This window comes from Callospermophilus lateralis, unplaced genomic scaffold, assembly GCF_048772815.1.
Source record: "Callospermophilus lateralis isolate mCalLat2 unplaced genomic scaffold, mCalLat2.hap1 Scaffold_148, whole genome shotgun sequence".
Classification (NCBI taxonomy): Eukaryota; Metazoa; Chordata; class Mammalia; order Rodentia; family Sciuridae; genus Callospermophilus; species Callospermophilus lateralis.
In genome coordinates this window covers 2,705,577-2,827,472 of record NW_027512614.1, presented here as the reverse complement: position 1 = coordinate 2,827,472, position 121,896 = coordinate 2,705,577, and the positions used below count along the sequence as shown (strand labels likewise).

The 121,896-nt window shown below is 38.2% G+C and overlaps 1 protein-coding gene across 1 annotated transcript; it reads left to right on the top strand.

Annotated features, from left to right (window-relative positions):
• The first annotated feature begins 17,104 nt into the window (after window positions 1-17,104).
• Window positions 17,105-96,601, top strand: LOC143387863 (contactin-3-like). Its single transcript, XM_077108127.1, has 11 exons — window positions 17,105-17,110; window positions 19,777-19,969; window positions 23,292-23,428; window positions 24,335-24,464; window positions 25,990-26,140; window positions 47,589-47,716; window positions 50,342-50,517; window positions 84,060-84,246; window positions 93,295-93,407; window positions 93,882-94,050; window positions 96,501-96,601. Exons 1-11 carry the CDS (start codon window positions 17,105-17,107, stop codon window positions 96,599-96,601), a joined length of 1,491 nt encoding a protein of 496 aa, XP_076964242.1.
• The last annotated feature ends 25,295 nt before the right edge of the window (window positions 96,602-121,896 follow it).

The window sequence follows — 121,896 nt, the reverse complement described above, 5'->3', positions numbered from 1 at the left end:
ATAAATTGATAGCATAGTATTTGTATAAGGGTGACAAATACTAATAAGAGAAAAAGACTTCAGAAAGAGACCCACAGATATATAGAGAATTAATGACACTGGCTCTGTAGATGAACACAAAAAGTGTTGTTTTTCCAATGCACACTGGTAATATAGGTATAAATATGTGAAACTGAAATTGGAATTTTACTTCACACTATACACTAAATCAACTCCAGATCAATTATGAATCTAAAAATATCAAAAAAGTTTTCAGAAGAGAGTATTGGAGAATATCTTTTATATTATAAAAAATGACTAAAGGAAAATATTAATAAACTCACATATATTAAAATGATGAACTTGGGCTGAGGGTATAGCTCAGTGGTAGAGCACTTCCCTAGCAATGGGTGAGGTCCTGAGTTTATTCCCCAGCCCACAAAAAATAAAAATTAATTATTAAAAATTACAATGAGGGGCTGGGATTGTGGCTCAGTGGTGGAGCGCTCGCCTAGCACGGGCGGGACCTGGGTTTGATCCTCAGCACCACATAAAAATAAATGCATTCTGTTGTGTCCATCTAAACCAAAAAATAAATATTAAAAAAAATTACAATGAATAAAATGAAGAACTTCTGTATTTTTAAGCAAAGAACCTCAAAAAATAGCTCTTAATAGTCTAATAGTCTACTTTTACTTAAATATATGTGGTCAAATCATGCTTAACAATTCAAGAAGAAAACATTTTTTAAAAAATTAAAAGCAAATATTAAATTTCTCATCCTATTAAGTAAAATATATTGCAAACAAAATACAACCATACTTTTCACTTATGGTTGTTAATTTAAAATTACTTTAAGATCAAAGCTAAGGCAAACTACTCTAGGGATAGTAGAAGGAATTCCAGCCTGGCCAAGATATTTGGGCTATAGTACTACTTGCTCAAGAAAAGCTTTTTAGGAACTCAGGTTGCTCATCTGAATAGAAAAGGGGTTACAATGGGTATCTTCAAACTGTACCCCATCACAAATTTCCTCAATTTCAACCCAAGGAGATTCAACCATAGGGAACTAGTTCCCTTTGTTGTAAAAAATATAGTTGTTGTAAAAATTAAAATGAGCCTATGAAATGAGTGTACCACAATGACTAGAATACAGCAGATACTAAATAAATATTATTTCATTCAAATAAAAATACTATGACCATTGCCTTATTTATTACTGTTGAATTAATAATTTAAAAAACCTTACAAACAATAATTGTGAAGTCACTTAAAAAACCCTAATTTAGAAAAAAGAAAAAAAAATTAATTCTGGGTATAGCTCCATGGAAAAGCATGTGCCTAGCATGTAAGAAAACCTGGGTTCAATTCACAGCATGGGGTTGGGAGAAATTCAGGCACAGTGGTACATGTCTGTCTATAATCCCAGCAACCTGGAAGGATGAAGCAGGAGGATCACAAATTCAAGGCCAGGGTTGGCAACATAGTGAGACCTGTCTCAAAATAAAAAGTAAAAAGGACTAAAGGATATAGCTTAGAGGTCTCTTCTATCATCCAGTTCCTAGCACCCCCCATCTCCCCAAAATTCTTAATTTTAAAATTCTATAAACCTATAAAAACAGAATTCAAATATGTCCTTTAGGTGGCTGGGGTATGGCTCAGTGGTAAAGTGCTTGCCTCTCACGTGTGAGGCACTGGGTTCCATCCTCAGCACCACATAAAAGTAAATAAACAAAATAAAGACACTGCGTCCATGTACAACTTAAAAATATTTTTTAAAAAATGTCCTTTAGAAATTAAGCATATATGTGCTAGAGATTCAACATTAAAATTAGGCAAAAGAAGCCAGGTGCAGTGGCATCACATCTGTAATTCCAGCAACTTGGGAGGCTGAGGTAGGAGGATCACAAGTTCAAGATCAGCCTTAGCAATTTGGTAAGACCCTGTTGAAAGAAAGAAAGAAAGAAAGAAAGAAAGAAAGAAAGAAAGAAAGAAAGAAAGAAAGAAAGAAAGAAAGAAAGAAAGAAAGAAAAAAATTCAAAGGAATAGGTTGTAGCTCAGTGGTATAGCACCTGCCTAACATGCACAAGGTCCTGGGTTCAATTCTCCATACCACCAAAAAAAAAAAAAGAATAAGAAGAAGAAGAAGAAGAAGAAAGAAAGGACAAGGTGGGGAGGAAGACAAGATGCAGAATAATGAGAATGTAATTTAATTCTAACCCCCTCTTGAGATACTAGGCATCCAACCCAGGGCTTTCTTGTGCTGGGCAAGCATTCTACCACTGAGCTATATCCTCCATCTTAATCTTGCTTTTTAAAAAAAGAAAATTGGCAATATGCTGAGGATTGTATCACTGAGCTACATTCCCAGACCTTTTGGTTTTGAGATATGGTCTCACTGAGTTTCCCAGGATGGACTTGAACTTGTGATCCTCCTGCCTCAACCTCCTGAGTAGCTGAGAATACAGATGTGCACCATGAACTTTTCAGCCATTTGACATTGGTTATTTTGTCAATTAAATGCAAATATAAAAGAATTGGAGAAAACATAAGCATTTATTTTCATAATTTTTCACTTTCTAATCATTTAAGTGTTAATCAAGCCTATAACTTAAAATTTAATGTTTTGAGTTAAATTAAGTAAGTAATTAGATATTTTTATCTCTATTTTACAGACAGCAAATTGCCTACTGGTTACTCTGGTGAGAAAAGACACACCTCTGAATGACATACCAATAATGAACCAAACAATAACAGTGGAAGTGATTTCAAAGAAATGAAGATATGAAGAAGTAGGTGTTTGGTAAGTATTATAGTTTAGACATGAAGTGTCCCCAGAAGCTCATGTGTAAGACAATGCAAGGGAGTTCAGAGGTGAAATTATTGGGTTATGAGAGCCTTTACCTAATAAGATCATTAATTCACTGATATGAATTAATTGGGTGGTGACCATAGGCAGGTGGGGTGTGGCTGGATGAGGCAGGTCACTAAGGGTGTGCCTTTGAAGTATGTATTTTGTCCATGGTGAATGGAGTTCACTCCACTTCCTAATTGCCATGTCCTGAGCCTGAGTAGCTTTCCTCCACCTGGCCCTTCAGCCATGATGTTGTACCTTACCTTGGACCCAGAACTATGGAGTTGGCTGATCATCAACAGAAACCATGAACCAGTTGTCCTGTTCTAATTGTTCTTCTCAGGTCTTTTGGTCACAGCTGCAAAAACTAAAACTGTAGGTTATGGAAGAATTAGCATCTATATCTCAAGGCATTGTTTCTATTACATTGCTTCTAACTAGGAGAACTAGAGAATCCATCTATAGACTGAATAAACAATATATCACAATTGCAAAACTGTATTTTGAATATATGTCAATGCTTATGTAACTGCTAACGTTTTTTAGAGTCTAAAATATTAGTGGATTAATAGTGCATTGAGACACATATGTTCTGAATCAATTGTGCATAAACCTCAGGCACTATTGTATAGATGTCCAGGATATATTTAGATCTCTGAAAGAAATGGCCATTGTAATGGATAATCCTAATGGATGCTCAGCTACTTCATAGTGGAGAATGAAGATGAATAATCCTGAGTTTCTCAAATTGCTGGAATGTGGAAACTGTGAATTAAAAATACTCATCTTGCCTGTCTCCCTGCCTGCCTTCTCTCCATCTGTCTATTCATCCATCACTCTGTCCTTCCATCTATCCATTCATTTTATTCATGCATTAATTTGTTCATGCAGCCAAACCCCTGATATGTAGAAGATGTTGTACGTCTTACCATCATAAATATGACCCTTCACTTGGATAAGCTTGATGTTAAATAGAAAACCTGAGAGCATTGCTGTGATAAACTTTATAGGAATATTTTCAAATCAGTGTTTGTTGAGTTTCATCAAAAACCACTCCCCAGGTGAAAAACTGAGCTGACTTTGCTGTAAATTGAAAGGTAATTAGGAGATTCCCTGTTTGTAGGGACTTCTGCCTCTCTAGGGAGCAGGACAGGTGTTTGCTGGTAACTAAGCTAGTAGCTCTAAAATGATAATAATAGGTGCAATTATTTAGTGGTACTGGGTTTATTCAAGGAGAGAAAAAGCACTCTCATTCTGTGTTGACCAGCTGAGGTTCAGGGCAGTGCTGTGATTCCTGCAAACTCACAAAGCACCAGATGTGGTCTTCAGGTCTAGGTCCATTGCTTTGTGATGAAAAATATGATCAGTTTTCTTATGCTCACAGTCTTAAGTTTTGCAATTTTTTTTAAAGTCACACATTTTTCACCCTCTAGAACTGGGCTCTTCAAATCTTCCTGATGGTATAACTAAATCATTTTTAAGCATCATTCACCACACACACACACACACACACACACACACACACACACACACACACACCATAGATGTTATCATCAGAGCTATTACACTTGAATTCCAATCTTGAACCTAGCATTATTACCTGTGGAATTTGAGGTAGGTAGCCTAAACTCTGTATCTGTTTCTTTCTGTAATGGGGGAAGGCCATAGCACCTAGCCTTCTGCTATCTTTGAGAGAATTTAAGAAGATAATTTATGTGAATTGTTTGAAATACCTGGTTTATCTACATAGATAGAAATATACTGCAAGTTTAGAAATATTTACCCTTTGGAAGGGCACAAATTAAAATTATATAGAAGTAAATCTATAAAGATTCTCCTCCGGCCTACACCTCAGGGGACTGTCTTGCCTGGAAATGTTTTACCCTTTGGAAAACATGATTCTAGAAAATGGCTGGGTTTCTCTGCTTCTTGGATTATCTGTGGTTGAGGGTGAAGACTTGATTGCTTTGTAACAGGACAGTTATGTTCAGAGATGGAGGAAAGGGCTGCCTTTGAGGTGTCCAAACTGTGGGAGCATCAGTGATGGACCCTCCCTGGGGCTCCCTTGTCACAGGCACAGGTAGAGCCTGCAGGTACTCTGTTTCATCTGACTTCCACTGATTGGCCCAAGGGATATACCTGCCACAAGCTGGGCCAATCAGATGTTTTCTCCAGGGGACTTGGTACTTGACCTGAGAGTCTGTAATCTTGAATTGGGGAACTCTAAGCTGTTCCTTCTTATCATGTGCAGTAGGCAGCTGGGAAAGCTGTTATTCAGGGAGCAGAGATGGAGCCCTGCCTGCCTGCAACCAGATATTGCAATCCTGCCTTTACTTAAGCTTCTATTTCTTGCAAGCAAAGGTTTATGTCTTCTGCAATGGGCATTATGATTACAGCTACACCACTCTGTGTGTGTGTGTGTGTGTGTGTGTGTGTGTGTGTGTGTGTATTTATGTGTACATGTAGTGTGTGTTTAGTAATGAAACCAAGCTATGGAGAATAGGAAGGAAAAAAAAGTCACAAAAGCTACACATTTGACAGCTGCCCCATGGGCTATCCCAGCATCCTTTTTTTGATTAAAGTCGGCATTGAACACATCACACATAGCCCTGGAGAGAGTCGGGACATGGAAGACAATTTGAAGAAACTATAGATTTATTCACTACTGCTTACACTTTAAGTCCATGGATGAACTTGTCCTGAAGATCAGAGATGCCACCAGCCATTCCTTATATATTTTTATCCCAGTAGCCATGCTTCAGGCCTTTTCTTCCCAATCCACTCTCAGATGCCCTAAATGGTCTGCCATGGTATGATGAGAAAATCATTTTCTCCCACTCGAAAGACAGCAGAGTACTCCTTCCTCTCATTCCATCCACCCCCAGACAAAAGTCAGACAGAGCCTTAAGCCCATCAAGAAAATTACATGTGGAAGCTTGGGAGTTTAAATTCATGTAACCGAGATAGAGCTTCAGCAAGCATTTACTTTAAAATGGCAGAGCTTAACGGATGTTTTCTCCTCTAGGTAAAAATTAGGTTGTGAATTTAGTGCAAATCAGATCTGGTAAAGGCTTTGTTTTCTGACACTGTCCAGGAAAAAAAAAAAAAGAATGAAAAAAAAAAGCGAGGATGATTATTCATTGTTATCATCAGGCAGAAAAACATGGTAGTATCACCACTAATTGGAGACTAAAAATTAATCTGTGCACTAACAAAGAGAAGAGTAAAAGTGTTGGTTGCTTTGTTCTCAAACTATGTGCATGTGCACTTTGTGTTTTAAGTAAGATAACACCAGCGGCTGCAACCAAGAAACCTGAAAATGTGTGTAGCTCACTCACACCAAGTGCTGTTTCTCGCTCAGGTCAGTTCAAGTTGAGTGTTTCTGACCATAAGACTATAGCTCCTTTCACTTTGCTTTTCTACTGGGACACATAACTTCCAAGATTGATCTTTCTGACTCTATCAAGCTGGCAGAGGGAAAGGGGTGAGCTGTGGTCTTTATGGAGTAAGCCTGGTGGCCACATATCACCCAAGTACCCTCAAATGTCCTTGTTGTGGACACAGGACCGGACACCTCTCTTGGATAGATTTGCAAAGCTTCTGAGCACCTCAGGCTCTGCTTGCATCTCTCCCAAGGATGGTGTGAATTTGTTGATTGTGGTTGTCACTGTTATTGGGTGTTGCATCCCAAGGGGGTGTGGCTATGTAGAGTTAAATCCAATTTAATCTAGTAGGACTGGAGTTTCAAAATTGATCCCCTTCCTTGTTGGACCCAGATGGACTTGAAATGATACCAGGATTTAAACATTCTCAACTTAAAGGGGGTTGTGTGCATGGTGTGTTTTTCAGTGAGATTCCAAGAATCTGTTTCTAAACCTACTGTGGCCTTGTCCCTGGTCACAAGTTCCCATCTGAGAGCCAAAGATGTGAGGAAATGGAATCCACCCTGTGCCAAGGGGGCAGTGGAAACTTATTGGCAGAATACATCTCTGCCACAGTGACGTAGATCTGTGCTTTTATAAATAAGCCCTTTGGGAACCAAACAAACACATGACATTGTCCTGTGCCTTAAGGCCAGTGCTTTGCAATCTCTGTCAGCCATTTTACCAAGTGGAGTTGGAGCACTTTTGTAAAATTTAGATTGCACTGTCCTGTTCCCAGAGATTCCAACTCCACAGAGTGGCAGCTTTCCTGGTAATCTACTTCTCTATTCCTGATCCAGGGGATTTTTGATTCCGGTGCTCTTTGAGTCTCACTTTATCTTTAAGTCATACACATTTGAATATTTGAAAGGATAGAGATATATGCTGGAGCATGTGTAAGATTCCAAATATTTTAGTGGGTGAATTTTATTAAATGGGACATTTTAAACTCAAAAAGGGGAATAGATTCTTGGTTTATACAGAACAGTGATGCTCACTGATCGACAAGCTGGTTGGTCCCTATCTCAGCAGCACTTTTTCTTCATGAACCCTACTGCCTTGCAGAGCAGAGGAGCAGCGTAGCTGGTGTGTCTAGCTGCACATCACAGGGCACCCTGACTCTCTTCCCCCTTCCCAAGTGTGGAGTAGGGGTGGGCACCCTGCATTTGCTGTGTTTGTGGATGCTCACAGTTACCCCTCTTGGCACCTAGCTAAGTTTGCCTAGATTTTGATCCTCACAGGTCCTGCTTGGCACCTTGTACAGGAGTACTTGAATTTGTTTATTGTGGTTGTTGTGGTCATTGTGTGTCTGTGTCTGAGTGTTGAATTCTAGGGGGGTACAGGAGGAGTCTCTTTCTAGAGTAAACCCCAGATTAATCTTATAGAAATGAGTTTCAAAATTGGTAATAACCTTTCTGGTTAGACTCATCTTTTATTTGCAGTGTGTTTTTCTGCATTAAAATTAGTAAGTTGGACATTGAAATAAATAGCAGGATTTAAAGGTAAGAAACTATAAAGGGGGTCATGTTTGCAGCTTTCAGGGAGACTTCCAGACTGTCTCTGAACTGGTTCACAGAGCTTGTGTGGTAGTCAGCTCTCTAGTTTCAGAGTCTGCAAGGCCAGCCGAGTGATTCAAATGAAGGGGGAAGGCGGTTTGAGGCTTGGGCAATTATTTTTTCTGGCAACATAGCTGACTCTCTTGAACAGCATCATTTACTTTACTTGCATTAAAAAAAAAAATAGAAAATGCAGTTCTTATTTGAATTCATTAAGTTTTTTGTCACACATATTTCCCATTTCCAGGCCACAATTCTTACCATGGCTTTATTCCTAATATCCCTTTAAGTTAAGTTCATTAGACACAGACACACTTTGCCCATTAACCACAGAGACACATTTTCCACCATTTATATGAAATTTGCTCTGTATCTGTCAACATTTACTAGGTTATGTTGCAGTAACAAATGACTCTAAAGCTTCAGTGTTTCATGATAATGAAGGTTATTTCATGTTCTTGTAGCCTTGAGGAACTGTTTTCCATGTGACATCTTTGTTTTGGAAACAAGTTGTTTCTAATGAAGACATACTATTTAAATGACACAGAGAAAATTCAATGTTTTATTCTATTTGCAAATATATAATTTACCCATATCAAATATAAGATATATAATTTATGTATGACACATAATACATATTTTATATATATTATATAATTCACATGTAATCTATATATATATATATTATATATATATATATATATTAGATGTGTGTACATATATATGTGAGCATATACATGTATATATGTGTATAATTATATGACTTAATTCTCTACCTCATTCCATTTATAGAACAAATATCATGGCCAGTGCTAACCAAATGAGCCAAAACCCATCCTGTCATACATAGAGAAGAACAAAAAATAAATCTTAATAGTACCATGATTTATCATGTTCTCTCATTTTTTTCTGCTCTGAACTTTGTACTCATCTGTGAGTTCTTCCCCATTTGATAGAGATCTAGAAACAATAGCTAGTTTATCATATTGTACCTTTACCAAGAAGAAAACATTGAAATAATTTCAATATGTTATAATGATAAATGGCACCCTCCCCCAGCCTGGGAAAGACAATGGTCCCCTGCATGCCACACCCAAGGAGTGCAGGTGATGCTCGGCCCCCACTGATGATTGCCACAGAGAAAGTACCTTGTACAGTTTCAAAAGAAAAGCATGAAAATCTGTCAGAAAAATTTTCAAAGTTCTTTTCAAGGACATTAAAGTAATGCAAATTTTAAAAAAAATTGAATAAACCCCACTCCTACCATAATCCAAGGGAACACAAATCTGAGAGACAGGGTATGATCTGTAGTCTTTAAAAATTCACCTTTATTAGGTTCAGCAGTACATAAAATGATTCCAAACAAGGCTAATTAAAGCATCTCCTCATGGGCTCTTGGAGGCCTGCAGCATTTCAAAGTAGCATCTCCATTCTGGAGTTTTCCATATTTGCTTTACATACTTTTCTGAGGTAATTAAGCATCTCCCTTCTTATCTAGTTTGCATTATTGCCTTTCTTTAGCAAATGTTTTATGTCCCTAGTGTGAGGCAAACCAGTCAGCTAAACACAGCAGAGTTGTAGGTGTATAATGAGTGAGTCCATTAAATATACACCCCAACTCAGGAATGCTGGGGATTGATATTATCTGGAAAGAGGTAAACCTCAAAAATGAATGACAGGTGTCAGCTAAAGCCCATTCTAATGAAGATGCCCCCACAAAAAGCACAATAAGTAGGATAGTACTGAATCCTTCTGCTGCAGCTACAAGTAAACTACTGGTTTTCCCAAATGCCCATTTTTATGTAAATATGGAAAGTTTGAGGGTCTCTTACCCCTTTTTGTTACAAACTGTGTTTTTAGTGACATTGTCATACTAGGAAATATTACACTTTTGCAGCACACTCCTCTTACTGCTTTTAAATTTCCTTTTGAAATTTTTCGCAGCATGTGGCAGGCCTTCTGTACAATCACTCATTTACTGATTGCATTGCATAAACCACTAAGCTTACTGCCTCCCTGACAGGACTCTCAGATGGGAGGATTGATACATTAGATACAATTAGTAAACATTAAGACTCCGCTGCCAGAGCAAGCTTCGCATTTTCTCTTGTAGGTTTGTGGTTGTATCGAAGTGTTATTTTCAGAGTTCACTCTCACACTAAGTGGCATTTTCAGTGTGTTCCTGTGCAGTTGTTTTAAGCATAATAGAAAATATGAGTGTGATTTTTAAAAAATGTTTTCATAAATGTGGAGGAAAGCAAATGAAAGAAACATTTGCTACCAGAGTCCTTTAATCCTAACTTCACATGCGCAAGAGGAGGAATTAGCACACAGCATTTCCCAAACTTACTTGAGAAGAGAGCCCTGTGTTCAGCGATCATCCCACAGGACCAAATATCCTGAAATGCTCCCTTTAGGAAATGTTGACCTTGCTTGAAGTTGCATATACTCCCTACTGAGTGCTCTGTTAAAGAATGTTGTTTAGGATTGGCTTTGTATACAGCCTTCTAATAGCTACAACTTCCTCTTCAAATATGTGAATCAACTTCCATATGAATATTCATTAAAGATGAAATCCTGTACTGACACATTGCAAAGAGAAAGAAAAGATGGATGGAAAGAAGGAAGGAAGGGAGGCCAAGAAAGAAGGGAGATCAGAGACCAGGAGGGAGAAAAGGAGGGGTCTCTCTTCTTACTTTTTCTTTGAGCAAATGAGGTATTGGCCTGAATTGTTCAGAGTCAGCCTGGCTGTAGACTTCTTGATATTTAGTGGGTAGTTTCTTCATTATATCAGTATGAAATCTGGGGGAGAAAATTAAAGGTTTGCTTTGACTAGTTAGTATACTTCTGGCATTTTGTAAATTCAATTAATTATGTGTGGATGACATGACATCTGTTCTATTCATAACAACAGGCTGGTGTTTTCTGGTAGGGGAACCAGTCCATCCATCATTTATAATCACTGATCTTCAGATGAAGGGGGATCCATTCTGGCTGGTGCCAGTAGCCATGCTTGTTCTTAACTCTATTGCCAAAATATATAGTCTTCCACAAACCTCTGAAGAAGGTCTATTCTGTTTCCACTTGAGATAGGAAATGACACCTGAAGTGGTGATAGATGTAGACCTTAAGCAGTGTTTTCAATCATTATAACCTTTAAGCACTGCTAACCTCCCCCAGGAATCTTTGCCCTTTTCTCTCTGTGTTATGTTTTTTGACAGCTCTGTGAGAGAACAACTCTACCTGACATCTGATGTAAATATGAAATGTTAATTCTTGGCACACACTTAATATTACCAACCACTTAAGATACTCATGTGATATATTTTATTTTTCCCAAGGCAGCAACACAGATTTTGTATGAGTTTTCTTAATCCAGTACTAGAAATCTATGAAAGTTATTTTTGGGTCTGTAGCTGGAGTTTTGAGTCTCAGATTTATTGTCTTAAGTTAGAAGTAGGCAGATGATGAAGCATCCTGAGCCGCACACGAATGGATTTTTTTCTCAGCAATAGATAATCAGTCAAATTGTGGACTATTAGAAAAAGGTAGAGATGCCTAAGGAGGGGCATAACACCCAGAGGGGACAGCTGAGATACTCTGGATCTTTCTAGGCGTTTAGGAGGAGCAACATTCCCTCTGTAAAGGCAGTGTTCATCCTGCATTCCACAGAAGGTGTTAAAGAATTCACCACTTCTTTTGATTCCTGGTGAGGTATATTGAAAATACATACTCCAAGATAGGAAGCATCAACAAGAACCTGGAGCTAAACTGAAAGAAATGAGGGTTTGCCAAAGGCAAGTCATCATGATTGGACCATCATAATCCCATCATGGAATTTTACAGGAAGTTGAAAGTGTTGAGGAACTTAGAGATGAGTGGATAACTGAATGGCTCCATATTGGCAGAACTTAAAACAAGCAAAGAATGGACTTTTTTTATTTTTTATTTTTTGCAAAAGGAAGTAAGCATTAAATATATAACCTGTAATTCTCAAAAATGGTATATAGAAGATTTGATACCAAAGAATGCGTTGCTCAAGGAATAGTATCTCAGTATGTTGTTTTGAACTTTCAGTTTTTTGTTGGTTTGTTTTGGTTGGTACTAGAGATTGAAACTCAGGGCCACTCTACCACTGAGCCACAACCCCAGGCCTATTTATTCATTTATTTATTTATTTTAATTTTGAGTCAGGGTCTACCTAATTTGCTTAGGGCCTTGCTAAATTATAGAGGCTGACCTTGAACTTGCAATTCTTATGCCTCAGCCTCCTGAGCCACTGGGAATACAAAAGTGTGCCACCTCACCCAGTGAACATTTTTATACACATAATCAAGGACAGATTATAGAGCAAATTTGAGTAGGAATTAGGTTATCAGACTTGTTAAAATTAAAACTTTAGACAAAATGAATTTAACAGACTTTATTTGAACCAGGAATGATTCATGAATACAATAGCCCTCAAAACCCAAAGAGGTTCGGAGACTTGTACTCTAGTGGCTTTTAAGTAGAAATGTCATTGAGTTGGCTAAGCTAGGTGTTTGCCTAAATTGGGTATGATGTGATGAAGCATTTGATCTATTTGGATGTGGTCTAGTCAGAGGTGTCTAACTGTGTAATCAATAAGCTGGTTGGCTATTTGTGATTGGCTGGGACTTTTGTTTGTTGCACTTTTAGTTGGTTACAACAAATATTTCCAAGTTCAGTTTGATTGGAACTCAAGCTATAGAGACAGCCCCAGGCTAATGACCTCCTCATTTGCTTTACTAGGACTATGATAAGATCTCCTGATAAGGACCATAACAAGGAGTACATGCAAATGTGTGTGTGTAAGCAGGGTCCTTGAATAATTTCTATCCTGGAAAACTACTTCTTCTGAGCTGAATGTAGATCATTAGCAAAAGGAATAGAGAACATTTGCCCTTGAAATTGAACAAATTTACCAGGGCTGAGAACTGCATGGACAGTTGTTATGGGTTAGATGTGAGGTGTCTCCAAAAGCTCATATGGGAGTTAATGGAGGAAGGTTTAGAGGTGAAATGATTGGGTTATGAGAGCTTTAGCCCAATCAGTGCATTAATCCCCTGACAGGGACTACCTTGGTGGTAACTGGAGGCAGGTGGGATGTGTCTAGAGGAGGTGGGTCCTTGGGGGCATATCTTTGGGATTTATATTTTGTCTTTATTGAAATGGGGCACTCTCTCTGGATTTTGGTGGCCATGTCCTGACCTGCTTCCCTCTGCCCCTCTCTTCCTCCATGATATCCTGCCTTACCTCAATCTTCAAGGAATGGAGCCAGCTATCTATGGACTGAGACCTCTGAAAACTGTAGGCCCTAAAACAAACTTTTCCTCCTAAAATTGTTTTTGTCAGGTTTTTTGATTATAGCAGCAAAAAGTTGGCTAAAACAACAATGACACTCATCTTAGTCCCAGAAAAAGTCTATGATGACAAGGAGGAAATAGTCTCCAAGTGTTCTCAATGAAATCCTCAGTGCAAGATGAAAGGAGAGATGGACTATGGAAGTTATTTTGGAAGGGAAGAGTGCAAGAGCACCCACTGTAGGGAGCCTTGGAGAAGGAAGAGGTGCCTTAGAGAAAGAAGAGGTGTCCCTCACAAAGCTGCATGCAAGGTTCCACATGGAAAGCCTGAGATGTTTTCTGGAGAACACCACTTCTGAGTATAAAGGCTCAACACAATCGCTGCCATATCTTGGGGGCTGGGATCTAGATAGGTTGTAGTTGAGAATGGCCCTCACAGCCTGGCCTGGTTTGGAAATGCATGTAAAGTAGAGTTACACAAAAAGCCCTTCAGGCTCAGGCGTGTGCCCTCTAAGACAAAGACTCTTCCAGATCTAAAAGCAGTTAAGTGAAAGAAAATATAAACCAACTGCTGAGAATTTCTTGTTTTCCTATTTCTGTGGTTCCTTTTAAAAACCAACCACTGTTGCTTTATCATGGAGGCAATCCAGGGATAAGATTAATTCAACGCAAACCTTTTATGAAAGGTTCACAACTCCATGTTCTAACGATTTTTATTCCTTTTCTTAAACACTAGTTTAAGACATTTCCAAAAGCACCTCAGCCCTATTCCTAGTCTTAAATCCGGGGATTTATATAACACAAAGTTGTAAGACCAGTGGGAAATTAATTTCCTTTGAAGCACATTAGCTTGAAGTTGACTTCTTCCTGGAGCGGAGCACAATTTATTGAAGCATTGTTGATGACCTCTCAAGGTCCAACCTATCCTGAGTTGTAAGCTTACTGTGGGATGCCAACAGTTACCTGGACCATTATGGCTAAGCAGGGAAAATAACGGATCAAAGGTTATTTGGAGACCCACCACGTTGCCCACAGCCACCAGTGGTCATGAGAGCCTGTTGTGTGTGGCTTCTGCAAATGAGCTGCTTGTTCACAGAGGAGGGACAGTATGGTTCCCTTAAATGTGGACACATTATTATCCTGCTTCAAAATGAGATGCCTTTGAGTCCACGCAATGAGGGGTCCTGCTTTGTCACAAACATTTATTTATTGGTATTTTCTCAACATTGTTTGAAGACGCTTTGGAGGGATCCAGGAGTTCTGGATCTTCTGCTAGACACTGGGCATGTCTCTGTTCTACCAGTACCTTTATATTTTCTAGTGGTGATTCTTGTAGTGCTCAGAGATAATGTAAAGCCTTCATTTCATTGCTTTACCAGGGTCCCACATTGCTTTATCTTAAGCATGACATTAAACAAAAGAGTTGACAAAGTCTAGTTTTAGTACTGAAACTGAAATTAGAACTAAACTGAGAATTCAGGGTGCCTTCCATCGTGTGACTTCCTTCCATAAATCCTGTGTTTTGAGAATAAGGTGCTGAGCAGGAGAATTTTTATTTTTCCTTTAGTCCTTTGTATAATTTTCAAGGTCTGCTATAATAAACAAAGTGGAGTTGACATTTTAGTTCTTAAAAGAATTAATAAGTATATGTTTCTGCTGAAATCCTTCTATTTATCTTTTCATTATTGCTTTCTTCCTCTGGCAGAAACAAAATAATTACAAGCAATAAAAGATAATGTAGCTGTTATTTATGTTTCACTGTGTCCGTTGGGTAAATGTGCACAGGCACAAACATATGTAGTTTCTTTTCTTTTTTGGTGGAATTATAGATTTGCTAAGACAGTAAACTGCCTGGATGAAGGGAAATTGCACATGGGTGGAGGAAGTGTTTACCCACCTCTACCCCCACTGCTTGCAGGTAGCCTGAGAAGACAGAGAAGGCAGGATTCACAGCAAGCCCCAGCCTTCCCCTCAGAGACAGTTAAAAAGGAGAAGTCCCTGGTGGTTTCTTCAGATGATAATAGCACTGATGCTTACTCTAGAAGATTGGGAAAATTAAGCAAGTTTAAATAACAAAGATAAAATCATCCATATTTTCCCAGTGCCAAAACAACCATCATTTTGCTCTATTTATTCTCTCTCTTCTCTTGTGTACATTTTCCCCATAATCAAGGATCCCTGTGCAAATAAATTTGCACTTTATCATTATAACTAAAGCACTTGCCAATGTTAGTGAAAACACCTTGTAAACAATCTTTTTTTGTAAAAATAAATAACTAAACTATGAAAATAATACCCTTCAATCATTCCTTATCTTTTAAGACACTATTTTGATTACCCTGTACAGTTCATTTTTTTCTTATTTTTATACCTTTTGACATTATATTTAGTGGGTTTTATTTTTATTTTCTGGTTTTGCCTTTGATGTATGAAAATTCTACATAGTCATATCTCTTAGATATGTGGTTTCTGTCATGGTTGATAAAGCCAACCATGTATCCCTACATTGAAAACATTCATCTGTGTGCTTATTTTAGCACTTATATTTAAAATAAAAAAAGTATTTTATTTATTTAAAAACTTTTGTATTTGTATTTATCTGTCAAAAAGAAAAAGGAAAAAAGAAAAAAACCTAGATAGATCCCAGGATTCCACAGATCTGAGTCCCAATCCTGGATCTGTCCACACTAGCTGTCCTGCTCTGGGAATATACACATTCTTCATGTGTATAAAATAGATGTGTCACCTTCCAACAGGGTTGCTATACAGATGGTGTATAATCATGCATGTGTTCACAAGAGCTTATTAACAGAGCACTTGTCCCCTAGTAGTGGCTTAACAAATATTAACTATTGTTAAAATTTTCAAATTAAAATTTTAAATTTAAGTGGAGGAACTTGTCATATTTGCCAAACGGATGACTAGTTACCCCAACATTCTTCAATCAACTGTTTCTCTTATTTCTCTTAAATGCCACTTCATGCCAGGTGCAGTTGTGCACACCTGTAATCCTAGCAACTCTGAAGGCTGAGAAAGGAGGATCACAAGTTCCAGACCAGCCTTAGCAATGGCAAGGTGCTAAGCAACTCAGTGAGACACTGTCTCTAAATAAAGTACAAAATAGGGCTGGGGATGTGGCTCAGTGGTTGAGTGCCCCTGAGTTCAATCCCTAGTACCCCCCCAAAAAGCTACTTCATTCAGATAATATTTGTTAGATTAACAAATACTTAAATACATACAAGAATCAGTTTTGTATTGCTTTATTCTGTCTTATTATTCTTTTCTGACAGCCTCACTATATTTACATGCTCTGCCTGTTTTAATTTTATTTTGTTTTAGCAGTTTTATGGAAAGTTATATTATTATACAGCTTGTTTTGCAAATAGACACATGTCTACATATACTCATGTATATGTATGTTATATATCAAATACATTCACTTTCTAAATGCAAATCAAAATCATTTTTAAAATTTCAAGATTTTTAATTTCTATTATTTGTATGTTATTTGAATATTGATGTCTTTATAATATTGAAATTTCACATTCATGAATGTGATTTATATCTTTACATGAAGTCTTAACATTTCCCAGCCAATTACAGTTTCTTTATGCATTAAACTACAGATTTCTTTTGTGAAAGATATCCATTTACATATTGCTTTTAAATGATTGTGACTATTATAAAAAATACTATTTTTCCATATTCATTTACTAAGTCTATGGGACATTTAGTTTTTAGAGAATTGTTGCATGCCTTCCATCAATTCTCAGAAAATGCAATTGTAAGAGTCATTTTTGAATGATCTCTGAAGATAATTCCATTGCTTTTATCACCAAGGATACTACCTTCCATAGTCCTGACAGATGCTCTTCATGTTTACAGGAGTGGCCTCTCATTCTTCCTTTGTCTATTGTTGGTCAATCCAGTTGTAATCCTGCTATTCTAGGGCTGTGATGAGAATCTTTGATCATGAAGGTTAGTCTGTAGTTTGGACTATTTTGAAACATTGTGTGTGTGTGATTTTACTTCAAGAGCACAATTAGCCAAGACTGGTAGTGATCTTTCTACAATTGGCATATGAACCATTTTTGTCTAATCCATCTGTTCTTTTACTTCTTTTTCTTCATTCCAAAATGTTTCTATAGCCACCCCCAACTCCTGCCCCCCCCAAAAAAATATGTATCAGTGACCATGGAGTAAGCTACATACTTTATTTTATAATCTTCTTAGTAGGGTGCTGAGAATGAAACACCCAATAGAAAAATCTAGTCTTATTTCTTTACTTGAGGACAATGAGACCACCACAGGTCAATTGATTTGGATCCAATCTTACTACATATGGTAGGGTCATACTTAAAATCAGATGTCTTGATGTCTCTAACCTTTCTACCTATATATATTGTTGTCTCTTGGGTGATACTAAGGACATGTTGAATTTTGCATGGAAAAATATTTTTATTTGAAGATTTTTCTGAAATGGAGACAAACATTTTGTTGGGAACTAAAGGTAGCTTCATACTGGAAGGGAGACTGGAATGTAAATAGTTCATCCCAGGGTCAAGGACCCAGAGAGGACTTGGCAGCCATCCTCCTTTCCTCTGCTACTCCAGTGTGATGAAACGCCCAGCACATTGCTAAGCCTAAGAAAGTATTTGCTTAGCTAGTGAATGTTTGCAAATTTACTTTCAACCAGATTGGTGAAGAAAGAGCAGCCCTGATCTCCTGGCACTTGCTGAACAGGACGGTGAACTCCTTAAGGAGATCAGTTTAGCCTAGCAATTCATGTCATTGCTTATTTTGTACATATGTTTTGTGTGTTTCCAGTATTCAAAGTTCTGTTCTGGGAGTGGGATTTCTATGGGATAGATCATCCAGCATTACTCTGCATTTTTTTATTTATTAATTTATTTTAATTAGGTATATATGACAGCAGAATGCATTTTGATTAATTACACACAATTGCAGCACAACTTTTAATTTCTCTGGTTGTACATGATGTAGTTTCACACCATGTGTGCAGTCATACATGTACCTGGGTAATGATGTCCATCTCATTCCACCATCTTTTCTGCTCCTATGCCCCCTCCATATCTTCCCTTCCCTTTGCCCAAAGTTCCTCTATTTTTCCCATGTCCCCCCCCTTCCCATTATGAATCAGCATCCTCTTATCAGAGAGAAAATTTAGCCTATGAATTGGCTTACTTCACTTAGCATGATATTCTCCAATTCTGACCATTTACCTGAAAAGGACATAATTTCATTCTCTTTTAATGCTGAGTAATATTCCATTGTGTATATGTACCACAGTTTCTTTATCCATTCATCTATTGAAGGGCATCTAGGTTGCTTCCACAGTTTAGCTATTGTGAATTGAGCTGCTATAAACATTGATGTGGCTGTGCCCCTGTAGTGTGCTGATTTTTAATCTTTTGGCTATAGACTGAGGAGTGGGACACCTGGGTCCAATGGTGGTTCCATTCCAAGTTTTCCAAGGAATCTCCATACTGCTTTCCATAGTGGTCACACCAATTTGCAGTCCCATCAGCAATGTATGAATGTGCCTTCCCCCCCACATCCTCGCCAACACCTATTGTTGTTTCTTTTTGATAGCTGCCATTCTGACTGGAGTGAGAATGAAATCTTAGTTTTGATTCACATTTCTCTAATTACTCTGCGATTTTCAGAGGCAGGTATAGACCGGGCCATATGTAAGACAAGAGAAAGAACAGAGTCCTGCAGGAGCCTAGAGCATGAGGGTACCTGAGGTCAGAAGAGGGGAGGCCACAGGGAGGAGGAAGCAAGTAGAAAGTTTACTTTGTGATAAGGAGGGGCCATTTCCTGATAATGGAAACCCTGAGGAGACAGACAGGGAGTATCAAGGAGCCCAGAGATAAGAGAGAAAAAGAAAACCAGAAGAGGAATTTTAATTCAGCTGCTCTGGATTAATTAGTTTAATGACTAACAAGAAAAATACAGGAGGTCAGAGTATATCCAGAGGCCCAGAAATATCCTGTTTTCAAACAGGCTTCTGTTTTCCTTTAACCATTTTATAATGGTAAATACTCAATAAAATTACAGATTGGAAATTTTAAATATTGAGCATAGACTGCTTCCCAGGTTTCATATATTGCAAATGAAATCCCAGGCTAGGTCAGGTTGGGATTGAATCATTCCTCAAAAAAAGAAACCTAAGGTGATAAATTTGCTTCATATGGTTTGTGGGTTTAACCACTTGGTGCTTCCTGACCTTTCCCAGGTGTCTTGATATGTAATATCACATCTGAGGTGTGTTCTTCTCTTCCAGTTTCTCCTCACGTTCTTCCCACAGTTCTTAATTAAATGTTGCTCATCTTTACAACTCACTAAGGCTCCTTGAAACCATCAGTCTTGGTCACTGGAGGTGGCTCCTGTCTGGTTATCTGTTTCCTCTGTAGCCTCCTCCTGCAGCAGCTGTCCACACCATCAGAACCTGCCTCATTGCTCTCTTGCCTACAACACTTGAGCAGCTGCTTATCAGAGAAAAGTCAAATACAAATTTCTTACTTTGCCCATAAAGCCTAAAACAACTAGTCTCCATCTAGTGCCTGCTAGCTCCTGTATAAGTAAGTTTTTGAGTTGCTGTGACTTAAATACCTCACAAGAACAACTTAGTGGAGGCCCAGATTAACTGGAGAAGAAGTGATGGGATGCCTTTCCCCAGCAAAATCAAATTGAGGAAGTTCAATGGTGTGTTTGAAATCCCTACCTTCCAGCAGGAAGATGCAGGCTTCTATGAATGCATCGCTGAGAATTCACAAAGAAAGAATGTGGCCAGAGGGCGTCTCACCTACTATGGTGAGCATCCCTGGCTTGGGCAAATTGGATTTGCAAATTGTGGGGAGATTGTAGCAGAATCTCCTTTCTTAACTTGTTCTGCATTTTATTCTTTCTTATTCTGCTCAGTGAGGATGGACATCTGTCATGGCAGGAAGGAATTAAAAAGAAATAAAAATATGCAATAGTTTGGATATTTATTTCCTTTGCATTTTAAAATAAATCATATGGTAATGAAGTATTTTATACTTTTTTAAGAATGACATTTTATACCCTTAATACATTAGAGAGAGATCTCCTTTCTGTCTGCTCTCTTCTCTATGAAAGGAGGTTTTATATCTTTCTTTCTCGTCTTTTTCTAAGCAGAAAAAATTGCCTACTGGGAAGAATTACAATTACTGTATCAGAGAATCCAAATAAACTCAGAATCTTGTTGAGTTTATCAGTATTATTTGGTCCTGTACAATAAAGTATTTGTACTCTATTTGCTGCCTTTAATTTGTAATCACATTTATTTGATGTACTGCTCAATTTGGATAAGGAAAGAATAATAATGTTACCCTTATTTGGAGTCTCTTTGGAGGAAAATTAGATTGTCTTTTTCTTTTCAAAATTCATTTCCAATTTCCTTTTTTTTTAAAAAAATTCAAGCCCCTTGGTTTTGATGAAAATATGATTTAGAAAATATAAATACATGGTTTTACAAATTGCATCTGTAAAATACATATAAATGTAAGCTCATTGAATACAAATTTGCAATTTAATCATTAGAGACATTGTAAAAACTAGTGTGCATTCACCAATTTTGTGAAAGGCAAATTGGATTATGGTCTATTTGTTTTGGAAACTGAGAACTGAAGCAGTGTGCAGTGCCCACCTGGTTAGCACACGGGGATGTTACAGGGACAAGCGGGGTACACAGACAGTTACTGAAATGGTAGGACTTCTCAGGTCCCCATCAAAAATCTGAAGTCTGTGAAAGCAAAAGCTCTGACAAGATCCATACTTGTTATGTTACCTTGAGCTTTTATGATCTGTCAGAGATGAAACACAGACCTGAACTAGTAGCGCAAATCCTTCTGTCTTCTGATTGTCTCTTCTTTGACATAAGGAGTTGGGTATGGAGGGAAGCATCTTGGGTGTCCAGGTCTCAGTTGGTGGGACAATGTGGAAATGGTGGAAGTGGTGAGAAGATGAGCACTTAACTTACATGGCTGTACAGCTCAAAGCCCCCACAAAGGAAGTCACCTTTGTTCCTACGTAGGCTAGTGTCTTCTTTTGCTCCCTCCCAGGAAAACAAGTGACCGTGGAGAGAGTGCACAGCAAAGTCCAGCTGTCTTCATGTTTCAGCAGTGTCTTTACCTCTCTGTAGCAGAATCCCTGCCTCAATCATAAAGCACTATATGTCTCAGATGATGGGAAACAGGAATTTGTTATCAGACTGTGGCTCAGTCTCTTATTTTTACTTTTCTTTCCTCATTTGTCCTTTTCCTTTTTCCACAAGTTGGCATCTGCTATAATCCAAAATGGCCACAAAAAGTGAGGAGCAGACCAGGGGCAGGAGGGATGAGGTGTCTAGCCACCTGCTCCTCAGATCTCTTTGGCTGCATATTTACCCATAAAACAATCACTGTAACGGAAACTGAATTAGACAATGTAAGATCCTCCTTCTGGAACACAGTGAAAGGTGAAGTTTCCTTGGGGTTTATGGGAAAGGTGAGCAGAGAGAGAATGAAAACACGAGGTTATTTTAGAAATAAGAAAAAGAAGAAAACAATTCACAATAGAAAACCAATATCATCTGCTGTACTTCATAAAGAAGGTAGACTCTTGCTTTAGTCTGTTTTATAGATAATATGATATGTACCTAAGAAATAAATCAGAAATTAAATACATAGAGTTTCACGGAAGTTTCCATTTTAGAAGACTAAGATTGTGCATTCAATAAATGCCATGTAGTTCTCTGTCTGTTCTAATATTTCATGTAAAACGTGGTCTGATAAAATATTTGGATCTCATGTGATGGATAAAGGAGGAAACTGTGATTAATGTGACAGTTATAATCCCAGGGTTGGCTTGGTCCAGCAAATGATCCTCCCATTTGGAGAAGAAGAATACTAATATGTACATTGCTTGGAAATTTTTGCTGGCAACTCAAATCTCCGTCAAAATCTTACCCATGAGTTTATTTGAGATTTCATTCCATTTCAGCATGGTAATTCCTGAAAAAGGAAAACGTGTTGTAATATAAAGTGGAGAGCAGTGATTTTGGACTGAACTATACTTCATATTGGGCAAGTAGTTTTATATAAAACAGATAAAAAACAAAAACAAAACAACAAAAAATAAACAAGAAAAAACTTAGGGTAGTACATTTTTGGTAAAAGCTAAATAGCCTGAGTTTCAAATCAATTTCATTTACAAAAAAAGCAATTTTATGAGATAGAAATGGAGAGACAAATCTTCCCATGGTCGCAATTAAATAGAAATAGATAAACTGTTCCTCCATATGGGGAATGCAAATACGACTCCACAGTTCACATCGCATGCATAATGCAACGCGAAACCAGTAAGACATCTCACCTCCCAGTTTGGGATCTAGATTGCAAGCTGAGACTTGGCGGAATACACTGTGTATATTGAGTGGCTTCCATGGCAAGTGGCACATTGCTTTCATCTGTAAAAAGAATTTCCAAATACCTTGTAAAACATAAATGGAAATGATTAATCTACTCGATCCAACTGATTTGCATACATAATTTAAAGTTGCATCAGTTTCTTCTCTTTCCGGTAAAAATATCATATGATTCAAGTGAAACCAATTTATCCATCTTTTGCTGTTTCATTTTAATTCACTCAGAGGTTCCTGAGACGTTCACTGGTTTGTATTTAATTATGAGTTATTTGTAACTTGATGGAAATTGTTTTACTCAGTTATAGAAATTTCTTTCCTATGAAAATTAATATTTAGTTCCTAATGAAGACCAGCATTTTACCGTCAATCACTTATTAAGTTGTCATCACTTGTGATCTCATGATTCAGAAATACACTTGAAAAAAATCAACTTTGTGTACCTGCATTACTCTCTATTAATAGACACCTGAAGAATATCATACAGATCGCAGAGTTTGGAAAACTGAATTAGAAGCTTAATGAATTTGGCTTAGGGAATGAGAGATTGCAGCATCCATCTACAAATTTTATATGTCTACTCAGTAGATACTTAGTGGATTAAATATGATTCTGTCTTCCTGGTCACTTTAATCTGTTACCTGGAGCCTAATATTCATTTATATTTACCTGGATAAGGCTTTTACTTTTTATTTGCTGTTTGCTTTACAGCAAAGCCTCATTTGGTTCAGCTCATAAAAGATGTGGAAATGGCTGTGGAGGAGAGTCTTTACTGGGAATGTCGGGCAAGTGGAAAGCCCAAGCCCTCCTACCGGTGGTTGAAGAATGGAGATGTCCTGGTGCTTGAGGTAAGACAGCCTGCCTGTCATTCTGCCCTCAGCCTGCTCTGTGTTACCTGAATGCTTTCTCTAGTTCCCACTACCAAAAGTGACTCGTGGTTTTCACTCTTTCCCTTTATATCTCAGGAGTGGAATGAATGGAGAATAATAACCCAGTCAAGTACCCAGTCTGCCAATGAGAAGATATTTGCAACTTTGCATATTTTCATTGGCTAAGGGTGATTTGTGGTTTCGTGAACTTAGTCTATAAAATAATACACTATGCTTTTGGTATTGAAACCAGAGAAGGTATTCTTTTATCAAATATAGAAAGTTTTTCTGTTTTTCAACTTGTATGGTCTCTGGAGAATATTTGTATCTATTACTCGGTTGCCCTGTTACCTGAGCACTGATTTTCTGATTCACCTTCGCTCTCTAGCTATGTAATCTTGGCTCTTTTTTTTTTTTACTAAGCCAATTATGTTCCTTTGCATTTCTAGACATAATTATCCATACTTCTTTAAAAAACCCTGGTAAATATGTGTGTTTTCAAGAACAGTTTTTATACAATAAATTTATAATTTTCCAACTCACACGGTTTTTAAAAACTGTAGTGAAAGTCTTTTCAGTTGATACAATGGAACATCCTTTAAAGTATGAAACTTTAACATGGGTTAAAAATAAAAGGACTTCCATATTTTACTTCTGGATTTATTATTTATTTTACTAATGTACTTTGGGGCTGTATGATGCTTATTCATATTTCCAGTGTGTCTCTCATCTTTCAAAGAAGGAAAAGGTTCAATTTCAGGTGAGCCCGCTTAATACACTGAGGAAAAGGTAGACATGTTGTGTCTGATTGAAATGGTAGTGAGTAGTGCTCATTTTTTCTTCTAAAATTTTGCTCATGCGCAAGACATTTTTGTTATTGTCTAGGAGAGAATACAGATAGAAAACAGTGCCCTTACAATATCAAACTTATATGTGACTGATTCTGTCATGTTCCAGTGTATCGCAGAAAACAAACATGGCCTCGTCTATTCCAGTGCTGAACTCAAGGTTGTCGGTAAGACCAATTTTCTCTGCTCTTCATTGTTCTTGAATCCTTCCTTCTTGCCAGAAACTGAAGTATGTGCTTTACATATTGGATTCCTGCATCTAGTAACACTTAGAGTGTCAAACATGATTATTCAGGGTTTCTAACCAAAGCATGCATTTGAATGATTTCTAAGGAAAAGTAGTGATGAGGGACAAAATTAGAAACCAAAAGTTGAAGTAAATCCACAGAAGGAAGAAAGCGTTGGCCTGACCCATCTCTGTCCAGCTCCAGGTTTGTGGTGAAGGAATGCTTCTTAACGCAAAAGTGATCTGGGCCTTTCCTGCTGATGGGCCATCAAAGCAAATACCAAAATTGAAATCAATACCATTTGATTGCAAAGGGGTTGCTTTTGTCTTTATTCTCGTCCAACACTGGACATACTGAAGCCTTAATTAGCCAAGGTTTCACTAACTGAATTATGAATTCTTTTCTTCTTGTTGCACCAGATGTAAGAGGAGAAATTATATGTTTTATCATGTTTAGGGAAATTTTCCCAAAGGACACTTACATTGCAAATGATGGAAAAATCAACATTTTATCCTGTTTTGGCATAGCATAAAATAGGCAATGAAAGAAGAAAGGGAGGTAGAGGGAGGAAATGAAAGGGGGAGGAAGGAAGAAGTTCATCAGTCTATGCAATTTAAATGGAGACTGCAGATTTCAGCCTAACTTGATCTAGGGTGCAAATATCATCATGGGTATTAGGTTCCATGTGAAGTTTCCCAAGAAATTGAGTTTATTATCATAGTCAATCCATGGGGAAAAAAATGATGGCTTTCTTAATAGCTTAAGCTCAAGCCATAGCCCTGCGATCAGTGGCCTCAGGTAGCCTGATTTGAGTCATTATGCATCTATCTGCTTATCACTGACCAATCCTTATGGCCAGAGGGCAATAAGGCCCTGATGGGGTAGCTCATCGGCTTTCAACAGAACACAGTCTTGCTTCAAAGTGTATTTGGAAATGCCTGCAGATAGTATTGGTGGTTGTAAGTAGGGGGAGGGATGGGCCCCTTGTGTGATATTAGCATTTGGTGGATGGAGGACAGAGAGGCTGCCAGCACTTGTACAGTGCACAAGAATGCCTCTGCATAAATGGTTATCCAAGTGCTGTGCTCTGGTAGTCAGCAGAGGTAAGTCCTAACCTGTCTTCATGGGATGAGCTTTTAAAAGTTTTCTGTACTAAGTGATCTCCTTTAGTTCAGTGAGCTATTTTAAAGCCTTTACAGTCAACATTAAAAATTCCTACATAAAGTAATTGTTTCAAGATTTAGGGCCTGCCCCAAACACCATAGCACACATTTCTTTTTTAACAGTGAAACCCCATGAGTGGTGCACCATAAATCAAATAAATCTGGTGCCAACATCATGCCTTTCACCTTAAATCTAAACACGGCTGTACTGTCAACCTTTCAGATTTACAGGAAGTTAAAAACATGATCCAGTGCTCATTAAATCGATGATCTCTCATTCTCTCTCCTTTCATTCTTTTCAGCCTCTGCTCCGGATTTTTCAAAGAATCCCATGAAGAGGTTGGTTCAGGCCCAGGTGTGCAGTCTGGTGAGCCTGGATTGTAAACCCAGGGCCTCCCCCAGGGCGCTGTCTTTCTGGAAGAAGGGGGACACAGTGGTGCAAGAGCAAGAAAGGTATTCTCTTGTCCACACAAGTGGCCGCCGACTTCCTTTTCATATTCCGTAAGGTCACAGCAGGTCTTCCACATGAGCCTCAGTACCGTAGCATCTCAGTGGGCCAGGAGGTGTTCAAGAATCAGCACAGTGCTAGTTTTGTTCTCTGATACTCTCATGGTGACAGTCGCATGTTGGTGGAGTCTGAAAACAGACAACCCCTCATCGAATCTCTACCCATATAGAAGCCTGTCTTGTAGCAAGGGGTTTCTTCCCCAGTCCTCTGGGGAGAACCAACCAGAATGGTAAAGGAGTGCCAGCCCCAGAAGCAAGGCAGCATCGTGCAGAACAAAGAGCAGATGAAAACACAACAGCCCATGCAGAGATCTATACACACACACACACACACACGCTGCTGGCCCCTGTGCTGAATCATACACAACACGGATGTTTCCTTTCAGCCAAGGCTTACTGGTTTGTATAATAGCATTGAAATGAAGAGGTAGAATGACCTGAGTTAAAAGCACAATTCAAGAGCCCCTGGGCCTGGCCTCGCATTTTCCTTCTGCCTTTTACTAGCTCAGTGAAGTGACCCCATCTTTCTGGGCCTCATTTGTTAGTGGAAATGATGACAGTTTATGCCTCATGTTGAGAAGATTATATGGACAAACTCCATAAATATTCATAAAGCACTGAGATCAATCCCTGGCAGAGAATAAGCATATGTCCTAGCCGTTATTACTATTTATTAAGTACTTACTATCTGCCAGATACTGTGCTCCCAGCTTGCGATATCACAGTAACAACCCCGAAGGGCCCATATCCATAGGTTGAAACCACGTGGCTATGTTACAGCAAGTGGTAAAAGGTAAGCTTTCAGATAGAAAGATTAACTTGAGTTAGTTGTATGGGTCCAAACTCACCTGAGTCCTTAAAGGAGGAAGAGGAGGAAAGAAGGATGGCCAAGGAGATTTGATGTTCAAAGATGTGATGATCCCAGACAGATGGGAGGTACAAGAAGGATCATCGTGCGTGTGGCTGGATTGTAGGTTGTAGTAGGCACCACTGGCACAGGAACAGGGCCTTGGCTTCATGACCTCCAGGGAGTGAATTCTACTAACAGTCCCAAGGAGCACAGAAGGTTCTAGAGCCTTGGGAAGGAGCTAGGCTCTGCTAACGCCTTGATATTGGCCCACTGAGAACTAGACTGGACTTCTGACCTCCAGAACATTTGAGAATACATTTGCCTGAGTGTAGGCCCCAGAGTTTTGGGTAAATCATTACACCAGCAACAGGAAGCTGAGCACACAAATTATCTCCTTGAAACATCTCTGGAGCTAAGGAGAAAACCAGAACTTAGAGGGATTGTTTGATTTGCTAAAGTGATTCTTTAGTCTTCTCTGATTGACATCTGGGCCTTTTTGACTCTAGGGTGAAACCACTGAGCCTTTTCAGCCTCACTGTTTGTACAGGATTCCAGAATCTTATAGGTGATCTGAAGTGCTGAAGCAACTCCCAGTGATTACTTTTGAAAATGAGAAGAAAAAAAAAACATGCAGTAAAACCTCAGGACAACATACTCAGATCCCTTTTCTAAAATTGCAAAGTCCTTTTGCAGGCAACCCAGTTGAACTGCTTGTAGATTATGGGCCCAGAGAGATTTTCCTGAGTCAGTACCCCACAGCATGTGCAATGCCACCATTCCTTGACAGCAAACAGCGTCCTAAAAGGCAAGCACAGGGGGACCAGGCAAAACTGGGACCCAAGTGGGTAGACCCAGTCCAGCCCAGTGTGTGCCACACAGAAGAGATTGCTGGAACAGGAAGCTAATTAGTGATTTGGAGTTTGATTTTGTAAACTGGTTTCAATAGGACAGTATAAACCAGTTCCTTTGGACTGTGCTAGAAGCTAAGTCTTCTGAACAATTGCTAACTATGTTGTGGGGACATTTTAGTAGTTTGATTGCATACATGAATTAGAGAGCGATTATTTCCCCGGGACTCTGTGGGTTACACAACAATAAAGCCACTTGTCCTCACAGTAGTATACAGAGTAGGCAGAGGTTCTAATCTTAATTTTAAAAGGGGATTTTAAAAAGATTAAGAGATTTAGCTAAAGGCATAAAGGAGAGATTCACTCCCACAATGTACAGGGATGTTGTAAGTTCCGGAGTCTAAACTGGAATTTCTTACTTGGACATGTACAATCCTTAGTTTTTTTCATCTGTTAAATATAGACAATAATTCTGAGCCTCACCTAGTTGTATAATATAAACCTTTAGCATAATGACATTGGTAGAAACATTGATAATTAAGGATGAGGTTATGCTACAAATAAAGTGTTGAAAGTAACACTGGCTGAAAAAGGAGTTTCTTGAGTGTTGTTTAGGAGTTCAGTGGTTCCTTGGTCTCTCTGAAGGTAGACATCAGGTCTGCCTCGACTCACGTACACACACATGCACCAGCACTCATGCTCTGCCACCATCCTCACCTCATGAACCAAGAAGACTGCCTGAGCTCCAACCTCGCACTGACATCCCAGGCAAACACAAGGAGGATGATAGAAATAGGTATACTTTCTCCATTATAAGAGACTTCTCTGAAATCCCATATAGCATTTTCCCTTGTACCTTATTGATCATCAATTAGTAAATTAATTCCCTGCTATACTGAATAGCAAGAGAAGCTGGGAAGTTTGGGCTTTTTTTTCCCCCCTTGGAAGGAAATGGCCCAATGAAGAACTAGGAGTACATTTTCCAGGAGATGTGCTTGCCACTGCAGCAGAGTCCCTGCTAAAGACAGATAGTTCTCTACCCCTTTGGGCCGACTGTCCCTCCACTTAGCATTCTGTATGTCTAGCATCTCTGCTGCACATAATAAGGAGATTTTTCAGATAGGAAGGTAAAGTGAGGAGTAAGAAATGTGTTTAAGGAGACGGTCCAAAGAGCTGCAGTCCTTTCCAGAACTATGGTTTGAATTCGTTTCTGTCTCTTAGACAGCAAAAGTATTGACGAGCCAGGGCCTCGATGCTCAGGGAGAAGACTGCTAGAAGCAATTATAGAACAACGTGCAGATCTGACTCTTCTCCAAGTTCAGGGGCAAGCAGAGTGGGCTGCAGCCTTCCTTTGACTTGGAAGCCCCCTGTCTTTCCCTCTTGACTTGGACTGAGGCTCCAGCCAAATCAGGGGAGCTCATCAAATGCTAGATTTGCTGTGGTGATTCAGCGTTGGGCTGCTCCAACTTATAAAGGCTGTTTCTAGTCTCTTTCAGGGGACAAGTGAATTCATTGGGGGGCATGTGAATTCGTGGATGCATTTGAGAATAGAAAGGAAGATAAAATTTTTGGTAAAATGTTTGAGTTATTTATAATAAGATTTGAAATTCATTTGATTTTTTTTCTCATTAGTTAATTATTTTGATAGGCAAACTTGGATTCTTCAATGAATAAGAGATATATAATCAGTGGGAAGCCATATAACTGAGTGGCTATTGAGAGAAAAATGCATTTTGAATAAGTAAACATTCTACTATCTATAGTATCATTCAAAGCCTAAGTCAGATTAAAATAAACAAAGTTTGAATATGTCCTTTTTTCTGTGGGGGAAGTTCCTTGAAAATAGATGAGAGATAGTGGAACAGAGGTAAGGATTGAAGGAAAGGAAGGAAGGACAGGGAGGGGGGGAGAACTGCAGAAGGAATCTGATCAAACCTGGGTACACAGTGAACATACCACAGTGAGTGCTGCCTTTGTTTCTAACCATAAGGCACGAATTAAAAAAAAAAAAAACTCCAAGTAAATAGAAGAATGACCAGGATTGTAAAGGAAGGGGAACGGGGTGGGGAGGGAGGAGAGGGTAGGGAAAGGGAGGCATTGGGGTCCAATCAGAGCCACTTAATCCCATGCTTTATGATTGTGTCAGAATGAACCCCAATATTACGTAAAACTGTAATGAACTAATAAGAAAAAACCTTTAAAATTATGTCTTTTTTAAAAAAAATTTAAGCTATTTTATTTATAATCAATAAACTCTGCTTAAACATCTTTATATGCATAAACCCACCTCATAATTGTTCCATGTAATGAGATTGACAAGAAAGGACTTTTGCAATACTCTATAAAGTGACATGAATTACTTTTTTATGAGAAATGTCCACATATCACCTTAAAAGCTAAAAAAATAGCCGCATGCATTTAAAAAGTAGAATTAGAAAAATAATTTTCAATTTTAGTATAAAAATAGTTTTGAGGAAAGGAATAAAATCCCATCTATGTAGCACCATTATCTAAAAATGAAAAAAAATATGATGTAAATTCATCTTTATACCTATTTGCTAAAAATAAGGAAGAGACAACATAATTCTTTTTGTATGTGGGAAAAGCAATACAAGTAGTTCGAATTTTTTGCCTAAAAGGTAGTGATCAGCAGAGATGAGATCAAAATTCTACATGAGCTTAAAACACTAAACACTATTCTCTTAGAAGCATTCTCTATAATATTTAATCAACATAAACGAGGAAGACTACTTTCAATTTCTTTGAATGTTATAATCATTGACCAGAATCCTGACTTTAATATCCATACTACTTATCAGTAATACATCACACCTTTATTTTAATTACTTATTTAACATGTCTTCCCTGCCAGATGACAGGTCCTGGAAGACAGGAAAAGTGTCTGTAGAAACTGATTTATATATATATATATATTTAATACATAACATATAGTATATATTGATATATTTTATGAATTATGTAATTATATATGTACTATATATAATTAATTGCTATATAAGTCACATAATACTCCTGAGTGACTATAATCCACCTGTTTTTAAAGTTTTTATATCAGCACAACAACAGCTTTGAAATTACAAATCAGCCATGGAAATTGGATCTAAGTCAGTGAGTCACTTACTTAGCAATTCCTGAATTGCTTTGGAGAAACAAGGGTTATTGCTCTCAAGTATGGACAGGATGTGAGTTCTGTTGCAACAAGTGTTCCTGCCCATCAGGTCCTGGAAATGCTGTTCTGAGTAGACACCAGGGCATATAGTGCAAACAGTGAGTCCTGAGCTCTTGGAATTATGTTTCTGTGCATTCATTTGGAAATTCTTTGAGTACCTACTTCATGGACCAGGCACTAGGTATTTACTTTCTGTCAGAGAAAGCCACACCATCGTTTGCAGCTTTTCAATGTACAGCCAGGTAGCACAGGACGGTTACAGTAAAATTCAGTTTGCAAGGTTCTGGATATGCAAGGCGGATATCTGCACAAGCATTCTGGAGAAGACTGGAAAGATACTGGGGTTCTTGGAAGAAGAATTATCCAGGCCAAAGAAATAGCATGTGCAAAGCACAAAGGCCAGGCACAGGATAAAGTCAACAGAATAAAATAAAGGTAGCAGCAGGATTATCAAATCAAATTTATGTTGGAGAACGGGGACCAGGGCAGCAGTGGGTATATTGGAGTAGGTGGAACCCCAGTTAGCAGCCCTCCACCAGCCTGCACACGAGAGCAGAACAGACAGAGCTAACCAATGGAGGTGGGATTGGAAAGAAGTTTTTAGAAGTCTGAGAAGAGCTTAATGCTATAGGACCTACTCACTGATTAGACTTGAGAGACAGCTAGGCATGGGGGTGAATCCTGAATTTCTGACTTGGGCATCATACATTGTGGTGGACCCATTCATTGTGACAGGGAACCTCCCCAGAGATGAGGGAGTAGGGCTAAATATGCTGAGCTCCATTTGGGATTGGTTGATTTTTAAATTGCATGTTGAAAAGTGAATTGTGTGCGTCTCCATCCATCCATACACACACCTACCATATCATCACCTTTGTGCAGGGTGGGGGCTTAGTGAATGTGGAACTTGGGAGTTAGGGCTGCAGGCATCACAAACATGGAGATGGCAGTCAGTGCATGGTTGTGTTGGAAAGTAGATGTCACTAAGTGGCTTAAAGTATGCATTGTACCCCTGAAGCACTGCACACTCAGGTTTTAACTAGAGAGACCTGTTTTTTTGCAAGCTCAGTTAGTAATTGATTATTAAATAATCTGAAATTTCTAGCATTCAGGATTGAGCAAAGATCATTTTTGGATTTTTTTTCCTTTGTGTTTGCATCTTCCATTATTGAGTTACATTGCTGCATTTTTTTCTTCCCTGCAGGAAGCATCTTTCTGAATAAACAAAAACGTCTGGCCTCCTGAACATCTGATAATATTTCACCAGGTGTTGCTGTTTTAATGCAACTCCATTCACTTATTCACTTGAATTCATGTGTTTCAAATAAAAAAAAGAGTCAAATTAAAATTGGATATTTTGTCTCCTTTAAGGAAACGAAAATTGAAAATGACTCTTGGGAATATGAATAGGCCTGGCTTGGGAGAAGAAATAGCCAGTTGGCATATTTTAGAGAATGATTAGCTTGTCTCTGTCATTCACTGGTACTTAAAACACATTAGCCAATTATTTTTAAAAATGAGGGCTTTCATTTCAATGTTATTGCTTATAATAGTAAATATTTTATTGCAATAGCCTCAGTTCATATGAAAGTCAAAGAATGGCCCATTACATCTAATTAAACACATTAAAATTGTTTTAGATATTCTATGCAGCATTTAATACTATAGAAATTTATGTGCTTTTTAAAGAAGTAGGAAAGATTTTTTCCCAAAAATTTGAGTAGCCATAATCTAGGTAGCATTTTCAAAGTGCATTAATCAATTCTTGATGCATGTGTCTAGTTGGGAACTGGCTTTAAAATGCAGTTAGTATTTTATGCTGTTGATTCCATTTATATGAAGGTCCCAGAGAAAGCTCAGATTTCGTGACAGAGAAGAGTAATTACTGCTTGGTGGAGGCTGTGTGTGGGTGAGGAGGGAGAGTCGGGGGCAGGGGAAGCTTCCAGGGAGAGAAAGCTGTTCTAACCCTTGATTGTGATGGTATTTATGTTCGTGACTGCTTGTATTTGTAAGAACTCACAGAACTGTACCTAAAGAGTGACTTGAACATTGTATATAAATTATGCTTAACATGCATGAAATTTTACATTCATTTCATCCTGCTTCCATGAGTAAGTCCATCTAGCAGTTTAGAAGATCAAGAGATGCTCTCCCAGATGGCCAATTGTTCATCCGAGATACCTTGAATGATTCACCAATGGAGAATCTAAACATTTTCCGGGAACCAGGATAATTGTGACAGAGCTGGGACCACTTGGCATCTCTGTCATGACCTTAAAGCTTTGGTGACGATGTGCCTGGGAGATCTGTGACTCTCCAGCAGGTAGTCAGCTGGTACCACCCCTCGACCACCATCTTGGCCAGATAGTTTCTGTATCCATCCTTCCTCTTCTTTCTGGCTCCCTGGCTCCTCTAATCACAATGGAGTCCCTTTTCCTCCCTGCTCTTCAATTTGCTGGTACCTTCCCAGGAGACTTCCAGGGCCTCTTCATCCAAGAGCCTGACTCTGTCCCCTTCCCCTTCACCCATGTGTACCCATCTAGAGGGCATCTCTCCAGCCCATGTGGGTGCTCAGTGAGCTTCAGTTTTTTCACTTGGCTACGCCTGAGGTCCCTGTTAAGCCTGTACTCCTGAATGCTTGCCTCCAAGTTCATTTCTAACTCTTGAACTTTGAAGCACAGGGGAGGATTTTCTTTCATATGAACCATGCTGCTGCTTTAAGATACTGTACATTAGCTGATTAGTCATTGACGTTCCTGTCCTCTACTTGGAGGGAGAGTCCTCCATCTGTCCACTAGTTTGTGATATCATTATGCAGTGCTGGGGACTGTGGACCGACCCCACTGGTAATGTATAGATGAATGAGAAATACCAGGATCCCTCAAGGAGCTTACAGTGGGTGTGGAATGTGGAAAACTAAGCCAATGACCAGGATGGATAGATTTTATGATTAAGGTGACCATATAATTTGTTCTACAAATTGGGACATTTTCAAAGGGAAGATGGTACTGTTAGTACTGCCTTCAGGACAGCATGAATGAACTAGGACAGGTAGAGGACACTGGACACTGCTGTCTTGTCCATGAAGCAGCTGCTTATCCACCAGTAAGAAGCACAGAGAAGAGATTCTGTCTCAGGCCTGGGTCCTGGGAAAGCATTTCTCCAGGAGGGACCGCTCACAGGAAGTGACATGAAAGGGAGCACAGCAAAAGAGAAGGGGAAGTAGCATCTACACAGAAAGCATTGCTTAGTTAAGAAGCGAGGCCTCTTATCTATGCCCGTATTCCAGTTGTGTCAGTGGCCAAGATCATCTCTCCTGATCACAAAATCTGGAGAGCCTGACTTGAGATCTTTCCCCATAGACACCCATCCCTCTCCTTCCAAGGAGGTGAATGCTGGAGGAAGTTTAAAGGGACAATGGAGATTCCAGGGTAAATGTGTGCAAGAGTCTCAGAGTGGGGAGAAGAACCTCCTTCCCGATCTGGCTTCCCAACCTGCACCTCCACGTCACCAATGCTTTTTGTGGGGCTGCACATTAGCCTCATAACTCCCATTCCCCATGAGAAGACTAGGAGCATGTGCAAGTGAAGTCATTGCTATCCAAGGGTTTGGAAGTGGGCTGGGACTCACAGAAGGCATTCTGTGAAATCACATTCTCTCCACTGTGCCCATCCACCACCCCAGCATGTTCCTACACAGCTTCTGCATTAACTGCAGGGTAGCTAAAGTTTCAGTGCATTTGAATCATTATTTACATGAATCAGTCATACCTAACTGGTATGCATTATACTTTGTGTTAATCATCTGTGTGACATGAAGTTAAATATTAAGTTTCAATGGTTTCTTTATTTAACTTTAACAGGTACAAGGAGCAATATATCAAATGGGTCATATCTTGGGTCTGTTGCCTATCAACCTGTGTGTTTTAGACAAGTTACATAGGCCCTGAGTTTTGGTTTCCTTATGTAAAAATCCTTGACTTACAGGGTTAGTAAGCCTGTTGGTACCAGTTGCTTAGTATATGCTCTTGGCAATAGGTGGGCAAATGAAATTGGTTGTATCTGACAAGCAGAGAAACACATGGGTTCCTTTGGACAAATTAGGTAGTACTACCCCTGCCCCATTTCTTCCACTCAGTGGAAAGATAATAATAGTGTTTTTAAAGTCCCTATCTTCTACATAGGTACTCAAAAATAAGTACCTGATGCCTTTGATACTATTTTTAACCTGACTTGATTTTTTTTTCGTAGTGTCAGACACCTTCAGAGTACCTGAATGGAAAGGAAAGCTTGTACCTTTCTTTATGGTGCAATAATCTCTTTTATATTATTCAAACTTTCTTCAGTAAATGAATTCCACATAAATATCATGGTAAAGACATCAGCGACAAATGGTCTCTGAAAGTGTATCAACTAAACTTTGCAGATGACCAAGTGTTTCTTAAATTGAGCTTCCAGATTTGTTTTTGATGGATTATGAAAGTTGGGAACTTTGTCAATGTTATAATTTCGGTGAGGGAAAGCTGATTAATGAATCTGAATGAGCCTGTCAGAATACACTTCAATCCAGTTTGTTGCAAGAACTGGGTAAATTAATTGATATCCATGCCCAACTCAAATGTTTTGTTTGCCTGTCAGAATACACTTGAATTCAGTTTGTTGCAAGAACTGGGTAAATTAACTGGTATCTATGCCCAACTCAAATGTTTTATTTTTTTGGAGGATCTTCCCATGCACATTCCTTTAGTCATACTGCATGTCTCACCCAAACCCTAAAGCCAGTGTACACTTTTCCACAGCCCAATCCATTTTCCTTATTTCTGCTCTCACTCAAAATTACATATATAATTATATGTGTGTGTATACAATTAATTAAAACAAACAAATATATTATGTTTTAATTAATTGTATAAAACCAAAATATCATTGCATACCACTTTTGCATATTTTTCTGCTAAAAAGTTTGCAATAGGAAGAAACAGGAGCTTTCCCTTAAACTAAGCATACTGACTCTTTGGTACCATCAGTATAGAAGTGGTAGAGCATACACCATTGCCTTTTCAATAACTCTTAAAGAACAAAGGAGGAAACTTCCCTTTACATTCTTCACGTATGCTCTTACAATTTCTTCTGGCTTGAGTTTATTTTCTTCTCAACCTAGGAAACTCCAACTCATGTCTCAAGGTCTGGCTTGGTCTTACCTGCCAATAGCACTCTTCCTGAAGCACAGTGGGCAGCCATAACGGCTCTTTCTGTTTTGCCATTGTGACTCCCTCATGTCTGTCATATCAGTTATCCCACCAGGGAATTGGCAGTTCCTGCAGAATGCAGTGCACTTGAATTCTGGCACAACCCTTGCCTTATCCATCCTGTGTTCCCAGCTTCTCCGACATACATCTTTGTTCATGTCAACCTTCATTCACTCCTCAAATATTCATTTAGCATCTACTGTTCCCACTAATGATTGCTGCATAACAAATAACCCCGAGGCTTAATGGTGTAATAGAACAGCCATTTTATCATCTCTCAGGGTTTCTATGGGTCACGAGTCCAGGAACACTGCAATTGGCTGGATGGTGCATGCTCAGGCTATCTCAGTCGGGGCTAGAGCAAGAGAAACCAGAATACGCTTCTCAGAGAGACCTTTCTCTCTCCTCCTGCTGTCCCAAGACCTCTCATTGTGGTCTCTATACACAGCTATTAGGGGTTTCCTCCCAAAGGGATGCCCTTTCAGGAGTCAGAATAATTCCTTGAGCATCCACAGGCATGAAAAGTGAGGATTCACAGTAGCAAGATGGAAGCCCAATCATCTAGGCCCCTGAGTTGATTTCCTGTTCTATAGCAAATGCCTGAGAGATCAACTTATAAAGAGAAAAGATTCATTGTGTCCCACAATTTTAGAAGTTTCTGTCAATCATCACCCATTGTTTAGGGCCTTTGGTGAGGCAGCACTTTATAATGGCAGCATGTTTGAAGCAAAACCACTCTCCTTAGAGTTAGGAAGGCAAAGAGGGGAGGAAAGCTGGGTCCTCCTATCCCCTTTGAAGACCATCCTCATCTACCAAAAGACCTCCCCCAAGGCTCCCCATTTTACTGCTTCTACCAGCTCCCAATACCTGGGGACCAAGCTGATTCCACATGCCCTTTTGATAAACAATACAATCCAAACTCCCAAGACCCAGTGCCATTTCTCTGCATTCCATTGGTTCCAAAGATCAAAGGAAGAGGAGCTGGATTCCCTGTTTTTTATTCCTTCCCTGGACTTTCTTGAGTTATGCTTGACAAGTAAAGGTTGTGTATATTTAAAGAATACAAGGTAATGTTTTGACACACAGTGGGAAATGACTGCTGCCATCAAGCTAATTAATATATCCATCACCCCACATAAGTAACATTTTAATGCATATGAAAGCAGTTAAGATCAACTCTCTTTCAAGATTTCAAGTGTACAGCAGAAAGTTATTAGCTGTAATCACCATGTTGCACATTAGACTTTCAGAATTTATTCATACTACATAACTGAGCCTTTATATTCTTCAACCAACATCTCCCCAGTTTTCTTACTCTCCAACCCCTGGCAAACACTGTCCTGCTCTCTGCTATTATGAGTCTGACTTTTTAAAATTCTACATGTAAGCAATGTCATGCGATATTTGTCTTTCTGTGTCAGGACTATTTCTTTCAGCAGGTCCTGCAGATTCATCCATGTTGTTGCAAATGAATGGATTTTCTTCTTTTGTAAGGCTAATGTGTTTATCTGCTGATGGACTTTCTTATGTACTGGAGATTTAACCCAGGGTCTCATGCATGCTAGGCAAGCATACCTCACTGAGTTATATCACCAGTAACCCATTTTTTAAAAATTCTGTTTTGAGACTGGGTCCCATTAATTTGCCGAGGCTGATCTAGAAATTGTGATTCTCCAGGTTTAGCCTCCCAAGTATCTGTGATTATAAGTGTGGGCTGCTGCACACAGCTACTAGTGGACTTCTTAGAGGAGCAAAAGCAAGATGGCTTGGATATGAGGTAACCCCCAAGGAATCATGGGGAAGGCTTTATCCCCAGTGCAGTGATGTTCAGAGTTGAGTGATTAGACCACAAGGATTCTGATTTCATCCATGTTTTAATCCATTAATAGCTACATGCACTATTGGAAAATGGTGGAAAGTGTAGTTAGGTGGGGCACGGTTGGAAGAAGTAGGTCACTGGGAATATGCCCATGGGAACTGTATCTTGTCCCGGGTCCCTTTTCTCTCACCTCTTTCTCTGTGCTTCCTGGCTTCAGTGTGCTAAGCAACTTTCCTCCAACGTGACCAACTGCCATGATGATCTGTCCTATGAGGCCTGCCTACCATAGGCAAAAATCTTTGGAAAATCATGAGCCAAAATAAACGTTTTCCCCCTTTTCCCCCCTTTTAAGTTGTTCTCAGGTATTTGTCAAATGATGAAAAGCTGACTAACACACCAGAAAATTCCATGGGTTGGAGATCATGGTATCCATGTTTGGGAAGTGCAGTTGGAAACACGGACCATGTGCTTTGCATTGTTCTGGGCTCTGAGGATAGAGGATGAATTAGAAAGACATGCCCTCTTCTTCATGGGTTTTGCATAAGGAAGAGACCAAATATAAGTAAGCTAAAAGAGATCATTTCTTTAGACATAAAAGAAATGAAAAGAATGATTATATAGTGCATTTGAAAAAGGCCTTATTAATGAAGTAATTTTTTAATAGAAAACTAATCAGGAGGAAGGGCAGTGACACTGAAGTGTCATGGGATTGGGGGGAGTAAAAAAACATTAAATCCCACAGATGAATGTCGTTGAAGACTTGGCAAAAATGTTAGATTTTATTTTAAATGGAATGTGAAATCATTTAAGCTGTGAAAGCAAGAGTAACATAATCTGATTAAAAATAACTCTGTCTGCAGTGTGGAGAGTGGTTTGAATAGAAAAAGGAGAAAAGCAATGAATCTGATTAGGAGACAACTCAGGGTAACTGGAGAATATTTAGAGTTAGATAGTAGAAATGAAGAAGAGGATATATTAGGGAGGTAGAACTGGATGAATATGTTCCTTAGATGTAAATTTTTATATGTAATAATTACACTTAATTATGCATGAATTACATGGATCCCCTTGGCCATTAGAATAGAAGTCTCTAAAGAATAGGATCTATTTCTTACTCATAGTTTTCAAAAATTTGTAGTGCTTTATAAGTACTCAACAATACTTGTTGAAGGTTTTCATCCTCTCTTGAGCAATGTGCCATGTATTAAACATATCTATAATTTTTTTTAATTTAATTTGTTCAACTGTTCCTGCAAAATATGTAAAATTGATTTTAAAATAGATTTCTATCCTTGAGATCTCCTATTTAAAATATGGACAGTTCAGTTATAGTATTTTTTCCCCTTCTGGAAGCCTTTCACAGAAGAAGTGAATGGATATGTAGATGGATGATAGATGGATGGATGATGGGTGAATAAATGATGAATGAATAGATGAGTGGATAGATGGGTGGGTGGATGAAAGTTTGGGTGTGTGGATGGATGGGTGGATAGATGGTGGACAGATGGATGGTAGATAAATGGATGAGTGGATGGGTGGGTAGGTGGATGGATGGATAGATGGATGCTCAGATGGTTGTATAAGATACAATTGCCATAGCATTTTTATACAAGGAAGTTATCAGGTAGAGTGGACATGATGATTGCTGCCTTCCATATTCTGATGCTTCCATATTCTGATTTTTCATCTTTTATGAAATTTCTATCAAGTTAGTATACTTAGGTCAACTTTTCACTGCCTACAAAACTTTAAAAAAAATCATTTTGCTCTGTGACCTGTTTTTTACTTTGTGATCTTATTTGTGGATTTTCTAATTCTGTCCTAATGCAGATTTCATTGCTAGGGCAGTTTCTGTGGGAAGATGAGAGTATATGACTCTTTTAAAATCTAAAATCCTGGGGAAAAGTCTATATATTAAGGTAGAATATATAAAAAATTCTGTTTCTAAAAAATGAAGAGCTGATTTTCTGACCTTTTACATTTAAGTGCCAGACAAATAAATACCTTTAATTTTAGTGTGAAGATATGGTTAGGCACTGAATTTTTCACAGTATTTATTAATTGACTTAGTTGGAAAAATCATAGTACTTTCAAGTTTGACTTAAATTTATGTTTTTCTAATTTAGATAATTGGAAATTCTTATACCTCAGTATATTTATTATTTCTTTATTACTTCCCCCTGGTTTTAATCACTCTGTGTCTTCTTATTTATGTTATTACTTGTATCATGTCTCTTTCCAAAGCATTTGAGACCGTTTGTGAAAGTACACACAGACCAAACATTGAGAGGAAAATTTGGAGAGAAATATATTCCAGATTTCTAATTGACTTAAATGTGAGTTACATTAGGGTAGCAAAAATCCTTACCAGGGAATATTTATTGCTTATAGCAGAGCATGTTTCATACCACAGGTTTAGAAATGTGCTACAGAATGAATGTGTGAGGTTCATTTATAGAATATGTGCCACCAGTTGTACTCCTTAGTGGAGGTCCACAATTTGGACCCAGAACTTTGTGCCAACAAATGAATGGAGAAAAATACTGCTTATTAATAAACAGTATCCATAGAATGCAATAAAACCATTTGATGAGGAGATATACAACTCTCAATAGACCAAGAAATGCATACATGTGAATCCAAATCTAATGGATACTCATGAGAACCAAGAAAGGCAAAACATCCTTAAAACAAAATTGAACCAATTAATTTTCTTCTCCCAGTCCAGAGAGAACTATCAGTTTTAAAAAAACATTCTAGGGACTGGGGACATATCTTTGTGGCAGAGCATTTGCCTAGCTTATGCAAGCTACTGGGTTCAATCACTAAGGCTGCAAGAGAAAAGGCAGCTGGGGGGGAAAACTCAAGCCTCTGGAAGAGTTTATGAGTCATGTTTCTTTTAGCTACTTTTGTGTGATTTTTTTTAATGTGCATATTTTTAATAAGTTCAAGTGTATGTTCAGCATCAAGAATTTGGAGATCATAGGAAGTTCTGCTGTGAAGATATAAAGTCAAATGCTTAAAAGTCAATTAGGTTAGTATTGAAGTTTCTATCCTCTTACTAAGATTGTGGTGACTCCCCAGGACCTGTGACTGAATAGGCTGTTAGTGCTTCTCTGCATGGAAGAGGATCCAGAAAGTTCAGATTGTAATTTTTGAGATTTCTCTGGGAAAACAGATTGGAACCAACTCCATAGGGTGGACAGATGTATGAGTCTAGACCTGTGTATTTGAGTTATGCAACATTAGCACTCTATTTTTGGGCAAGATGATTTATAAGGAACAAATTCTCAAATGTGCAACAGTCATCATAGGAAAAAAGTCTCTCTGTAAGGCACTTCTAGAAAGGCTAACACTGGAGGATCTAAGACAAAAATTCCAAACATACTTCTGAATCATTGGGTGAGTTGAATTGCCAGCACAAGGTCCCAACCTGATGCCTGGAGAATTGTAGAAGATCTTCTCCATCCTCACTTGTATCAGAACTCTTGTCATGTGTGCATTTGTTCTACAGAGAGTGACCTCAAGAATCTTCAAGTGCTAAAACAAGTTTTATACCCTAGAATGGTTAGTAATGCTGAATGAATTTTCAAATGATGACTTGAATATTGATGAATATCTATAAAGGAGGATAACCTTGGAATTAGAGCATTGGGGCACAACTGTTCTGTCTTGCAAGAACTGAACAATAAGATAGGTGCTTGTTGGTTGCCCTTAATTTATAATTAAGCCTTGTCCTTCCTACATAGAAGATTGTTTCAGTACCATTTATTTTTGTTGAGAAAATAAATGTTTATGGAAAAAACAGTGTGTGCAAAATACCAATTCTTGGTAGCATGCTTCCTTTAGAAATTTATGAACTCTTTCAAAGAATTGACTGAAGGATTTTAAACAGAATGATTAGACAAGTTACAGAGCCTGACTTTGACACATAGTTTGAAGATGGATAGTCCAATGACCATAGTGCAGAATACTGCTTCTCAGAGTGTGGTCCCCACTTCAACTCCACCAGATACACTGGGGAATTATTAGAAAAGCAAATCCTTGGGTCATCTCCAGCCTAATCTGACAGTAGACCCAACAACTGCTAATTTAACAAATTCTCCAGGTAACTGGTGCCTAATAAAGTAACTCACCAGACTTCCCTCAGCTAGGATAAGACAGGCTTCCATGATTTATAGCCCTACTAAGACTTTCCAAAGGAAGATCAATGTTGCTTCCCCCCAAAAAAAATCAATTTGGGTCCACAAAAATAATTCAGCATCCTCTATAACCTTTGAGTTGATGAAATTCCTCCTATGCACATACCATAAGTCTTTTGCACTTCAGTGTTATTGTTGGAATTGACTTCCTTTCTAGGGTTTCTACTCTCTAAGGAGGAGGACACTCATTAGAGTATCATCTGGGTCTTTCTCCAACTTTTTCGTAGGGAATTGTCTGGCTCCTGAATTTCTGTGGAAGATCCTAGCATAATGGGTCTCCTCCCTATTCTCTATTTGGTATCTGCCAGTTGGGTGGGGGTGCATGTCCTGCTGTTCTGTTTATTACACAGTTGGGCCTACCTGTAAGGGTAGCACCACTGGTTTTTCACAAGTGCCAATGACGTCCAGTCTACCACATTCTGAGAGGAGGTGTCAGGAGCCCATGGTTGCTCACTGAAGCAGTTTGCATCACTTTATCTGTAATATAAGCAATAAAGTGGATGGTTTTGGTTTTCATTGATTTGAATCAGGGATCAGAGAAGAAGAGAGCCCAGGGTGGGGACCTCTGAGTCTTAATTATTATACTCTTTGAAGTTTTCTTTCAATATATAAGCCATCAAACCATCATTTATCTTATTTGTCTGGGATTTTTATTTGTTTGTATTATCATTTAATATTTGAGTATTTGTGATATTTTTGGATATTCTTTTGTTTACAGATGCAAATATTTCAAATGAATTATTGCCTGGGCCTCATGAATGAATTAAGTGCACAGTTGAATATAATCATTTAGACTGGAAATCCTCTTTAAAGGTCCTTTTTTTCCCTACTGATTTGAGTCCTCTAGAGAGAAAATTTTTGTCACTTTCATATAAATTCATTTAGCTCCAGATATATTTGACCTGATAATATACATTTAGAAAGACTGAATTGAAGTGAAGCAAATGACCTTTTATTGTTAGTTCCATCCTTATGAATATGAAGGCATGTCTGTTGGTCTCAATTCAGTGTTTCCCCAGCTGCAGAGTGAAGCCAATCTCAATCTACTCTAGGACTTCAGGTGCCTGCTCCATGGAACATGTGTGTCCGGCAAAACCACAGAGCCACTTCTGATTTCACTGCTACCTTCCTCAAAGATATGATCATTAATAGTTGACTCTTTCCCCTTCCGCTTCTCTTTTCCTAGTAGATTGTCTGACTAATGATCACTAAACAAACACTGTTGGGTTTATAAGATGAAAGACCATAAAGAATGAAAGTCTAGTATTATTTTTCTAAACACTGTCTGCAGGTGATCTTTGAACTGCAGGGGGGACAGTGCTTCTGCCAAACTTGTAGGTGTGAGAGTAGCTGTAGGTGAGAAGATACCCTGTCTTTTTCTCTGGTGTTTATTTTGTCTCCGTTTCATCAATACATAGTTCCTTTCCTTGACTGTCATTATCTAGCATATGCATGGTGAGTGCTTTTCTCTTGGAACTAATTGTATGCAAACAGCCCTTAGAATACATGCTCAGAAGGCACTACACAAAATAGCATTGTCAATTTTCTGTACAGCAGTAATCAGTTCGACTTTATGCGGTCTCATCTCTGCTGAGGTGCACTTCCTGAGTAAAGGAGGAGTGGCAGTGTGTTTGTTAAATCCAAGTTGAATAAGTTGCCATCATATTCAGAACACAGGCAAAGGGAAAGCAGTATCTTCAACACCCTGCTTTATATATGGAGCACTCCACACTTTCCATGTTCTGGAACACACTGTTATTACGGATGCTTAAATGCCATCCTAAAGCACAGGTCAGCGTTGCCTAGACAACATTATACTTTCTGAGCAAACAGTGTTTTTTAAAAGTCATAAATTCAATGCCATCACTGAATTATAGCATGGATCATTAGAGCAGCTCAGAGTAATTACGTTGACTTATCCCAAACCATCTGCAGACTGCATAAAGTTAAGGGAAATAATTAACCTCTTGCTACAACAGAAAAGGCCAATAAAAATTACACATAAAGGTATATTATGAAACTGATCAAGAAGTTAAAATGCCACAGTGATTTAAATTGCCCATTACTCAAAGCAAACTGGAATACCATGTTTCTGAATGTTAATCTCAGAAATCTTTATTTAACCTTCTGTGCCAAGACTAGAGTCTCTCATTGTTATCTATATTTTCAGCTCTGTTTGCAGAAAAACCTGTTCCCAGAAAGCTTAGAGAGCAATTTCATTTATAGTGAAGTGGTATAAAATTTTCACTTCAAATCTCTGTAGGGAAGCTTGGCTTATTGAAGGTTTTCTGTTGAGAAACAATTACTTCATCCATTTACTGAATATTGTTTATTTTTATGTTGTGCAAAATGCCCTGTGGGCCTTTTAGAACTTACTGGAAGAAGCAATTTAGGAAGAAAATAACCAATTAGCTCAATTTTTATGATACACACAGAGTTTACATTCTTTGAGAGTCATTATGTGTGTTTTCAAGTCCTCCAGTGATTCCTAAGATGTTAGTTCTGGCCTGTGAAGTTGTGCCTCATGTCAACATGGCCATGAAGACAGATTTACCCAATTTTAACTTGAGTTAATACGATGAAGGACTTCTTGTTCTCCAAATATTCCAAATAATTTCTTATTTTTAGTGGAAATTTACTAATTCATAACATGAAGAGATAACTGGAATTACCTATCTTACTTTTGTGATATGAAGATCAGAAGCTATAAATGAAAGCTCAACATCTGATCAGTCAACAGGAGGCATTTTTTTTTTGTCTTTGTTTGAAAGCTTACTAATTCATCGAGTTTCCAGTTCTGTCCCCTTCCTGTCATTCAAACCAGATGAGTTTGCCTCTGCCATTTAAATGTCTTCCTAACCTTCTGATATCATTGGCCAGCTTCCTTTCTTTACATAGTTAAAGTCTCCAGAAAATCTTCATTTTCTTTTCATGGGTGACATTTGGAGAGCAGTGTTTTGGATCAAGTGATATTCTCTTTGTGTGTCATGGCCCCCAGATTTTACTGATGGGATCAGCAACTAGAATGTGCTGGGAGCAGTGTCCTTGATTATAGTTTCTCTTTCTTCCAAGGAGTTTCTCGATCAGATATCCCATCACTCTCTTTTCCTCAATTAGTTTCTCAATTTATCCTTTACCTCTCCCTCTATGTTGGCCTTTTCTTTAATAGTAATAGTAATTAGGAATTTTATCTTTGCTTTAGGTAAGTGATTTCTAGGTTTTCAGATTGAGGATATAGTCTTCTTCCTACAGTCAATGAGGTACTAGAGAGGAAAGTCTCAGCAAGGATTGGGCAGGTGGAGGGAGAGAGGCATGATTTATACTTAAGTTTACTCCCCACGGTTCTCAAAATTCCTGATCTATACTTTCATATCTTAAATTTTCATACATCTTTCTACTCTGCAGGGAATTCAGTTATTATTGCATACTAATTTAAAAAAGTCTTTGCTCTCTGGGAGACTAAGATATAAAGATATTTTTTGTAAAGTTCTTTGATTACCTTTTTGAGACAAAAATGGGCTTTTATTTTATACTAAACAAATAGTCACAGTTCATGAAGGAAATCAAATACAATGTGCTTTTTTATTGATTCCTAGAAAAATTCTTGGAATTTTTAAAATTTTTTAATGAAATTTCCCCAATTTGAAATACAATATTCTTGTTCCTTGATTTTCTTAGTAGGCCAAATATCCCAAACTCTTGTTTTTAACCTACCTTGATATAGTTAAGAAAAATAACACATGACTAGCAAACATTCATGGATAGCTCTCCTCAGGATCCAGGATCATGAACAGCTCCTGTGTACTGGTGCTAATTTTCCCTGGACCTCTTTACTTGAGAAAAGGTAGGAGGATGCAAATGAAAGTAAATCACCAGGCTATTAAAAAACCATACAAAATCAATGCTGCCTATATTATTTGATACATAAACTCTACTCACAGTGACTTTTTTGTGACTCTGTAGTTATAAAGATGTTACACATCTAAAAATCTTGCAACAAATAAGATAATATTTAAAGCCTGAGTTGATATCCTCCATTCTATTCTAATATCCTTGTCATCTTACCTAGCTCTTCTATGGGTGGCCCAAAAAGTGGAAACATGTATTAACCATTCTGACACTGGGGCTCCAAAGCTTTTAAGAAGTTTGCCATCCATTTGCATAAATGCAACACTCATGCATTAAGAATATGAATCACAAAAGATAAAAGCCCTTCTCAGTTGTCAGTAGATAGTATAGATATAATGATTTTAGGAATTCAAAGAGAGAGAATATGATCATGAGTAGACAACTTGGGCAACAAAGGTACAAGGATCAGACGGATGAGAGATGATAATCCTATCTTGTTCTTTCTTGGTGCAAGTGACTCCCCTTCTAAGAGGACTTCTGAAACCCCCTACCTTGGAAGCTCACATAAAGTAATTCTCCTTCACCCTCTCTCTCTCCTTCAGAATACTTCTCAAATCTCTGAAATTTTCACGTTTACTTAGTGGCTTAATATCTGCGATTCTAGTAGACTGTTATTTCCACAAAGATGGAGACTTTTTATCTATAGGTAAAAAACCCCAGCGACTTCCCGAGTGCCTGTTGCATATAAGACACTTATAATATTTCCTTGATCAATTAGTAAGATGCTAAAGCTTTAAGTATTTCAAATGGATGCTCAAAAACTTAAAAGTAATATTAATCAAAGTTTTCAGAATCTTTACAATAGCTCATAGGTGACCACACAATTTTTATTTTTTACAAAACTTGAATTTTTATTAAGTCAACTGTGACTTTCCTAGTTCATAATGAAAGACAAGCAGGTTTCTTGGTTTCCATATATTTTTTTCAAATTTAAGGGAAATGATGACATGTCTGCTTTTTATTTTCTGAAAACTTACAAGGTTACCCCATGAGTAATCTACAACAATATATATTTTTGGAAAACATTTCACACTTATTTGATAAAGGCATTTACAAATTAGGTGCAATGTTAAGTAATGCTGTTTAGTAGTGCTGCATAAAAACATCATGCAAAGTTCAATTTGGTAGAGCATCTTTTCTTATTCAACTCTGTGTATCTATGCATGTTTTCTTTTCATTTTCTTTATTCCTAAAAGGCCATGGCTTAGTTTATCAGACCTTTATAGTATTAGCATAAGATAATAAATTCTGAAAAAAAATTGCTATTTATTTTTTGAAAAAAAAAGTTACTATTACACATTTATTGATCAAATGTACTTTTCCTTTAGATTTTCTTTTTTAAAAGATGGAGGACTCAAAATACACAATGTGACAAAGGCTGACTCAGGAACCTATACCTGCACAGCAGAAAACCAGTTTGGGAAAGCCAATGGGACAACACACTTGGTAGTCACAGGTGCGTGTGTTTCGTCAAGATGGGTTTATCAGAGATGCGTTTCATGACATATATTATTATTATGGTTAAAGAAACTGGGCATGTGTTTTCCACAAAATGTGGTACATTGTGAGTAACATTGTGTTTGTGCTTGTGTTTCTAACAAGTGATGGTCAAGAACATGACACTGTATACTTCTATAGCACAGCACAGTGGACATGGTGGGGTACTTGGCTACTACTGTGCTGGGATGATGGGAAAATGGCATATGCTGATAATCTTTTATTTTATGTTCTCCTATTGGGTCAGATCTTCTAAGTGTGTTCTCTTTTTCATTAAAATTGGTCTTTTCTGGAGATGTTCAAGCTCATCAAATAACTGTTGATATCGATAAGATTTAAGTTTTGGGTTAATTTTGTTCATTTATCCATTCAGGGGAAAAAAAAAAACGAGCACCTATTATGTACCCATTGTTTGAGCTGGATCAGTGAAAACATTGAAACAGAATCTTTAGTCATTCTTTTTACATTCTGCCCAAGATAGAGAAATGAAAATTAGGAAGAAGAAATAAGGAGATCATTAGAAGGAAGTATATTGCAAACAATTGAGAAAGTAAAGAGACTATATGAAGAAATATGAGTTAGAGTATGAATCAAGATAAGTGAGATGGAAATTTTGGTACAAAGACTCCAGGGAGATAAAGGAGTTTACCAGGAGATTTCTAGGGTGCAGTTATGTGGACCAATTGTAGATCTTGCTAAGACTTCAGTTTTCACTTGAATTGAAAAGTGGAACTACTGCAAGGTTTTCAGCAGAGAAATAAGATGATGTGAAAGGGTGACTCTAGCTGTTTTTCAAAGTCTCAGGAGCCCATGACTGTTAACCAACAGGAAGTGATGATGATCCAAGTGAGATTGGCAGCTGAGGAGCTAATGGAATGGGATAAGATTCTGCATATATTCTGAAGGATAAGGTGTTTACAATTTGGATTTGAGGTCTCAGAAAGGAGTCAGGAGGAACTGCAGGGTGTGTGGTGAACAAATAAAAAAATGGCAGAAGAGCTGAGATTGCTCAGGCTGTGGGTTTCAAAGCTTTGGGGTGAAAGAAGAGCATGAGCATAGTTTGGATGTTTAGAATATCGTTAGGATCTTTCCCTGTAAAGCAGATCAGAGATTTGCCAAAATCTTAGTGGATTAAAATAGCCTGGCTTCACTTTTCATGCATACTGCAAGTCCTCAGAGTCAGCTTTGCTTCCTAATTCAGGAACAAAGACCCCCAGTGTCTCCACCATCTGGGACAGTGCACGTCACCACAGAACAGGAAGGAGACACATCACATTACCTATTAGTTCCTGCAGAATTCTGCCTGTCACTGCTACATGTAACTCTTACATACATTTCATCAGCCAAAGCATTGTACTCTGCTCTGCCTTAATTCAAAAGAGTTAAGAATTTAATCCTACAATGTACTTTATGGGAACTAATGGTGACTAACACCTAAGTGGAGACAGTGAGTAGGTGGTTGGATAGATGACCTTGGACTTGTGTAAATCAAAGATGAAGAGATACCTTTCACAGTTGTTGGCATATAGATGAGGACTTGAAGCCAAGACACCATCTTAGATCACCTTAAAAAGAATTTTAAAAAGGACTGAGCTTGACACATTCATTGTACATTAAGAAATATAGTAGCAGAAGTGAGACCTTAAAGAGAGATAGAGAAAAGGAATGACCAGGACAGTAAATAATACTGCAGGAGCATGATGTCCCAAAAACCATTTGAGGAAAGAGTACGAGGGAGAACCAGTGATCAAGTGTGACAGAGCTTAGAGGCTCAAAGAATGAGACCAAGACTTTATCATTGGGTCTCATAGCAGGGGACCTTGATGAGAACAGGTTAGTCAGGGAGACCTATGCCCAACTACTGGGTTAAAGAGGCTATTTAATCAAGAAAGTACAGACCACATATGCAAGTGACTTTTGAAGACATTTTCTGCCACATGGTGTAACATCAAGGGGAATGGCACTGGGAAAATTGGAGCAAGGAAATTTAATTCAGAAAAGATAAAAGGTTCATGGTAAGGGCAGGCAGAATGTGCCACAGACATTTCCACTAGGGAAAAAAATGACATCAGTTAACATTTTAGCAGAGTGCCCTCCCATTGCGCTTATTCTAAGCATCTCTAAGCTTATTCTGAGCTTTTCATATCCACGTACACATCAAAGGTTTGAGTCTATTTGAATTTTGATGTTAATGTGTTTTTTGGTCATTGAAAGTTGGTGAAAACACAGTAGTTTCTGTTTCTCCCACTATATTTCACAAAACCATAAAACTAAGTTGAAATGGATTTTTCAGTCTTATTATAACTCTTGCTTACTGGTGACTTTCATCTTAAACTTTTGTAATCTGTTGACTCAGATATGCTAATTATTTTAAAAAAATTTGGTGGATCCCATGAAATGTATTATAGGACTGCATTAAAACATCTATTTTAACCATGGAGGCTTTTCATTGCATAGATGTGTGTGTATACCTAAGCATATAAAAGCTCACACACTATAGGGTGGATGAAGAATTTGCCTGTACAAATTGCTTTCATCACAACAGAAATGCTAAAGTTTTACTTATGAATTATCTCCCTAATAGAACCAACTAGGATAACGCTGGCGCCATCTAACATGGACGTTTCTGTGGGTGAAAGCGTCATTTTGCCCTGCCAGGCACAACACGATCCGCTGTTAGACATTATGTTCACTTGGTATTTCAAAGAGGCCCTCACAGATTTTAAGAAAGATGGATCTCACTTTGAGAAAGTCGGTGGGGTAAGTCATGATATTTTTGTCATCCTTTTTCCTATTGCTCAAGTCTGTAACACCTGGCCTTTAAAAAAAAAAAAAAAACATCAGGCCCATAGGTGATGCTCTAGAAATGCATATTAAATGAGTGAATCTGGTGTCTCAATTCTGTTTTGATCTAATTTTGTTTGTGTAATTACCAGAAATTGAGCACATTTACTTTAACCTGTAATTTTAATTAAAACTGATGCATGTCGCACTTATACTAAATGCTATTCTTCATGAGAGGTTGTGGTTAGTATCCCAGGACATGGAAATTACTCTCACACAGGTGTTTACTTTGAACAGGTCATATTATGATGAACTGGGGGTAAGTTACATTTGATAAGTATTTTATCTGAATGCCTCACCCCACTGTTCCTGGTAGCTGTTCTGGACAACAGCATAAGACTCTTCATTGTACAGGTGTACAAATTGAGGACTTGAAAAGTACAAAAACTTTGTTAGAGTCCCTTATCTGGTTACTGGTGGAACTTCAAGCCCAAATCTGTGGGTCTTCTTCAGGGTTCCATTCCATTTTGCCTCCTCACTGGTGAGGGTTCCATGTTAAAAATAAATAAATGAATAAAAGTCACAGATCTCAAGGAAAAATTGACACTTGGATAATGGCTCAGTGTTGGTGAGCCTCCAAGGCTGACCATCGACTGGTTGCATGTGTGTAACTTTAGGATAGCAGGGCCAGCCAACCTGCCATCTTAGTGCCTTGACTCGGAAACTTCCTACTGTATGGAGATGTCAAGCCTGGGTTTGTCCTTAGGCATTTACCGTGTAGGCATCCCCTGAAGAAGAAAGCCATATCAGGGTCAATTCAAATACATTCATGTGGCAACACCTTATTAAATATATGTATATGCCTATACAGGTATATTAACGTATCAGGATCTTACACAGTTTTAATGATGATGCTAGGAATTTGAGGGAGTCCTCTCTCATATGTTTTAAACTCCTAATGCCCAATGCCTCATAATATGACCCTTATTTGGAAATAAGAGATTATTGCAAAAATAATCTAGTAAAATCAATCTGAGGTCTTCCTGAGTAACTGGTGTCCTTATAAAAAGAAGGCTCTGTAGACAGAGGCACAGAGAGATGCAGACACACAGGGGAAAGAAGGTCATAAGAACATGGAGGAGTCAGAAGTGTAGTTATTCTGCACAGACCCAGAAGTACCTGGGGCACCAGAAGCCAGAACAGGCAAGGAAGAAATCAGAATTACAGGTTCTGGAGGGAGCAGGGCCATACCAGCACCCACATTTCAGACCTCTGGCTGCCACGACCATGAGACGACATAATCTGTTGCTTTAAGCCATCCACTTTGGGGTTTTGCTAAGGCAATTCCTGGATATCAGTATTAAAAAGAGAAAATTTTTAAAAGAAAATGGAAAACTGAGATATTAGACATCTACCTAGAATTATGTACAATTGCAGTACCATTTTTGTTTTCTTTTTCTTTTTTTTTCTTTATTTGGTTTTATAAGTATTAGTTTTCTAATTGTTCTCACTGAATCAAAGCTTTGGAGAACATTCTTAATTGGTATAGTCCCTTAGCCTCCCACTTTTAAAAATTGTGACTGGTTTTTTTTTATCACAACAGGAAAAGGCTTGTGCCAATATTTTCAGCTGACTTGCTGCTCCATAGAGTCTTTTGCAATTTCTCCTTCTTGGATGGAAGGTGTGGGAGGGGTAAAATATTCACATGTCACTCCCCTGAGGGTCCTTTACTCAGGGTGGGAAAGGCTTCTTCTCTAGCCCAGCTGTTCTCCTAACTTAATCTTAAATCAAGAATTCAGTTTGAGGGGCCAAGGGTGTGGCTCAGTGGTGGAGCCCTTGCCTGGCATATGTGAGGCCCTGGGTTTGATCCTCAGCACTGCATAAAAATAAATAAATAAAATAAAGGTATTGTGTCCATCAATAGCTAATTCTTTTTAAAAAATTCAGTTTGAAATATTAATTAATTTTGCCATATAATGTAGATGATTATGCTTTAGATTTATCAGCTGGATTCAAAGCTGTTGGTAATATTCCAACCAATATGGCACTCTCTGTCTTATTTAATGCTGAATAAATGTGTATTGCAAGACTGAATATCCCAAGCAGTTTGTCTGTAACATGCACCCCACAGCCACAAAGAGAGGCTCAAAGGCTGAACTCGATAGTTGCTCTCTAGAAGAGGAACTTGTAGTTAAGAACATTGGGGTTGATAATGTAATTTAACTCTCCTGATTTACATGGCACTGATGGGCTTTGCAGAAAGCATAAAATCATCTCTGTGAAGAGTCAAGCATCCGAAACGTGGAATTTCATAAATTAGTGCCATTGCTTGCCAATTCTGTTCCTTCTATAACATGCTAGTTCATGGCCTATGAATTTTTTTTATAGACTTGTGCCATTAGTAACTTAATATTCTCCCATCAGTATAAAACAGTAAGCCATGCAAGATGACATTGCCCTTAAGCACAAGCAATTAAGTAAATCTGTTTTCTATTGCATGAGAAGGGAATTATATAACAGCTCTCGCCCTCTGATTCTGTATTCATTGCAGCGTGCACATTAATCCCTAGATAGTCTGCTTGCCTTTATTTCCCAGTATGTTCATAGATATATTCCTTGTTTTCCAAAATAGTAAAATGTGATCAAAGAAGCTGTTGAGTGAAGAAGTTACCCAGACAGGTGGATAGTAAGAGCCAAGTTTTTGAAATGGAGGAGTGGTTTAGGTTATAGAAAATCTCCCACTTTGAACCAATTCAGTCAGTTGTCTTTGGGACTATACTAGGTATTCATTACTTATTCATTTTTGGAAGCACATATCTTTTAGGGAAAATAATTTATAAATTCATAAAGCTCCAATAATTTAGACCAGATATATTAGTTAGGCTTGTGCTTTGTGCCAAAGGAGTTTGACAATACTGGTCACAGGTTTCTGCAAGGTCAGAATTACATATTCAGAAAAGCTTATTAAACCAAGTATCTGTAGAAAATTGGCACAAAGGAGAAGTCTATGTCCAAAGAAGTGCTTCAGACTGTGCCCATGGGACATGCTGAAGTCCTTTAATTAAATCAGCAGCCAAAGGCTTCCACTTAAGGGGGACTGTGTGCTAAGCGTGTCTTTAAAGGTGTGGTGTGGGTGATTCAAGAAGTGGGATTCGTGTTCAGAGGCACCAGAGTTCTAGAGCACTGTTGCCTACTCAAAGATGCCTGTGGGTGAGCGGATCTCCTGAGTCTATGTTCCTTATTATCTGATCTCTCTTCACATTAGTGTTTGCATTTGCCTTGCTCTCTCCTTTCTGAGATCTGGTACACACTGGTCTCTGGAATGTAACTTTCTCTCCTGTTTGTCAATATCTACATATGTCCCTATAGCATTCTCTATGCAGAGAATGTATATATTAGCACATGTGCAGTTGGTCTGCCATTTGCAAAGTGGAATAAGAGACTCAGGTCAAGCAATACGGATTTGGTGGTATCCTATATTTAACCAGCCATTGTATGCACTCAGTCTGCAGGGGGTGGGGGGAGAAAAAGAGATTCTGTTATTTACACCTATGTAACATCTTTCTTTTCCTACTTTAAATACAGCTTATTTTCCACAAGTAGGAAAAGGGAAATAATTGTCCAAAGTTTAAGAGAAATAGAAGAGCATCATTGGCTGGTATCTAAACACCTGGGACCTGGCAATTGAAGTCTGAATTCAGGGATATTCAAAGATATTTTTGATGTGCTTAATCAGCTAAATTCTAGGTATAAGATTCTTTTTGTGATAGGAGCTCACTGTGGGATAAAAGCATTCAAACCCAAACACACGAGGAGTTCACTGTGTATGCTCTGAGAATCCTTGGATTGTGTAGGTGCATTAGCAATGAAGAATGTCAGAATCCATGCTGTGTGCTTTTCCCAACACTTGTGGGATTGGTTCTGTGATGAATTAAAATGTGTGTGGAAAGAAGTCACTTGAAGTAGTAAGAATTTTAGCAGTGACAATCCGCCATTCACTTAACTGGCTCACTTCAATTTGATTGATTTCCACAGGCAACACAGTCTCACTCCAGTTATAGCAGCTACCCGCAAGCTTGATGCTTGAAGTATTTCCTAGCTCTCAGTTGTAGAGAGGAATATCTTTGAAGATGATAAATGGTGTGTGATAATACAATGTGGTCACTTTGGCTTGAACTGTTTGTGTGCAAGAACTTAAATTTTAAAACCAGCCATTCTTTACTATACAAAACCAGGTAAAAGATCACTTATAGATTTTAAATATGCATCTGTGGCACTTTTGTGTCACTTTGAGTTTTTCAATATATCCCTTAGTCATACTGTAAGTTTTATATCTTGTCCAAGTTAAAGGTGTTAGCTGATCTAGAAAGATCGTTAAGAAAATGTTCCCAGTAATCAGCCCACAAAATTGGATTTACCAGAGATGCTGTTATTATTCATGTTACAGACACTTCCACAAAGCACATTACCTCCCATACTGCTTCTCAGGTGAAGATCAGGGTTCCCCAATTCCAGGCAGAAACAGCAAATGTAAAAACACTTCCCTATCTCAGCATTTTCTCAACCACATATGCAGAGACTCAGTCCCTGCTTTGAGTTGTTTTCCCAGGACTATGTTTCTCATTTATGGTATTTATTAACATGAATGGTCCATATCCACCCCTAGTGGAAACCCTGTAAAACAAATTTGAATTTACAACAAGATAAGCAAGAGACAAACCAAGCACTGTGTAATGTATTATACTAAGACCCATAAAAACAGCAGAGTTACAATAAAAATCAGACTATCAAGAAAAAACTGTAAATGAAGAGATGTGCAAATATTTATCAGGCAAATGCAACAAAAGAGAGAAATGAATGCTAATTTCAAACAAAGAATAATGCATGGCAAACCTAAAGGGCAGAAAGAGAATAAATGTATTTTGAAAATATTTTTCCATACCATGAAGTTATAATAATCAGAAACCACAATGCCATAAATAATATACCATTAAAGTAGATAAGATCAAAGGGAAGAAATAATGAGAGACAATACTCTTGTGTACATTTTGAGAGCTTTTCTTTCAAACACCAGAAGATCAATTGGCCCAATGTTAAAAAAGGACAATTTGATGCTACCATTAATTGAAGCAACAGATACACATGAACAATTTTTCCTTCCAAAGGACAATGTACATTCATTTTCATTTTTTTACACCTTTGTAAAATTTGAGTAACAGAAATTAAGAAACAAATGCATGGAAAGGAGATGGAATTGATATGATCTCAAAAAGCACAAGATAACATCTTGGAAAATCAAAGAAAAATAGTAAAGTTAGGTGTGAGAAAGAGAATATAACAGACAAGAAAGAAACATTAGATCAGAGGATTTTCTGTTTTAAGTTTCATATGTGACGATCCAATTAGTTGGAGAATTTCTGGGAAAATATAAATTATCAAAATATAAATGTTTATTAAAAATTAAAATTATAATCTCCAAATTGCGTTCCAGAGTAGCTGCACCAGTTTGCAATCCCACCAGCAGTGTATAAGTGTACATTTCCCCCCACATCTTCACTAACACTTACTGTTCTTTGTGTTCTTAACAGCTGCCATTTTGACTGGAGTGAGATGAAACCTTAGAGTAGTTTTGATTTGTATTTCTCTAATTGCTAGAGATGATGAGCATTTTTTTTCATATATTTGTTGATTGATTGTATATCATCTTCTGAGAGTTGTATGTTTGGGTCCTTGGCCCATTCATTGATTGAATGATTTCGGGGTGTTTAGCTTTTTGAGTTCTTTATATACCCTAGAGATTAGTGCTCTGTCTGATGTGCAAGGGGTAATGATTTGCTCCCAAGATGTAGTCTCTCTATTCACTTCACAAATTGTTTGTTTTGCTGAGAAGAAACTTTTTAGTTTGAATCCATCCCATTTATAAAAACTGGTAATGGAACCACCATTTGACCCAGTTATCCCTCTCCTCAGTCTATACCCAAAGGATTTAGAAACAGCATACTACAGGGACACAGCCACATCAATGTTTATAGCAACATGATTCACAATAGCTAAACTGTGGAACCAACTTATATGCCCTTCAGTACGACGAATGGATTTAAAAAAATGTGGCATATATACACTATGGAATATTACTCAGCAATAAAAGAGAATAAAATCATGGCATTTGCAGGTAAATGGATGGACTTAGAGAAGATAATGCTAAGTTAGCTAATCCCCCCAAAAATAAATGCTTAATGTTCTCTCTGATATAAAGAGACTGATTCATGGTGGGATAGGGAGGGGTAGCAGAGGAGGAATAGATGAACTCTAGATAGGGCAGAGGGATGAGAGGGGAAGGGAGGAGGCATGGGGTTAAAAATGATGGTGGAATGAGATGGACATCATTATCCAAAGTGCATTTATGAAGATGTGAATTGGTGTGAATATACTTTGCATACAGCCAGAGATATGAACAATTGTGCTCTATATGTGTAATATGAATTGTAATGCATTCCGCTGTCATATGTAAATAAAAAAATTAAAAATTAAAATTACATATTCACTAGAGCTAGATAATTTTACTGATTCTTTTTTTAACTTTTAAAGAAACAGACAAATGTTTATATTGTGTACTTTTTGACAACATAAAAAAGTTAAAGTTAATTTTTTTTCCATGGACTTTGTAAGGCTAGCATATTCTTGAGAACATATCCTGGGAAGATAGTAAATAAATCAGTAAATGTAAAAAATTCCCTGAATATATTATGAAAATCTAAGTGAAATTTTACCAGTTCAGAAAAACATTATATTAAAGGAACAGGGCCTTCATAAGCTACTAGTTGTCCCAGGAAATATACATATGTCTATATTGATATATCTCATAAAATAGTTCATGATTTTCTTATCAGATATTCAGTAAAATTAATAACAATTACTGAGCTTTAAGTTCATGTTAAAATAGGTATAAGAAGATTCTTTTCTCTCTATTTCAAAATTATCTTTAAAGGAAAATAGTAGAAATACTTTTACTTAACTCAGCAATAAAACAGGGATTTTTACAATGTCATGAATAAAGTCATTTAGAGATGTCTACATGAATTTAATAAGGTGTAAAGATAAATAAAAGGTAGCCTTTGAAATAAGGAAACAAAATTACAATTATTAGAGGACATAATGATATTAGTATCATACCCAATAGTATCAACTATAACATTTAAAAAACTAATCAAAATTCAGTTATCTACCATGTTCAGTACAAAGTAACTATGCAAAATGTAATAGTTTATTTATTTATGTATCAACAGCAACCCATTAGAAAGCATAATAGGGAGGATAAAAACTTCCCTCAAAAGAGAAATAATATGACTGTTAATCATTTACACAAGAAGTTGATGAGGCCTAAATAAACTACAATACTTTCTTAATACAAGTAAATGATTAACGAGAAACAGGAAAGGAAGCATTAAAATTTCAAGATTCTTAGATTAAACAAAACAGGTATATATTGTCAGATTTCAATTTTTCTCTGATTTCTCTGTGGTTTTAAATCTGATCTCAGGTTAAGTAAATGAACCAATCTTATTTCAATTTAAATTATTCTGAGGATTTTTAGAATAAGAAATGAGGATAAAATAGTTAATAGTATTTGAAAGAAGGCTATTGACCCTTGTAGATAGTTCTGGGGTTCTGGAGGTGTCTACTCAGGAAGAGAATTGCCGGGCCAGATTAGAGTTACATGCGAATAGACTCTTTGTTAAAGACCAAAGTGGAGAGCCAGCTTTTGGAAGCTATTTCATTCTCATATATGCTATTGATCATCAATTCTGTTGGCTCAGATTTCTCATCTGTGAAACTGAGGAGATAATACTGTTTTATTCAGAGGTATATAGAAGGTTCTAAGAACAGTGCAGGTTAGCTCCTATTGTTAGGATGGTAGGACTGCTTTGAATTGTTCTCCAGAAAAGCTTCTGCAATTCCTGCTCCCATGAGTGGTGGCTCCCCAGTGTTCTTTTCTGCACAGGGGTTTTTCCTTGATTTTTCTTTTTAAAGTTTTACTAGACAGATGATTGAAAAACAATACCTTATCGCCAACTTCTCATTTCTCAGAGACCAAAAATCTCCCTAGTTGCTTTTAAGTGATTTGGATACTAGGGGAGTATTTAGCATTATAACTGAGTCCTCCAAATGCTACAGTTAATACTACCTCTAAAGAAATGCAAGATTGCTCTTTCAGACAGAAGAAAGAAAAAAATAGCTTTTTCTCCCCAAAGAGAGAGATTCACATATGTACTCTCATGTACACGCACGCACACACACACACATACACACACACAAAATTGCCTGATTGTATAGGTAGCTGATTTTTAAAAATCTAGAAATAGAGAATTACTTTCAAAAGTAACAAAAGCAAAATACCTATTGCATTAAAACAACCTTAGCTACACAGAAATTTATTTTGTTGGGTTTTTTTGGGGGAGGATAAATTTTTTTGGTATGTTTTTGTTTTTCCTAAAGACCAAGTAATGAATTTTACATTTGCGTAGATCAGATTTCCATCTCATCTGTTTCAGATATCCATTGGACAGCTTTCTTTTCAGAGCACAGCAGGAAATCTTTTATTTACACACCAATTTCAATATGTACTGATCATTTCCTGGCTCACAAAATTGCCTGTTCATCCCTCTAACCCCTGGCAACTACATCATGCAGTTGGAATCATGTACTATCTAGTCTTTTCAGATTGGCATCCTTCACTTAATTACAGGCATTTAAGATTCCTCCATGCCTTGTCCTTCATGGCTTGCCAGCTCATTTCTTCTTAGTGCAAAATAATTTCCCATTCTCCAGGTGTACCCCAGTTATTTATCCACTCATCTGCTGAAGAATATCTTCATTGCTTCTGAGTTTTGGCAAATCTGAATAAAGCAGCTATAAACATCTATGTGTGGGGTTTTTTAAAGATTTATTTTTGTTCTTTAATGTTTGGTAGTGATGCAAAACAGTTGGGTTCATTTGCCATATTCATAAATGTATATAACATAGTTTTCTCCATCTCCATCCCCTGTACTCTTCCTTTACCTTGCAAGGACATAAGTTTTCAATTTATTTGGGTAAATACCAAGAAGTGCAAATGCTGGATCCTATGATAAGAATAGGTTTATAAGGAATAGGTAAAATGCCTTCCGAATGGCTGTTCCATTTTGCATTCCCATTATCAGTGATTGGGGATTCCTGCTACTGCGTGCCTTCTCCTGTATTTGGTGTTAATTTTCTAAATTGTAGTGATATTTTGCTGATGTTTCAATTCACAATTCCCTAATGAGGAATGGATATTGCACATATGCTCATATATTTGCTTGCTATTTGCATATATTTAGTGGAATGTCTGTTTAGGTCTTTTGTCCACTTTTTAATTGCATTATTCATTTTCTTATTGTTGAGTTTTCAGGGTTCTTTGTACATTTTGTATAGAGGTCCTTCATTAGAAGTGTCTTTGGTGAGACCTTTTTCCCAGTCTGTGACTTGCCTTCTCATTTTTTGACATCATGCAGAGAGCAGAAGTTTTTTTCATTTTAATGAAGCCCAGCTTGTCGGTTACTTCTTTCATGGATTGGCCTTGTGGTATTGTGTCTATAAAACCTTTACCATACCCAGGGTCATCTAGGTTTCTTCCCTGTATGACAGTCTAGGACTTTTATAATAAGATTTTCATTTTACATTTAAGAGTGCAACTCCTGTTGATTTCATTTTTGTGCAGAGTACAGAGTCTGTGTCTGGATTCACTGTTTTCATGTGAACATCCAGTTTTTCTAGGACCATATTGTGAAGAGGCTGTCATTTGCTCCTTTGTCAAATATCAGTTGACTGAATTTGTGGGTTATTTCTGGGCTCTCTCATCTGTTGCACCAATTTGTCTGTCCTTTTCACCATGACCATCCTTTCTTGATTTCTGTAGCCTTAATATTAGTATTTAATTTAGGTGTTCCCATGTTCCAGCTTTGTTTCTCTTCAGTATTGACTGGGGTGTTCTGGGTTTTTGTCTTGACATAGGAATTTTAGAACCAGGATTTCAACTATCCACAAATGTGTATATTTTTCAAGTCTTCCTATCCATGAACATAGAATCTCTCTCAGCTTATTAGGTTCTTTTGTTTCTTCCATCAGACTTGCAGTTTCCCACCTAGATTTTGCACATATTTTGTTAGATTTTAACATAAGTATTTCAGTATTTGGGGTGCTGGTGTAAATGGTAGTATGTTTTCATTTCAAATCCCATTTGTACATTGCTGGTATTTGGGAAAACAACTGGACTTTGAATATCAACCTTACCTCCTACGTTACTTGTTAGTTCTGATTTCCTTTTGATTCTTTCAGATCTCATACAGAGATGATCACATAAACAAATTTGCATTTTCTACTTCTCTGTCTGTATATTTTTAAATTTCCATTTCTTCTCTTACTTTATTAGTTAGGGCTTTCAATATGATGTTGAAAAAGAGCCAGTCTTGCTTTGTTCCTGGTCTCAGAACTTGGAGTTTTTTGTCATAAAGCATTTTAAGTTGTGGGTTGTTTGTGGACATTCTTTATCAAGGTGTAGAGATTCTCCTCTATCCCTAATTTATTGATAACTATAATCATGAATAGGTGCCAGATTTTTGTCAAACGCTTTTTCTGTTTACATCTGTTGTTTTCCTCTTCATTTCACTACTGGATGGATTACCCATAAATAGATTTTTAAATGTTAAACCAGTCTTGTGTATTTGACACAAAGTCCACTTGGTTATGGTGTACAATCTTTAAATTCATTGTTTAATTCTATTTGCTGATACTAAGGGATTTTGTATCTAAGTTCATAAAGAATATTGGTGTTATGCAGTTTTATTTTAATATGTTTGTCTGGTTGTTATTAGGGTAATTCTGACCTCCTAGAATGTGTTAGGAAGTATGTCTTCTTCCTGGATCTTTTGGAAGAGATTGTAGAGAATTGCTACACTTTCTTAATTAAATGTTTGTTAAAATTTGTCAATGAACGTATTTGCACCTGACATTTTCAGTTTGGTAAGATTGTTAATTATTGATTTGATTTTGTAAATAGATGTAGACCTATTCAGATTGTATGTTTATTCCTGGGTAAATTTTGGCAGGTCACGTTTTTCAAAGAATTGGTCTATTTCATCTAAAGTATCAAATTTATAGACAAGAATTGTTTGTAATATTATTTTTATTATCCTTTTATGTCCATTATGTTTTTAGTGATGGCCTCTCTTTCATACATGATAGTAATAATTTGTGTATTTCCTCTTTTCTTTTTTTTTCATAGTTAGGCTGACTAGAGGCTTATTGATTTTATTGATCTTTTCCAAGAACCAACTTTTGGTTTTGTTGATTTTCTCCACTGACTTCCTGTTTTCAATTTCACTGGTTTTTGCTCTTATGTTTGTTTCTTTTACTCTGCTTGCTTTGGATTTAATTTGCTCTTCATTTTCTAGTTTTCTAAGGTGGAAGCTTACATTATTGATCGTAGATCTTTCTTCTTTTCTGACATACGCAGTCAGTGCTATCAATTTCCCTCAAAGCAATGTACTCACTACATCCCACAAATTTTGATAAGTTCTATTTTCTTTTGCATTTAGTTCAGAATATTTTTTAATAATTTCTCTTGAGTTTTTTTTTTTTTTTACATTAACCCATTTGTTGAGTAGAAGTGTGTAATTTTATGTACAAGAATTGGGGGATCTTTCCATTATTGCTTTCTAGTTTAATTATATTATAGTCTGAAAGCAAATGTTGTCTGTTTTCTATGCTCTTAACATTAGTGGGGTATGTTTTAAGACCCAGATATGATCTTTCCTGGTGAATATTACATTTGAACTGGAGTAGAAGGTATTATCTGCTGTTGATGGGTGAGGTAGCATCTAGATGTCATTATATCCATTCAATTGGTACTGCTTTGTAGTTCAACCACGTCCTTCTGAACTTCTGCCTGCTGGATCCTGTCCATATTTATCTCTTTTGCCCAAATGTTCTCTCAGTTTTTGCTACATATTTTTTGTTAGGCACACATACATTGGGGGTTACTGTATCTGCTTACACTCTGGGCCCTTTATCATTAAGAAGTGGTCCATGTCAGCACTGATAACATTCCCTGGGCTTTCTCTTCTGCTCTGACTGAATTTACTGTAGTGACTATTTTATTCTTTCATCACCATTAACACAACATATATTTTATAATTTCCTTTTAATTTCTATGTATCTTTATATTGAAGGTATATTTCCTAGTAGAGAATATACAGTTGGGTCTAGCTTTTAGCTACTCTGAAAATCTCTGTCTTCTAATGAATGCATTTAGACTATGCTGTTCAAAGTCCTTACTCACATAGCTGAATTAATATCTACCATACTTCTCACTATTTTGTTAGTTGTTGTTATTCTTTTTTTTTTTTTTTAGTTTTCTAGACATTATAAGAATTTCATGGTCTTAATTGAGCATTCTTTAGGATTCCACTTTCTTTATTTCTTAACATGTTGCTAAAGGGACAAATATTTGTTTTCTCCTCTGAAATTTTTGTGTTGAAACCTCTAACTCCTACAGTGGTGGTCTGGCAGGTGAGGAGGTGGTGAGATTACGGGAATAGAGCCCTCCTGAGTGGGATGAGGTTAATGCCCAAGAGACACCCCTGGTTTCTTCTACCATTGGAGGATATAGAGAGGCACCATCAAAGAATCTGAAAAAAAGCGCTCTCCAGACACCCTGTCCTTGAATTTCATAGTCTTCAGATCTTCAGAATTAAACCCAGGCAGACTAGGACCCATAACAACATATCAATTATGCTGCATCTTTTTTCTAAGTGGTAGATCTAAAGTTTGCAATGTACAGACATAACTAATCCAAGTCCATTTCCAGAGTGCTTTGAGATCATTTTCAAGTTCATTTCATAAGTAGTGCTTATAATAAAGGAACCTCATAATAAAATCTAAAAACACAAGTACCTTATGATTAAAACAAAAACTAGTATTTTCCCTTTCTTTTTCTGTGTCATTGCCATTCATTTTACTTACACAGGAGCACATATAAGCACCACTGTGTGCGTGCATGCACGCACACACACACACACACACACACACACACACACACACACACACATAGACACACCGAATCTAATACATGGTCTCTGTCAGTTTGTGCAAAGTATTATTTGTTAATAAATTAATAATAAGAAGAAAATAAGGGTTTGTATCGCCTCCACTGACCCCTTCTCTGGCACTCTTCCTGTCTTTTTGTACATTCAGAATTCTGACTGATATACATTTCTCCTTCCCTGTCAAGAACTTCTAGCCTTTGTTGCAAGGCCAGTCTCCTGAAGCCCTATTCTCCAATTTCTTTTCAGGGGTAGGGGGTACCAGGGATTGAACCCAGGGACACTCAACCACTGAGCCACATCCCTATTTTGTATTTTATTTAGAGACAGGGTATCACTGAGTCGCTTAGTGCCTCACTGAGTTGCTGAGGTTGGCTTTGAATTCTCAATCCTCCTGCCTCCGCTTCCTGAGCCACTGGGATTGCAGGCGTGCACCACCATGCCCAGGTCTCCTTTTTTTTTCTGTCCCAAGAGTCTTTGCTCCTTCATTTCTGAAGAATAATTTCACTAGCTGCAGGAGTCCTTCTGAAGAGCAGTGCTTCTCTCTCAGTGCTTTAGATAACGAGCTCTTCTCCATTTGTGGTTTCTAACATTGGGATGGGATATGCCCAGTCATACTTTGGTGTGTTTGGGTTTTTGCATTTGTCCTGCTTGGGGCTGGCCTTTACAAAGCATCTGCGATTTGGTGTCTGAAATTTATTTGAGGAAATTCTCATATCAAACACGTATTTTTTTTCTGTTCCTTCACACATTTTTCTCCTTCTGCTGTTTCCATCCCACATACTCTGCACCTGTGGTAATTGTGCCACAGTCTTTGGAAATGGTTCTGTTTCCTTTCAGTCCATTTGTGATTTTAAACTCCTATTGTCATGTCCTCGGACTTAGAGGTTTTTGCTCAGCTTGGTTTCTCCTTTGATGAGCCCATTAAAAGGTTTCTCCACTTCTGTTACAGTGTTTTAGTCTCTGGAGATTCTTTTTTTACATAATATTTATATTAGTGCATTATAGTCGCACATAATATTGGGGACCATTTCCACATAAACATTCATGTATGGAATATAATTGGCTCCATTTCAGTGCCCAGGGCTTACTCTGCCCCTCTATTCCTGCCTCCCCATTTCCCTTGCTACACTCTACAGGTCCTTCTAGTTATTTATTTATGTTTCTTAATTGGTGCTTTATAGGTATACATAGAAGTAGAAATCACTGTGCTGTATTCGTACATGCACACATCATCATTTGATCAGTTTCATTCCACATTTCCTCCCTTTCCTATCCCTCCTCCTTCTTCCCCCTCAATCTCCTTCCTCTACTCTGCTGATCTTCCCTCTGCTTTTATGAGATCCACCTTTATCTTTTTTTCCCCCTTTATTTTGCTCTTGCTTCCACACCTACAGAAAAGTATTCAAACTTTGACTTTCTGAATCTGGTTTATTTCACTTAGCATGATGTTTCTATTTTCATCCATTTACCAGGAAATGCCATAATTTCATTCTTCTTCAAGGCTAAATACAACTTCATTGTGTGTGTGTGTGTGTGTGTGTGTGTGTGTATATTATATTTTCTTGACCCATTAATCTGGCTGATTCAATAACTCGGCTACTGTGAATTGTGCCACTGTGAACTTTGAAATGGCAGTATCACTGCAGTGTCTGGTTTGAGATCTTTTGGATAAACACCAAGGAGTGGGGCAGCTGGGTCACACAGTGGTTTCATTCCTCAGCAGTTGGGCCACATGGTGGTCCATTTCTAGTCTTTGGAGGAATCTCCATACTACTTTGCAAAGTGATGGCACTAACTTGCTGTCCCGCCAACAATCTGAGTGTGCTTTTCCCCTCATCCTCACCAGCTCTTGTCATTGTCTGTGTTCTCAATGATCTCATCTGGCATCTTATTCTTTCTAATTTTTTCCGGACATCTCCATTGGTTTGCTTGCAGCATTCCTGTGTTCACCTGTGGTTACTTTTTCACCACTGGAGCACTTAGTATTTATCATGTTTTTCAATTCCTAGTCTGATCATACCATCACTCCTACCCTGATTGTTTTGCCTGTTCAAACCTTATTTTGTTGTTTGGTTGGATTTTTGCCTTTTTATGTGCCTGTAACTTTGGTGAAAGGCACATATGATGTACTAGGAAATGGCAATGAGATCAATAGGCCTTGAATAAGAGACCGATGGACGAGGTATATGGGAGGGAGGGCTCCATCTTTTAAGTGAGCCCGTACCCCTAGACTCTAAACTTCTCTTGTTCTTTTCCATGTCCCCCCGCCCTCTTAACATGGGACAGGATGGCTGGAGGAGGTGGAGTTTGATATTTCCTCCCCCTAGTAGGTTAGGCTCTGATCAGACCAAGCTGGCTACTTGCTCCTGAAGGCAGACATTTTAAGGGAGAGTAAAACAGTCTGGGATGTTCCTTTCCCCTGCTTCTGCCAGAACCGTGTGGAATTTTTCTCCAGTATTTTCTACAAGGACTTAGTAGACTTTGAAGTAACGCTGAGGTTGTGGGGACCCCTCTATGACTGGGTCCCCAGAGCTATCCCCTCAGCCCGTCCCGCAGGTTGTCAGTAACAGCCAGGTTTCCTACTCCAGCAGAGGTTTCCAGGGAGCCTTCTACATGTGGATCTCTGCATCTGCCCAGTTACATCTCCAGTGTTGAGGGACACAGTCTGCCCTGTGACCATATTTCCTTGCTGTAGCTAAGAAGAATTAATTTTTTAATTGTGTTTAGATTTTTACCTGTTGTTAAGACAGAGTGGCAACTTCTAAATTCCTTATGTGGTGACTGGATACCAGAAGTCAGAGCAACTGGCCAATTTTCTAATCATGCTGGCTTATATTTTATGTTCTAATTTAGAAAATCATTGTACTGTATAAGATGTGATATTTAATTATACCCATTTAATTGATTAGAATCTAGACATGCAAGTAAAGAATGAATAGATCAGTTGGGGTGATTTAAAAATTTAGACTCCAACACCAGAAATTTTAAGTGGTTGGTTTTTAACAACAAAAAAATTATTATTATAGAAACACTCTGAACCATGGGACTGAATGTTATTCTTTCTGAATTTTGTCAGCTTTACTGCCTTTTTGTATTTCATGCATCTTGTTGAATTAGTAAAATGACTATTGAAAGTTGTGTGTTTTGTGACTCTGGGTAAAACTTTGGAATAGTTTTTATTTTTCTAATTAACACTTCTTTTTTTTCTGTACATAAAAAAAATGTCTTAAAGCTCAGTGTAATATTAATTCCAGCAGCATTCAAGATAGCAATAAATGATCAGCAGTGATTTTTCAATCCCTTTTTCTTATACCAACCTTAAAATTTTAGAACATGTTCTTTATCATAAAAAAATTCTATTGATAGTCACATTTAATATCAAACCTAGTCTTTCCTATTTTATCTTTTTCAATATGACTTGGAGATGAAAAATCTATACTTCTGAAATATCTGGAAAATGGCTGGAACATAATCGACTGCAATTGTAAGGAAAACACTGTGATCTCTTTGGGAGCAACTCTCCTGGGAGAGGATATAATTTTATACTCTTTGAGCCCTTGGGAGTCCTTTATCTGGTCCATATACAGGCTTCTGACTTATAAGAAAGGGTGTCTAGTCTAGGGTTTTGCTTTTATTTCTTTGTTGTTTTTTCTTTTCTTTTTTTAACCTATTCTAGGTTCTTGGCACATTCAGTTCAGGCCAGCCCACAAGGGTGACTCTTGGCAAGTACATAGCCACAAGTTACAACTTTCTCTCCCTCAGATCTCCATGTGAGAGACCCCAAAGCTATAGTGGAAGGTATGGAAACCTGTTTCTGTGGCCCCTGTGGATCATCCGTCCCAAGCACTGGCTGTACGGCAGGTGTGGATGGAACCTGTGGTGAGGCAGATTGTGTTTTTTAAAGATGGTGGCCACAGCCTGCTTTATACAATGAGTTCTCCTTATAGCATGACTTTGACAAACACCTGTCCACCTGCAATAAAGCCATTCCTCCCCTGTTGAAACCCAGAAGACCTTTGTGACTTCCCTGACTAATAAAGAACCCCAGGAACAGTGCCATCGGATTCCTGAGGCTAACTCCCCAAAACGCATGCTCTTCTACCTGGTTCCATTAGCACAATGGCTCTGAAACTGAGCCACTAGACTATGAGGAAGCCAAAGTAGAGTGTGCAGGGATTCACTTTAAGAGGAACCAGGGTCCCCAGCCATCAGTCCCACTGAAGTCCCAGCCAACGACCAACTCCAAGTTGCCCGTCTTGTGGATGAGCTTGCCAGTCCCCAGGTACATCTCCCCAAGAAGCTATGCAGCACTAAGGAGCTGGCTCCACTCCTCTCTGCTGTTTCCTGAACACAATAAGTGTTTTTTTTTATTTAAGCTACTAAATTTGGGGGTAAATGATTACATAGCAAAATGAATTGGTGCCAGAAGTAAACCTAAGGAACTCAGCAGAATTTGTTTATGTGGCCATGAGAAAATAGCTTTTTATTCCTTTGCATCAGTGGACCCTTTCTTCCACACAGCCATACCATTCTACAAGGGACAGATCTGCTTTTAGTGCACTTTGTTCATTCACTATAGGGAAAAACAAAACAGTGAGATTTGATCCCTGAGTTAATTTACTCTCCAGGATAAGCTCCTTGACTTGGAATATGCCAGAATCATCACATCCATCAACAGAAATCCTAGAGTGGTACAGGTTGAGTAATAGTAAGTTTCGATGTGCATTTATAGAAATTTATCACTGTTGAGTGACTTGGGTGACTATTTCTAAATTACAATGAGCACAGCAAACAAGGCAATGTCAAGGGAGTTGGCCCCAACCTGACACACTCTGCCTGCTTCACGAACGCTAGTTTTCATGCCTCCCTCGCAGGAGGACCCTCTGTATAGGAGTGCTGTTGTCAGCCTGTGTCCAGCAATGTCCAGCCCAGCCTAATAATTATTTCATTAATTTATTTATTATAGCATTTCAGAGTTGGGGGACATCAGAGTGGTTATTGTAAGCCTTCTGTTTCCAAGAGGAATGAAGATTAGGAACGTCAAATTCCAGGAGGTTTAATGAGCTTTGCACCCTAATGGCTTATTAGAGTCACCTAGAGGGTCTCCTGTCTCCAGTTCATTCTGACTTCATTATCCTGGGATGTGGCCTAGGCTTTTCTGGTACTTTTTAAAGATTCCTCAGGTAAATTTATAGCACAACCAGCATTGAGAATGATAGGATTTAGGTCCTAGATATGCAGCTCTAAATAATAGGACATAGAAACCATCCATTTTCAATTTTTTTTCAATCATGAGTTTAAGTTCAGAATAGTGGCTAACTATAGTGTTGAATTTGTTGATTACAGTGTCTAACACTTGCAAATCTCCTTTTTTAATTAGCAGAGCAAAGGTCTCTAGCTCAGGGACTTTAACACCATTCAGCTGCTGTCCATATGCATTATCTTGGACAGTGTCCATTCATATTTTTTTCTACTCACTGTGTTCATTTCTGCCATTAACTTATTTTGGTGAGCAAACTCCCATTTAGGTCAAAAATATACATTTTCCCTATCTGTTTCCATATTAATTAAAGAAAGCTAACCAGTTTAAGAAAACATCAAGTGAATAACAGAACTTCCATTCATAGGATGTGTCATATAAAGCTGTAAATGTAACTGTAGTGACCAAAGTGTAGAAAACACTGAGTTGAAGTCTCTGGTAAAAGCATCTTGACATCACCAACTTCTAGTGAGGCAAACTAGGACATCCCCTCCCAAAGAAAGTTGAGCAAATTCTTAGCCCAGCTCAGTGGGGCACACCTATAATCCCAGCACTTTGGAGACCCAAGGATTGTGAGTTCAAAGCCAGCCTCAGCAAAATCCCAGGCGTTAAGCAAGTCAGAAAGACCCTGTCTGTAAATAAAATACAAAATAAAGCTGGGGATGTGGCTCAGTGGTCAAGTGCCCTTGAGTTCAATCCCCAGTACCTCCCCCTGCCAAAAAAAAAAAAAAAGAAAGTCAAGCAAATTCTGATATGAACAGATGACATTTACCTGCCTTAAATATCACCTGTTCAGACAACCAAGTGACTGTAACCACTGTTAGTAAGAAAAATTAGCACAATGTCCCAGCTTGGTCCTGTTTCCATCTTCAGTGGCTGCCTACGTTTTCTATTCCTTGCCTGAGCAGAGTATGTGTGTAAGGAAGGTGACCCTGAGTAGGCTGTCCAGGGCGAGTGGGGGCAAGGTTTAATTTGCTTGATCATAAATGCAGAGGCGAGAGATGTCACCATCAGTTCCTTTGGGGACCTTCACAAATAAAAGCACCAACCAGATTCCAGGAGGATCCTATAGGTCGATTGCTTTCAAGGCACCTGGGTGTGATTTACATGCGGTGTCAGGGTTTGGAAAGCAGGCCTGTGAAGGGACCGATGATTAATTTGGGTGGCTCTGCAGTCACAGACTGCATAAAGTGATAAAAAGGAGGAGGCCCGCCTAGTCAACCTTGCCTTCCAAATAGCCATCAAAATGTATTTTTTTCCCTTATACTGGGAAATTATGCTTCTTGGCAGTCCAGTGGCAGCATTTATATCGAGAGTGCTTACTAAGGAATTAGTATTTGTGATAATCTGTTTCACTCAAAGTTGAGGCTCTGTTGGCAACATGGAAGACGCTCCCCAATTCCGAAGTTTGCACTGCACCTCGGTTCTTAGCACATGGCAGACACCACAGTGTGCTTCGAGCCCGCCTGTAATTAGTGATGATCGGCTGTTCATTTACTTTCTCCTGGCATGGGTTATCACATCACATACTGCTTGCCTTTCAGTGCAGAGTGGCTTTTAAATTGCATCCCAAATTTCATTAGTGTCATCACCTCAGAAAATACAGGGGAAAAGTTAATAAGATCCTCTTCTGTTTAATTCAGCACACGCTACATTTTCCCTTAACATTCATGTCAAAGATGATTTGGCTTATAAATCTGTTTGCTTCTTGTACCTGTAGCATGTTTCAAAAATGTGTATTTTTTTTTTCCTAAAAGAAATGTGTATGACTAGGTGAACAAATACTTCAATGAGAAAGTGATTCTAGGGCTTGGGCATGTGGCCCAGTGGTAGAGTGTGTGCTTAGTGTGTTTAAGGCTCTGGGTTCAATCTCCAGCATGAAAAAAGGGGTAAATGGTTCTAGCCAAACTTAGAAATTATAAAATTAGCCCAAAAAGGAAAAAATTTACTGTCATTTTGATGTAACTATGCATTTGATGTTGACTATAGTGAACTTTTAATTTTGGGGGACAGATAAAGAGTTTGTAGATTAACTACATTCCTCACATCCCTATTCCTGAAACCCTTTTAGCAACCCCCCTGTTCCCCCTGGTAATGGGGATTGAACCCAGTGGTGCTGAACCACAGAATTTCATCTGCAATGCTCCACTCCACACACAAACACTTGTTAAATTTTGAGACAAAGTTTCACTAAGTTCCTTAGGTTCTCACTGAGTCACTGAGGCTGGCCTCCAATTTATGATCCTCCTGCCTCTGCCTCCTGGGCCGCTGGGATTACAGGTGTGTGCCACTACCCTACCCTTCTTGAGTCAAACAAATTGATTGTGTCCTCAAGTGCTTTGCATGTAGATATGTGCCCATGTAGACCACTTCACCCTCTTTTTTCAAGACTTCTGATTATATCGCATGCCTGGGCCCGTCGGTTCATTCACTGAAACCCTCGAAAACCATAGACTCTTCTGTGTTCTCTGATCTTAAGTTACACTGTAATTTGACATTGTTTTATGTCATTGTTTGATGACTGCCTCTCTCAGCTGTCAGCTCAGTGAATATAAGGACTGTTTTTTTCTCCCCTCATCATTGTATACCCAGCAACTGAAGTGTAGTAGTTGCTTAATAAATAGTTTTTGAATGAATTATCTTATTTTTAAAAAGGTAGTGCTTTTAAGAAGGAACTCAAATTTGTATCACTTAGGGATTTTTCTCCTGCTGTAAAAGTTTCTGTATGAATTATTGGAATGGACCTTGTCCACGGCCCATATCTCCTATTTTGAGTAAACCTGTGGCCTGCAGCTTAGAAAAATGGCTTGCTCTCTAGAAAACTTAGAATTTCATTGCTTGGGGGAGGTTTTTAGAGGGAGGTTTTAAAGAAAATCAGGATGAAGAAAAAGTAAAAACTTGACCCCTTGCCCCCCATCTTGCCAATGTGGTCCAATCTATTCAAGGAGGGGGGGAGGGGAAGAATACTTAGGAAAATACTACAGACTAATTTAACAGAGAGGAAACACCAAGCTGTTTTTCACTCAAACAATTATTAGTGTGCCTAACAATTTATTGAAAGTTATTAGTGTTATAATCTCCTTTATTTGAATTGCTGTATACTCTAAAGAAAAATGCTTCTAAATGTATCTATTATGCTATCTCATTAATAAATATATCGAGAAACCTATTTAGAGGAGACCTAAATGGTTTACTACATTTTGACAAATTTTACTTAGATTTTCCCAGGCAGTCTTGTCCCACCCACTTTATCCCAGCTACCCAATAAACAACTACATACTCCAAGAGTGACAACCTGATGTGGAAAAGAGTTGGGTTTGCTATCAGTGAATCTTCCTTTGGGAATTTTTTTAATGTCTGGAAATAGTTGCATCCTGATAAGAAATGATGGGATAATGTGTGCCTGCCAAGTAGCCCAGTGGATTTTCACAGGAGGAACACATGGAGCATGACCTGCACTTTAGAATCCCCCATGATGCTTCAATCCAGAGTACTTATTCCTTCCCAGGTCACCACAGCTCCCTTCTCTTGGGTGGTGAGATGAGACCAATATCCTCTTTTCTCTCTGGTTGTTTAGATGCAGCTACATAGATCTATGTACATAGTTTTGTCATTTTAATGTCCCAATAGTATTTCCGTAAATGATTATACCACTTATTTATTCATGAGTTTTACTGAGACAGACATTGAGTCCTCTGGTTTTCAGCTGTGTATATCTTGTGGTCGATGCACACACACATTTCTGCAGGATAAGTCCATTCCTAGGGGTGAAATAATGGGTGATAGATGATGCTTATTTTGTGCCTTAGTGGAGACTTCTGGTCAGTTCTCCAGAGGGGTTGCACCCATTCACACTCCTCCTAGCAGCAGGTTCCACACTGTCAGCAGAACCTGAAAACATTCATCTCTGTTGCTTTACAGCTCTCCACACATGGTGTGCCATGTGATGTCCTTTGACCTGAGTTGAACTTCCCAGGTTTGCAGATGGAATCTGCCTCACATGTACATTCCTTATTACCCTGGGTTGGGTTTACATCCTGGAGAACAAAGGTCATGTGTCAGGCAGGTCTTAGCCCTTGAAGGCTTAAGCAGGATTGGGTAAACCTCTGTTAAGGTGAATCTTGCTTCTATGAAGCGATGCATTAAGACAATAGATGAGTTGGAGATAGAAAGGGCCAGAAAAGTACAATATAAATACATGTTACTGAACTGGCAAAAATTAAATTCTACTTTCCATTTACATATTTATCTACTTTAACAACATTTTGGTGCTTAAAAAAATTGGTGGCTCCCATTTTCTACATAACTTAGTTTATTGCTTCTTTTTCCAACATTTTTTTATATTTAATTTAATTTTATTATTGGTTCCTTTTTGTTATACATTACAGTAGAATCCATTTTGACATAATTATACAAGCATGGAATATATTTTGTTCTAATTGAGAATTCAGCTAGAGAATTCAGCTGCCCGTAGAGAATTCAGCTGCCCGTAGTATAATTTGTGTTTCCAGAGACCTTGATGTATGGTGAAATAAGATGAAATATCCAAAAGAGAGGGCATCATAAGACCTAATATAATGAAGTAGGAATAGTTCACCTGAGCAAGAAGTGTTTGAGGAAGAAGGATGACCCAGATTTACAGACTTCCAGATGGTAGGAAGGTTTAACCAGGACTTTGGAGGGAAAGGAAATGAATGTAGAGGTACTGAGAACATTCCAGATTGAGCACAGCATTTTGGAGGAGTAAAGGAGTAGAGGCTGTGTACAAAACCAAGGTTACACTGAAGGTGATGCCCACCGAGGCATAGGAGAGCAGGTCACAGATGACTTTGAATGTAAGAGGAACTACGTGAACTGTACCCCATATTTCATAGGGAACAGTGGAATTAGGAAGTGGTGAGATAAACACATTTTAAGATTTATCTAGCAATGCTGTTATAGAGGTCATGGTTGTGACTTCATCCCAACCACCCACTGCTGGCTTCTTAGGAAACTGCCCTCATGTGTAATTGCTGATTCAGTGGCAGACTAACATAGCCATATTAGCATGACACAGCCACGTACCCCTCCACTCCCCAATACAGTCTCCAGTGGTTGTATCCCAGTGACCATGTGACCAAAGTCAACTGGTCTGCACAGTGAGCTGACCCAGTCAGATTCTTGTGTGAGATATTTAAGTAAGGAATACAGAGGTTATAGTTAATGAGGGTCATGTGGTCATATGTCATATTTGTAGCCAAGTTCACACTTCTTAGGCCATTGGCATGTAGGAAAAAGTATGTCTGCAAAGATGAGATAGAGCAGATATCTCCCCACTTCACCCTCACAAGGAGAGAAACAAGGTCCCTACAACCTTACAAGAGTAAAATAGAAGAGCTCTTTGACAACTGCCCAATTCTCAAGTGGACTTCTTACATCCTTTTTCATAGTGCTTTGTCCTTCTTGACACTGAACCCCCTTTCTATCTGAGCAGCTTCAAGAGAGTTTCTGTTCCCTATAACCACATAGCATTGGCCTGAATAAATATTATCAAATGAAACAGAGACAGCACTGGAGCAGTGAGGCTCTGCATACAGGCCATTCAGGGGCAATACCTGAATTTGTAATTGAAATTGAGCTCCCAGTTGTTGGTTCTTGGCTTTGTTTCTTGAGCTTTGGGAATCTTATTAACAAAATGAATGCCTGTACACATATTGTAGAGTGTTGACGGTGTGTTTTCTTCTAGAAGTTGCAATGTTCCTGGTCTTATTCCTAAGTCTTTATTCCACTTTGAGTGGATTTTTGTGCAGGATGAGACATAGACTTCTGTATGGCAAAGGAAGTAACTAAAAACATGGAGAGGTGGGAGAAAGTCTTTGCCAGCTACTTCTCTAACATGGGATTAATAACAAGAATATATAAATAACTCAATAAACTTAACACCAGAAAAAAAAGGAATGACCCAATCAATAAATGGGAAAATTGACTAAATAGACATTTCTCAGAAGAAATGCAAATGGCTAACAATATGAAAAATATTAAGAATGTTCAACATCTTAAGAAGCAGAGAAATGAAAATCAAAACTACATTGAGATTTCATCTCACTCCAGTTAGAGTGGCAATCATCAAGAATACAAATAATAAATGCTGGCAAGGATGTGGGGAAAAGGTACACTCATATATCATCAGTAGCACTGCAAATTACTACTAACCAATTTGGAAAGCAGTATGGAGATTTCTCAATAAACTAGGAATAGATCCATCATGTGACCCAGATATCCCACTCCTTGGTATTTATCCAAAAGAACTAAAATCAGTATACTGTAGTGATACAGCCACATTAATGTTTATAGCAGTTTGATTCATAACAGACAAGAATGGCAGCAGCCCAGGTGTCCATCAGCAAATGAATGGATAAGGAAAATGTGGAATACATATTCAATGGAGTACTCGGCCTTAAAGAAGAATGAAATTATAGCATTTTGTGGTAGATGGATGGAACTGGAGAATATCGTGCGAAGTGAAATCAGCCAGACCTAGAAAGTCAAGGGTCCAATGTGATCTCTCATGTGAAAGAGAAAAGGGAATTTAAAGAAATGAACACATGTGACTCTCCTCAGTGAAGGAGTTGGACTGAGACACAGTCCCACTATGGATAATTGCGCTGTATGAGCCATAATGGCAGAATCATATCCCCAATCTGGTTGTACCTTGTGAAATACTGGAGACAAATGAAGGAGAGGTTACATAGAAGAGAACTGTGGGCTTATAAGCATTGTAGGGGTCTTGAAAGTTGATGGTAGTTAATGGAGAGCATGAGGACAAGGAGATGCTAATTTTTTTTTCCATATCAATTTAAACTGACAAGGACTCATCCAGGTAAAAATATTCTATATGAAAATGGAATGGTATCTCTTAGCCATGTCAGGAAAGAGTATTTGACTGAAGGACATCAAAGAATGCTAGTGGAAACTCATATTTTCTAGTTAAGGCTCTACCATTTTGGAATTAGACAGTTCTGCATTCAAAACTAGTAGGTTACTGTATAAGCTCCACAAGGGACAGGAACTCTGTGTGTTTGTTTGATGATATCTCCCAAGTTCACAGAACAATATCGGGCACATGGGTGACATGCACAAACTATGTGTTGATGGAAAAAATGCAGTTTGGGCTTTGCTATCTCACTGCTGCATGTTCTTAAGCAAGTAATTAAAGCTCTCCAAGGCTCAGTTAGAATAGAGTAACAGTCGTCCATAACTCATAGCATCATTTGAGAATTGCAAGAGATAAAGCAGCCATTGTTAAAACCACCCTGAGAGACTTGCAGCTTCTGCTTTTTTTCTGTTTATATATTGGGCTTCAGGGTGAGATTTCATTGAAAGAAAAGAAAACTGAAAAGCAGCAAAGAGTAGAAGAATACTTTCTACTTTTCACAAGGAAAATACACTCCCCGAGTGACTCTCATGCCTGTTGCCACTAGGGTCAGAGGCAAAAGATGAGAAGGATATGGAACTTTTCTTGGTATCAATTATGGGTTAAAATGCATTGCATCTTGGGGCTGGGATTGTGGCTCAGCAGTAGAGTGCTCGCCTTGCACATGGGAGACCCTGGGTTCGACCCTCAGCACCACATAAAAATATATAAGTGAAATAAAGTTATTAAGTCCAACTACAACTAAAAAATAAATGCTTTTTTTAAAAAAATGCATCATATCTTATCTATTTGTATAGAGAGTAGCAGACAAAATATTCAAATGTAACATGTATACTGTATTGAAAGGAAAAACAAGGATTAAAAATTTCTTCCCCAAGTGCTTGGTAGAATATATGAAGAGAAAGACAAGCTAAGAGAAAGATGTACTAATTAGAAAAAAATCTCAAATAATTTATGTAATTCCACCAAGTTAAAAATATGTCTTTTGTTCGTTTCAGTAATGATTTAAAAATTAACCTAGAAACATAAATGACTTAGCAGAGTATTTAATTATCAGTCCTGTGGCTAACTTTGTGGGTTGCAGTTTCCCCAGTTTGGCTTTAAAATCGTTAATATCTCCTACCTTTCTCTCATCTTGGCGTGAGTTGATCGTGTGCCTCGCAACATGCTGAGCACACATCATCATTAGCATCTAGACTAATTTTCTTTCTGATTTGACCAACCAGTAGTTGAGCTCATTTCCCTAGACTCCAATTTATTTCATCTGCTGTGCCTTTAAATTCAGGCTCAGATCTTTCCTGGTGCCCTTCTGGATAGGAATAAGAGAGGCAGACCCACAAAAGAGGATCCAGAGCCATTAAGTTCATGGAAAGTGGGCACCAAGAGGAGAGAGCGCTAGAGTTCCTGCCTGGAATATACCATGGCTTTAAAGTCCTTTTGTGCTTAGAAAAAATAAACTCTAGTTCACAATAATCTCTTCACTGTTTCTATGAAGAACTCCAAGGTTCCAAACAAAAAGAAATGATAACAAGATGGAAAAGATAATTACTCTGATTGACCTATGTGAGGTACACGCAGGCATTAGAGTATTACGCTGTACTCCCTAAATATGTACCATTACTACATGTTAATAAAAGTAAACATTAAGAAAGAATAAACCTTGGGAAGAACAAATTTAATAAGCAAATGAAACAAGTCAACATTTGCAAAATAATAAGAGCTGCATATTTGGGGGGAACCGCATAGGATTATTTTTTATGTGTGGCAGAGGAACTTAAGAAATGTAATATATCAGAATGCCAAACCAAACTTTCTAGATGCCTTCCTCCAGCCTCCTGTTCCCATAACTGTATGGAATGTGCACAGGGCCTGATTTTTAATCAGAATAGAAAAAGATGTTAAATATTTGAGTACCTTTTTTTTTTCTTTTGAGGATATGAAGATTCCACTTGAAGAAAAGCTATGTGCCCGGGGTCTCATCTCCTGCTGTCTTGCAGTGAATTCAATTCACTGTGGCATGAGTTGAATGTACATAGGAAAATTGGGTACAGACAGTTGAGATATTCTTACATCAATATCAAAAAAGTAAAATGTGTTTAGGTGAATAAAAGGCAGACTTTGGGAGGGACAGAGGCTCGGTGATACAGCAGGAGTGGTTTCCAATACCATGGAGACAAGCAGAGAGGAGAGGGTCCAGTGTGTAGCAGGCTTCACTCTGTGTGGGGGATTCTGGGAATGACCCTCACTGCCCATGTGCTGCTATGTTCTTTGTTAGAAGGTCCCTACTAAACCCTGGCACAGCACTATAAATGGTGGGGAGAAAACATCCCAGTCTCTCCTGAGTCCTGCTGATTAAACCCAAAGAGAAGTCAGAGGGCAAGGACGTACAAAATACCTCTCCCCGGGCTGAAAGCAGAGGAGGACAGACCTGGACTTATCTCCCTAAAAGACATTCAAATGCATTTCCCCCTCTGGCTTCTGCTGATTTAAATGTGCCCAATCTAATAGCTAAGTTAAAGTGTTCATCTCTCTAGAAATCTGTAAATACACATAAAATTATTTTAGTCTATTAAAAGAGTTTTTCCAACTTAACACCTGTTTCCTTCAAGCCTAAAAAAAGGTTCTACTTTTAAATACATTAGTTTTATAAGCTATATTTCATTATATGTTTAAATTAAATGAAAGATCTGATGCAGTGATATTAAGGAGTACTTGGAGCAGGAACATTAGTTTTGGGAATAACCAAATTACTCACAGAAACTGAAATTATATTTTTAGTTTTGACATTCTTCAAGTTTATTTCTGTTTATTTATCCAGATAAAAATATATTGACTTGTGAACTGGTTTTATTTTTCTGAAGGAAAAAAATACCATATTATCTCATCAGAAAATTGAATTACCAGTGTTTATAGATGCAGAAAATTTGAGAACTTGAATACTGAGTTTGGTAGATCTCCATGGTCAGAGGAAGGAAACATTTTTAAACTGTTAAGAGTGAAGCCGTTTAAGTCATTTAGTAATTCCACAATATGGAGGGTTCTATCCCTAGCCACCACTCATCCATAGGAGACATGGTCCAGGAACTCCAGTGGTTGCCTGAAACCACAAACAGTAAAGTTCAACTTGTAAATTTGGCACAATAAAGAGATTAATGGCAATAATTAATAATAAAATAGAACAATTATAACAATATACCATAGTAAAGATTTTATGAAAGTAGTCTCTCAAAGTATCTTTGTGTATGTTGTTACCCTTATTGCCTGTTTTTGAAAGAGGGCAGCTGAGACCACAGAGGGAAAACCCATGGATCAGGGGGACAGCTGTGTGTACATGTCTGCTGTCAGCAGTAATGACCAGAACCTAGAGGCCCCTGCCCATCACGACCTGCGTTATTGCTGTCTACTCTGTCAGGAAATGAGGTCCTTCCCTCCAAGGCCCCAGTCTCACCTGTAAACCCCAACTCAGGGGCTCAGGAATGGCTCAGAGGAGCAGATTGGATCCCTTAGATTCTTAGGGATGAAGCATGGTTGAGAACCTAAGGCAGTCTTAACCAACCTCTCCTGTGCCTTTTATTGTTCCCTCACTAAATTCAGAGTTTGCACCATGAAAATGCTCATATCTTCAGCTCTGGAAAGATCTCAGCCATTTTTTCCTCTGAGCGTTGCCTTTTCCTTTATCTCTCCTTTGGGAACTCTGTTTGAAACTTTGCATTCTGTTCTCAATGCCACAGCTTTGCTTTGGTAATTTTCATTTCTTTGTTCAGGCTATGTCCTGGGCTCATTAATTCACCCTTCCACTATTAGTCTATAGCTTTACTCTTATTACTGATTTCCTTAATTTTTTAATCATTGCATTTTTGCAGGTCTACAAGTCCTACTTATTGTTTTTCAAATTGGGCTGATCTCTTTTCTTTATCTCCTATTCTTACATAATAGATTCAATCTCTTGTCAAACAGACTTGGACATTTTAGGTATAGTTATTTTATAATCCATTACTCATCAGTGTATTTAGCTGCCCTGCCTCTAGTCGTATCTACACTGGCTTTTTTATTAACAGGGTGTGTCTTGTGTTTTATTAACAGGGTGTGTCTTGGTAATGTGTGTCTCTCTGATCATCCTTTGTAGATGCCACCTTCATATTCTGTCAACTTTATATTCACCCTTTTCTGCACAATTACATTTTCAAAGTTTGTTCCTCCAACATAGACATCTTTCCTTTCCCATTCCTGTATTGTGATTGTGCCCATAAAAATCCAAACTAGCATAGAAATATTCTCTTCTCTCAGTTGGAGTACTTTTATTATTTAAATCCAGAACACAACTGAGAGGAAAATGGGATGTTTGTCTTTCTTATTTCTTTCTTAACTATTCCACCTTATTAAAAAAATGATCTAGCACTATAGAAGCATTTTTGAACAAAATTTCTTGGAACATAATGGAATTCTTTCAGAAAATTGGCAATATTAGTGGCACGTCTCTGTTTCCTTATGTTTTAGTTACATGAATATTTATTCAGCTCTTTAAGGAAAGCTGTTTAAAAAGATTATATAATCAGTCTTCACTAACTAGTATCATGTTCAACTTTGTCACAATTTTTCTCTGTGTCTAAATGTTTCTAATACCTCTCAGCAACTAAGATCTAAAAATAAAGCTCTCCTTCTGATGCGTGGAGATTGGTTAAAGTACTTTAAAACAGGCCGCTATCAAGAACTTTCAAGTACTTTCTATAAACGGATTTACAAAAAGAGATTCCACATTACCAATTATAAATTATTTTTATGTCTTCTTTAAATCAGCCTCCTAAGAACATTTTCTTAGGCAACTTGTGTTCAACCAGTTTGATATGTCAGAAAAGGAACAACCCTGACACTGGAACCTGACAGGGGAGGGAAGCTTGGGCGGTCCTGATTTTACCACCTGAATCCTCCCTGCTGCCGTCTTACAGTCATATTTATATGATACCCCCGTCTATGCTGTATCCCAAGCTTCAGGTTTTGTGTCTGGTACATTTTATTATAATTATTGATCTGTATCATTCTTAGTTAATAACTAGACAATGCTCTTAGGAGCAGGGAAATCTTCTTATCATTTACGGCTCATCTAGACCTAACAACACACAGTGTTTTCTCTTGGTGAGTCTACCATATATAAAAGCTTTTAGTATCCATTAACAGGCTATTTGGCTATGGCATTAGAAAAGAAACCATGTATCCTTTTCAATGCTACTTGTTTGGGCTCACATCCTCCCTTTGAGATTCTTATTAAAACTAATAACCCTTCTCTGAGAGAAATTCACATAAAGGCATCCATAGATCAGCATTTTGTGTGAATATAAGGGTACATATCCTTCCATGTGCACATACATAGGGAGAATTTGATCTAGCACAATATATAATTTGCTTTCACTTATCATTTAGGGCCTTAACACTCACCCAGTGGTGTTTTAAGAGAGAATAAGTTGTAGTGTGTTTTGTACAGAGGATTGACACTTGTAATCAGCTGTGGCCCATAAGCACATTTTGTTTTATCAACACAGTATTGGTTTTGAGTCAACCCTAAATTTAGGACATTTTACATGAAAATTAGAACTCTGCTTTTTTAAAATTAATTAATTAATTAATTAAATAGAAAGTCTATCCTCCTCCAATCAGGCAAAGCTGAGTAGCTCCATTATTAAAAATCTGCTCTGTCCTATGTCCAGCTTCCCAGTCCCGTAAGCCTTCTTTCCTTTCCTTTTTCTTTCTTCTTTTTTTCCTTTTTGGCCACTGAGCTATGTACTTAGTCTTTAAGTTTTTGTTTTTGTTTCTTGTGGTCACAAGCCTTTACCGTTTCCAACATTCTGTGCACTCAGAAGCAATTATTGCCAGTTTCATTGAGCTCAAATTGCTTTTTAGTTGTATAAGTTATAATAATTATTTCCTATTTTTATATTTTGCCTTCAACAGTAAAACATAAAGGCCAGAACAAGGTGGCCATATACTGCAATGAAGAGAGTAGAGCTGGGTGTGGTGGGCACACCTGTAGTCCCAGCAGCTCGGGAGGCTGAGGCAGGAGGATCGCCAGTTCAGAGCCAGACTTAGGGACCACAAGGCACGTGGCAACTTAGTGAGACCCGGTCTCTAAATAAAATACAAAATAGGGCTTGGGATGTGGCTCGCTGGTTGAGTGTCCCTGAGTTCAATTCCCAACACCAAAAAGAAGAAGAAGAAGAAGAAGAAGAAGAAGAAGAAGAAGAAGAAGGAGGAGGAGGAGGAGGAGGAGGAGGGGGAGGAGGAGGAGGAGGAGGAGAAGGAGAAGAAGAAAGAACGAGCGAACAGAGATTGTCTATATTTATAAAAGTAAAAAATATGCTTAAGCCCTTGTGAGAACCTAGTAGATCTGCTGTTGTGTTTACTATGTGGCCCCTGCTTTAGATCAGCAGATAGTAATACCAGGTCTTATCTACACAAAGAATATGTAAACTTTCCTAAATCATTTATTTGCATAAATTTTTGTATTTACTTTGTTTACTTATAGACAATCTGTATGTTCAAAAAAAGAAAGCACACAAAATTTTATAGTAAAATACTTTATAATGTGAATTGTAAGTACTTAAGAATGTATTTTTATTTTATTCTCTACCTTTTTCCTCCCTTCAGCAAATATTCTCTTATATTCATATTTTTTCACCATATGTTTGTATATCTTTCTCTTAATTAATTAATTTATTTTAATCAGGTATAAATGACAGCAAAAGGCATTTTGATTCATTGTTCACAATTGCAGCACAACTTTTCATTTCTCTGGTTGTACACCATGTAGCATCACATCATATGTGCAGTCGTACATGTACCTAGGGTAATGATGTCCATCTCATTCCACCATCTTTCCTGCCCCCATGCACCATCCCTACTCTCTCTCCCCTTTGCAGGACCAAAGTTCCTCCATTTTTCCCATGCCTCTCCCTCCCTGTTATGGATCAGAATCCACTTATTAGAACATTTACCCTTAGCTTTTGGGGATTGGCTTACCTCACTTAGCATGATATTCTCCAACTCCATCCAGTTACCTGCAAATGCCACAATTTTATTCTCTGTTAATGTTGTGTAATATTCCATTGGATATATATACCACAGTTTCTTTATTCATTCATATATTGAAGGGAATCTGGTTTGGTTTCACAATTTAGCTATTATGAATTGTGCTGCTATAAACATTGATATGGCTGTGTCCCTATAGTATGCTGTTTTTAAGTCCTTTGGGTATAAACCAAGGAGTGGGATAGTTGGGTCAAATGGTGGTTTCATTCCACATTTTCTAAGGAATCTCCATACTGCTTTCCAGATGGGTTGCACCAACTTGTAGTCCCACCAGCAATGTATGAGTGTGTTTTTTCCCCCACATCCTTGCCAACACTATTGTTTTCTGTATTCTTAATAGCTGCCATTCTGACTGGAGTAAGATGAAATCTTAGAGTAGTTTTGATTTGCATTTCTCTAATTACAAGACATGTTGAACATTTTTTCCTATATTTGTTTATTGAATGTATATCTTCTTCTGAGAAGTGTCTATTCAGGTCCTTAGCCCATTTATTTATTGGTTGGTTGGTTGGTGTTAAGTATTTTGAGTTCTTTATATGTCCTGGTATGTCTAAGGTCACTTTGCGTGGCCCAGGATAATGAAATATATGAAAAATATTTTAATGCCCATTCCTTTTGAAAATAAGCCCTTTTAACTGCTTTTACTCCCTCTGGTGCAGCTCTGTGTGCACTGTTAGTCACCTGACAGTGGCTGGCACTGCAGGACATTCAATCTAATAATGTTTTCCTCTGACAGTTCACTTTCTTCCAGGAAGGAACCTCAGCTGTCCATAGAGTTCGTGCCTTTCTGCCAGTGTTCTGGCCTTGACCTTGGGCTCAGTTGGTTAAGAGTTGAGAAGGCAGGCAGATTTCCCCTTCCTTCTCCCACTGTGATATCGTAGTCTGATCATGCTCAACACTCTAAATTTATCTGCTCTGTCTGTGTACATGTTTGTCCTCATTCTCCTCCTAGGGTTCCTTTCCTGTGTGTACACTGCTGTGCCACAGAGCCTAATGCAGCACCTGGCACACAGTAGATCCTCTGGAAGTATTTGTCAAATAAAGAAGAAAGTAAATCGCAGTCCTCATTTTAATGAAAACCACAGAATGAGGAAGGTGGTGCTGGGTCCAGCCTTCTCATCTGGTGCATCTTCCTCACCAGGTGCGGTACTGCGTCAGTGGGGAAGAGCAGGAGTCCTCAAGCAAGGTGAGAGTGGCCGGAAACGAGACCTCAGCCAGGCTCCGGGGACTGAAGAGCAACCTTGCCTATTACGCGGCTGTCCGGGCATACAACAGTGCAGGCACCGGCCCCTTCAGTGCCACAGTTAACGCGACCACCAAGAAAACCCGTATGTATTTTCCCACCTTTTGAATATCTAGGAAAATAGTCTGTATTAAAAATCATGGCATCCTTCAACATTTTCAGTGGACTAGTCAGGTCATTAATCCCACTGAGTGATATAAACCTGGTCCAAACCCTTACTCAAGCCCCACATAGTCTAGTCTTCATGATAGCCCTAAATATTTAAATGGAGGCTCCATATGAAAATGAATAAGCACCTTTTGAAAAATCTTATGGTGCACTGTTCTTTTTAAATGGGATGCATTTCAATGGGTTCATTTCCATTAAATTTTAGTTCCCCCAAATCTTGGGTGTTATTGATAAGCAGAAATAAGTTTAATAGCAACGACTTGGAAGTGGTATTTTTTTCGCTCTTTAATTTTCTTTCTCACATTATTCAAAAGATGGCAATATACTTTAACAGGTAATGCTCAGGAGATTCTGGTGCACACGTAGATATTGATACTTTGAAAACTGAAGCAGAGATAGCTGTGTCACCTTCAAAGCTGAGTTTCTGTTGACTGTGTGTTCACAGGTAAAACTCACCTGCAGTAAGGAGCAGTTATGATTTAAGTAGCCTATGAGAAATCATCAGTTTACATTTTGGAGTGTCCCACGGAAATTTCAGTTGAAATGTTCTCATGATGCCCAGCTGATCGTGGTGTCTCATTGCTGCTCTATCACAGCACACCCATCTGAGTTGTGCTGTTTATTCTTTTATAGCCAAAAATGACTGAGAGCATTCATGAGCCAAGCCATCCATGTTCAGTTCCTTCTTATTTTCATTCTACAGGTGATAAGAAAGGGGAGGGAAGAAATTAGGGGATTTTAGCACATTAATATTTTTGCTTGCAGAAAACCATTTCCTTAATTTAATTTTCAAAATTTACTCTAGTAAATTTATCTGCTTAACTGATTTTACAAAGGAGTGAGGCAGTGATTATGTTTTGTCACCAATTTCATTAGTCCACTCCTGCATTCATATGTTATTTCCAAATTTATTTGAAAGCATACATTTACTGGCTAAAATGTCTAACAACTTTAATTACATGAAGTTGGATATAATGGGCCAGCATTGTTATTGATAGTTTAAAATATATATAAACATAATCCTACTGCTTTAGATGTTAATTGATAAGCATCAATTTTATCAGGGAAGTTTGCACATTTATCTTTGCATTATGTATAAGGCGGGAAAGAGCATGGCTGGTAGCTTACCAGCATAATAAATATCACAGAGCAAAAGTTTAGCAACAAAACATTTTAGTACCTTCACAAGCAGCAGCTCCTATGGCAGTTGAACATTATCCTTGCCTGATCATGAGGGAAGACTAACCAATATCATGCATATCATGTGGCTGCTCTTAGAAAAAAGGAGAACATTGGCTTGGAAATACGTACACTGAAAACGTTCTGTATTTACAACTTTTTACTAAATATGTTTGTCTTTCCCAGTAACAGTTCTGAATTAGTAAAACATATAAATACACCATTATTTATATATTGAAATTCTGATTGTGAAGATGTATGCAGACAGCTTTGTTGAGCTCTTTCTTCAGACTTGATAATCGATGTGATTACTCATTGGGAAATATGGTCGCACAAGATGGTTTAATGTCATGATGGAATTGGTGAAAAACAGTGAATTGGGAAGACAGTTCACAAAGGAAGAGGCCGATTATAAGTTAGTGAGAATGTAACAATAACATACAATGAATGAAGTAAAATTGCAAGAAGAAGGAAAAAACCTTTTATAATTTAGATATACCATATAAATAACCAATTTAAAGTACAAATTTGTCCATAACAGTGATAATGATAATTATACTATGAATGACTAATACTTAGTGAGCAATTTCCAGTCACAGTTCCAAGTACTTTTCCTGTATTGATTCTTAATTTTCACAGCGACTGCATGGCCTGGAAGTGGTGAGGATCCTCACTCTAGAGATGAAAGGGCTGTGGCACATAGAGCTAGATGACTTTACAGAAAAAGCAGAGAACGTGGCAGGACAGCCATACAGACCCAGAAATGCTCTTAAGCACTCCTCTAACCATATAATTAAAATATTCATGACTCATGTGGTGCTAGTATCTATTTTGAGTTTGCTCTGTGCTTAGGAGCTGGGTAAGGTAATCACAGATAGACAGGGTTTCTGTGCTGATAGATCAGTCCTCTGATAGGAATTTCAACAACTGAATAAAATCTCTTCAAAATTATGCCCTCCTGGTGCTTCAATTTGCCTACACTCTACATGGTGACCTGCAGATGTTATTAAGGAAAAGTTTGCTACAATGTGTGGGAAATCCATAAAAGATCATTAAAACCCCTGGGCATATTAAATGGTACATTTAATTTTTAAATTTTATGTTAACAATTGTTCAAACATGTGCCAAAGTAGAAGTAAAACTGACTCTTTTAAAACTATTCCTACTAATCAACCTAACCTTTGACAGGGTCCAGCTCTGAATCCTGTTTAAGAATTATAGTAATGCGCTTGTGAATATTACTATGAAGAAAATGATCTGTATCCCTGCTTCATAAAGAACTAAGATGGCATTTGTTTTTTACGTGCTCTCTTTCTCCCCCTTTGATATGTCACCCTTGAAGGGAAAGAGTCCTTCCAAACTCACTCACCAGTCCAAACCTAGCACTCATTATCTGTGGAAAGGCTGTCTGAGTGGATGAATCCTCAAAACCTAGGTCAACCTGGAAGTACTACCATTAATCGGATGAGCTTCTTCTTGTCAGCACATTGCAAATTCGGAACACACACTGCAGCCTTTTACCACCTTGCTTCCAAGGCGCGATTATCACCTACTCAGAATCCTGGAATTCTATATGCAAGGCTTATATCAGCACAGAGCATAGGTGATATTTCTGATTAACGTAAAATAACACAAGGATTCTCAAGGATAGTACTGTAGCTTCCATTAAACACTTAATTTTTTTGATATCCAAATACTTGGGCTTTTTAAAAGCATTTTTAAGTTAACATTGATTAGCCTCTTGAAGTAATCTAAGTTGTGTTTCTGTCACATGCAACCCAGAGAGTGAGCTCTTGACAACATCATCGTCAGTGAGGCTGATGAGGAATAGTGGCAGATGGCTTCAAAATGGAGAAATGTCATTACTTTCTAAAAGGAGACTTTGTCAGAGTTTTACATCCAGAATTCACAAGAAAGAATCTGTAGGACCAATATTTTGCTTTGCATAACCGAAAATTCAAGAGGTAACTGTGGTTGTCAATGTGGATGGATCCAGGCCCTCGACATCCTCAAGAATTATCTAATAAGAACTCAAATTAAACATTTCTTAAATTGAGCTCTCGATTGCACTCCCAGCCATTACAAACCTGTATCTTCTACAATTTCAGCAAAAGCAACTCCCATTATTTCAGTCCCTTGGGCCAGCGGATCCCAGTCGTCATTAACGCTCTTTCTCTCATACCCTACAATGGATGCAGTATCTGACTTTAAATTTGCTGAGAATCTACCAGAGATGTTCTGCCCTGGGTCAGAGTGATCCTAAAGGTGTCACACTGTTGCTCAGACCTCTCCAGTCCCTTTCCATCCACTCATTTATTTTTTTTTATTGGTTATTCAAAACATTACAAAGATTGCCACTCTTTATATAAATCCTTAAAATACCCAAAAAGGTCTTCTACAATCTATCCCCACTTCCTGTTCCTGCTCATTTTCTCCTGAGCTGACTTGCCATTTCACTTTTCCTGTGGGGCCTTGACCTTTGCTGTCCAGATGGCCAGGAGACACTCCTACCTCTCTTAGGCCCTCCCTGCAGTATGTCCTCAGTTCCCCCTGAGTCCATATTTAATTAGCAGCCCTGCGTCTCCTGATATCCCCTTATCCTGCTATGTTCTGGGGCACCACTTAGAGCCACGTGCATACCACATCTTGCATGTGGTCATCTGATTGCTGCCCCCACTCCTTGCTGGAGTCTCATCTCTTTGAGGCATAGACATTGTCAGGTTTGATCATTATTTAACTCCTGAGTTCTCCCAAGTAATCAGAGCTGCTGCCCAATGAGTATCTGTTCAACAGTGACTCTCTCCAGGTCTGTTTCTCTTCCTGGTGGAATCGGTTTAGTTTAGTTCCCTCTTCAGGGTAGCAATATTCCTACCAGAATGTTAGGAACTGTTTTCTATCATCCGAACACTCTGGGGAGAGTGGGCATCTTAGTTTCTGAGTTTTGGATGAGTCATAAAGTAGATGTTTCTGATTCAAAACATGGTGTCCATTTCCTGTGATCCAAAGATTTAAGTCCATTTATAATACTTTAAGTGATTCTGAAATGAATCTTTCTCCCTGTTGGACAGAAAGTAGCTTTTGATTACTTGATTTCTGCCCAGTGCCACATTTTTGGGCAGCTTGCTTACTAATGTTGATGATCATCTCAAGGGAAGTCCGTGCCAAGTGTATTTTTCAGCTACTGCTGACAGCATTCCCTTTCATGAAAGTCATCTTATTACCATCAGGTGTCCAAGAGAAGGAGCTGAGAAACATACTGAGTTTTGTATAATTAATCTCTGCAAGCATATGTTCTTGAAATCCCATATTTTTAAAGGAAATGCCAGGTACAGTCACCAGTATGGAGACATTATCCCTGAAAACTCCACACAACAATGTTCTTCAGATGAACAACCTCTATTTTTTATTATATGGAGGAAAACATATTTACTATAGAAAATTTGCGGGGGGGAGGGGGAGAAAATAAAATCACCCACAATACTATCCTGTGGTGCAGAAATAAGATTATTAAAATAATTTGTCTTTTCCTCCCAGACTTGTGTTCCATGGATTATTTCTCTTACATAAAACATCTCTTGAAGGTTATGCTGTGTATTTAGTTACCTCTGTATCATAGTACTATATCTTATTCTTTTGTGATAACACCCCACAAATTATTTAGTCATTTTCCTATTGTAGGAATGTCTTATATTCCTCACTTTATTCGGTCTTAGAAATATCATAGTGGCCACTTTTTGCATGCTGAGTTTACAGAATAAGTAAATTGATAGGGCTGATATTGAGGAGTGACAGTCAACCCAGAGGGCCTAAGAAAAACCCTCCAAGATAAAACTATTTTGTTATGTAACATTTAAAAGTATCCACATAATCTTATAGCCTGCCACTCAGTGTTATTCTACAAATCTTAGGAGATTCTGCCTTTATACAAAATAAATTCATTTGTTGCCACGTTTTCTGTCTTAGCATACTGCAATAATAGAAATTGAACTGACAGAGGAAAAAATCTATAGGATATGATTGTTGATAAATAATTTCCAAAAATATTCAAAATGCAGACCACACATCAAGTTAGGCCCCAAAACATTTGAAATTGAGTCAGCCTATTCTGGGTTGTGTTTCTGCACAGAACAGTAAAATGAGAAGTCCTAGGAGAGATGCGCTGTCGAGATCCCCTGCCCATTCCCACTTCACACCTGCTCTGTGCCTTTGAAGTTCACAGTGCGCCTTCAAAGCTCTATAGCCTACTGGCCGTATCAGTCACATAGGGCCAGTTCAGTGCAGTTCCACAGGTCCCCACTCCTCAATGGCTTACAACTAAAAGAGTGTCTCTTTCCTACTAGTCACCAAATGTTGATCATGAGTGAGATTCAGACCTGATCTGTTCCATCTTTACTCCATGGCCCAGACTTTAGGAACAGCCACTCTCACTGATGTGCTGGTCTCATGGCAGAAAGAAGAAAGGCCAGTTCAGTTCCCAGCACTAAAAAAAAAAAAAAAAAAAAAACAGAAAGAAGAAAGGCCAGCCACGCCCTTCCATTTTTTCTTAAAACTCCCTCATTGAAACCACCTGTTTCTTATTTGCTCTTATTTCACTGGTGAAAGCATATCCAGTAATGAAGCCTGAAGTCCCCATGATGCCAAGGAGCAGAGTGGTGCGTCCTCTCCCCAGAGGGGGCAGCAGGAGCCTCACAGCCCCACCTAATGCCAGGTAGAAAAGTATAAGGTCATCAGGGTCCAGAATTAAACAGAGCTGTTTTGAATCCACATAACACCCCTTCCTAGTTAACTATCTTAGGATTGTGTTAAAATTTTTAATTGTACTGAATTATATTCATAAGTTGGAATTTACCATCTTGGCCATTTTTTAATGCACATTTGCAATAGGGTTAAAATAAGGTTAAGGGCACTGATGCAGCTGTGTGAGATGGTCAAGACCTTCTCCACTGCACAGAACTGAAGCTCTCCATCCATGAGACCAGGTCCCATTCCCCTCCCCAGCTCCAGGCAACTGCCATCCTACTTTCCATCTCTGAATTTTACTATTCCATGTTATCACATATAAACAGAATCACACAGTATTTCTTTGTATGATTGGCATATCTCTAGCATAATGTCTTCCAGGTTCATCCATGTAATAGAACATGTCATGATGTCATTCCTTTGGTTTTATTTTTGTTTTTTTGGTACCAGGGATTGAACCCTGGGGCATTTAACCACTGAGCAACATCCCCAACCCTTCCTACTTTTTGTTTGTTTGTTTGTTTTTTGAGACTGGTTCTCAATAGGTTGCTTATAGCCTTGTTGAGTTGCTGAGATTGACTTTGTATCTTCTGTCCTCCTTTCTCAGCCTCTAAAACCACTGGGATTACGGGCATGGGCCACCATGCCTAGATCTTCATTCTTTTTAAAGGCATATGCATATAGCCCCCTTTTGTTTATCCATTCATGTGCTGATAGATTGTGAAAATTATTGTGTTAATCTTTTCATTGTTGTAAATGAACATGAGTGACGAGTATGCATCTTTGTTTATTAACTCTGAGTTTTTCAAATAGGCACCGTGACAATGCAGGGAACCTTTAAAAAGAATATTCTGGAATTTCTCACACATTATGGACATTTACTATGCATTTGTTACTAGCAACAATAGAACCTTGAAAATGGAAGAAAGTTCATCTGGCCCAGAATCTCCCACATAGTGTCATTCTTCCCTGTCATAATAAGGCAGATGATTATTCATGTGATTGTAAAATTCTAAGTGAAAAATTAGTTTAATTTACTTTAAATACTATCAAACAATGTAATTAGCACATCCAGCTCATTATTATGTGAATGTTAATGTTTAGAATGTGGCTGAAATAAATGTTTATGCTTTTAAACAAGTGCGTTTTTCAAAAATAGCAAAATGATCAAAATGGAACATGTCTCTCTGGTGCTCAGGAAACACTGATATGATTTGAAAAGGGCTTTGAAACCCTCTGTTTTTCCTCTTTCATTTTTCAGATTTTTTTTCTTTTTGTCATTTCAAAGAGTATTCATTTCAGGCTGAACTCATTCAAGTCATCTATTTTGGGACTCACACAAGACAAATCCCAATTTTCAGTCCTATGTTCTGCCAGCCTGCTGTTGGGGGTCAGTGTATCAACTCAAAATTACTCAAACTTTCTATAACTTGTAAGCACCCATATTTTGGTAGGCCAAACCATGCTGAATGAAGGATGTTTTCTGAGCTCCATCAAATCAAGCTGTCCTTTTATGGCGCTGTCAGCCACAGGGAATCACAGGCGCTGGGAAAGTGTTCTAACGAGTGTGGGTTCATAGCATCTGGACTGGGCAACCAAATCTCTAGTATTTCAGTCCTAAGCAATTGCCCATATACATTCTTACAGATGTCTTATCACAGCATTGCAGTGTAGACAATCTGAGCTGATCTGTTAGTATCACATCACAAAAATTTAAAGGCAACAGAACAGTGTTAAAGAGGACACAATCAACCAAAGAACCCACCAGGAGGACAGTCTTGAATCGTGTTATTAGCCACATAACTGCACATGAGAGCTTTTTCCATCTGTAAGTCCAGCTGTATTTCCATCCTGGCGTGAGTCAATGATGTTCAGAAATTCCTCTGGAGAGGTAATTGTTTATATCACTTTCCCATTACAAATTCAGTTAACCAAATCACATTCTGTGCTTAAATCCACAAGAATAAGATATTTCAGCATGTTTTGGGCAGTTGTGATGCTGTTGAAAAATGAGTAATATGTTTGCTGTTTTGCAATTGACAAGGAACTGAATCCCTAATGTCCCATCCATCCATATTAGGGAGTGCTTCTGACCACGTCCACCCGAGTCCCCCAGAACCAGTTTCCTCTCCAGGTTGCTAAGCTGTGGGTCCATGTTTATAAACCTATGAGAGTTTCATTAATCCTCTAATGGAATTCTCATTAAATTTTTAGTGTTTTGCCTTATTTTTCTCAAAAATTGATTTGAACTCAGAAAAAAGACTTTAAAATATGGATTCTCTGTGGCAATTTTTCACATGTGTATCTATTACTTCACGAGAATAAATCTAAGTAATTCTTATTTTTGATTGCCTCTCATTTTGCCCATCTCATCTTACAACACTGGCTTGAAAATCATCCACACTTCATTTCATGTGACTTTAATCTGCTCCTTTGGCAATTTCTCTCAGCCTCTCTGTGTGTCAAAACAAGTCCAAATGCCTGCCTTTCCTGGTTCACCCTCAAGCATCCCTCTAGTGGTGGATAAAGGAACTTGTGTCTCTGTATTGTCAGTTTGTCTTCTGGGAGACTTGAAGTGCATTAAATCCTTAAAGTATGTGTTGAGCCAAGTGTGGTGGCACAAGCCTGTAGTCCCAGCAGCTTTGGAGGCTGCAGCAGGGGGATTGCAAGTTCAAAGTCTGAGCAACTTAGAGAGGTTCTAAGCAACTAAATGAGACTTTGTCTCAAGATAAAACATAAAATCAAGAGATGGGGATATGGCTCATTGGTGAAGCGCCCCTGGGTTTAACCCCTGGCCCCCCAAAATTAAAGTAAAATAAATTATGTGTTGAATATGATAACATGCAATTTCTCACAGTTTAATTGAAATGCCCCTTTTAAAGGAAGTTTTTCTATTCTGTTAATTTTTCTTTTTCCTGATTCCATCTACATACCATGCCTTACCAGAGAGTCCCTGCAGTCGCCTCGGTGCTCAGCATGTATCTGCTCATGTAAAACAGTACTCCATGCTCAAATCAGTTTTAATTTCTCCTTTTTGCATTGCAAGCTCCCAGTCAGCCTCCTGGGAATGTGGTTTGGAATGCTACAGACACTAAAGTGTTACTTAATTTGGAACAAGTAAAAGCAATGGAGAATGAATCAGAAGTAACAGGCTATAAAGTAAGTTGAATCATTTGCAACACTGTATTTTCCATTTTTCACTTATACTTTGCAAATCTTTAAAAATTTTGATGATATTATTTCAGTAATCCAATTTTGACATAAACATCAAGTTTTTCATAAAAGGGTATACTACCAAACTCTCTGAATTGTTAAATACAGATTTACATGAAATAATGCTGCTCACATGGGAATTGTGGACACGATGTTTGTGCATTGTGTTAATCAGCTTTCTATATTTCTAACAAGCTCCTCCAGGGGAGAAAGCTGCTCTTCCCCACCTCCTTGATTTTGAGAGCATAATGATCCTAGTGTCTGCTAATCCATAATCCAGGACCTATGCATGGAGCTGGGAATGTGTTTTTGTATTCTGATGTGGACAGAATGACAAAATAATTTCAGAGCAACGAGAGTATGTGAAGAAAGTAAAAGAAGGTAATGTAAGAATGAAGTGTATTTGTTCGTGCGTTTTAGGTATTCTATAGGACTAGCAGTCAAAATAGCGTGCAAGTGCTGAACACAAACAAAACTTCAGCTGAACTTGTGCTGCCCTTTCAAGAGGACTACATTATTGAAGTCAAGGCTACCACAGATGGAGGGGATGGCACCAGCAGTGAGCAGATCAGGATTCCAATAATAACCAGTAAGTTGGTTGGACTCAGCTTCCCCTTGACCTGCGTCAGTGTTGTTAGCCACCAGGAGTCCATCAGCCACTGCCCCTCCCTCCACCCACCCTTTCCTCCCAGCATGCCCTTCATGTGAACACAAGGTGATTTTGCAACATGAGCAAGTAAAACCAGGAAGAAAACCTCTACAGTGGTGCAGAACAGTGAAAAATATGAGCACAGAAAGAAAAGACATGGAAAAGTAGTTTAAAACTCCATTCATTTGAATTATTTCCCTTATTTATTGCACCTATAGATTGCCTAGAATAGAATTCCCAAAGCAGTTCTCATGGGCAAGCCTGAACCCATGCCCTGTTTTTAAGACCTCTGATATTCCAGTTGTATGCCTCCTAAAAACTATATATGGATCTTATCAATTCTTTCAGTAGGAAAATCAGCATTGGCAAAGTCATGAAACTTTTACACGTGGCACACAAAAAAAGATGACATTTTTAAAGAAATGTGTTCCAAGTTTCAGAGGAATTTCATGCTCTTTCCTCTTAAAATCCTAATGAAAGCTATTTCACCATTGAAAGTACACTTTTAGGGGGCTGGGGTTGTGATTCAGTGGAAAAGAACTTGCCTGACATGTGTTGAGGCACCGGGTTCCATTCTCAGCACTGTAGATAGATAGATAGATAGATAGATGATAGATAGATAGATAGATAGATAGATAGATAGAAAGAATGAATGAATAAATGTTCATTGACTACTAAAAATATTTTTTAAAAAATAAAGAAAGTAGACTTTTAGAGTGAAGAGGAACAAACCCCAGCATACATATTTTTATCAGTGACCATGGAAGAGAACTTGTATCTTCACTTTGAAATCCTGTGTCTGGAGTTTTCAGGCCTCAATTTAAGTAACGCGGAGCCTACTCTGTCTTCATAGTCTATTCTACAATCCTCAGTGATGTAAATAACTTTGTTCCCTGTTTTCATTTATCGACTGTGGTTTAGTCTATATAGTAGCAGGTGACCAAGACTGAAGCAAGTTTCTTTAATCTTGAAAAAGAAAATGACTGAAGAAAATGGGAGAGACCAACCCTTGCAGGAATTCTCTCTTTCTATGAAATCATAACCTGCCACACTTGAACTAAAAGTAATAAGAAAATGGGAGCTACCTGTGTGTAAATAAGTATGTAAACAACTATTTCAGACTGCAGAGATTTGTACATCTGTGTGTGCTTCAGGAGACCCAAACAGGATCAGGTTGCTAACTGTTATCTGCTGAGGCTTTACAGTAGGGAATGCTCCTTGCTTCTTGCATTGTGCAGGGTGTCAGAGTTAGCATAACAGCGTGGACAGAGGGGCACTGTTCAAAGAAGCAGCTTCTGTGCTTTTGCGGGGACAGACGCCACCGTGGCATTTTCAGGCTGCTGAGTCAAGAGCAGCCTTTTCGTCTGATGTCTGTGGACTTGCTGAGCTTGCACAGACCAGTGCCTGCACAAGGCCGTCTCTGAAAATGGAGCTTTCATCGATTGCATTTTAAAAGATGATGTCTTGTATTAAGTATGATAATTCATCTGCATAAAATAGAAACAAGTAGATTTTCCAGACATTCATCCAATGACGTTTTCTTTCATTAAACCATCAAGTTATCTGAAATTGTTTGTGACCAGGTATCATTAATGGCAAAATGACTGACTTGGATTTTTTTCAATTTCAATTAAAGTTAAATAATACTAGATAAACAAAGCTTAGATTCATTTAAGAAATCCTAAACACGTCGGTATTTTTATGGATACCCTTGGTAACACCTATGTGTTACACTGACCGATAAAATAAGGACTTGTAGTCCCAGGTTAGGTTCATGCCATGATTTGATTTTGACAGGAAACCCATCACTTTTGTCTGCGTCTTAGTCCTTCAGGATGCTGTAAGAATACACCCTGGACAGGGTGTCTTATAACTACAGAAATTTAACTTTTCACAGTTCTGGAGACTGGGAACTCTTATATTAAGATGCAGCTAGTTCTGTGTCAGTTGTCAAAAGCTCATTTCCTAATGTCACAACACTGGAGCTAGGATGTCAATGTGTGATTTTCGGGAGACATATGCATGCATTCTCTACCACTCTGACTACCTGTTAATACAGTCCTCCTTTATTTTTTTTTATTTATTCTAATGAGGTCTATATGACAGCAGAATGCAATTTGATCCATCGTATACAATCGCAGCACAACTTTTCATTTCTCCAGTTGTACAGGATGTAGCATCTCACCATATGTGCAGTAATACATGTACCTAGGGTAATGATGTCCATCTCATTCTGCCATCTTTCCTGCCCCCATGCACCATCCCTCCCCTCCCTCCCCTTGGCCCAATCACAGTTCGACCATTTTCCCCATGCCCCCCCCCACTATGGATCAGCATCTACTTATCAGAGGTATAGTCCTTCTTAATGAGCTGTTTATCATCTTTGACAGATATGGATGCAAGAGGATCCACATCAGCCATCTCAAATGTTCACCCCGTGTCAAGTTATATACCTATGGTACTATTTTTCCTTGTAAATGCCCTATGGTGATATTTATTCTTTTTTATTATTTACTGGAAAGTTCATTGGTTAACATAATAAGTGCTTTCATGAAACACAGTGATTATGCATGTTTTTTTTTTCCAACTTTGTGTTTTTAACTTTCTACTTCATTATAGGTAAAATAAGAGTATAATAAAACAACAGCAAATCCTTTTAGAGGAATCTGAAATGCCTTAATATTTACTTGATAAACCAAAGGAATTTACATGTTACATACTGCAAACTTTTGATACAAATGTTCTTAAGCTATGAGTTTAAGCACTGCCTATGGAGAAAAACCTCTGCCCCGATATACACACACATACACACACACACACACACACACACACACACACACAGAGTTTCTTATTTGCATTGGAAAACTCTTCATTTATTCCAAAAACTCTTTTCCAGTTATGAAAGCATTGTTTGAAGAGTTAATAAGTATCATTTTAAAGATTTAAATGATTTAAACCCCACGGGTTGAAAAATACATTTAAACACTTTCCCTGCTGGAAGCGGGTGGTGTTTGTGATTCAGGAGTGTTTTTGGAAAATGCTGCTCTGGAGCAGAGGAGGGTGACCTGGTTCAGTGTACTCACTACTAAATGGCTGTGAGACTCTAGAAATCACTCTGCTCTCTGTACCTCTCAATTATTCATCTACAAAATGTGGAGGTAATAATAACCGTCTGATCTGCCTCTGCCCCATGAATTAATGGTTAAAAGATAAAGAAGGACCCACGAAAGGGCTTTGTCACCCCAAATGCCATGTCCCTTTGCGAAATACTGGCATGAATTTCCCTGAGCATTTGAAAGTCATTTTCTAAACTTGCATTCCAGTATGCTTTTTCCTTCAATGATAGAAAACGGAAATAAGCACATTTTATCCTTTCTCAAAATTTAAAACAAAACTAGAACAGGAATTGTTTTCTTCACACCTGAGAATAAACTTACAGGCTTTATTAAAATGCAGTTGAGAAAATAAGTAGCACCCTGAATGTCAACCCAAATGTTAAACAAAATCCACACAATTCTTCCTTTCCAATGTCTGATTCCATTAAAGGACCCTCTCTCTTTTGGATGGCGGAGATTTTTTTTTTTTTTTAATGAAATCTCACTGCCTATTGCAGTGAGTCAGGCAGGCATTTTAGTTCCTGAGTTAAATTGGTAATAGAACCACAGCGATGTTGCTGGCTTTGATGTGTATGACTCAGTCTTTCAATATGTGGTTTTCAAAGCATCGTTGGAGACACGGCTTCATAGCAATATGTAAAGAATATATGAAAATCAGCAGATGAGTGTTAGTCATTCAAAATCAGTTTTTTTACCTCTTTCCTACCAATTTCACATTTTGCTGTAACTTGTTCGTCTTTCCAGAGATATCAGAATTTGAAACCAACAAACAGTTCATCTCTCAAGAAAGATAACGAATTAGCAAAATTCTAATACAATTTTATATTTAGATTACATTTAAGATAAACTCATTATATACAAAGGAGAAAAGTATGACTTTCTCTGTAGTGTCTGTATATACTGTATATATCTAGAAAAAAATTTGAATGACAAGTAGATTTCATATGACCATTGTTATTTCCAGTCAAAAAGTGGGGAAACATTCTCCAATACTTGTATTTTATTCTACATGTAATGGAGTTGTACCTTTTTATTATCTAGTAATTCCTATAATATGCTCCTATACTTTTCATTTTCAAGATGATGACTCTTGTTCCATGTTATTTCTAGCAGTATATCTCCATGAGATTTGGACATTGTTTCATATTGAAAAGGATGAAATTGACTTTAAATTCCTGTGTGTGTATCCTATGGTTATCTGTATGTATTATTTTCTATTATTCTAATAAAATTTATAACCTTCAAGTGCTCCTGCATTATTCATTGTGGTAAAAGAAGAATAACTACCTGGAAAAGCATTTTGTTGCTGTGACCTAAAGATCTGGTAAGAACAACTTAGAGAAGGAAAAGTTTATTTTGGCTCAAGGTTTCAGAGATTTAGTCCAAGGTCGGTGGACTCCATAGGTGTTGACTGAAGTGAGGCAGAACATCATGGCAGAAGACAGTGGAAGAGGCAAGCAGCTCAGAACAAGCAGGAAGCTCTATTCAAAAGGGATAAAACATAAACCCTAAGGGCATGCCCCATGACCCATCTCCTCCAGCTGTATTCTACCTATCTACAGTCACCACGCAATTAATCCATTCAAGTGGATTGATGCACTGACAAGGTTACAGCTCTCATAATCTCATCATTTCACCTCTGAACATTCTTGAATTGTCTCACATATGAGTTTTGCGGGGGACATCTTGTATCTAAACCATAACAAACTGTAATAGCTGCACTGATGCTATCCTTTCTTGTATTTTCAACCAGCATTAACTTTTCATCTTTTAACAGGACATCATTTAATTATTTTATACCCTACTGATTCAGTAAAATGAGCTATTTGTAACAGTGATCTCTACATTAAAGCTATTTCAGCTGTAAGGTGAAGAGAAAGAAAGAATAAAATTTACTTTATATAGTTAAGATATCTAATTTCTTTTTTTTTCTTTAATGAACCAGTTTTTTCCTCAAATTGTTATCAATTCATGACACTGTTCACAGACTGTCTCTTTGGTATCAATGTTATAGTACTATAACATTGATATTAGTGCTATAAAAAAGATTTTAGTTTTTAATTAGTAAGCATTCTAAATGTTATTGTTAATATAAGGAGAATGATAACTAAAATTCTAATTCAATCATTTTCTTTCTTGAGGATTGAATTTGTGTAAAATCCAGTGAGGAAACTGTAGGGGTATGTGTGTGTGTGTGTGTGTGTGTGTGTATGTGTGTTTAAATTTAAGGGGAGTTGCAATGGGTACATTTGTCTACCTGTTGAAGGGGAAATAATTAGAAAATATGCAGACAGGGTATCTCTAGCAGTCCTGTCCAGGGCTAATGGACATGCAGAATCAAGTTCAGCCTGAGTCATGCTTCCTGGATTGTGGTAACAACTTCACCAGTCCTGATTGTGCAACCTTATTCAAGTTTCCTTGCTTCTCTGAGCTTCACTTTCCCTACATGCAGAATGGGGACCATGGTAATGTTACACTCACGTGGTCATGAGATCTTTAGCCAATGAATTCAAAGATTCCTCTTACTGGAGCTGGGAGGTAGGAAATGGAATGAGATGAGCAAGTCTGTGCATTAGAGCTCAGCTTCATTCTTCCCACCAATAGAAAATGAGCAACAAGGATGGCAGAACTTGGTTTCTCTTTTGAGCTCTCCTTCAATGTCTGTTCACCGTGAAGAGAGCTGTGATTCCAAGAATTTCTAGAGGATGGAGTAAAGCGATTCTGGGATCAGATTTTTTTTTTTGTTAAGATGCAAGGTTGACAATGTTAAGTAACATAAATGTACTGTGTGTGCCAGACACAGAGCTAAGCCTTTACCTGTGCTAAGTTATCTGCCTCTGATCTCACTGGGGAGGTTCTCATAGCCCATTGTACAGAGTAAGAAACAGGCTGAGGAAGATTAAGTGAAGGTCATAGTAAAATGGGGTTCAGGGAAGATTTGGTGCAACCCATAAGCTCTTAACATGGGTAGGCTGTTAGTCCCTCTTGAAATCAAATCCATAAGCTATAGACTCTGAGTAAGAATCTTCAGGATGAATTTGTGGTGTACTTTATCTTCTATTATGGATCACAGTTCAAATTAGGAAACTTGGGTATCCTTAGTTTTCATTATACATTTAAAAAACATTTTGGAGATGGCTTCTGCTGTTTTTCAAAAATTTCTCCATTTCCAATGAAAACCAAACAGTATAACAAACATAAAGAAAATGTTAAAATGAGAGGACTGTATCAATTTTTTTTTAAATTTTAAATCCCCCCTGCCATTTTGTACTCTTATAATGCCAGCATTTTTATTAAAATGAATCCTAATTGGGTTCTTTTTTTCTAAAGTATTTTACCCTTTTAAAAACTGAAAATTGCCCTGTTATTATTCATTGTAATTTGGATACATTTCAGCAAATATTGGAGGTAAATCAACTCACAACAGCAATTACAAAATTAGCAATTAGTAAATTGTACCATTCTTTCGAAAGAAAATATGTAAACAGATTGGAACATCGCTCATTTAAACTGTTAGGTTTTTCTGCTGTTCAAATGTAAACCCAGTGCCCTAATTTAACATGTCTTGCTTACATGGAGGAAGTAATTACCTTGTGAACTTGCACAGAATTAATGCACTGATAAGAGAATTAAACTTGTAAGAGAAGAATGCTTCTCTTATTCGTCAGTGTTCATTCTTTACTCCCACTCTCTGCCTGTTGAAATTATCTTAGAGCCTTGATCATTAGTAAGTGGGAAAGGAAAAGAACTAGATACTGTATAATTGGGTATTACCTTGGAAATTTCAAAAGAAAAACAGGGAAATGATAAGGATGGCAAATTAGCAGATGTACTTTGGCATCATACAATAGAATGTGACAGATGCCAGCTAATAAGGAGTGCATCTCATGGAAACCCCATTGCGATGTCATCGCTGCATTGGCATTTCCAAAGTATCCAGGCAAAAAGGACTTTCCACCCAAGGCGACATTGGAGGATGACACCAAGATGCACTCACTAGGGTCTCTGTCTGAGGTACAGTACTCTCCTTGTACAAAGTTCATCTTCATGGGCTCAGTACCTACTTGTGGAATGAAACCAGTAAATTTCTCACCATTTCTTCTTACCCTCTCCTATTTTATTCACTTTTTTCTTGTCTCCCTTCCTGACCCTGGAGATTATAAATGTTGATCAATTGGAGAAGAAGACTTATTATATACCATATTGGAAACAGTGGCAAACAGACCATCTGTACTGAGGAAGTTAACAGATTTGTGAAGACAGTCGATCCCAGTGGTTAATAACAATTGTTTCTAGATGTCTAGTTAGAATCCTAATCATGTCCTTCCATTAGTGTGTGACCATAAGCAAGCAGGTGAATCCCTACAAGGAAAGAATCTTCATCTCTGAAATGGCACTAATGGACAGACCTGTCTTGTAGGACTCTCACCTAAGCTGATTCATCATTGTCTCATGGGTAATCAAGAACATACTCTAGTAAGTTAATAACATCATTGTCATTATTATTACGGCTTAAGTTCTGGATGAGTCTTTAAAGACCAACCATTGCAGTATCTCCCTTAAAGCACCTTCCATTCCATCATTAGGAACTAATGATGGAGCTCCTCTCGGGGAGCTACCTTCAGTAATAAAAGTGAAGAAGGTACTGGTGTTTGGGAAGACTGAGGTGGTGTTTCCATAGCTTCTAACACAGGGGTGGGAGCATGCCCAGAACTCAGCCTCTCCAGCTGTTGTCCTTCATCCCTCAAGGCAGCTCCCAGATGGCCATAGCTCACGATGTGGCCACCGACAAGATTAGCAATGTGACTGACCCAGAAAAATGATGAATAGGAAACTAAAAGCTTTACTTGTGCTTTAAGAGTGCCTCTGCTTTTAAGTAAATAGAGCCAACATATAACTGAGCTAAACAAGCGCCACTCAACCTGGAAGGGCTGGTCTAGTCCACAGAGAAGTCCTGTACATTAGTCCTGAAAGCCTGATGACCTGGGAGCATTAACAGTCTTGGCACAGAGGAATGAGATTGAGGAAAAGGATCTAGTCGCCTGAAGCCATTGTAGAGCACCTCACAGAGGCCCCTTTTCAGAAGAGCTTGCTATTCTTGTGTTCTTACCTGGGACAGGCTCCCTCAAACTGCTGGGACCACCCCCACAAGAGACAGAGAAGCTCCCCCCAGGCATAGAAGCTGAAAAGGCCAATGTCTTTAGCCTCCCCCTTCAGCAATTCAACAGCTGCCTCTGTGCACCTCTGACTAGGCCCTTTTTGTGCAAAAGAAAGCCAGCCTCTCCTTGCAATTCTCCTCTTCTGTAAGGGAAAATGCTACAAAACGCATAAAGAATGGGGTTGGCGTGCAAAAATATAATTGCCTCATTCCATACTTTGAAAGATTCAATTCACTGTAATAAAGTAAATCTCAACAAGGAGAGAATAATGGGCATGAGTCAAGATTTGAACCTTCTGAAGTGAAGGATAAGGGGAGAATGAGTGGTAAGTCTACTTTCCGATGTACTAGTGACTGAAAATATGTCACTCATTTTCAACTGACATTTACCTTTTGCAGAAGTCAAAGAGAATTTTTTTAATGCACAGCCCCCTATGTCCACCCATGAGATTCATTAGGTACCACAGAAGGAATCCTGTTTGCAACCCCCGTGCTCTTTAAAAGCAGGTAACAGGCTACAGGTGTTGCTCAAGGTGGTGGAGTCTCCTGGGTAAGCATAGACACTGGAACTTACCATGCTCCCATGAAGCTGCCTGGGACACACCGCAGACAGGAACTTGCCAGGCAAAGATTTTCCAGATCTGAGCAACAGGGTTGGTAGGAAGGAAGTTATGCAGAGCTTTGAGGTCTGCAGTCTCCTCTTGGTATGTTATATATAAAGTGCCCTCTTGAAGTTATGATAGAAGAGAGTCTGAGAAATGATTCTGGGCTTTGGAATCAGCCAGCCAGCAAGTAAGTTCTGGAACTGTCACTCAACTGCCTGGAGCACTTAGAGTAAGTTGCCGAATTTCTTTCTTCCTTATTTCTTTCCCGTGATACAAATATTTTAGAGCGTTTTGGACTTGAATGCACAGGTAAGATAATTTGTTTTTAAAACCTACCAAGAGACTGGTGCTCCCTAACAACAAAAGTGTGGGTAATTTTAAAACCCTGTTTTTGGTAAATATATTTTTAACAGATAAAGCCATATATATGAATTGAATGTATTGATGAGGTAGTATGTAATGGTAACAGGTGAATATATTAGGTAGTGTTCAAATCAGGCTAAACATATCCAGCTCTTCAAGCATGCTACTCCGTCTTTCCCGTGAAGATCTTTGTCCAATGCTTCTATTCAGCAGCTTTGACACAAGTCAGCCCTCTGCGGATGTGTGGTTGACTTCTGCGCTATTCCATTGCTTCCCGTCTTTGTGTCGTTTGTGCCCGTCCCCCGCTGTTTGGATCACTACATATTTAGACTATGTTTTGAAGTCAGGTATTATGATACCTCCTGTTTCCTTCTTTGTGCTCAAAACAGCTTTGGCTATTTCACATTTTTTTTTGTTTTTTGTTTTTTGTTTTTCATGCTTCCACATAAATTTAATCACTTTACGTTTCTTTTCCTGGCATATAAAATGGAGCTGAGATGCTCCTGCCTGGGTTTGTGTGATCATTAAAAATAATCTGAGGGCTGGGCTGGGAGGTAGCCCAGGCTGCGAGGTTGCACTCAGCTTGCGCCCAGCCTGGGCTTCAATCCCCCAGCGCACGAGCGCACGCATGCGCGCGCAGCCCCCACCCCACCCCCCACCGAGGGAGAAAGATGCTGGAGCAGCGGGAGGAAGCCGGCTAGGGCTCCTCAGCGGCCGCCGCTGGCTGAGGAGAAAACTGCACCTCAGCCAGGTGAGTAGCCAAGGAACCTGACAGAAACGTCCTAAATGGTAAAACAAACAAACAAAAAAAAACACCGACGGAGGGGCCGGGGCATGGCTCGTGGTGAGGGCTCAGTGAACGCTCGCCGGCACGTCCACCTCAGCCCCGAGAAAAATAAATAAGTAAAGGTATCGGGCCCTTTTACGACCAAAACATTAAAAATAATAATAATAAATAAATAAAAATAATCAGAGAGGCCCAGGGGCCGGCGAGGGGCCCGGAGCCAGCAGAGGAGCCAGGGCGGGCAGCGAGAGGGCAGGGGACCAGAGGCCAGCGCCTCCGACACCTCCCTGGAGCAAGGCTGAGGCGGGCCCGGGGCCTCTGGGGATGGGGCTCAGGAAAGCAGGCCCCAGGGGTCCCAGGGGGTCCCCCGGGGTGGCCCGCGGGAGCCCTCCTCAGCCCGAAAATCCAAGCCCTTCCCAGAAATCTGAGCCCTTCGCAGGTGGGAAGACGCCCTGGGGCTTGGGAGGTAGAATTTACATCTTGAAAAGGCCTCCTCAGCAAAAGCACTAGGCAGATTCCATGCAGTCCCTCCAAATAAGTGACATTCTTCACAAAACTAGGAAAAATAAAAAATAAAAAATCCTTAAGTCCATGCAGAAGTGACCCAGAATAGCCAAAGGAATCCTAACAAGTACAGAGAAGCAGTACCTGGTCTGAAATTATATTACAGACCTGTGGTTGAATGAATGAATGAATCAATCAATCAAATTAAAAATTAAAAAAGCAGCATGGTATGGTCACCAAAACAGACATGAAGACCAATTTAACAGAATAGAACACAAAACCTACACCCATCTGATACTTGACAAAGGTGCCAAAAATCTATGTGGGAGAAAAGACCTCCTATTCATCAACTGGTGTTGAGAAAAAAATTGAATAGCTATATGTAGAAAAAAATGAGACTAGATCCCTATCTCTTACCCTGCACACAACTCAAAATGGAACAAAGTTGAGGAATTAGACCCAAAACCTTGCAACTGCTGGAAGAAAATATAGGGTTAACACTCCAACATATAGATGCAGGCACCACTTCCTTAACAAGACCCCCAGAGCACAAGAAATAAAACCAAGAATCAGTAAGTGGGATGCCATCAAACTAAAAACCTTCTGCACAGTGAAAGACCCACCGATTCCCTGTCCAGGAAAGACGCACAAGGCACTGGCTGCAAATGCATGAGGTTTATTCAGACACAGACGCCTGTGGGTGCTCAGCAAAACCTCAGCCGGAGCTCTGGTGAGCTGGCACACCGGGCTTTGGGGTACAGGTCTTTTATAGGGTAATAGGGCAGGTTTCACGCGCGCGGTAAGCAACAGGTTTCTTATTGGTTATTTTGAACCCAGCATACAGGTTACCTAAAGGGTAAAGTTATTTTTCATTTTATGTTCCTGGAATTACACCACATGACAGTTACATATGAGCACTCTGATTTTTCTGTTCCTGCTTATTAGCCCCTGTTTATTCAGGCATGCCCTGGAATCTGTTTTTCTGCTCTTTCCCAACCATCCTGTTTTTCCCTTTTCAATCGGTCACACTTAACTGATTATCTGAAAAACACATTGTCTGCAGGTTTGTGACGTGCCCTAATAATTTTGTAACTAAGCCTAAGGTTGCTGGGCTGGGGTCTTTCAACAGAATGACTGAGAGTGTGAACAGAGCCTGCTGAACAGGAGAAAATCTGGGTCGGCTACTTCTCTGACAGGGGACTAATATCCAGAATATACAAAGAACTCAAAAAACTGAACACCAAAAAATACATAAGTAACCCAGTCAATAAATAGGCAAATGAACTAAATACAAATTTCTCAAAGATTAAACACAAATGGCCAATAAAATTTATGAAAAAAAAAGTCAACATCTCTAGCCCTCAGGGGAATGCAAATCAAACTACACTAAGATTTCACCTCCATTCAGAATGGCAATGATCAAGAATGCAAACAATAGCACATTCTTGGGAGAATGTGGGGGAAAATGTACAATTGTACATTGTTGGTGAGACTGTAAACTAGTATAACCACTAGGAAAGAAGTAGGGAAATTCCTCAAAAAATCGGGGTGGAACTACCATATGACAGATACCCATTCGTTGGTATTTAAGAAGAAACGAAACCCTAAAATCAGTATACTAGAGCCATACAGCCACCTCACAATAGCTAAATTATGGAATCAACCCAGTTGATGTTCAATAGATGAATGGATTAAGCAAATGTGATCGAGATACACAATGGAGTTCTCATTTACCATAAAGAATGAATTTGTGGCATTTGCTTGTAAATGGATGGAAATGGAGACTACCTGGCTAGGTGAAATAACCAAACTCAGAAACTCAAAGGTCGAATGTTTTCTCTCATATAGGGAAGCTGGAGTAAAATGAAGGAAAGGAGGGGGAAGGACAGGATAGCATTAAGATACAGGGAAGATCAGTAATCTAGTAGGAGGCAGAAAGTCAGAGTGGAGGAATGGGAAAGGGGAGGCAACATGGAATGAATTCTTAAACAACCATTTTCTGTGCATATGTAAGTAAACTTCACGTTTATAAGTAAAATGTGCCAACCAAATATAAATAAGTGGAAGAAAAGGAAGTTAACAGAGTAAAGAAAACAGGGGAGGGGAAGAGGACAGGAGGGAGAACCATGAACTGAATTCAAATTCCAGGCAGGCATGATTTTGTTGGGATGAACCCAACTACTATTATGTAACTATAAAGCTGTGATTTAAAAAAAATTGTCAGTATAAAAATATCACTTAACTTGCAAGACAAATGACTGTCAAATATATTCTGTAGATACACTGGGCATTGGATAGCTGTCTAGTCTAGAATCTAATTTCATCCTTAAAAATTATTGAAAATCATAGATAGTTTAGATAGTTTTCTAGAAAAGGTAAACGTTTTGGGAATGCAAACTTCAGAACAATCTGTCAGTGGTACTTAGAAATTGATTCTAGACAATCATGGGTGAGGTTTGAGATGACAAAAAAGGCATTAATATGAAAGCTTCGTGTCTAAAATAAATAAGAATATGATATGAATTGGGGAAGCGTGAGAGGTTTACATAATGAACCCTTAATAAGATATATTTTCTTCCTTCACAGTATTATGTATTTTCCTATTTCCAAGTTAAAAAAAATCTTTTCTGTTACATATCCATATCCAAAGATGGGTAGTGTTTATTTTTTCAATGAAATGTGCCTTTAACATTTTGCTACTGGCTTATAAAAGCATCTGACGCTGGCTTATTTCAAACTACTTTATTTTCTTAGAAATTGGGTATGTGTCTGAATCTTGAAAAGAGTTCCATAAATACCGTCACTTACAGGAGTTACGAGAGCTTGTTTATAATTGGTTTACTTGTCTACTCACATAACAGCCAGTGTCTCTAGGGCAGGGAATTCATTTGTTTGCTTTGGGCTTTGTGTTTTTGGCATATTATATGCAGCTTGATAATTGGTAGGCAATCAATAAATAAAAGCATTATTAAAATGAATCCGAGAATGGGAGTTCCGGATCATTTTCTTCCATCTTTCAATCAGAGGTAATCTCCTTATTCCTATTCCCTTCTAACTGACATCCATGCATGAATCATGGGAAAAGACATGAAATGTCTATTCTCTTAATTAACCAAACACTGCAGAGTTTCTATTTTCCTCCAGTGAAAGACAGATGCTGAACTCAGAATCACAAGTGATCAGGCACAGTGGGGGTGAAATGTGCCATGCCTTCTCTCATCAGCCCAGATGATTTGCTGAAGTGTTCTTGTGTCTGATGCCTATTGGGATAAAAGACACTAGATTCCCTAATATGTAAAAATGAGACTATAACCATCACAGCCACTCAATAAGGTTGTTATGAGAATGAACGGCAGGACTGAGGTCACAAGCCAAGTGCAGTGTGCATACACAGGAGTTCAATAAACAGTCGTGATTCACAGTGACTTGACCTTGTGCTGCAGGGTGCTTCAGATCAGGCTCCTATTGAATTTGGGGACAGGAAATCAGTTGTGTAAACAAAATCATTCTGTTCTTCAACTCGCCTAGACTTTCTCAACATAAATAATAGTTGTTTTTTTTTTCCTTTCCTCTTGGATGATTGCCATATTTTCCTTACCTTGTCCATCTATATGTACTCTCCCACTAAAAATAGTATATTTAAAAGAAATGTTTAATGGGGACATGGGACGTAATGCAACATCTAGTGTTTGTGTGTGTGCAATTTATGTTATGGTCTTATTCCTCTTGAGTGTGCCTCCTGTGTCCATTATATGGCTCTTCATGCTGGGGCTGGAATGTAGCCCTTAGCCAGGGAAACTATAGCTATGTCCTCACAGAGCTTCTGTTCTGTGAGGAATAGGAGGCAGGAGGCCAGTGAGCCAAAGATGAATTGAAAACACCAGACAGGGAAGGAAACAAATGGATTTGTGGGCAATAGGAGGAAAGAAGGACTTATACCTAGCAACTTGAGAGGCTGAGGTAGGAGGATTGCAAGTTCAATGCCAGCTTCAGCAACTTAGTAGGCCCTAAGTAACTTAGCAAGACTTGGTCTCTAAATAAAATATAAAAGAGAGGTGGAGATGTGGCTTAGTATTTAAGCACTCCTGGGTTCAATCCCTAGTACCAAAAAGAGAGAGAGAGAGAGAGAGAGAGAGAGAGAGAGAGAGAGAGAGAGAGAGAGTCTCTAAACAGAAGCTGGCTTATCAACACAAAGGCTTTGAGGCAAGAATAAAGATTGGATGGGGAAAATAGACCAGATTAAATAGATGAGAATCCAGAGAGTGTCTAGGGCCTTAAAGACTGTGAGAAGGAAGTTGGGTTTTATGGCCCAATAAAATAGGAAGCAATATAACATTTTATGCAGAATTTTTTTTTGGCACCAGGGATTGAACCCAGGGCATTTAACCATTGAGATACACCCCCAGCCTTTTAAAAAAATTTTTTTATGTAGAGACAGGGTCTTGCTGTGTTGCTTAGGGCCTTGCTAAATTTGCTGATGCTAGCTTTGAACTCGAAATCCTCCAGTCACAACCTCCCAAGCTGCTGGGATTATAGGTGTGTGCCACTGTGCCTGACTTAATTCGCTTTTTAAAAACATTTTCCTGGCTGCCTGTCGGCACATGGATTGAGTTGGGGAGATCTGCCAGGGGTTTCTTGTGATAGTTCCAGGGGGAACCTGTTCTGGGCAGGGCTCAAGTGAAGGAACTGTGATGGACAGGAATGAAGTCACTTTCCAGAATGGGGGTTCAGTTTAGTGTTATATTGAAGAATTTGATGAAGAAATGAGAAGATAGAAATAAAGAGTGACTGTTAAAATTGTTTTCCTCTTGTTTTTGCTTAATCATCCAAAGTAAAACTCAAAGGACAACACATTTTAGATCATTCCAAAAAATTCCCTATAGAATAACCCAATTTTTTCTTTCCTTGGGTCCTTGGTCTTATTATTTGTACCACAAGTGATTAGCATATTCTCTTCAGATAAAATTAAATTTTAAAATTTTTTTAAATTGAGTTTATCTTAAAAAGGCAGTATCAAATTATTTTCAAAATCATAGCACCTTAGGAAACCCAGATGAGTTTTTAACTGTATAGTGTTTCTAAGACTGGTAGTATTTTTCAGCATACCAGTGCTTTCTGGTTATATATAAAAGGTGCATGATCCTATTGAATTTTGTAGATTTTTCAAGTTCTTCTAATTTATTAGCAGACTTTTTTTTGTTGTTGTTTTGGGGGAAAAAAAGGCTCAATAAATTTATCCTAATCTTTTTTTTTTTTTGGCAGGGGAGTTACTGGGGATTGAACTCAGGGGCACTAGACTACTGAGCCACAATCCCCAACCTTAGTTTGCACTTTATTTAGAGACAAGGTCTCACTGAGTTGCTTAGTGCTTCACTAAACGGTAAGGCTGGCTTTGAACTGGAGATCCTCCTGCCTCAGCCTGAGCTGCTGAGATTACAGGTGTGGGCCACTGTGCCTGGCTTGAAGATCCCACTCCATAGAGATAGGTTAGACATTTGCAGTCACAGAATGAGTAAAACCCAGAGGTGCTGGTTTCTGAAATTCCCTGTGTGTAGGTCCCCAATTTTCGACTAACCATCCATACCAGTTTATTTTGGCAAAGTATTGAACAGTCATTAATGTAGTGATTTAAACTAATCTTAACATTTTAGAAAGCTTGCTTGGTAAGATTTCTGTCTGCGACATTGATATTTTATCAAAAGTTTTATCTGATGGTGTCTGGCAAAGAGAAGGGCAGCATACTATTGAACCACATTCAGTTTTAATTTGACTAAATACCAAAAAAGTTTCACAAGTCAGCATTACATGTAGAAGTAATAGCTTACTGCCCTTTCACTTCTATATAACACTATGTCAAAAACATTATATCTGCCAATATGTGATTCCACAAGCGACCTTTGGCATTTGGAGCATGTATTCTCAAGCATCATTAGAGATTTTATGCCAAACCCAATAACATACTTCTGTGTTGTTTTCAAATGCCTCCCAAAGCAAAAGGTTAATGATCAATAAAACGCACTGAAATGGTTCTTTTTGTTGCCATAGCTCATCTATTTCTCTTTTCACTCAATCTCCACGTGCTTTTAATATTTCCTAAGCAGCTTTTGTTTTTTCACTTAATGAAGAGTAACTAATGTAGCATTTCTCTTTTTATAAAATAATACTCTCTAATAGACCTCAGCCTATGGGGATCAGTTATATCCAAGATGCCTTTCATTTGCCCTACAACAGTGGGTTAACTCACCATTTGACAATTGTGTGCCTTTAAAAATTAAAGGTCATGCATAAAATCTCCCATTTGCATGAGTTTGCACAAAATTGTAAAATTTATTTAAATACTATCTGGCTTTGAAAGCTATAGCTCTAGTTTTGGACGATAAAATGTAATATAAAGCAAAACTCAGAAAACTGTGGCCCTCACACAATGTGGCCCACCATTTACTTTTTGTAGATAAAGTTTTATTGGCACACATCCATGGCCATTTGTTTACATTTGTGCTTCAATGGCAGAACTAAATAGTTCCAACAGAGGGCTTTAAAGTTGAAAGTATTTATTTTTTTGTCCCTCACAGAAAGAAAAAAAATTGGACAGTTCCTGATCTAAGTAAAAACAGGGCCTCTGTCACTTCTGAGATTATACAGTCACAAAAATGTAGACTAGTTGACATCTATATTTCATGGAAACCAAAATGTTTGAATATAAAAGTCAATTTGCAAAGCAAGTTATGCATTTTCTTTTTTAAAATGTAAATCCCATTAGTCAATGGTTGCATATACCTCAGAAATACACCCAGTACAATACATGTTTTTAGTTGAGGAGAAAGGAAGAAATTTTAGCTTTTAATTAAATAACCTATTATAGTTCTGGAATTACACCACAGTAGGCATGTGATATGTTCTAGTGTATGTGGGTATATTTTTTTAAAAAAATAGATAGGTAGTTACTAACAACTCTGTCCTTTGGTAGCGCTATTACTATCTGCTGCAATATGACTAGTATTTAGTTCTATACTTCAATTAGGAATTTTCAGCATTAGTATTAAAATATTATAAAATAATTCTACTTTATAATGTGAAACATAAGACTATCACAGGCAATGTTACCTTGGGCATTGTTGCTACCCGACAAAATGAAGACAATAATTTATTCCAGACAAAATAATAATAATAATAATAATAATAATAATACTTGGAGTACACTACTTTGCAGGGATGTACAGATGAGGATGGCCATTCACCTCATCCCTGATGTTAGAACAATTGCATAAAATATCCATCTGAGTTTGGTGCTGTTATACCTGCTTTTTTTTTTTTAAAGGGGGTGGGAGAGATTAGGTTGAGCTATTAGATCCTAGATAAGTAATCAGATATTTGACATTGAACACCAATGTCTGCCCTCCGCCATTACTGTGTGGTGATTCTTTATAGGTTGAGAGCTTACATTTGAGCTAGAATGGCTTGATCAGATGTATTTATTGATGTTGTGTGGATAAGGTGCTGTAACAGTTTCTGAGCCTTTGAAGAATTACACTAATCTTACTGGACACCATCCTAGATGCTATATAAGTTTTTTTAAATTCACAGGAAATTTAAAAACCATCACTTCTCTGTAATCCTAAACATCAAATAACTCTAATAATTTGTCTTGTTCCCCTCCCTATGAGAAGCATTACTTTTGTAAGTGTCCTAGTTAATTTCTGTGCATATCTATAGGCAAATGTTCCAGAATAATGAGATTGCAAGGTCAAAAGGCAGACATCTTTATTTTTATTTATTTATTTTTTGGCAGTGCTGGGGATCAAACTCAAGGTCTCACACATGCTAGGCAAGTGCTTTACAACTGAGCCACATCCCCAGCCCCAACATCTTTATTTTGATAGGAATTGCTACATAGCACTCCAAAATGGTTATAACAGTATATTCTCAGTAACGTTTTACCAGGATAACCATTTCCCCAAGGTGTAGTTTTTATTGCGATATGTCTTTAATGAGAAGCATTAGCATCAATTGTTATTAATGTTCTCTCAACAGCTGGGTATGGTGACACACTCCTGTAATCCCAGTGGCTCAGGAGGCTGAGGTAGAAGCATTGTGAGTTTGAATACAGCCTTGGGAACTTAGTGAGGGCCTAAGCAATTTAGCAAAACTCTGTCTCAAAAATAATAACAACAATAGAGGGCTGAGGATGTTGCTCAGTGGTTAAGCACCCATGGGTCCCATCCTTGGTACCGAAAAACAGAAATAAAAACAAAATTAGTACAGACTATGCCTACGTCTTGATTAGGAACTTAACAAAAAATTTTTCATTGTTAACTCTTAATTTTGATTTTTACAATTGTCCAATAATTTGTATTTAAACCTTTGAGAAGGCAACATACATCATAGACCTGATCTCTCTGTGGTCCCCTGCTTGAGGGAAAACTCCATTGCTATACATATGCTCGTCAACACGCTGATCAGAGCACATGCTTCATTTTTGATGGATGAAGGAAATACAGCATGTGACTCTCAGCTTTACTTTGTATGGATGAAAACATGCAAAACAGCAAACAAGGGTATTATTCAAGTTCTGATTTCTAACCTAAATGGAACATCACTGATGTTACAAATACAGAGCAGTTTCGCCAAGGTTCATCATATTTTTCACCATACCCCAGGAAGAGTTAAAAAAATTGTTAAAAGTTCAGTTAAAAAATAGCTTCAGAGATTGCTGGATGTAGTCTTTAAGAATATATCCAAATTCTGAGTATACACAATAACTCCAGTATAAAATGTATATAACTTGACATTTTTAGAAGATATTGAATTTATATATTCTTCTCTAAGGTTATTAAGTGTTTATCATGATAGATGACTAAGTTGTTGAACCGTAACCAAGAAGTCTACCTCTCGAATTTTACTTTTTTACTTTTTTAATGTTTTCTGGACTTTAAAAAAAAGGCAATGTTCCTTTGAATTTTAGCTCATTCACACAACAAAATTTGACCACCTTCTATATAGGAGGTACAACTCTGAGGAGAAATCTAGGAACTAGGAAAAACAGCTGGTAAGGGAGGCAGAAGAAAGTCTGTTTAGTACTTGGGGAGTTTTGTGAGGTTTTGTTATATTATAAAGTACAGCATTTGAGTATATTAGTACTTCTTTTGCTTTGAGATACTCATACTTGATACTGTCAGAATATCTTTTCTCTTATTGTTCTGGTTAGTAATACCATCACGTCCAGAGAAATACCTTGATCCAAAATAATAAATCCACTCTTGCTGAAGATGAGTGATATTTAATCTGCATTCATCTCAGACACTTTAAGGATCTCATGTAAGCAAAATTCCTTACCCAGGAGAGAAAAATACATTTAAGTCTTGTGCACATGGATTGCACCAGTCTAAAGGCTTTCACTGGAACCAGCATGCTTGATGACTCATTAGAATTAAGGATTATATGCTATTAGATATTTCTTAAGATATTTGAAAATTATCAATCCATTATACAGTATATTCATCCAGTGATTTATTGATTTATTCACCACATAGGTGATTGAATTTTAGTGTTGTTATATGATCAGTACTGTGTTGGACATTGCCATTACTCTAAAAATAATTTTATGTAATTATTTAATGTGAGTTTCATCTTAAACCAATCACTAGACCCTCTAAAATGAGGTTCAGTATTTCTGTGAAATTCAGCATCAAACATTTGTGCATTTGCCACATGTCAATCCCTTCTGGTCTTATCAGGACTTAACCAAATAAGAGAAAATTTGTTTCTTACTTTTATCAGGGCTGAAAGAACATTTGATTATGTAATTATTTAGAAACTATATTTCATACAAAGCAAGGAAAAGTCAAAATACACTGTGGAGTCACTCACGTTACCTGCCAATGTATTTTTTTTCAGTGAGTTGCAAGGTAATTACATAAAAGACTACAACGGAAGCTGTTTTCCACTCACTGATTTTCTAAAACAAGTGACTCAATCCCTCTTACACCTGTCAAGTATCTGTGATAATATGGAGCACCACATTAAATAAGGCATATTTAAATTAACAGTTTAATTTTTCCAAGTGGCATCCGTAATTTTTAACATAATAAGCATTACCAACTTTGGTTCAGGTCTTGCTGAGACCGAGTGACACCTGAATTACAAGTAGGAGAGGATCTGTTGTGGAACGAGGCACTGATTTAAAATCAGTACACTCAAGAGATGGTTACAAATGAGATTCCAGCCCCGAAACTGCCTTCTGTGTGACTTCATTGTCACATCCGTGGCCTGCTCCTGTGCATAATTAAGTAGTGATAAGAAACACAGAACTTTCTTTCTTCATGTCACAAATGGGTTGCAACTGTAATCCAGAGAGACTGCAACATCTCAGAAACTGTCAGTTTCAGAGTCTTTTAGTCTCTAAGCTAGCAGGAAATATATGTCTCCATCTGGACCTGTCAATAAATCATTAGTTCCTAAAAATATGAAAACAAAAGCATTGATCTTCATTCAATAAATAGGAAATATACATGAAGAAGGGGAGGCGCCTGTAAGCCTAAATTTCTTCTTCAAGGGTAAATTTTAGGATGATCCACATCATCTGTAATCCTTTTCCCTTAAATTAATTTTAGCAATGCCTGCTATCAACTTTAGATTTTAACTCAACAAACAAATAGGGTAAAACGGATCCTTCTGCGTTCAGTTTTGAGCAATGTGGAAGATAAGCTAGAACCAACCCTTCTGTTGAAAAGAATAAAAAATAAACAGAAGTAAAGAAATGCATATGTAGGCCACCAAGAAAACACCAAGCTGAGGCCAATAGTAGAGTCATCGCAAGAAACAGAATAGACTGAACAGGAAGCCAGCTTTTGCCTGAGGGCATATGCAAATCACAGTTGTCCCAACTATAATTTTTTTGACATTTCTCCATATAGAGGCTAAGTATTGGGGCGGGGCAGGGGGAATTCTAAAACTGAGTCAAATTGGGAAAGTCAAATCAAAGATCCTCTCATTATTGGGACTCCAACATATTGTACTATCCATGTAAGGGTGAATTCAAAATAAGTATGACCCAGGGAAAACATGGAAATTCCTCCAAATTTGGTACTGCCCAAAGAAGGAAAATACTTCCCTTAAAATATGTTACCACAAGGTGACATATGAACAGGTTTCTAACATGAATTCCTACTACATGGTCAGTCTAGAAACTTCCACAGTGAGAAATGAAGATTTAAGTAGCCCTATGTTGAAGACTGCTGCTAGGACCAGTAGCAAATCTCCCTCAGACAATTCTTCCTCATCTGAAGCCTCAGAGGACTTCTGAAGGTAACTTTTACCAGTGAAATGGGAAACAGGTAGCCAAAGCTCAGTGGCCACCTGAGTAATTAAGACATCCCAAACTAAATCCAGAAAAAAATGACAGAACAATGTAAGTCACCTGACATATAAAATGCATGAATTTTCATCATTAGGAGGAAAGTAGTAGCCCACTCCCTAAGAAAATGCTTGGCTTCCTAAGATGGCACTTATAAATAAGTTTGAGAGTAGAACCATTATCAGAGAGGCTACTATCCTCAGGGGACTATTTTTATTTTATTTAGGTTTTGGGACTTGAAATTAGACAAAGATATGTAATCTTGCTGTATACTTGCCCAAGGTTGCTATAAGTAACGTCTTTAAGCTTTGTATGTTTGTTTGGAATTGGTCTTATGATGTCTGTATATTGAGTTGCTATGTAATTGTAGACCAAAACATGTATTTGTCACAGCTTACCATATAGCTGGGTTCCTGTTGGCTGTAGCACCCATTCCTCCTTTTCCTGACCTAGCTCCACTAAATGGGGGTAATTTACTCCTCTGTGTTTTAAGGAGGATCCACTACCCCCATCATTGTAAGTTAGTCTGATTTATCTTGTGCATTCACCTTGTATAGGGTGATGAAGAGCCAATCTCCAGGTGGGTATGTTAGGCCTTAAACTTGGGCTTTTAAAACTGAGTGTCTACCAGGTGTGAGAGAAATCTAAGGACTCATTTGTCAGAAAACAGAAAACAGAAGACTACCACTAAATAGAGAAGAGAGGTGGGAGGGAAAAAGAGGGAGAAGGGGAGCTTCACAGAAGATGGAAGGGGAACCTCATTGTTATACAGAATACATATATGATGTTGTGATGAGAAAAAGAAAAAAAGTGTATAACATTAGATTGGATAGAGAGAAAGGATGGGAGAGGAAGGGAGAAGTAGAGAGGATAGGAAGGCCAGCAGAATAGAATAGACAATATGATCGATGTATGTACATTCCATGTATGTATCATATGTCAAAATTCATTCTACTGTCATGTATGACTAAATAAATAAATAAATAAATAAATAAATAAATAAAAATAAGTACAGAGATCCAGCAAAAAGAAACTAATCTATTTGGCCAATATTCCATGAGGAGACACCCCCAATGTTTCACTGCTAAATTTGTAACCTTTTATTGGTTAATTTAGTAATAAATATCAGATATACAAGGTAATAAAAGCAGGGGTGAAGATGTAGCTCAGTGGTGGAGTACTTGCCTAGCACACACAAGGCCAGGGTTTGATCCCCAGTATTGCATCTACTGATGACAATGAGTTTGTCCCCAAAAGAACATTTTTGTACATACTGTCACTGTTTCTTTAGAGTCATTCTTCTGGTTCATTACTCCACTGTTTCCCTTATTTCTTTTCTGAGTTTTAAAAAGCCTTCAACCCACTAACACTTTGCTTATTTAACACCACTTTATTTATAAATTAATTTACAGTAAAAACTCAATAAAAAAAGAAGAAGAAGACAGTAGAGTGAAGTAGTCACACAGTCCTGCATGTACCCTGCTTAAGCTCAGGTACCCTCAGATGGACTGTCCTCCACATGAATGACCTGCACACCCTGGTGGGCTCCAATGTGAGTCTTCCACAGTGTGCTTAACTCTGAGATTGCTAGCAGGCCACCCTCCACGCTAACCCAGACTCACTGATGGTCCCTCCTGTGCCCCTGGTCCTCACCTGGATCCCTACCATGCCCACTTGCACTTGAGGACTTTAGGCCTGAACTACTTCTGAAGGGGAGAGGGAGAGCTAGGCCAGGCCGTGTTAAGAGTCATGTAGGAGGTGCTGCCAATCAGTTCATTAATCTCCAGCCAAGTTGAAAGGACCTTAATGTTTGATTTAAACATTAAATTTAGAATTTAAAATTTAAAATCAGCATGCTATAGAGACACAACCACATCAATGTTCATAGCAGCACCATTCATAATAGCTAATCTATGGAACCAATGTAGATGACCTTCAATAGATGAATGGATAAAGAAAATGTGATATATATATATATATATATATATATATATATATATATATATATATATATATATAATGTGAGATATATATATATATATAAATCTGGTGGAGTATTACTAAGCCATAAAGAAGACTAAAATTATGACATTTTTTGATAAATGAATGGAACTGGACAACATAATACTAAGTGAAATAAGCCAGACTTAGAAAACCAAAGTTTGAATGAATTTCCTCTTATGCAGAAGGTAGAGAGAAATAAGAGAGAGAGAGAGAGAGAGAGAGAGAGAGAGAGAGAGAGAGAGAGAGAAAGAGAGAGCGAGGAGGAGGGACTGGAAAAGGGAGGGACAATGGAATTAAAGTGACCAAATTCTATATGTATACATGTGACTATATGTATACATGTGACATTCCAGAGTGAATTCCACCTTTATATCTATCTATAAAAGCAATGAAAAAAAAGAGCAATTAATATATAGGAGGACCAGTTGAGTAAAGAAAGGGGACTAGGGGGAGGGAGGGGGAGGCCAAGGAAAAATTCTGGGGACAGGAGTGGAGCCAATGATACATTTTAGTCGGCTTCTTTGCTGCTGTGACTAGAAGATCTGACCAGCACAATTTTAAAGGAGGAAAAGTGTACTGGGGTGCTCACAGTTTCAGAGATCTCAGTCCATAGAAGGCCGGCTCCATTCCTTGGGGCTCCAGGTGAGTCAGGACATCATGGCAGGAGAGAGTGGCAGAGGGAAGCATCTCACATGGTGATCAGGAGACAGAAAGAGGAAGAGTCTACCCTCCAGATACAAAATATACCCAAAGCCACACCCCAATGCCCACCTCCTCCAGCCACACCTACCACTTCAGTTACCACTCAGTTAATCCCTATCAGGGGATTAAATCACTGATTGGGTTAAGACTCTTCCAACCCAGTCATTTCTCCTCTGAACCTTCTTGCACTGTCTCACAGGTGAGCTTTGCGGGGACACCTTATCTCCAAACTGTAACATGATATTCTGTGCATGTATCCGTACATCAAAATGAACCCCACTATTATTTCAAGTATAATTCACTAATCAAAACATAAAAATAAAAGATTCCAACCATGTTAGCATGTCTGCATGTGTTTTTCTCCCAGCATCTTCTGCGAACAACATTTTAGACTCAGTGAAATTTTCATTCATAGCCAAGGCTCTTGGATCCTGATACAGGAGGTGTTAATATCCAGGTTTCTCACTAAGTTACACCCTTCACCCCTGGATAGATGGGAAACCTTATCCAAGCCCCCTTCATAGCATGACATAACTTCATATGAAATTTCCAGTATAATTCCTCCTTTTATGACCCAGCAGTTATCAAGGAAGAGCTGTGCATTAAAATAATATGCACACAGTGAGTGGCAGGATTTCTACCTGGGAACAGGTTAGACTCACACTCTGAGGTCTGTCATGTGTGTGGATAGACTAGACGTTCCTATTGGCTTGCAAATGGAAGCTAGGCTGTTAATCAGCTTTGCGGATGTACAAAGAGACTGTATTTGAATATTTCTTGATTATTCTTGGAAACATAGCTCCAGTGCTTTAATACAAGTTTTCAGCAGCATTACTATATTTTATTTGGACTCAAAAGAGAGAGAAGGTGGTGATTTTTACATTCTCATATAAATACAGTGAGAAATAGTCTGTGGGGATTTATTAGAATTGCATGGGTGATGCTTTTCCTGAATAATTTACAGTTGGAAAATGAAGTGAAGATCTGGGAGAACAGATCATTTTTAAAGACAAGTATTTTACTGCAAGTAGCTGCTGCGGCTGCTGCTGAACACGTTGATGTATTTCTCAGTAGTTGCCATCAGTCTGGGAAAATGATTCTATATTGGGAGACCAAGCTACCTAAGTTCCACATACCAAAGGCCAGGCACTAAAGCATTTTTGGAGGTGGCTTTCAGATTTTGATTTTGGATCTTAATTCAAATCTTCAGTTCCTTCAGGGCTAAACAATTGTCATGAATTCTGTGAAATCTTATGAGATTGTGAAATTTTTGTGAAGATAACAATGATTCTGAAAAATATCCACAGTTTTATTATGAGGGACTCTGGTTGGGGTTCATACCTCATATGCTTCAGGTATCTGAAATGATTCTCAGCAGCTGGATTAACCTTCACTTGACAATTTAAATATGCAACTATGTATTCTATATTTAATAAAACTTAGCTACTAAATGTATATTTGTTATAATTACATAATATGTATATATGTTATATTTATGAGTTTCTTTATACACACACACACACACACACACACACACACACACACACACATATATATATATATATATATATATATATATATATATATATATATAATGACTGACTCTGAAAATTATTAAGAATTAAATTATATTGCACTGCAAATAATTTATTATCATAGGTGGTGAATAGTATATCTCTAGTGTGTGTGTGTGTGTGTGTGTGTGTGTGTGTGTGTGTCCAAGCAAAATGAGTTCTTCCAATCAGAGGTTAAGGTATAAGGAAAATTATTTTCCATAGTGGAGAAACATGTTCTTTAGCTGTGGTCAGTTCAGCAATTTACATTAACATACTCTGTTCCTAACATGATTTTGCTATGAGATTGTCCTCACCCTGAGACAAAGTAGGATCCTTCGCAGACTAGGACATACAAGGGAAAATGAGGTCTGTGTACATATACAGTATATATATATATATATATATATATATATATATAGATGGTATGTATATATATACAGATGTAGAATGATTTCTTAGCATGAAATGGATTATTTCTGGTGTTGGGTTGATAGTCTGAGAATTTTGCTTATGGGCTTTGAATTACCATGAGGTTGCTGTTTCCATAGATTGAATTTATAGCTCTGCCAATGTGATCCTTGGAGCAAACTGATTAGGTTATGACATTGCTGTAATGCTGATTGTTGCTACAATCAGAGCCATTTTTATACAGATATGCTAAAAAATTATTCACTGGGATGCTTAGCAATTTGAGTAAAAAAAAAATATATTCTCCAAAGCAAAATTGAGCTAGTGTTTGTTTTGATTATTGATCCTGTTGAGTTTACCCTCCTTATCTAGCCTGCTCTCAGTCATCTGGTCAGAGCTAAATGGAAATCCATTCTGTTTATTTCTCTTGGTTTCAAGGTATAGCCCAAGACAACCATAAAACTAAGCTTATTGTGTTGGTACTCATAGATGAGAACCAGAAAATCATTTTTTAAAAGGAAGTTTCAGGGCTGGACAGAAAAGTCTTTCCTCAGGGATTCCTATCTCTTTGGTCCTGTCCCCAGGCCTTTGACTTGAAAGTCTAGCTGCTCTGCTCTTTCCTCTGCAGACATCAATGACTACCATGGTTTGAAGTTCAGTCAACTTTTCTGAACCTCAGATGTAGAGAGAGAGAGGCTGCGTACTTCTGAGACCCGCTCTTGGCTGGTCCATGGGCATCTCCAACTGAAAACAACTTCTTGACTGTCCCTTCCCTGCTCTTGGAGTACATGATGCTCCCTTCCATACCCCTGATAGATCCCTCCATGTCAATATCCTGTGCTCATGTCACCACCAGGTTATCTTGAAATCATTGCCTTCTGGATGCCTGGCAATTCCTCCCCCCATATTTCCTCATTTACTCTCATTGTTTGAGTAAGAGTCTCCGTATGTCTGGCCTGAAATCTGGAAATGGTTCCTCATTTCCATGCCAGGTCTCTCTAATCCATTCTTCACTCTCCAACCAAAGAAAGCTTTTTGAAAACTGAACCTGTCCCTACCCCACCTAACTTGTAACTCCTTGGATCTCTTTTTTTTGTCCTGAATCTTCAATAAGGTCACCAGTGCTGCTCAGGGTCCTGTCCTCTTCCTGCCCACTTGGCTCCAGCCACACAGCCTCCTCTCTCTGCAATGCACTGCTCCAAATTGAAGGCTGTCTCTCAGACTTTTCTCCTC

Excerpts from the sequence above, each read along its gene's own strand:
- LOC143387863 (XM_077108127.1), top strand. Across the intron at positions 26,141-47,588 it reads GTGGTGCAAGAGCAAGAAAG|ATTTTCTTTTTTAAAAGATG; the intron begins GTATTCTCTTGT and ends CTTTTCCTTTAG. Across the intron at positions 84,247-93,294 it reads CGCGACCACCAAGAAAACCC|CTCCCAGTCAGCCTCCTGGG; the intron begins GTATGTATTTTC and ends TTGCATTGCAAG.